The following is a 142,951-nucleotide window of genomic DNA, read 5'->3' on the forward strand; positions in this document are numbered from 1 at the left end:
ACCACCCAGAGAGTGTCCTGCATCTAGGGAGATATCCACTCGTGGTTGCATTGCGTCAAACAGAGCCAGGGGGAAAACCGAGATGAACCCCAGCAGCCTTGCTCGACCCCGCTCAGAAGCGGACAGGGACATCTCGACCTTTCTTGTTCGATTCTAACCTCGAGCCAAACCCAAAGAATGGCTCGAGCATCTGTCGGGGGGTTGGGTTAAGAAATAGTGGAATACCATATGAGGGCTCTACCGACCCCATCAGCGGATGATGGACCCGGATTCCACTTGAACATGCCTGTTAGCGAGCTCATTGAGCGCAACACTCGAGCCGTTGAGGCAAGTGTTGTTAGCTCAGCCCCTCTTGTTGTGGAAACCAAGGACAGGGTGACGCATGAAACATGACCGACCCCTATTAGACCCTAAGGGGCTTGAGGGCTCGAGCCACCTGATCCTCAATCGATAGGCCGAGGTTCGAAGGCTACCCATGAAGGGCCCAAGGCCATCTCGCATCAAATAGAGTCGGGGGGGAAGCAAATGAGCATCAACGGCTTGTGCCCGTCCCGTTTAGAAGCAGACAAGGCCATCTTAACCTTCTTGTTTGATCCTAGCCTCTAGCCGAGCCCATAAAATCCCCATTAAGGGGGAATCTATTGGAAGGCAGGTTAAGGAGCAATGGAATGCCCCGAGGGCTTTGCCGATCCCATCACAGGTGATGGAACTGGATTCTATCCGAACATCCCAGTTAGCATGCTCACCGAGCGCGTCACTCAAGCAATCAAGGCAAGTGATGCTAACTCAACCCCTCCGGTTGTGGAAACCGTGGACAGGGCGACGATCACAAAAATAAGCCGACCCTTGACCAAACCTCTGCTACGCACGAGGGCTTGAGGAAAGTTGGACTTACAAGGAGACCAAACACATGGTCGTAGAACGATAGCTAAATCCTCTCTTCGGTCTTCAGTAACATTTGACCCCAGCAACCATAAGGGGTCAGATTTCACTCAGGGGCTGATAAAGGTATGAAACACCCTTTTTCAAAATAGTCATTGCATTGGACCTCTTTCTCATGTTAAGGTTAGTGGCAAGGTTTGTGGGAATGAATAACCGAGCATGCCTGGTCAGACTGCAAAAAACCCACGCCTCGACGGCTATGGTAACTTTGCTCACAAGCATAATCGAAGTTTCCCTCTTACACACCTCGGGCCCTATGGTCTTAACGAATGGAAGGGTCGAATTGCATGAGCCCCTTTTTTCGAATGCAAAAAGGGAAGAAAGCAAGTTCGATCAAATGAAACAAAATTACGAATTTGTTTAAACAAAATGAAATTATGAATATGTTTTTAAGATACAAAAGTGCCGACACTTGTCCATAGATTACAGATAATGTCCATCTGACCCATTCGACTAACTATCCCCTCTAGGGGAGAACTATCTCTTCAACCTTATCCGCTAGGTTCTGTGCGATAGGAGCCACCGCCTTCTCTATTTTGTCTAGCTCAGAGGCTTCGTAGCCAGGTGCGAAGCCAAGGCTCATCGTCTCCAAGTCGATACTCTTGGCATAGTGGGAGTGAGCGACAGTGAAGGCTTGGGTAATCCTGGAGTGAAGAGCTTCCCTCTCGAGCTAGCGCACCCGTGTCATGGTATCTACGGCAGCAGAGGCTGCAAGCGAGCTGGTTCCCTCCGGTCATGCCACCTCTAGGTCATTGAAGACCACCCTGACAGTAGTGCGTAGGAGATCATGCTCATCACTCTCCACCTAAAGGATCCCCCATGCCTTGGCAAGCTCCATGACTAGCCCAGCGGAGATGCTCTCGGCCTCTAGCCTTTGGGCTACCATGGCTCCAAGATCGGCCTAAAGGGAGCTGACCACCTATCGTGCCTTGTTGCGCTCCCGGATGGCCTAGTCATGGGCCGCTGCATGCTCCGAGCAGAGCCTCTCCATAGTCTGGCGTAGTTCATCTTGCTCCCTACATAGCCGAGCAATAGCCTCGGTGTCCTGCTTCACCTTCTATTATAAGGTCGTAGACCTCTCCTTGGCTCCTAGCTTGAGCTCCTGCTCCCTCTCCACTTCGGCTAGGAGGTCAAGGACCCGCTTGTGGGCCTCGACATCCCTTAGGAGCAGCTCATCCCACTCCTTTTAGACTTTGGCGGCCTCCTCCTCGTCCTGCCATGCCCTCATCGACAGATCCTGGAATGCCTTCTTGACATCCTCCGCATCCCAACGGGCCTTGGACTCCCGTTGTCGGAGCCTAGCCGCCTCCTCAGCCAGGGGAGTCAGCTCGGCCACCCGCTGTTGGGTGATAGCAAGCTGGGCGCTCACATCCCCGTGCAGCTGGGCCACTTTGGTGAGGTGGTCTCATTCCACCTTCTGCTCATGGAGGAACCGGGATTTCTCCTGGCTATGAGCGATAAGGGACTGAAAAGAAGATCAATGTCAAAACACAAAAATACATGAAGAAAGAAGAAAGCAAGAGAAGAGATTGAGTGGCTACCCAACTAGTAGGAATGATGACATCGCGTAGGACACCTCTAGCCTAGTTCAGGACTTCCATCATGGCCGAGATCCCTTCATTGAGACTCTCTCGCTCTATTATCTTGGTAGCATCAATGAGCGAGAAGAGTATCGACGTTGGGTCTTGAGGATCAATCCACTGGAGTAGCGACTCACCCCGCATGGGCGAGCGGCTACCCCCGACATCAGGGCCAAGGGCGACCCCCCACTGGTCCTCTCCACCACCGCCATGATGACCGGGGACCCTATGGCCATGTCCCCCTCCGTCTGACCCACATCAGGTGCCATCACCTGGGCCACTAGCGGCACGGATCGTGCCGCTTTCTCGGGCACCACCCCGGCTACGTCCAGTTGTGCCCAGCTCATCATAGTTGCTGCTACCTCCATCTATGTCGAAGGGGCCATGACTGGCAGTGTCGCGCCCACAGCGGTCGGTGCCACAAGTGCGAGCGGTAGCTCCGTCCGCTCCGACGTCAGCAGCGGAATCGCTTCCATCACCGCTTGCTCGGTGACCTTCGAGGGTGTTCCCTTAGCCTCGGCGACCATTTGTCCCACTGAGGGCACGGGCACCACCACGGGTGGCGCCTGACCAGTCGACAAGGCTATGACGCCGGCTTCACTCCCGCTCGAAGCAAGAGCGACGTCGGGCGACAGCCGACGTCTTGCCTGAAGGGCGACACTCTTCTTGGGCGCCAGCGCCAAAGAGCCACCTCATCTCAGGACGCTACAAGACACAAAAGGCGCGAGTCACGCTAAAAATAGAGAAAAATAGAGAAAAACAAAGGAGTCAAGGACTTACATCAGCGATGTTGGGCGAATGATGCATTTGGGGGATGAACCCCTAGGCCCTTGCTTTGCCTCGTCAAGGCGGGGCTATTTCGAGCCCGCCCCTTGCTCCCTAGCACTCAGGGGCACGGCGGCGGAGCCATCTCCCCCCCCCCTCAGCACCTCAGGCGTGGTGGTAGATCCGCTCGCCCCCGCTAGCCCATGGGGCGGGCGGTGGATCCACCTGCCCCTGCTGGTTCTTGAGGCACTGTAGCAGGGGCACTCCACTCTACTGGTACCTAGGGCACAGCGGCAGATCTGCCTACCCCTACTTGTTCTAAGGATGGGCCAACGATTCGGCCCACCGCCGCCGTCCTCACAGACTCACTTCCTCCCGCATGAAACAGGAAGGGTCCCTACATGGATGAGGGGATACCTATCAGTGTATCCTCGCTCTCCAGGTCACCCCACTCAGGGTCGGCAACTACTTCTTCTCCTTCTTCTTCTTCTTCCTCATTGTCATCTTCATCACTGTTGGTTTCCTCCCTAAGCTCCCACGCATGCAGCTTCTGCTGCTTCTTCCTCCTCTCGTCCTCCTTCACCTTCCGCTGCTACTTGGCTGCAGCACGGTTGGCCACCGTCATGGCCGGATCATTTGGTAGCAGAGCTGAAAGATCCATAAGGACAAGCTTCTTCGGTTGGTCTCCCTATATCACATCAGCGTTAAGAGGTCGAGAGTTTGATTAAAAAAGAGCCATGAGGAAAGAAAACTTACAAAAATGATGTATCTTGGTTCCGGCCGCATTAGGGGATGCCCCGACACCGGATATACAAAATCAAGAATAGTGCTGGCATCATCCCACGAAGGCTCCATAGCCTCCTTGATGCGCTGCACCACTTTGGAGGGGGAGAGTGCTCCCTCAGCGAGCGTCGTCCCATCAAGTGACGCCACGGGCGCCATCATGTGTAGGGGAAGCGCGCGCCTCATTAGTGGCGCCACCCTCCGCGCATGATAAGGATCGATGATCCCCGACCCCTTCACGCCCCTCTCTTTCAGAATTCGGACGACGGCGAGATGGTCCTAGATTTTGTTCTTGTCTTTTTCTAGGACTCCCCACCTCCTCCATGATTCCGAGACCTCTTTGATGAGGTGTTCGGTGAACTTCGACAAGGGGGTGGCTGCGTCGTTCTTGACGTAGAACCAATGTGAATGCCACCCCTTGTTAGAGGTCGACAGACGCATCAGTGGGTACTCGCTGACCTAGTTGTTGCATAGTTGAATGCCGGCGCATCCCATCGACATGTTCAGCTCCTGCTTCTTCTCCCGCTTCTTCAGGAGTGTGACGGCGAAGAAGTACCGCTATAGGTCAAAGTGGGGACTAATCCCTAGGAACCCCTCACATAGGGCGATGAACGCCGCAATGTGTTGGATTCCGTTGGGGTTAAGATGTTGTAGCTCCACCTTGTAGTAGTGCAGCAAGCCCCAAAGAAACTTATGGGCAGGGGTGGCGAATCCCCGCTCATGGAAGTGAGCGAAGGATACGACATACCCATCAAGCAGCGATGGTGCATCCTCATCGCCGGGCAACCACCACTCCTCGGTGGCAGTCCGCGTGCAAAGGAGGCCGCAGTGAACGAGGCCCTCCAGGCGTTGAAGGGTGATATCGAATTTGCACCATGGCTCCATTGAATGATTAGGGTGGGTGGATGCGAACTTGACGGCGGTTGAGATGCAGATGCGGGAGGCTTAGGCGATTGGCGGCAGAGGTTGTAAATGCAAAGGCGAGGAGGCAATGTATGAAACCCTAGGGGCGAACCCTTTGGTTTTATAGGGGCAACGGATGTGACGAAGGCAACCATCCGCATGGATCTCTACGCCTACCATGATTTGCCACCATGTCACCATGCAGGATATGCACCCCCAATCCCTATCCTTTCCCTCCAAAATCACGCCGGACATTTTGCCTCCCCAGACGGACCAGGACTCTTTGCCAACAAAGGGGATACGGGTCAAAAAGCATTTTTGACTAGCCCCCCTGGGCCTAGGCATTCGAAGGGAGGCCCATCAATGGTTATGACGGCCATCCCAAGGCACCCTTATGACAAAGGATGGGCCCACATGTGGCTACAACTCAGACGAACGAGCTTCATGGGAGTCTTGGTCCACGAATCGAGTCTCGGCCAGGCTGGCCCTGGACGGATCCCCACGAATAGGATACCTAGGTCTCATTTAAGCTATCCAGCTAACAAACCATCAAATCTCACAACCATACCCACAAAGGGTCTGAATCACCCCCTAGGCGATTCTTTTCAAATCACTCGGGGGCTCAGGGGCTACACCCGATGGGTGCGCTCGTGCGCACCCTCTGGCAAGACGAATCACCCCTCAGGCGATTCTATCCGAATCACCTAGGGGCTTGGGGGCTACACCTATCGGGTGCTCTCGCGCGCACCCTCTAGCAAGTCAATTCACCTCTCGGATGATTCTATCCAAATCACCCGGGGGCTTGGGGGCTACCGTTGGGGACCGAATACTGGGATACCCAAGGAGGAGGAACTAATAACCATCAAATGTTGATGCTTCTGAATAGGCAAGAATGCAACTACACCTCTTGTCCAACAAACCGAGGGTTAAACTCTATCTCGTCCAACCCCCGAAGGTTGGCTCCGCCTCACCCGACGTCTAGGGGTAGACTCCACCTCATCCGACCCCTGAAGGTTGGCCCCACCTCGCTTGACGTCTAGGGGAAGGTTGGCCCCACCTCACCCGATGTTCGGGGGCTGACTCCACCTCGTCCAACGTCTGGGGGCAGACTCCACTCGTCCAACCCCTAAAGGTTGGCTCTGCCTCACCCGACGTCTGGGGGCAGACTCTGCCTCACCCGACTTCTAGGGGCAGACTCCACCTCGCCCGATGTTTGGGGGCTAGCTCCGCCTAGCCCGATGTTCGGTAGCAGGCTCCGCCTTGCCCAACATCCGGGGGTTGGCTCCGCCTCGCTCGATGTCTAGGGGCAGACTCCGCCTCACCCGACGACTACACGTTGCTCCTTCATAACTATACACGTGGATAAGACAGGGCACTCAAGTCAACCGCAATACCGAGGACCATACCCTGCACGCCTGCAGGAAAGTACCTTCAGGATATGATAGGACAGGCGCTTTAAGTCCTTTTGGGCATGTCAGAAGCCCGAACAGTGTTGTGGGCGCCGACATTTGTCCTACAGTGTTATGGGCGATGGCATTTGTCCTCGAACATGGATCCTGACAGAAGCATACGACAACCACTATAGTCCTGAAGGAAACTCACATCATCTACAGTGATGGACGTGCAGTCACTACACCATCCGCTCCCTGTGGGGTTGCGGATCAATACCCCGATCCGTCACACCGCCTACTGGGGTAGGATGGGATGTAGTCACTTGCTGATCAAGTCATAGCGTGGCATCATCAATGGCAGACGCCTAGCATGGAGCTATCCCTAGCACCGTCTACCATGCCAGCACAGCTGGCTCAGAGGAAAAGGAAGACCCGGCACCTTCAAAGGACATTCTTGGCCTCTGGTTTTTCTTCTTTCTCCCGTCTGTAATCCCTGCTCCCCTTAGTCTATAAAAGGGAAGGCAGGGCACTCCACTAAGGGGATGGATCAATTCCACACACATCACACCACATAGCTGAGCAGCATCCAAGCTATCAGCACTCGTTTGACCTTTCCATTAGAGACTTGGGACCTGTCCCTCTCTCGCCCGTTTGTACCCCCTACTATGAACCTTTCAGTGTAAATAACATGAGCAGCAACCATGAACTGGACGTAGGGACATTCTACTTGAACCAGTATAAACCTTATGTTTTTTAGCACACCATTCGAGCCTAACATGCAATAATACAAATTTACTCATTGGTGTTTACTCGAAACACTGGCACTTTGTTTGCGGGAGTGATGAGCATTGGGCAAGTTCAGGCCCAGACCGCAAATTTAAGCAAGAGAAGAAATTTGCAAACATAGTTGTTAGCAAGGCTAAAGGAGGAACATCTGGGTATGGTAATTCTTTACCTACTGTTCTTTTAGTTTGTCATTCGCCTGAGTGGTGGATGGACCCTGGTGCTAATATTCATGTTTGTGCTAATGCCTCTTTGTTTTCTTCTTATCAGGTCGGTGGGACTGGAGCCTTACTAATGGGGAACGGGTCCCATATGTGTGTTCTTGGTGTTGGTACAGTCATTCTAAAGTTCACTTTGAAAAAGACGATGCTACTGAAGAACACGCAGCATGTCCCCTCCATCAAAAAGAATCTAGTTAGCGGCTCTCAATGTTGTCGATATGGTTATAAAATTGTCTTCGAGTCCAATAAATGTGTACTATCAAAGTATGGAACTTTTGTTGGTAAAGGTTATGATTGCAGAGGCTTGTTCTGATTATCCTTGCATGATGATGTGTGTAACAAGATTGTGAACAATGCTATTATCCTTGATGAGTCAAATATTTGGCATTCACGTCTTTATCATGTTAATTTTGGTTGTCTATCGTGGCTTGCAAATATGAATTTAATCCTGAAAATAAATTTGGTCAAAGGTTCTAAGTGCCATGTGTATGTGCAATCTAAGCAACCTCGTAAGACTCACAAGGTTGCGGAGGCGAGGAACTTGGCGCCATTAGAACTAGTTCATTTCAATCTATGCGAGATGAATGGTGAATTGACTAAAGGTGGTAAAAGATATTTCATGACTTTTATAGATGATTGTACTAGATTTTGTTATGTGTACCTATTAAAAACAAAAGATAAAGCGTTGCATTACTTTAAGATCTATAAAGCTGAAGTAGAAAATCAACTTGAGAGGAAAGTTAAGCGGTTAAGGTCTGATCATGGTGGAGAATACTTTTCAAGTGAATTTTCTAATTTCTATGTAGAACATGGAATTATTCATGAGAGGACACTGTCATATTCACCATAGTCCAATGGGATTGCCGAAAGAAAGAACTGCGCTCTAACTGAGTTGGTTAATGCCATGTTAGAGACAGTGGGTCTATCTAAGGAATGGTGGGGTGAGGCTATTTTGACAGCATGTCATGTCTTGAATAGAGTTCCTATAAAGAATAAAGAAATCACACCATTTGAGGAATGGGAAAAGAAAAGATTAAATATCTCATATTTACACACTTGGGGTTGTTTGGCCAAAGTGAATGTGTCAATTAACAAAAAAACGCAAACTTAGACCTAAAACTGTTGATTGTGTTTTCCTTAGTTATGTTATCACAGCGTGGGATATAGATTCTTAATTATAAATTCTGGGATACCTGACATGCATGTTGGTACTATCATGGAGTCCAGAGACGCTATATTTTTTTAAAGTGATTTTTCCACGAAAAATGCGCCTAGCACGTCTAGTCACGAACATATAATTCCTCATGAGCAATTTATTCTGATAGAACATTATGAGGAACCTCATATGCATAATCCTGAGGAGGATGACATTGCAGTCACTCGAAAGAGTAAGAGACAATGGACTGCAAAGTCTTTTGATGATGACTACATTGTGTACCTTGTGGATGACATACTAAGAACCATTGAAGAGTCATATTTCTCTCTTGATGCTGACTTGTGGAAGGAAGCAGTACGAAGTGAGATGGATTCAATTATGTCTAATGGAACTTGAGAAATTGTTAAATGTCCTTATGGATGTAAACCAATAAGATGCAAATGGGTGTTCAAGAAAAATCTTAGGCCTAGGCAAGGCTTGTGGCCAAGGATTATGTCTAGAAAGAAGGTGAAGATTTCTTTGATACTTATTCACCTGTTGTCTGATTGACCATAATTCGAGTGTTACTTTCTCTGGTTGCCCTCATGGTCTTATCATTCATCAGATGGATGTAAAGACGACTTTCCTAAACAAAGAGTTAGAGGAGGAGATCTATATGGATCAGCCAAATGGATTTATAGCAAATGGTCAAGAGGGTATGGTGTGTAAGTTATTGAAGTCCTTATATGGCCTAAAACAAGCTCCTAAGTAGTGGCATGAGAAGTTTGATAGAACTTTGACATATGCTAGCTTTGTTGTAAATGAAGCTGACACATGTGTATATTATCGGTATGGTGGGGGCGAAGGAGTGATCTTGTGTTTATATGTTGATGACATACTGATCTTTGAAACCAGCCTTAATGTGATTAAGGAGGTTAAAGACCTGCTGTCTAATAATTTTGAGATGAACGACTTTGGAGAAGTTGATGTTATTCTTAATATCAAGCTCTTAAGAGAAGGCAATGGTGAGGTTACACTTTCACAATCCCACTATGTGGAAAAGGCATTGAGTCGCTTTGGGTTTAGTGACTGTCAACGTGCTCCTACGCCTTATGACCATATTGTGCTATTAAGGAAAAATTGAAGAATAGCAAGGGATCAATTGAGATACTCTCAAATCATTGGTTTGCTTATGTATCTGGCTAGCGCCATGAGGCCTAATATCTCATTGGCTATGAGCAAACTAAGCCGGTTTGTGTCAAATCTAGAAGACAATCATCGGCATGCTCTTGAGAGAGTACTACGCTATCAAAGGTACTATGAGCTATGGCATTCACTATACCGGGTACCCGAAGGTACTAGAGGGTTTCTGTGATGCTAATTCGATATCTAATGCTGATGAGCTTTATGCCACAAGCGGATATGTGTTCTTACTTTGAGGTGGTGCTGTTTCCTAGAAGTCTTGCAAGCAGACTGTTTTAACAAAGTCAACTATGGAAGCGAACTCACAGCATTAGACTCCACTGGTGCTGAGAACCAGAGTGTACTTCGTGAACTCCTTATGAATTATTCCGGTTGTATGAGAAACCTATACCGGCTATTTCGATGAGCTGTGGACAACAAACAGTGATAACTAAGGTAAAAACAGTTTTAAGGACAAGAATAAGTCCACAAGCATGTTAAGCGGAAAGATTAAAATCTATCAAAAATTTGAGAAACTCTAGAGTGATAGCGTTGGACTATGTCCACATGTCTAAAAATCTGATAGATTAATTCACTAAGGGACTATCACGTAATTTGATAGATAAGTACATCAAGTGAAATGGGCTTGAACCCACATGAAGTCTATCATGGTGGTAACCTATTCTTGTTATCGGAGATCCCCATGAAGTAGAATGGTGAATAAGCCAGGGGTATAGGGCTATGAGTAAAGACCTTAAATAAACCCATGTCAGATACACTTCTTTCCTTTTCGGTAAGGCAGGTTGGTTTTATACCTTAATGTGTTTCAAGTGGCTTGTTGAAGCAAAGATGTTGTCCTACCAGAACATCTTTGAGAAACACCACATATGTGAGTTCGATTGCTAGCCACAGTCTCTGGAGATTTAGGCGATCTATGGATACTCATAGAATGGGCCAGGCAGTATGACTTATATGCTCCAACCAGAGAGGATGCTTTTTGCAACCTAGTATCAGTAAAGGGCCTAGGTGAAACTTATTTTGCACAAACTATCAATTCAGGCCATAGTCCATTGTATAGTTGTGAGTAAGCGTAACATTTGCTCTAGGTGGAGTTCAACTTAACAGTCTCCATCAAAACACTGGTATATCAAATGATAGAGGAAACTAAGAGCATTTCTTACGTGCCCTAAATTTGGTGGGGATTGTTGAATATTATATGGGTTTAGGGCCCATATTTTATTTAATAAATCAATTAATTCTAGTCTATATTAAATGTTGTGGTACAATACAGTTTAGTCCCGTATGGATTTTGACTGATTGTTGGCTCAACTTAAATAGGCTACACACTTGTGCACCTATAGAGAAGTTGAAAAGAGGACAAAGGCGTGCCACGTGCGAGCGAGCGAGCGATGCGTGCGTGTCGTGTCGTGTCATGCACGAGCGTAGGTGTGGGTTGGTTTTGCCATTTAGGCTGGCTAAGGAAGAGGAATTAGGCAATTATTTTTCTAGATTAATTTAACATGAAATTGCCTAAATTCATAGCAAAAACTTGAAACCATGTTTGTAAATTGGGTTATTTTAAGCTATATAGCTAAAACAATCCTTTCTCAGCTAAGTCGCCAAAAACTCTGTTGATGATACAAATTTTGGTCAAAGCACCAAAACACTAGACCACGTGCGAATCTTGTTGGTTTAATTAGGCTTGGCTCATCTCTAATCAAGCAATTAATCAGAAATTCTAAAGGCCCACAATTAGTGTTGAGTGAAAGAGGGGGTTAGTACCACATGGGAAACCTACAAAAAATAGGTAGTTAACTTAATATAGGATGCTAGTGTGTACTCTTATACACAAGTTATGGAGGAGAATTAGGATGCCACATGCGCGCGCCGTCATACCAAGCCAAGCACCCTTGGTCTTGGCTCGGACATAGAACAATAGGTTCAGCGATCAAGAGGAAGGGGAGGACAAAAGATTCTAGAAACTCTTGCATGGGTAGGCGGCGGCGCAACTACTCTCTATCAATTCGACCCAGCGGCTACGGTCTCTTCCTCATACAAGAACGACTACTTCCCGACAACGACCACTGTGTAGCAGGCATAAGAAATCGGTCTTCCTACCTCGTGGCCCTCTTCCTTCCCCACCATGTCGCACCCCGTGCGTAGCTCGTGCTCGCTGGCCACCAACGCAACCGTATGCCCCCACATCCTCGCTACTCTGACCTAGCATCGCACCGCCCTCCCTACCCACCTGTCGTGCCGCCCACGCTTGCTCCCCTACACCCCGGACCGCCAGACCGCTAGCTCCTTGAACTCAAGGTGGGAGCCGAGGACCACCGGCTGCCTTTCTTTCAAGATCCGTCTGTCACCTCCTTGAACTCGATGTGGGCACCATCTTCTCCGTTCTTCGCCAAGATCCGCTCACCGACCTAGATCCACAGCCTCCGGTGAACTCTACATGCCGACGAGCCTCCATTCTCCTATGCAGCAAGAAGACGTTGTGCTAAAAGCGCATGTTGCAAGCGTATGTTTTAGGTGTTTCAGATGTTTTAGAGGTATGTTGCAAGTATTTCATATGGATATTGCAAAAGTGGATCTAGGTGTTGCAATGGTTGTACACGTATGTTGCAAGCATTCGTTCCCAATGTTTTATCTGTTTTTTAAACGTATGTTGCAAGTGTGTTTATCTGGATGTTGCATATGTTTCACACATATGTTGCAAGTGTTTTATTTGCATGTTGCTTATGTTTACAATGGTTTTCAAGTGTTTTTGCAAGTGTTTCAGATGTATGTTTCTGTCTTTTTTGTATGTTGCAAGTGTTGCATCTGGATGTTTCAAAAGTAAATCATGTGTTGCACATGGGATTCGCGTGAAAAGCGGGAGAGGGCCGCGAGCGGTCTCCGCGCAGGCGATGTCCGAGCAGCGCGGGCCCTGTGTGGACACGGAAAATGGGACACAAAAATGGACTGCAGCCACTGGTGTCCGGACGCTAGCAGTATGCTAGTACCGTTAGATCTGTTACTATCTATTATTTCAAGCAGGTCACCATGTCTGAGAATGGTGATAACGCCGCACCAACTGCCTCCACCATTGGATCGGATGAAGGGGCCTGGATGGCTCATGATCTGTGCAATGTGTTATTCTGGATTAAACTATGCCAAAAATGACTAAATTTTCATAAAAAATCTATATACATATAAGAACCGGTTTATCTTATTTCTATGGGTAGCTCCCGAAAAACGGTAACTATATCACACTTATGTGGCAAAAAAAAAGGCTAGTTTTATGAGCAGACCAACAAAAGATACCTATTGCACTTGCAAGATGACCAAGCAGCTAGTTTCTAAGCAAATTAGTAAAGAACCATCAATAATCCAGACAATAACAGCACGTGGCACCTTAACATGCAATAATCTAGGCAATCAACAATAGATAGAATCAGCCCTTTTGGCCTGATTCGATGATGATGGCGCAAACAAGAAGATAGATCAAGTAAGTAGGGCTAGGACAGAAATATTTAGCTGCAAGCTATAGTAACAATCATTTCCATTGAAGTCACCAAAAAAAGTGTGTTGTCATAAAATTCGGTCAAACATCAAAGAGCAAGAACGTGTGGACTGCAATTGAATCAACTCAATGAAAATTTGTAGAAACTAGCCTAACCTACTTGACGTTGGTGACAAATCTCCAAACAAACTAGCCAAGAACCATCAAAACTAGGGCATCATCTATAGTCGTATCAGTAGATGAACCACAACGGCCCGTTCGCTTGGAGGAATTTTGGAGGAATCTGTGAGAGGAAAATACTGTTCCGGATGAAAAAAAAAGAAGCGGATCAAGCCAGGTTTAAGGGCACGCGAACGGGGCCAACATGTGGTTAGAACTTAGAAGAGAGTTTATGGTTAAACAAGATAAAAAGTAAAAGTGGATTGATTTTTGTGTATTCTCAATCAGCCGTCTCTTCACATTTACTAGCTAGCTGGGTGGAGAGGTTTTGACCCAATAGAAATTAAAACTTATACGAATCCCAAGCTAGCTTCTAACTAAATCGACCGTGTCGAATTCCAAAACTAGCTAAGCTTGTTTCTACGAACATGGATTTTTCCAATGGTCATAATTCATTCGAAACTCTTAATTAGACGTTCCACAAATGCATTTTTGTCGTCTCAATGAGAGTACGGAATATATATACTCTCTTTAAACTTTTCTTTTTGAAAATTAGCAGGACCACTGATATATACTCTCTTTAAACTAGTCTGGCTGGTTTTAGATTTCCCCCATTAAGCCGTTTTCCCAAACTATAGGGCACGTGCGAATTTTGATCGCGAACACCTCAGTAGTTGATCAGTTCACATAACAACAACACAAAAACAATCATCGTCTGCACATAACAGTTACAACGAGAAGGGCCTGACTCAAACTACAAAAGCTAAAAAGCTCACTCTCATACATTTTCATAACCTGATAAATCGAGGATCTGCATTCTTTATTATTTTTTTCGAAGGAACAGAAAAACTTTGCCATAATTTTTATTAGATGAAGAAAATAAAAAGACAAAGCATTCTTGATTATTGACTGCACACACAGATGATTGTTGGAAAGGTGAAAAAAGATAATTGTCTACATGCACAATTGCATGCCGATTGATACGGCATTTGTTTCTTCGTATACTAGGGCGCACTTGTACCACTTTTGCCTTGGGTGGCAGGAAGGTGTCCATTGTTTGAGCAGCTTAGAAGATCTGGAAGTCTTCTCAATTGTGGTCCTCCAAGTGGTCTCCCATTCAGGCGTTTTGGCTTTATATCCTACGTTGGAAAATGAAATGTTATGCACTTCAGTTTTAAAAGGAAACGATCAAATTTCCCAAGGCCCAAAAATAAGCACGTACAGGTCAATCTGCCTATAGCCCTGTATTTTTAATCTCGAAGAAGTAAGCAATGTCAATCTGCCTATAGCCCTGTACCGAAAACAATATGTTTCTTCTCCCCTGGTTATTGTGACTTCTTCATGAAAACTTTTGGAACAAATATTTACAGCTTACAAGTTGTTCTTACATTTTGCCTAACAGTAACTGCCAGTGGAAAAGTGTATTCTATAATATTTTGAATCTCTTTTATATTGACCGTATCATAAGAAATAGTTAGGTGGGTGATGCACGCCACTGACCAAATGAACCATGCTTACTCACATAAGCTATTTTCAGTTTTCAATAAATGGAGAGGGTAATATAAATCTAGTCTTGTTGAACCCTGAACCTTGCCCAGCTCACGTTAATCAGCATCAATATTGTGTGGTTTGTTTGTACAGCCTACTCATGAACTCACAAGATGCATTAACTTTTGTTTCTTCAGATATAACACGTAAAGTACCAGCAGCATATATCAGACACTTGGATCTAACATCAGAGTATCAGGCTAAAGGAATCAGTCACAATCTATATCAAAATTGTCTAACTAATCTATCGATGAACACTTTACACTTAAAAGGAGCAACAACAAATACAGTGCATATAACAGTAAAAAAGACCAAAGAAAATTGCGTTGGGCTGGACTCTTGGCTGCATACCTGGTCAAATATCGCCGTAGGGATGGCAAGAGTTGTTACAGCATTAGGAGAGTCTACTATTCCAGATATCCTACCCTCGCATGGGCAGCATGACAGTAAAAGATATACCTGTATAAAATCCCCAATCCCTGATGTTAAGATACTACTCAGCATGCATGATACTTAGAGATAATAGTTAGTTACCCTGCTTCCTACCTGCTCCTTAGAGTACCCAAATTTGGAAAGGTACTCAATGGCATTCAGAACTGCACGTTTGTAGGCAACAGATGCATCAAGAAAATGCTGCTTTCCAGACTCATCTACACTGATGCCCTCAAACACTAACCACTCTGAGAAACGTGGCTCGACAGGACCAATCTCAAAGATAGGGCTCACATGAAGTGGTGTTGGACCAACTGGGGTTAAGTATTCCTTCATCCCACCTCTTATGATCTCACACCTATACAGGGTGCAAGAAATTTTTATAAGCAGGCGACGAAAAGTTATTTTACATAGTCAGATTTTATTTATCCAATTGGCACATTCATAAGAACCGGCATGTAGATATGTGCTGGGTGTGTGGTTCAGAAATAACTGATTAGGACTACACACAAATGGAGTTTTACAATACCAGGGACGGACCCCTGCCCGCTGCAAATGGATTGAGTTTGATCCCAATAAATAATGCACTGTGCCATAATATATTAACTATAAATCACTAAGGCATGCATAACTCCTTGCGATGATAGGATAGAAGCATCAATTAAAGCAATTCCATGAAACACAATATGCCAAAATCTGACAATAGACCTTTCTAATCCTATGAGTTCACTTATTCATATTGTACATGTGCTATCTGAGAAGTGCTATGCAAGAAGCACTGAAGATGGCTGGTGCTAGTATTACTGAACTAGTATCTTTATAAAATATGACGGAATCTTAATCTTAATATTAAGTTTCCTAACACTGGTGGATCCAATTTTGATGCAATTGGCTGTTTTAGTCCATCCTTAAAGGTCTGCTAGATGAATGTGAGATGTCAGACACATCCATAAAACATTGTGTATCATGTAGTACTGAAGTGTAAATAAGAACAAGATTTATTACTTGAGATCAAGGAATCCGCTCATTTCAATTGCTCCACACAACGAAATTTCGCCATCGCCCTGGGAGAAGTGCATATCACCAGTGCTAAGGTTTGCTCCTTCAACAAATACTGGTAGATAAACTTTGGAGACTCTGCTTAGATTCTTTATGTCACAATTCCCGCCATTTTCCCTTCCAGCAATAGTTCTGGCTGCTTCATTTGCAATTCTGTGCCATTCAGCAGTCCCTTCTTGGACCTGCATCGCATTGTATTCATTACAAACATGGCACTGCAGCCAAACACTTTAGATCTGCTAGCTTAATATCTACATACAAAACCTTTTACTTGTGCTCTAGGAAATGTAAAAAGATTGAAGTGAAAAACAAATGATCATGCCTTCCCAAGTAAGCAATTCTCAGGGGTCGGTAAAGGAACAAGGGGCCTCTGGTGTAGAACTTCACACAGTTTAATAGTCTCTGGGCTTGTCTCAGACAATCTTTTTTCTCTTTCATTCCAAATATTAAGAAGCTCAACTGATGGTGCAGTTCCCACTACACCAGGATGAGTTATTCCTGGAAAACGAACACCTGGTACATGCCAAAATCGAATTATTGAAGGATCCAAATCTAGAAAGCTTCATTCACAGCAACAAGAAGAAACTATACCTGGTATCTGAGGGGAGTATGCGTAAATTCCTTCGAAATACCAAATGGCTTTTCTTGCGCTTGGGAAGTGGTCAGTTAAGAATCCACCTCCATTCTCCCTTTCAAGTATTGCAGTATAACCCCACTCATCGCCAGGAAGTGGGCCAAGGTTGCAGATCTCTACCGCAAGAAGATCACCTGGTGAAGCTGGAACCCCTTCAGAATCAACTATTCTTAATGGCCCACTAAGATAATGAGCCTGTGGAATATCTATAGTCAGTTTGGTTCACAATGGAAGCACTGGAACAAAGGGAAAATTAAATGACAGGTCAAGCAGAAGAAAAAAAACAGACTTACAATTGTGAAATCCATGAATTTCATATCATCTGCAGAGTTATCATCCTTAACCCGCCCTCCACTCCAATCGACCATCTCAACACGGAACAATTCCCCTTCAGTTACATCAGCAACAGGAGGGATCTCCGGATGCCAGCGGTTATGGAAAGGGACCTTTTGCTCCCATGGTTGCTTCTTCACATCTATGGGCACTACCAGTCTAGGAGTCAGAGGAGCCATGTTTCATTTCAGTATCTCCTCAAGAGCTTCTTCCCTTTGGAAGCTTTGTGCAGCTTTATAGTGGTAGGATAGGAATGTTGATGAATCTGCTAATGGTAAAAACAGGTGTTTGGAGTTCCGAGTCACTATCAAATCAATCACTATAAGATCAGGTAGGAATTTATTCTTTGGTCTGGCCCATCCCTATAGACTATCCAGAGCTAAGACGGTGATGTATTTTCTTGTTCTAGAGGCTAGAGCAGTACCAACCAACTTGGCTTGGTCTCGTCCATTTTGTGTTTTCCACAGGCTACAACATGCAACATGCAACACTTATGTACACTAGTGCACAAAATTGTTTTTTTGGCAGTATGCCAACGTAACCCGAATTTCCATCCCCGCAACTCTAGGTGACGCCACACTCACACACAAAGTTTTCCTTCCTGCTAAACTGGACAACACCATACAAGATGGGATAATATAGAGCTGGCTTCTTTTGACAAAAATCTGCAACTTGCTAGTATGTAAGTCATTCCAAGAATTTTGGAGAGTCAAATCATCTCAAGTTGGCCAAATTTATATGATAAAATAATAACATTTATGATGTCAACTAAATATCATTAGATTTCTCATTAATTATATTTTCATAGTATACTTATTTGATATCATAAATCTTCATAATTTTTTTTATAATTTTGATCAAACTTGAGATTATTTGACTCTTCAAGATTCTTGGAATGTCTTATAATTTGGAATGGAGGGAGTAGCTAACAGTGTGTGTCGGTATCTTGTGGAAGGTAGAGTGGATCTGTGACAATTGCTACGGTATCTTGTGGAAGGTAGAGTGGATCTGTCACAATTGCTACTTCGCTCCAGCCACTGCCTGGTTCTTTCATATTATAGAGTTTTTTTTTTTTGTCTGGTGGACACCACTGAAGCGTGGCTCTGTGCCAAGCACACTCAAATTGTCATTTTAGGGCAATGCTACGGTACACCATTTACTTGTTATTAGGAGGTAATACCTCAAGTAAATCTGAGCCATTAATTCTTTAATTTCTTTTTGAAGTAGTTAACGAATTAATCAACCTGAAAAAGAAAAAAGACGTTGTCAAATCCTCTAATCAAGAGAGAGAATCAGGAGCACACGGCGCTTTCCTTTCCATGCCCATGGCCTCTTCCTTTTGGGCTTAACGTAAATACCCTACTATTTTAGTTCCATTTTTATTTTTTTTGCTAATGTATACATGTACATATAGGTTCTATGTATAAAAGTTTTTAGCAAAAACAACGAGTATTCAACTAAATACCCTGAATAAATATTTTAATCTACTCATATATGAATGAGGTTATTTTATATATTTTTAGTTTTGATATTTTTGTCTTAAAGATGGCTAAATTTACAGAAATCGGCTTAATCCTGCTTTCATGTTGCTTTTGGAAAGCAGTAGCTATCACGCTTACATGGTGGATGCATGATGACTAGGTTTAGAAGCAAACCAATAAATGATACATGTCTCACTTGATGATGAACGTTGAACGGCTAGTTTCCAAACAAACTAGCCAAGAACCATAAATACTAGGGCGCCACCTATTGTTGTATCAGTAGATGCACAATAACATGTGGTTGGAACTTGGAAGAGAGTTTAAGGTTAAACGAAAAAAAAAAGTAAAGGCAGATTGATTGGTGTGTTCTCAATTAGCCGTGGCTCTTCATATTTTACTAGGTGGAGAGGTCTTGCCACCAATGAAAGTAAAAACTTATACAAATCCTAATCTAGCTTCTAACTAAATCGACCATGTCGAATTCCAAAACAAGCTAAGCTTGTTTCTACGAACCCGGATTTTTCCAATGGCCATAATTCTCTCATCCGAACTCTTAAATGGACATTCCACAAATACATTTTGTCATCTCAATGAGAGTACTTAATGGTAAAGTCTATTTTATGATTCGATACGCTCCTTTAAACTGATCTGGCTGGTTTTAGGAAACTGATTAAGCTGTTTTCCCAAACTGTAGGGCACGTGCGAATTTTGATCGCGAACACCTCAGTTCACATAACAACAGCACAAAAACAATCATCATCTGCACATAGCAGTTACAACGAGAAGGTCCTGCCTCGAACTACAAAAGCAAAAAAGCTCACTCTCATACATGATGAGCCTGATAAATCAAGGATCTGCATTCTTGATTATTTTCGGTGATTTTATTAGACCAAGAAAATAAAAATACAAATGCATTCTTGACTATAGGCTGCGCACACAGATGATTGTTGGAAAGGTGAAAGAAAAAGATAATTGTTTACATGCACAATTGCATGTCGATTGATACTGCATCAGTTTCTTCACATGCTAGGGCGCACTTGTACCACTTTTATCTTGGGTAGCAGGAAGGTGTCCATAGTTTGAGCAGCTCAGAAGATCTGGAAGTCTTCTCAACCTTGGTCCTCCAAGTGGTCTCCCGTTCATGCGTTTTGGCTTTATATCCTACGTTTGAAAGTGAAATGTTATGCGCTTTTGTTTTAAAACAAAAACATCAAATTGCCCAAGGCCCAAAAATAAGCAGGGACAGGTCAATATATTTTGATCTCGAAGGGAGCAATTTCAATTTGCCTATAGGCTATAGCCCTGTACTGGAAATAATATGTTTCTTCTCCCCTGGTTATTGTGACTTCTTCATGAAAACTTTTGGAATTAATATTTAGAGCTTACAAGTTGTTCTTATTACAATTTTCCGAACAGTAACTGTCAGGGAAAATGTGTATTCTATAATATTTTGAGTCTCTTTTATTATTGACCGATCATAAGAAAGAGTTAGGCGGTGCATCGTGCATGCCACTGACCAAATGAACCAGGCTTACTCACATAAGCTACTTTCTATAAATTGGAATCATATAAATATATTCTTGTTAAACCCTAAACCTTGCCCGGCTCACGTTAATCATATGAGCATCAACATTGTGTGGTTCGTACAGCCTACTCATGACTCACAGCACAGGCAGTAACTTCTGTTTCTTCAGATAACATGTAAAGTACCAGCAGCATATATCAGATACTTAGATCAAACATCAGACCAAGGAAATCAGTCACAATCTAATTTATTGATGAACACTTAAAGGGAGCAACAACAAATACAGTGCATATATACCAGTGAAAAAAGACCAAAGAAAATTGTGTTAGGCTGGGCTCTTGGCAGCATACCTGGTCAAATATCACCGTAGGGATGGCGAGAGTTGTGACTGCATTAGGAGAGTCTACTATTCCCGATATCCTACCCTCGCATGGGCAGCATGATAGTAAAAGATACACCTGTATATAATCCCCAATCCCAGAAGTTAATATACTATTCAGCATGCATGATACTTCAAGATAAGTTAGTTGAGATATACCCTGCTTCCTACCTGCTCCTTAGAATACCCAAATCTGGAAAGGTACTCGATGGCATTCAGAACTGCACGTTTGTAGGCAACAGATGCATCAAGAAAATGCTGCTTCCCATACTCATCTACACTGATGCCCTCAAACACTAACCACTCTGAGAAACGTGGCTCGACAGGACCTATCTCAAAGATAGGGCTCACATGAAGTGGTGTTGGACCAACTGGAGTTAAGTATTCCTTCATCCCACCTCTTATGATCTCACACCTATACAGGGTGCAAGAAATTTTTAGAAGCAGGCAACGAAAAGAAATTTTACATAGGCAGATTTTTTTTATCCAATTGGCAGATTAAACCAGCATGTTGATATGTGCTGGGAGTGTGGTTCAGAAATAATTGATCACAACTACACACAAATGGAGTGAGTTTTTTAGAATACCAGGGACGAACCCCTGCCCACTGCAAGTGGAGTGAGTTTGATCCCAGCAAATAATGCAATGTGCCATGATATGATGATAGGATAGGAGCATCAATTAAACCAATTCCATGAAACACGATATGGCAAAATCTGATAATAGACCTTTTTCTAACCCTATGAGTTCACTTACTCATATTCTATATGCGTGTGTTATGAGAAGTCCTATGCAAGAAGCAATGAAGATGGCTGGTGCTAGTATTACTGAACTAGTATCTTTATAAAATATGATGGAATTTCAATAAGTTTCCTAACACTGGTGGATCCAATTTAATTTGATGCAATTGGCTGTTTTGGTCCATACTTAGAGGTCTGCTAGATGAATGTGAGATGTCAGATCTATCCATAAAACATTGTATATCATGTAGTACTGAAATGTAGATAAGAACAAAATTTATTACTTGAGATCAAGGAATCCGCTCATTTCAATTGCTCCACACAATGAAATTTCGCCATCGCCCTGGGAGAAGTGCATATCACCAGTGCTAAGGTTTGCTCCTTCAACAAATACTGGTAGATAAACTTTGGAACCTCTGCTTAGATTCTTTATGTCACAATTCCCGCCATTTTCCCTTCCAGCAATAGTTCTGGCTGCTTCATTTGCAATTTTGTGCCATTCAGCAGTCCCTTCTTGAACCTGCATCGCATTGTATTCATTACAAATATGGCACCGCAGTCTGCAGCCAAAACACTTTAGGTCTATTGAAAACAGAACCTTTTACTGTGCTCTAGGAAATACTCTGTCTGTCCTGAATAAATAGATTCCTAGCACAAAAATTTGTCTACAAATAAATCAATCTCTATGAGTCTGAATGGTTCACCAACCCATTTATTTTTTTCAAAGTTCTCTCATATTTATTACCGCTCCTAAATTCCTCAATCTAGGCTTGAGTTTTTGTAGTTGGATGGATGTAGCAAATGCTATAATTACCATGCGACTGGAATAATCATAGATAAGTGTGCAACTACTCAAATTAATAAAGGGTAGTATGGTCTTTTCCTTGTGATACTAATCTATCCTAAACTTACTAGGAATCCATTTATTCAGGGACAGAGGGAGTATAAAAAGATTAATTGTAGAGATGTGCTTCTATGCCCTTCCCTAAGCGAAAAGCAATGTTATTAAAAGCTGGTAATGAGCGGCTGAAAATTCATCCCTCAGTTTGTTGTAGGTAACACAAACAATTTCCCATATAACCCTAGGCACTAAAGTGAAAACAAAATGACCATGCCTTCCCAAGTAAGCAATTCTCAGGGGTCGGTAACTGAGCAAGGGGCCTCTGGTGTAGAACTTCACACAGTTTAATAGTCTCTGGCCTTGTCTCAGACAATTTTTTCTCTCTTTCGTTCCATATATTAAGAAGCTCAACTGATGGTGCAGTTCCCACTACACCAGGATGAGTTAATCCTGGAAAACGAACACCTGGTATATGCCAAAATCGAATTACTGAAGGATCCAAAACCGAATTATCACAGCAACAACAAGAATCTATACCTGGTATCTGAGGGGAGTATGCGTAAATTCCTTCGAAATACCAAATGGCTTTTCTTGCGCTAGGGAAGTGGTCGGTTAAGAATCCACCTCCATTCTCCCTTTCAAGTATTGCAGTATAACCCCACTCATTGCCTGGGAGTGGTCCAAGGTTGCAGATTTCTACCGCGAGAAGATCACCTGGTGAAGCTGGAACCCCTTCAGAATCAACTACTCTTAGTGGCCCACTAAGATAATGAGCCTGTGGAATATCTGTAGTCAGTTTGGCTCACACTGGAAGCACTGGAACAAAGGGAAGATTAAATGACAACTCCAGCCGAAGAAATATAAAAAACTTACAATTGAGAAATCCATGAATTTCAGGTCATCTGCAAAGTTATCATCCCTAACCCGCCCTCCTGTAAAATCGACCATCTCAACACGGAACAATTCGCCTTCAGTTACATCAGCAACAGAAGGGATATCTGGATGCCAGCGGTTGTGGAGAGGGACCGTTTGCTCCCATGGCAGCTTCTTCACATCTATGGGCACTACCAGTCTAGGAGTCAGTGGAGCCATGTTTCAGTACAGTACCTCAAGAACTTGGTCCCTTTGTAAGCTTCATGCACCTTTATAATGGTAGGATATGCATGTTGATGAATCTGCTAATGGTAAAAACAAGGAGGAGAAAACGAATCACAGGAAGACATTTTTCAAACAAACATACACTTGGGAAGCTCAGTTGAAGCCGAGCAGTTTTTCACCTTGCCAGAGGACAGTTTCACCTTGCTATACTATTTGTGTTTGGAGTTGCTTTGGATAACCTAGTCACTATCAGGTAGGAATTTTTTTGTTGGTCTGGCCCATCCCTATAGACTATCCAGAGCTATGACGGTGAGATATTTTCTTGTCCTATAGCAGTACTTACCAACCAAATTGGCTTGTCTTATTCATTTGTGTTTTCCACAGACTGCGACATGCAACACTTAGGTACTGGTGCACAAAATTGTCCATCCCTTCGAGGCCTTTTTTTTTTGTTGGCAGTATGCCAACGGAATGTCCATCCCTTCGAGGCCTCGATTCTAGGGGATGTCACACAAACGTCACACACAACGTTTGCTAGGCCTGTTTAGTTTCCAAAAATTTTTGCACAGTATCCATCACATCGAATCTTGCAGTACATGTATAGAGTATTAAATATAGACGAAAAAAAAAACTAATTGTATAGTTGGGTGAGAAATCGCGAGACGAAATTTTCGAACCTAATTAGTCCATAATTAGACACTAATTACCAAATACAAACGAAAGTGCTACAGTAACCAAAACCCAAAAAATTTTGCATCTAAACGCGTCCTAAACTGGACAACACCGTAGAAGAAGGGACAATCTAGAGCTGGCTTCTTTTGAAGAAAATCTGCAACTTGCTAGTATGTAGCTAAAAGTTCTATATTTGTTCCAAGAAGCAGAATTGACAAGTACTTCTGCAGAAAGCTACATTAGTATTTCCCTTTTAAGAGTTATTTGAAGTATTGTATAACTTTCCTATTACAAGATATAATTGCTACTCTTGAGCCAGGAGTGGAAATACAAAGTTTTACCAGTATGTAAGAAATACATTTAATATAATATTATAAATCCAAATCTCTATTCAGCATACAGTTGGAACAACTTGAAAATAATAAAGCATTGCATAAAATAAGAGTTAAAGACTAAATTGATTTATACAACGACAACAATAAAACATTTAAGTCCCAAACAAGTTGGGGTACGCTAGAGTTAAAACCCAGCAGAAGCAATCAAGGTTCAGGCACGTGAATAGCTATTTTTCAAGCACTCCTATCTAAGGCTAAGTCTTTAGTTATATTCCATCCTTTCAAGTCTTCTCTTATTGCCTTTACCCAAGTCAACTTCGGTCTTCCTCTGCTCTCTTCACGTTACTATCCTGGCTTAGGATTCCAGTACGCACCGGTGTCTCTGGAGGTCTCCGTTGGACATGTCCAAACCATCTCAACCGATGTTGGACAAGCTTTTCTTCAATTGGTGCTACCCCTAATCTATCACGTATATCATCGTTCCGAACTTGATCCCTTCTTGTATGACCGCAAATCCAACGCAACATACGCATTTCCGCGACACTTATCTGTTGAACATGTCGTCTTTTCGTAGGCCAACATTCTGCACCATACAACATAGCAGGTCTAATCGTCGTCCTATAAAACTTGCATTTTAGCTTCTATGGTACCATTTTATCATATAGGACACCAGATGCTTGGCGCCACTTCATCAATCCTGCTTTGATTCTATGGCTAACATCTTCATCAATATCCCCGTCTCTCTATAGCATTGATCATAAATATCGAAAGATATCCTTCCTAGGCACTACTTGACCTTCCAAACTAATATCTTCCTCCTCCTGAACAGTAGTGCCGAAGACTAAATTGATTTATACAACCAAAAATATATTTTAACACTTAGGGCGTGTCCAGGACTGCTCAACAAACTCCACCATGGAGCAGCTCCACAAAAAAAAACTAGAGTTTGTGGAGCGCCCCTTAGGTACCCTCACAACTCCACCTTTTTTTCTCAAGCAAAGTACGTGGAGCTAAACTTGTTTGGCTAAAAAACGTAAAGCGGAACTGAAAAACGTGGAGTAGAGCAGTCCCAAGCACCTCCTTATTTGTGCTATCACAAAGCTGCCTCATCTTATTAACCTTTTATAAAGCGTGTGTTCAGCTTCCAAACATTCGTGATCCAGCTGGTAGTGAAAGGAAGGGCAATGGTACAGATTGACTGAACCACAACTCCGCAATGCTCATTCCATTAAATATCCACCACTCATATATAGTTCTCTGAGTTGTCACGTGTCCTCTAACATCCTCCTAAGGCTACAACCAGCATCCGTTTGTCAAACTCATTTCTTCACCCGCTTTAGGACTTCTTCAGCCTCCAGAGGCCATTTGAGGAGTTCAGCAGCATCTGTCTATAGTATGCTAGTACTGGATTAACAGTGTGTGTTGGTTTCTTGTGTGCAAGGTAGAGTGAATCTGCCAGCTGCCTGGTTCTTTCATATTACACCATCCTCACTTCACTGCTAGTTGCATACTTGTGTGTGAAGTCATTTCTTTTTTTAAAACGAAAGTGTGAAGTCATTTCTCGAGTTGAGCCTATGACCATAGTACCACTATCTCAGCATGACTTCGACAAGATCACCACCCCAAATAAGAAAATTTCTAGAGAGTAATGCGCAACTTTGTAGCAATACAGACACAGACAATATGGCAGCACTCAGGTGTTTCTGTCCTCATACATGATGACTGCCTGACAAATCGAAGATCTACATTATGGATTCCAGGTCAAGTACATAGATGATCCTTGGAAGTTGGAAATATCAAGATGATTATTTGTGTGTATAAAGTAGAAGGATACGGCATCAATTTCCAGATCAGATATGCCCCTAGGGCGCCCTTGAGCCACTTTGGTCCTGGGTGACAGGAAGATGCCCATTGTTTGAGCAGCTCAGGAGATCTGGAAGTCTTATCAATTTTGGTCCCAGTCTTCCTCTCAAGTGTTTTGGCTTTATATCCTATGTTAGCAATTGAAATGTTATGCAGTGAAGTTAAAAAAAGGATTCATGTAAAAGAATACTTATGAAGCAAGGATATACTCTCTTGACTTGTCCAACATGACTAGTTTGATATAAACTAAGACCAAGTTTAATCGTGAAATACAAATTCAATCTGTCCTTAGAGAAAATAATTTATTCACCCTTGCTAGAATTGTGTGGATTCGTCATTAGGCTAACCCTAGAAGGGTAGCAATGTATATTAGTCATACATGGGCCTCATGGGCCTAATACACTCATACTCTCATACTCCAACACCCCCCCGCAGTCTGAACTACCGTCGCAGCGGAGTTACAGACTGGACATGAAAAGAAGCACACACACGAGCCCCCCCACAGACGCAACTAGCCACCAATGATGTTGAGGCTGGAGCGAAACTCGGTGAAGGTCGATGACGGGAGGCCCTTGGTGAAGATGTCGGCAAACTAGGAGGTGGTCGGGACGTGGAGGACCCGAACATCGCCGATGGCAACCCGATCACGGACAAAGTGTAGGTCGATCTCCACATGCTTGGTCCGTTGGTGCTGCACGGGGTTGGTGGAGAGGTACACCGCACTGACGTTGTCGCAGTAGACCAGCGTGCTCTGGGAGAGAGGGCTGTGGAGCTCGGCAAGGAGCTGTCGGAGCCAGGAGGCCTCAGCCACGCCGTTAGCGACAGCTCGGTACTCCGCCTCGGCACTGGATCGGGAGACCACCGGCTGGCGCTTGGACGACCAGGACACCAGGTTGCCGCCCAGAAAGACAGCGTAGCCGGAGGTAGAGCGCCGAGTGTCCGGACACCCGGCCCAGTCGGCGTCAGTGTAGACGACGAGCTCGGTGGAGGAAGACCGCTGAAGGAGTAAGCCGTAGTCGACAGTGCCGCGGAGGTAACGGAGGAGGCGCTTGAGCGCAGTGAGGTGAGGCTCTCGGGGATCATGCATGTGAAGGCATATCTGCTGCACTGCATAGGTGATGTCTGGCCTGGTGAAGGTGAGGTACTGAAGGGCACCTGCAAGACTCCGGTAAGCAGTGGGGTCTGCCACGGTGGTGCCCACGGCCTCTGACAGCTTGCCCTGTGTGTCAACTGGAGTAGAGCAGGGCTTGCAGTTAGTCATCCCAGCACGCTCCAGGATATCAAGAGTGTACTGCCGCTGGTGAAGGAGAAGGCCGGTGGGGCGAGGCTCAACAGTGACCCCGAGGAAGTGGTGGAGCACACCAAGATCCTTCATAGCAAACTCCTGCTGAAGAGAGGCGATGACACGGCTGAGTAAGGACGGGCTGGAGGCTGTGAGGACAATATCATCAACGTAGAGCAGCAGATAGGCAGTCTCAGCTCCATGGTGATAGATAAACAGGGACGTATCCGACTTGGCCTCCACAAACCCCAGTGTCAGCAGGAAAGCAGCAAACCGAGAGTACCACGCCCGGGGGCCTGCTTGAGGCCGTAGAGAGACTTGTTGAGCCGGCAGACCATGTCCGGACGAGAAGAGTCAACAAACCCCGCTGGCTGGCTGCAGTAGACTGTCTCGGTGAGAGTCCCGTGGAGAAAAGCATTCTTGACGTCCAGCTGATGCACGGGCCAAGAGCGACTGAGAGCCAGGGAGAGCACTGTGCGTACGGTGGCCGGCTTCACCACGGGGCTGAAAGTCTCATCATAATCGACTCCAGGGCGCTGAGTGAAACCCCGAAGAACCCAGCGAGCCTTGTACCTCTCAAGGGTACCATCAGCCCGCCGCTTGTGTGTCCAGATCCACTTGCCGGTGACGACGTTGGATCCGGGTGGACGGGGCACCAGATCCCATGTCTGGTTGACGAGGAGAGCCGCGTACTCCTCTTCCATCGCGCGGCGCCAATGAGGGTCCGACAAGGCGTCGCGAACGGAAGAGGGTACAGGAGAGATCTGCGGGTCGTCGGGCATCGTCGCGAGAGCCCGGGGCCGCAGGGTACCAGCCGCGTGACGCGTCACCATAGGGTGAACATGCCGCAGGTGTCGGTGAAGGAGTTGCGGGTGGTACACCGGCGACGCGACACGGGCAGCCTGAGGCGGCGGCGGCGGTGTAGGGGTCGCCGGCGGAGAAGGAGCCACCGGTGGTGTAGGCGTCACCGGTGGAGAGGTGGACCCCGGTGGTGCCGGAGGCAGCGTTGCCGCCGGCACACGGCGCTGGTAGACGTGCACCGGCTGGGCGAAACGCGCAGGAGGTGCGACAGGCGGCGTCCCCGGACCCGCTGCGGACGGAGGGGCAGGGGCAGCTCCGGAGGGCGACGCCTCCAGACCCGGGCAGGACGCAGGGCCAGGGGCGTCACTGGTGGGCGGCGAGCAGGGGCACAGGCCCGGCGAGGGGCACGGGGAAGCAGTACCTGCAGGAGACAGCGGTAAAAGCGGCTAGACCACCGTGTCAGTGGGAAACAGAGAGAAGGGTCAGGATCGGGGGTGGGAGATGGTGTGGTGGTGGTGGAGAAGGGGAAGACAGACTCATCAAACACCACGTGGCGAGAGATGAGGACCCGACGGGAGGTGAGGTCAAAGCACCGGTACCCCTTGTGATCCGGGGAGTACCCAAGGAAGACACACAGAGCGGAACGGGGAGCCAGCTTGTGGGGAGCGGTGGCAGTGGTGTTAGGGTAACACGCACACCCGAAGACACGAAGGTGGTCATACCGAGGAGGGGTACCGAAGAGAGCGTGGTGTGGTGTGGGAGCCGGGCAGGCAGCGGAAGGAAGGCGGTTAAGGAGATAGGTGGAGGTGTGCAGACTCTCGGCCCAGAAGCGAGCAGGAAGCGACGCCTGGAGCAGAAGGGTGCGCATGGTGTCGTTCGTGGTGCGAATCATGCGCTCGGCCTTGCCGTTCTGGGAGGAGGTATACGGGCAAGACATGCGCAACTGGACACCGTGAGAGAGGAAGAAGGCGCGGGAGGTGCCGTTATCGAACTCACGGCCATTGTCACACTGGACGGCCTTGATGGTAAGGCCGAACTGAGTAGACACCCAGGCGAAAAAGTGGAGAAGAGTGGTGAAGGTATCCGACTTTGCACGCAAGGGGAAAGTCCACGAATAATGCGAGAAATCGTCAACCACCACAAGATAGTATTTATACCCATAAATGCTGATGACAGGAGATGTCCATAGGTCGCAGTGTACAAGATCAAACACATGCGTAGCATGTGAAGAAGAAGAACAAAAAGGGAGACGAACATGACGGCCCAGCTGGCACACATGACACAAGTGCTCATCGTGAGCCCGAGTACAACCAATGTCGGAACTGCGACTAAGCTGCGTCAGAGCCATCACGTCCAGGATGGCCGAGGCGACGGTGCCAAGTGGTGGAAGAAGGAGTGGCGGCGAAGGCAGCTGACAAAGTAGACGGCGACGAAGAGGAAGCAGACGTCGAAAACCGAAGGGTGTAAAGGGGTCCCGTGCTGTCACATCGGAGAAGAGGACGCCGGGAAGCCAAATCCTTTACAGTAAGACTAGAAGAGTCAAATTTAACAGAACAGGAATTGTCAGCTGTAAAACGACGAATAGAAAGAAGGTTGTGAACCATAGAGGGTGCAACAAGAATGTCAGGAAGAAGAAAGGAACCATGAGTGCCGGCGGCACCCACGGACGTAACTGGAATACACGAACCATTCGCGACCATGATGGACGAAGGATGAGAGGAAGAAGGAGGGTGAATAGAGGAGAGTATACCAGGGTCTGGAGTAGTGTGGTAAGTGGCACCCGAGTCGGCAATCCAGTCGGTACCGGCAGGCGGTGTCAGGGCCATGGTGCTGAAGGATCTGGCCAAGGCCGCCGGGTTCCAACCGACAGGCCCGGGCAAGGTGTCGGGAGGTGGCACCCACGAAGATGCGCCGGGAGGTGTAGCCCACGCAGACGGGGAGTGAAACCCCGGAGGAGCTCCAGTGAGCAAGGCCACTGGTGGGCGAGGCTCTCCGCCTGGAGCCGGGAAGGGCCACATGGAGATGCGCCCCAACCACAAGTTGTGGAAAGAGGGCCAGGCTGCACCCCGTGGAGTCGCGGGCGACTGGTGGCTCCCTGGAGGCACCGGTGTGTGGTGGCCCCCGCGGCCCCCACGCCCCCCTCCGCGGCGACGGCGGACGCCACGGCCCCCCCCCCCCCACCCCCGCCTGGCCCGGGGGGAGGAGAACCAAGAAGCGACGACGGCGGTGGAGCGAACGAACGCGCCGGAGGAGTAGCGGCCAGGGCAGTCGAGGAAGACGAGGACCCTGGCGCGGAGGTGGACCCTGGCTGGACGCCCTGAGTGAGCTCCTCCATGACAAGGTCGTCACGGACCTGCAGGAAGGAGGGAAAGGGCCTCTGCCGGGTGATCCACGTCCGGAGGTGGGCGTAGCGGTCACTGAGCCCGCGGAGGACATTGAGGACCAGAATGCGGTCCTCCACGGGCCAGCCAAGGTCGCCGAGGGAGTCCGCCATGCTCTTCATGCGCCGGCAGAAGTCGCCAACGGAGAGGTCACCCTGGACGAAGGTGCGGAAGCTCGCATCGAGACGCAGGGCCCGGGCTTCGGCATTGCCTAGAAACTGGCCCTCGAGCGCAAGCCAGGCCCGGCGAGCGTCAGCAGAGTTGCGGACGAGGTCGTGGAGGTCCAGGGAGATCGTCCCGAGGATCCAGGAGAGGACGACGCTGTCAAGGCGCAGCCACGATGGGGTCTGGACCGCGACCGAGGCGTCGACTAGGACGTGGTCGTCGAGGGCGTAGCGGCGGAGGGTGAGGAGAACCAGGTCCCTCCAGCGGGCATAAGAGGGCGACTCAGGCTCGAGGACGACCGGGACGAGGAGTCGGATGTTCTGGACACCCCCGGCCTGGTAGTGGAGCTGAGCCACGTGCGGGTCGGCCGGGTCGTGCCAGATGACCGTGGTGTGAGACGCGCGGTGACCCGTCGAGCCTGAGGAGGTGGCCGCGGTGTCGTAGGATGTAGGGAGGACGAGGAGCTGCTCCGCCTCAGCGATCTGGCGGGCCAGGGCATCAGCCGCGTCGCGCTCGCGCTCCAAAGCGAGGGCGGCCGCCCGCACCCGGGCCTGGCTGTCCGCAGCAGCAGCCCGTGCAGCCACGAGAGCGGCGGCGAGAGCGGAGTTGGCCCCTGCCGTCTGGAGAGGGGCAGGGGGCGGCAGAGGAGGGGGAGCGGGGAAGAAGAAAGGCTCCAGGGTCTCCCCCGCGCCCCCAGCGGCAGCGGTGTGGCTGCCTGCGCCCGCGCCCGCGACGGCGGGGCCGCCTGCGCCCGCGCCCGCAGCGGCGGGGCCGCCTGCGCCCGCACCCGTAGCGGCGGGGTCGCCTGCGCCCGCGCCCGCAGCGGCGGCTGGGCCACCCACGCCCGCGCCCGCGCCCGCGCCGGCACCTGCGCCCACGCCCGCAGCGACAGCGGCGGCGGCCGGGCCATCCGCGTCCGCGGCAAGGAGGCCGGCGCCCGCGCGCTGGGCCCACGACGGGTAGGGAAGGGAGGGGAAAACGTGGAAGTAGGTTGGGGAGGGAGGGGGAGGGCGGCCAGCCATGGCGGCGGCAAGAGGCCGGCCGGCGGCGCCTGGCGGCTGGTTGGGGAAGGGGAGGGAGGAAAACCTAGTCTGATACCATGCTAGAATTGTGTGGATTTGTCATTAGGCTAACCCTAGAAGGGTAGCAATGTATATTAGTCATACATGGGCCTCATGGGCCTAATACACTCATACTCTCATACTCCAACAACCCTGGCTATTGTGTCTGCTTCATGTAAAATTCCAGTATTAACATTTACAAGTTGTTCATCTCGTTTGACCATATTAAACGTAACTTTCAGGGAAAAGTTTATTTTTGATTGTTGAGTCTCTTGTATCACAGACTGCTTTATAAGAAATAACTCAGTGATACATGCCACTGGTCAAGTGTGATCAAGCTTACTCACATAATCTACTTTCAACAAAATGGTAGCTAATATAAATCTACTTTTACTGAACCATTGATCAAGCCCAGCTCACACCGCATGAAGTAAATTGGCTCATATCAAATCCCCTGATGTATGCTGTTCTGGTATTACATAAGCTAATCCTATTAGCATCAACATTGATTCGTAGAGCCTACTCACAATTAACTGACAGCACAGGCACTACATTTTTTATTTTCCAGATAACACATAGTATCAGCAGCTCATCTCAGATATTTAGATCAAACATCAGACCAAAGGACATAATTATTTAATAGTCTGATAATGAACAGTGGAGAAGGAACAACAACAAATACAATGCATCACATCACAGTAAAAAGGAATAAGGAAATTGTGTTGGTCTGTTAAGGGTGAACCTGATCAAATATTGCTGTAGGGATGGCAAGAGTTGCAACTGCATTAGGAGAGTCTACTATTCCAGAGATCCTACCCTCACAGGGACAGCAAGATAGTAAGAGATACACCTGTACATATCCCCCAATGTTAAGGCAAATGTTCAACATATATGGTACTTAGAGGATAATCATTAGTTACCCTACTGCCTACCTGCTCCTTGGAGTACCCAAATCTGGAAAGGTACTCAATGGCATTCAGGACTGCGCGCTTGTAAGCAACTGATGCATCAAGGAAATGCTGCTTCCCAGATTCATCCACACTTATGCCCTCAAACACTAACCACTCTGAGAAACGTGGCTCAACAGGACCGATCTCAAAGATAGGGTTCACATGTAGTGGTGTCGGACCAACTGGGGACAAGTATTCCTTCATCCCCCCTCTTATGATCTCGCACCTATACACAATGCCAGAGGGGACTGTTAATTCTGAGAAGCGCACAAGGGAAGTTGAATTTCCATAGGCAGATTTTATTTATCCAGCTGACAGTCATCATGTACAGCAACATTGATTTGAATCAGCTGCGTGGTTCAGAAATAATTGATCACTGATGGAGTGAGTGTATCTGAACCGTTACAAATATACAAGCTAGAAACCGTTAATGTAAGTTTATCTATTGTGATGACAGAATAGAACATCAACTAATGCAACGCCATGAAAACATGATATAGCAAATCCCATTCTTTATGAACTATTTGAGAAATCCCATGAACTTGCTTCCTATTCTTCATGAGTTATCTGAGAAATACCATGCAAGCTGCTATGAAGATGACTGGTGCTAGTGTACCGGACTAGTATCTTTATAAAAATCGATGTGACATAATAATGTGAGGTTTACTACAATGTTGGATCTGAAATTCTGATATGATGCAGGTGATTGTTTTGTCCATCCTTAGGTCCAGTAGCTGAATGCATGTTGTCTGCCAGACATATTTATAAATCACAATATAAAAAGTAATATTGAAGTGTAAATAAGTACAAAGTTTATTACTTTAGCTCAAGGAATCCACTCATTTCGATTGCTCCACAAAATGAAACTTCACCATCGCCCTGGGAGAAGTGCATATCACCAGTGCTAAGATTTGCTCCTTCAACAAATACTGGTAGATAAACTTTGGAACCTCTGCTTAGATTTTTTATGTCACAATTACCGCCATTCTCCCTTCCTGGAATAGTTCTGGCTGCTTCATTTGCCATTTTGTGCCATTCAGCAGTCCCTTCCTGAATCTGCACAGTATTGCACTAATTATGAACATGGCACTCAACCAAACAGGTAGCAAGTTATACTTAAGTCTGACAGATTAATGTTGCTTTTTTTAATGTAAGATTAATGTTGCTTTGTAGGTCACAAAAAAGGATTAATCGTACAGGTGTGACTCTACCCTACACAGAGTGAAAAACACAAATCTTGAATCAACACAATAAGCAGATGGGTGCTCATGCCTTTCCAAGTAAGCAGTTCTCAGGGGTCGGTAAATTAGCAAGGGGCCTCTGGTGTAGGACTTCACACAGTTTAAGAGCCTGTGGACTTGTCTCAGCCAATCTTTTCTCCCTTTCATTCCATATATTAAGAAGTTCAACTGATGGTGCAGTTCCCACTATACCAGGATGAGTCAATCCTGGAAAGCGAACACCTGGTATAGGCCAAAACATAATTATGGAAGGATCCAAAACTGCAAAGCTTCATTCACAGCAATAACAAGAAACTTTACCTGGTATCTGAGGGGAGTATGCATAAATTCCTTCGAAATACCAAATGGCCTTTCTCGCAGTAGGAAAGTGGTCAGTTAAGAACCCACCTCCATTCTCTCTTTCAAATATTGCCGTATAACCCCACTCATCTCCAGGAAGTGGGCCAAGGTTGCAGATTTCTACCGCAAGAAGATCACCTGGTGAAGCTGGAACCCCTTCAGAATCAACTATTCTTAGGGGGCCACTCAGATAATGAGTCTGTAGAATATCTGTAGTCAGTCTAGCTCACAATGAAAGCTATAGAGTAAATAAAAAATTGAAGACATCTCCAACAACAGCAAAATATAAACTTACAATTGTGAGATCCAGGAATTTGATGTCATCTGCAGAGTTATCATCTCTAACCCGCCCTCCGGTCCAATCTACCATCTCAACGCGGAACAATTCCCCTTCGGTTACATCAGCGACAGGAGGGATATCTGGATGCCAGCGGTTATGGAGAGGAACCTTTTGCTCCCATGGCTGCTTCTTCACATCTATGGGCACTACCAGTCTAGGAGTCAGAGGAGCCATGTTTCATTACAGTATCTCCTCAAGAGCTTCTTCCCTTTGGAAGCTTTGTGCACCTTTATAATGGTAGGTATACATGGTGCTGAGTCATGCTAAAAGACAAAAACTAGAAGCGAAAGGATTCCAGGGAAAACATGATTTAAAACATTCATAATCCTGTGAAGCACATAGAAATATGAATGGTGGATCTGGTTACTAACCCAAGTTTTCTTTGCAAAGAAATATCCAAAAAAAAAGGGCACGGTTTCACCTACTGCCATATCATGTGTTTGGAGTTGCTTTCTATAACCAAGTCACCATCAGGTAAGAAGTTTCTTGCTGGGCCCGCACATCTCTATAGAGTATAGACCACTAAAAACTAAGAGGGTAAGATATTTTCTTGTTCCATAGCAGTACCAACCAACTTAGCTTGTCTCATTCGTTTGTGTTCTGCACAGGCCATGACATGCAGGACTTGTGCTACTGATGCACAAAATTATTTTTTTTAGGCAATACTCCAACATAATATATTAATATCCGTGTCCATCCCCAGAACACTAGCCACTTGGGCTTGTGAGTATCAACAAACCGAAGTTTGCATTCCTGCTAAACTGGACAAGATCATACAAGCAGGGATAATTTAATGCTGTTTGTGTTTACACAAGATTCACAGCTTGCTAGCAGGTAGCTAAAATTTTTTTATTCATTCAAAGAAGCAGAATTCAAAAATAATAATGGAAGCAAGTAAACTTTTCCCATTTAAGAATGATGAACTGTTATGGGCATAGGCCTTGAGGCCCACCAACAGTAGGGCAGCAGCAACAGTCAGTGGCGTTTATCATTAGTTATAATTGTCATTTGAATTATCTGGTTGTTAGCAGGTTGTTAGAGATAAGATTAAGTTGTTGGGCTTAGAGATTTGCTTGTTAGACTGTTTTGTTAGGATCATGTGTTAGGAATGTGTATCATTTATATCAATCACACAGGAACCCTAAAAGGCAGTAAGAGCCTGCAGATGTAGGGTGGCTAGCCGGTTCTTTGTTCTATCCCATCTATCCTAGTCCATCTATATCATGAACAGTACTGTAAAACCTCCCTGCTAGTGTTATAGAATAGAATTGTTGCAGCAGACCCAACAGTGGGAATACAAACTTTTGCCAGGGTGTAAGAAACACATAACAGAATATTATTAGTCCAAAACTACAAATTTCTATCTAGCATATTGCTGGTAAAACTTGGAAATAATGAAAAAAAATGCATAGATGAGAGTTAGAGACTAATCTATTCCCCCAAAAATGTCCATATTTAAATGAGAAGACTTAATTACATTTGCTATCACTGAAGCTGATTCACCTTACTAACCTTTTACATGTCAAAAGGCTTGTGTTTCTAGCTTCCAAACATTTCTGAAGTAGCTGCCTAGAGTGACAAGAAGGGTGTGCTTCTACATGGACAGATTGAATGAGTCACAACCTCCATCTACTATCCATGACTTGTATGCTTCCCTGATCAGTGACCTGTCCTTTAACATCCTAAGGCCCAGTCTGCATCCTTTGTCAAACCCTTTTTTCTTCACCCACTACATGACCTCAGTCTACAATGGTCACTGTAGTGGTTCAGGCAGTGTCCATCTATAGATTTGCTTTTCAAGGCAGCATTAGTGATCTAGTTCGGAGTGAAAGGAAGGCATACTTAACTTAATTGATCATCCAATGTTCCTCACATAGCAGATTCCATCAAATTTCCATTACTTATATATTTGCTTAACCTGTCTAACATCCTAAGGCTCCAGCCTGCATCCTTTGCCAATCTTTTTTTCTTCATCCGCTTCAAGACCTTCTCAGCCTCCAGCCACCTCCCTGTCTCAGCATACAAGTTTGCAAGCGTCACATAATGTGATGCGTTTTCAGGCTCCAACTCCACCAGATGCATTGTCACATCCTCACTCAAGACTGTATCACCACGGGCCTTGCAACCTTGCAATAGCAGGCCCCAGATGATGGCATTTGGCTGTGATGGCATTGCCTCAACAACCCTAAAAGCATCATCCAGGTGTCCAGAGCGACTAAGAAGATCAATCATGCATCCAAAGTGCTTGATCCCAGGTTGAAACCCATAATCGCCTTGAACAATCAAGTTAAATATTTTCCTCCCAATATCAACTAATCCAGCATGTGTGCATGCATAAAGAACACAAATTAGTGTGACAGCATCTGGGCGAACACCATCAGCCTTCATCCTGTAGAACCAACGCAGAGCCATTTCTCCATCCTGCTCCAAAGCAAACGCTCCAATGATAGAGTTCCAGGTACAAACATTCCTCTCAGTCATTTCAGAGAATACACGGACTCCTTCACAACATGTTAACACTTCCCATACATGTCAACAAGCGCAGTGCCTAACACGACATCCAGTTCCCATCCCTGCTTCTGAACGTACTGATGGATCCAGATGCCAGTGTCTGCAGCATCATGTGCTGCACAAGCACCAAGTGCAGAAACCATGGTGACGCGGTTGGGAGCAACAGATGCAGCAAACATCACCCGGAAGGTGGCCAGAGCATGGAAACTGCGGCCGTGGTTCCTGTATGCGGTGATCATCGTTGTCCACGCGACGACGTCCGGGCTTGGCATTTCATAAAACAACTGCTCAGCGTGCCCCAGACCCGGATCACAGGCCGCGTAGCGAGCAAGGAAGCCGTTGCGGACGTGGAGGTCGCGCGCGAAGCCGGACTTGGCCACCTGAGAGTGCACGACGCTGAGTTCGCAGAGAGAGGAGAGCGAGGTGAGCATCAACGGGAAGGTGTAGCGGTTGGGGCGAACGCCGAGGCCGACGAAGTGGCGGAAGAGCGGGAGCGGTGAGCAGGCGGGGGCTGGGGGGAGGGACCGGAGGAGGGAGTTGAAGACGAAGACGTGGGGCCTCGGGAGGGAGGCGAAGAGAACGAGCGCGGGGTCGAGGCTACGGAGGCGGCCGCAGGCGAGGAAGAAAGCGGAGACGACGGCGGTGGAGCGGAGGAGCGCGGGTTCCTGGAGGATGTGGACGCGGAGGGGCGCCAGGGCCGCGGCGGAGGTGCAGGTGTTGATCGCGTGCAGCGCGCGCGTGACGGCGGGTGGAGGCGGCGCAGTGGACGGGCGGAGCAGCGGCGGGAGGCCAGCACCCAGCAGGGTCGGCCATCACGCGGCGAAAATGCGATTGTGCTAGTAGCTTTCGCCTCGCGCATGGCGTCCGAAGTCCGAACCACAAAGCACAAAAGCTTTTCGAACAAAAACCGTGACGACGCGTTGGTTTTTGTTGGTAAGGCAAGTTCTCATAGGAGTGTCACGAAGTTTGAAATAGGAATTGGGTATATAATTCTACCTCCATCTCAAATTACAAGACGTTTGACTTTTTTGACCCTAAATTTGATCACTCGTCTTATTCAAAAAAATTTGTGTAAACGTGGTCAAATTTAAATCATTCTTGAAGAACTTTTATTAATAAAGCAAACCACAACAAAAGAAGTGATATTTTACACAAATTTTTGAATAAGACGAATGGTCAAACTTGGTGTTAAAAAAGTCAAACGTTTTATAATTTTGGATGGAACTAGTATAATATAGTGATAAAAAGAGAGTTTGGGAGTTTCATGACGTGAAATGAGTCGGCATCGTTTTCCAAAATAATATAAAGCCATTTTTTTATATTCATAGTTCTACAATACACTTAGATATAGTGTACATCTAAATGTAATAACAAAAGCTATGTATCAAAAAAAAACCCAAAACGGCTTGTGTAACTCAAAAAGCTTCTTTTGAATCAGAATGATAGCCGGCGGTCCACTCAGTCTAAATAAAAACCGCCGCTAGAAGATACATATAAAGATATTCATAGGTAGCTCCTTCGTTCAGCAGACAAGAACTGGTGGCGGTTTTGTGGCGCGAAACAGAAATGGTGTAGTGCAATCAGCTGGGGCAGGGAGTATCAGATAGAAGGATGTTTCTATTTTGCACGCTGAAGCTCTGGTAAGCCGAAGCAGCGAAGCCTACAACATGTGGCGTAGTTGAGTATCAGATGGACTGATGCCACAACCACAACTCACATCAACAGATTTGGATCATAGCTCCATTGGCCGTTTAGTGCGGCAGATTAGAGATATCATGGCCCTGTTCGCTTATGCTAAAATTTAGCTTATGCTGATTTATTATGAAAGAAAAATATTGTTTATTCACTGAGGACGATCATACTTAACGAGTTTGTTTCTTGATCTCTATTTGTAATCGAAATTGCAATAGTGTCAGACAGTTTAGCTTTCCATGTGCCAAGTTATCTGGCCTCTGGCTTGGATTTGTTGCTAAGCCATGCCACGGAGTTTGTATCAAACCTGGTGTTTGGCGATAGCCTACTGATGTCTAATGGAGGTGAATATTCCCATAAAAAAATAGAATCAATGTGAGGGTCTAATACTATAACCATTGGGCACCACCACAGTTATACAACAGATGTTAGGAGTATCCGGTATCAGGCTATCAGCTAACCATAGAGCACCACCACAGTTATACAACAGATGAAATGCCTTTACATTACCAATACGAATTCTAGCTATAATTTTACAACAGCCCCCTGGAGGGAGGGATCGGGTGCCGCATAGGCGCATACCAACTGAGAACGCTGCGACACTGCCATTGTCGCTTGTCACAGGTGCCAAGACCAACAGGTATCTTGCACTGTTTATTCGTTCACAAGAAAGTGTTTATTTAGAACTAGTACCAGCTTCATGGCTCCTGGAACTTGATCGGTATTTGCGCCATCTGGGGCTGATGCTTCCTGACCTGCAGACGTTGCACAAGGAAGTCTTTAGGCTTTCTAACAGTACACGCCAACAACTGTTACTCCCTCCGCTCCAAATTATAGTTCGCTTTAGAGTTTGTTCTAATAGTACACGCCAACAAACTGTTCTTCTGTCCACCCAAATCATAGTTCGCATTAGACTTTTTTGAACGAATCAGCAGAAGCACTGCTATATTCCTTTTAGATTTGTCCTTTAAACTTCTCTAAATTTGACCAAGTTTTTAGAAAAAAAATATATATACAGACATCTACAAATTCAAATAAATGCACTATCAAAACATATTTCATGGAAATTTTAATGAAACTAATTTGATAATTGATACTGTAGATGTTGATGAATTTTTCTATAAACTTCGTCAAAGTTAGAGAGGTTTGATTTAGAACAAAGCTATGACCTATAAGGCTATAATTTAGAATGGAGGGAGCAGATCAAAATGAAATTGATTTTCAGGACCTTGATACCAGCCATTGATAATAGCTTGTGAGAGGCAACATAAACATGAGCTGAGTTGTCAATCTTTTTTTCGACGAAATAAATGACCTCAGATACGCCTGACTGTAAGAAATATCAGCATGCTGTTAGAACTCAAGCAATAATTATTAGAACTGCATGAAGAAATTATTTTTGTGTTGGCTGTTCTTTTATTAGACTTTCAGTGAAAGGAAAATGGCTGCATGGGGAATCGCGCTGGACTACCATACAAATGCCAAAGCCAAACAAGTAGATCTTTGTTGCTGAACTGCAGTGTGTATGCAACCTCACTTAATAAATTGAGCACATGCAAGCTTTAACAGGGGAAGCTTACAGTGGTTCATTGCAGTTTAGCATGAAAAGGCAGAGCCCATATCAAGCTTAGGTAAATACTTACAAGTGCATAGTAAGAAACTTGGGGATACATGTCGTGTACAAAATGAGTGACAACATTGGCCGGTGTGGGAGAAAATTTAAATGCACTACCCTAAACTGCAACCATAACTAACATCATGATCCTACAAAGAGACAAACCTGAATAATAATCTTGGCACATTCATTGCATGGGAACATGGTGACATATAACTTCTGTGAGAGAAGAAACACAGAAAACCAGTAAAGCTTTTATAAAAAATGAATGAAATGTATAATGGTTTAGGAGACTGAAACGACCAAACCTGTCCAGCCGCTGAAGCATGGTTGGTATTTAGAATTGCATTAACCTCAGCATGAACAACGTAGCTGCTAGGATGCAAAAATATATATAATTGGTTGCAATTTATATCATATAAAGTGCTGCTACTGGACTCCTCTTTCAATATGAGAATTTATTGTCGCCCTTGTCATGAGAATCAATAAGCAACATAAAATCCACAATCTGTACCTCAGGATTGTGCAACAAAGCCAGATTACTATAAATATAATAATCACTCAACATAGAATAATTTCACAAAGTTTAAGGCCATGAAACTGAGGGTGGAACTCATAGAGTAGAAGCAAGAAAGCACATATTCTGAAGTCAGCCTCACAGTGCTATGGTTGTTTCATTGCTCGTTTTCATCAGACATTTGTTGTGCATTGCTCAGTTGAAAGAAATTATAAGTATATATACACATAAGAGTTCTGGTACATCATCAATCAAATATTTAAATTAGTTTTTTATGGCAAGTTGTTTTCATACATTTGGGACAAGATCAATGAACATAGTTTAGTTAAGATCACGTATTAATAAATAGTATGGTGTCTGTGTCCAGAAAACATAGGTGTGTATCAATGGGAAAACAAAATAATGGCAATGAGACCAGGAATAACGAGAGAAATTAATTACTTACGGAAATTTTGTCTCTAATGGATTTCCATTTGCAGATTTCTGAAATAGAAAACAATTAGCAAAATAGTATCGCTTTCCTCATCATATGTGAAAGATGCAATCTTTTTTTTGAAAAGTGAGGAAGTGAATCTGTGGATGTATTTTGAAACTGGCATGTGGTATTTGACTAGATTATTAAGTAACCTTCTATTTCTTGTTGTTGAGTGGACACCAACTACTAATAGATCCAAAATAGAACTTCAGATAAAGAAAATGTACCTTTGCCCATGGAAGCTTGTCATCGGAACAACCTCTAGGGAAGCCATTGTAACCAATTCCTGGTTAGAAAACAGCTGAGTTACATTGTCAAATACAATGTGCATCTTTAAATGTTGGACATGACAGCTATATTCATCACAATTGACCCATCACAGAAAATACAGCCATCAGCAACCAGAACAAGTTTATGGTGAACCAAGTTGCATATTGTCATAAGCCAAGATAGGCTCTATAAACGCACCACAGAAAAGATACCACTAATGCCATGTTAAATTAGGAATCAACTATTATAGAAATTATTTACTGCTCCCTTATTCCTGCTCTTGGATATATGATTGGAATAGCAGAACTGGGACCAAACCACCAAGCATTGGCGGATCCAGGGGGGGGGGGGGGGGGGGGGGGGGGGGGGGGGGGGGGGGGGGGGGGCTGGGGGGGCTGCAGCCCCCCCCGGGAGAGTGATTTTGCCTTGATATTACTGTACAAAAAACGTGATTTCATCGTTAATTTTCGACATTTGTTCTAAATCTCTATTGATTAGCCCCCCCTGAGGTGCTCATCCTGGCTCCGCCACTGCCACCAAGAGTATGAACTAGACAGGAAAAAGTTATAGACTTCGCAAAAAAAAAAGGATGGAAGTTATGGAGTATGGGTAGTGAATTTCCAACATGAAGGTACCACGGGAATAAACATACACACTCCAGCATTTATCAGCACAGATCATAGACCCAATACACCAGGCACTCTCCTGATCAAATTAATACATACACGAATGCACAGCAGTGTATACAGAGCATTCTGCAGCAGTACAGCTTCATCCTCACCTAGGATTATTCCCTCTTGGCTAACCAAACATGCTCCAACCTGAGTGAAATGGATGGCATATCAATCAATTCATAATTTCATCACTCACATAGGTAAAGGAACAAAAATTACATTATCTGACATACTGTGACAAATGTATTTCATGAGTATGCAAAGGATGCCAAAACAAGCATCTTCTCCCTCTTCCATTTATAACAAATCAAGCAGAAAGCGACATGTTTTAATCAAGACTACAAAGAAGTAATAGACTTATTTTAATATTGTCACACAAAGTAGAAACGAAGTCTGTCGATTTGGTCCTTTTCTTTTATAAAATTTGAAGTGCTGAAATGGACTTGGAAAGATTTATTGAAGTGTTCAAATACACAGATGTAAAGTTTTTCGCAATAGAAACAAAAGATCCTGTTGTTGCTAATTGTGGTGAATTTTATTCATCGTCGGTTGCAAAAGATCAATAGAGCATTGTTCAATGAAGTATAAATACTACTCCCTCCGTTCCAAATTATAAGTTGCTATGACTTTTTTGGTGCATAGATTTTGGTATGTATAATTTGGTACATCAAAAAAGTCAAAGCGACTTATAATTTGGAACGGAGGGAGTATTTAACATGGCCTAGTAACTAGTGCTAAGAAGGCTCTAGTAATACAGTGTGACTGAAATGTCAAGTCGACGGAATTTGACCATTTGATTGCATATTTAGACCTGTGCATGTTCCAGCATCAGTGCGTCACTAAGGAATTTCCACAAACAGCTTTGGCGCGAATACATATCCAGTACAGATGTCGTTTACCTGCCGATTAGGATCCTTGGACCGTTCAGCCGAAAGGAAGGCGATCGCCATGAAGTAGTCGTCCCAGGAAATATACCTGCACAGACAAGCGCTATGAATCCGCACAGGAGACTCAAGACGAGCGGAACTGGCACAAGGATCGCTAACGAGGGCGGGACAGCGTGGACGAACCCTTCCCTCTTGGCAGGATCGAAGGGCGACTGCGCCAGCAGGCGCTCGGAGACGGATCCGTTGGCGGCGAGGGAAAGGTTCTGGGGTCTGACGGAGGATGTTCTGCGGGAAGACAGGAGGCGCAGCGCAGCTGCGGCAGCAACGGCGCCGGCCGCAGCTGAGAGAGAAGCTATGGCTAGATCCCTGGTCGAGGCCATCGCGCTCGCTCGGCGGGAAATGGGCGCGCCGGCCACCGGAGGTGTGGGTACGGTGCGGCGGCGACGCTATCTGAACCAGGAGGCAAGGATGCTAGGTTGGGGTTGGGGAATGGAGAACTGGGAGACCACGAACGCGGGAAAATTTGGGGCTTCCTTTGCTGTTCCCGCGCGTGAGAAGAAGGCAGTGACGCTAGCCTCGACGAAGGTCCATTCTTGGTTTGGGCCTATGGGCCTCGTCTACTGTAGGTCCATAGTCGCTATGGTTTTTCCTACACTTGAAATTCTGACTTCAGGGTAAGCTCATTTTGACAAATTCTTGCTTAAGTAGCCTGCCTATGTATGTGATGAGTTGTTACTTCCTTCCAAAAGGGGTACATACCAAAATGGACACAATTACATCTCGATTCTTTTGGAGAGGAGCTGAGGATGTTTTCAAATATCATATGGCAAAGTGGGTATTAATTTGTAAACCTAAAATACATGGGGCTTGGGGATTATCAAAACAGAGATCATGAACCAATGTCTTCTTACTAAGTGGATTTGGAAGATTGAGACAGGGCCATAGGATTTGTGGTACAAACTATTGAAGGGCAAATATATGCAGAATAATAATTTCTTTGGTTCTGATCAAATTAGTTCTGGAATGGTCTTCATAAGGTCAAGCATTTGTTCCAGTGGGGAGCTGAATATAGTGTTTGAAGGGGATAAGGTTAGATACTGGCATGACTCATGGCTTCGAGGTATACCATTGAAGATTTAGTTTCACACCTTGTATAATATCTGTAATGATCCAAATGTGATAGTTCGGGAAACATGGGATGGAAATGAGTGGTGTGTTTCTTTCAGAATAAGTTTACATGGTGAGCTAGTTGAAGATTGGGGGAATTTGAAAAGGCTTCTGGGAGAGGTTCAACTTGATTTGACTCGAGATGATGAAGTGAAATGGGTTATTGATAAGCCCAATGTCTTTACATCAAAGTCTCCGTACTATGCTATGACTCATGAGGAGGTCAGGGATCAACTTAGCAAATTACTTTGGAGAAGCAAAGTTTATTTAGAAGTAAAAATTTTCCTGTGGTAGATTTTCCATGATAAATTGCAAATTGCAACGTCTTTGAAAAAGGAGAGGTTGGCATGGTAGACATCTCTGTTGTATCTACAATAGACCTGAGACGGTTAAACACGTCTTCTTTGAGTGTGTGTTAGCACAGCAGATTTTGTGTTGTATTAGAGATGCTTTTGGTTGGAATCACTTTCCAGTATCTATCCAAGAAGTTCTATTTCAAATGGTTGCCAAGGAGGCTAGGAGTCCCTCAAAGGATAGCCTTCTTCTTCTTTGCAGGTTTGGCGTGGGCAACATGGATGGACCTGGAAGAACAGGAACAAGACGGCCATTGAAAATATTTATCCCTCTAACCTAGATGTGGTGATTTACGTAACTATCAATCTTATGTGGGTGCGGGAGAACTTCTTAAGGAGGACGATAAGGGCAAGCTGAGGAAGATAGCGCAATGCTTGGAGGATTGGATCAACAAGAAGTGTTCAGACACGAGCTCTGATATAGTGTTTGCGTAATGTCTGTTGTGTTTCCGTTTAGAGGATGTTGCTCTTTTCTTTTTGGTTTGTGTTCGGCATTGTTATCGTAAGTTGGTTTCCCAGTTTGTAAGACTCGTAACTGTTTTCTTAAAAACGGAGTCATTCTTCTTTCAAAAATATACTCTTGTGAGATTCACCTAGATTTCAACCTTAGCATGGAAAGAAACATTTAACACAATGTTTCTATGTTGGGTTCTGGACATATAGAGGTATATATAGATATATGATAGTTTTGATTCATGTAAGTGTAATGTGACTTGATTACGGTAGGTAACGGGCCAATCAATGCTTGTTTCCATCCTCTTGTAATCAAGCTCTACCGTTAACACGTACCATTATACAAAGTCGATACAACTCTAGCCTTAGTGTAATCTGATAACAATTCATCGTTGTGTTTTTATTAATATTTTAGTAAGCAAACACTTCCTATGTTTTTTTTATTCTAGGAGCATTTATTCAAGTGGGCGTTAGTCTAGATCTAGAAATAAGAGGTGGAAACTACTAATATTTCTAATCAAACCGTGCATCAAGGATCAGACGGACCAAAATGCTATTAAAACCCTAATTATCGATCCTTGCCTTAATAAATAGCCCTCTCAAGTCCTACGCCGCCACTCTGGCGACCTCTTTTAGTTTTTCATTTCGTTTTCTCCGCTCTTCGTCTTCGCGGTGCTCGTAGGGAGCGGAGTTAGATTTTTTTCCCCTTTCTACTCGTCTCTCCCCTGATCCTTCTCCATATCTGGTGAGGTTAGGGAAGGAAAAGGTAAGCGGCTTTGTGAGGTTAAGGATCAGGGTCTGGGCTTTGGTGGTTTGTCAGAGTTCGGCGGATGTAGAAGGGATTTTTGGGAATCTAATAGCAAAAGACTAGATCGGCGACGGTGTGGGCGCGAGAGCGGTGTCGTGGCCGACCGAGTAGTGAAAAGAAAGCCTGTTGGACGAGGTAAGGGCAAAGGTGTCGTGGGATAGCCCCACGACTCTGATTAGCGTTGCGGTAGGAAGTGGCTCTATAGATCTAGGTGCATAAAAACGCCAAAGGTGAAAAAGACAGCTAGCGTAGACGAGTCATGTCATGCTCGAGCTTGCTACCCTAGAGGGACAGGGCTAGAATGTTGTGATAATAATGGAGAACGTAGATTGGAGAAAGCCATTGGTTAGAGGTAGACAAGGCACTCCAGCCGCTGGATTTTGATCATTCCATGACAAATTGTGGTGCTTAGTTGGATAAACCACTAAGCATCATATAGATAATTTCTTCTCCTTTGCCTTGTTCGACTGACCCCAAACCTAGCTTGATTCGCTTCTTTTTTCAGCCGGAACAGTGTTTTTCTCTCACAAAATTTCAGCATGAACAATGTTTCCAGCCATGAAACTTTTCTATACCAGCCGAACGAGGCCTTTGTGTCTACCATACCATCGTGTCAACACAGATCGTTGCTGATGTATCGGTGACACCGCCAACCTCAGCACTGATAGGCACTATCGACGTATCCGGGAGCATAGCTGTTGATCCATCAGTGGATGGACCGCCAGCGTCGGCATCGACGCCATTAAGCGTCGTTACCTTTTTCGGTCGCGTTCTATGGGCCTGCAGAGAACCTCACTCGCACAGTCGATGTCCACGCTACATGGTGTCGAGACTCCCGGGAGGTTCCACCAACCACTCCTGAGGCTGCAGCGGCAAGTTCTATGGTCCTACCCGTCAGCCACAAGAAGTTTGCGTACATTTTTTATTTACAAGCACAAAAAAAGGCCCACAGTTCACAAAAACCGCCAAAGAATACTAACCCTATTTTATTTGGGGTTAATTGGATCCATGCCATTATAATTTTCGATGTTTGGAGAAACGTCATTACTATTCGTCTATTTTAAAGCATGCCATTACAATTCTTCGTTTCCCACAAAAATGTCACTGGCACGCGGGCTCCACGTGTCATCTTCTTCCTATCCTCATCTCTCTCTCCATCCTGACGCGGCCACGGCGGGCGCTGCCGGCGGCGGCGGCTGCGGGCTTGCGGGCAAGCCGACGAGCCGCTGTTGTGACCCCGCGCACCGCGGGCGAGCAGCCGGCGACGGGAGCGCCATAGCCGAGCAGTAGGACGCGGGCGGTGCGGAGCTCGCCTCCCGGGCGGCGCACCGAGGACGCGGCCGGCGCGGAGCTCGCGGCCTGACCGGCGTGCTGCTGTTGCTGGGCTCTCCGAGGACACTCTGCACATGGCTTGCTCGCCGCGCGTGGGCTCGGAGTTGAGCTGGGGCCCACGGGATACGCTGGGGAGAGATGCAAACGGAGAAGGAGCTCACCACGACGCCGATGGTGGGCTTCTCTGTCGTCGAATGCTGACCGGAGAAGGAGGGAGCCGAGGCGAGGCGGACGGCAACTCCGACGAGCTCGCGGCGAAGGTGTTGCTGGCGTGGGTTGATGCGAAGGAGCGGTTTCACGGACTCGTAGTGCCTCTGCGAACTCGATGGAGGAGGAAATGAGGTCGGAGGCGGTCGGAGCGCGGAGAACAGCGAGCTCAAACCGAGTTTGGCAATGACGGCTGTATCGGCGGAAATGGGGTGCTAGAGAGTGGGGAAGGGCTCGGGTAGTGGTGGAGAAGTGGAGGCGTGTGCTCGCGGTGCCGAGGCCCAGCTTATATAGGGCAGAGAGGGAGCGAAGAGGAGCCGGTCGCGAGCTCAGGGGCATGCCGCCCATGGCGGCTGCGATTGGCGCGCCCGAGGTGTGCGGATGGGGTTGCGACTGCTGCGAGGGTAGGGGGGACGGGGAAGGAAGGGAGGGGGCCTGGTCCTCGCGGCGGGTGAGCTTGGTCGCGGCAGGAGTGGGAGGAGATGGGTTGCTGCTCGTGGGCTGCCGGCGTGCTGCTGCTGCTGCTCGCCGTGGCCGTGGCCGTGTCGGGATGGAGAGAGAGGAGGAGGGGAGGAGGAAGAAGAAGATGACATGTGGGGTCCACATGTCAGTGACAAGGGAGATGAAGTATACGTCTTCGTATATGCAGCTAGACTTACGCTGTGTCCATACATATTCAGTGACATTTTTGTAAAAAACAAAAAATTATAATAACATACTTCAAAATAGACGAATAGTAAACATCGGAAATTATAATGGCAGCCAATTAACCCTCTGGGAAGCGCTGGCGAGAAACGCCAATCGGCTGTGGCCGAACCGTCGTCAAATTCTCCCCGTGGCAGCCCGATCATGGCGTCGCCGGCGGCGGATCCGCAGCCGAAGAAACGTAAGGTCGCCGACGCCCAGGACCCAAGCCCCTCCTCCAATCCGGCGCCCGCGCGGCTTCCTTACCCTGCCCCGCCGCCTCCCGAAACCCTAGGTGCTGTGGCGCCTTCAACCTCCTCCCCACCTCCGACGGAAACGGCATCCCAGCCGCCGGAGGAGGTGAGGCTTCAAAAGCTCCGCAACCAGGAGGAGCTGAGAAATGTCTTCCAGCGCTACAACCGTATCCGCAAGTACATACAGGAGCACAAAGACGGCGGCCTCACGCCCGAGCTGGAGCAGGACTTTCTCTACCTCATCTCCGCCTCCCGAGGTGGCTAAACTCCTCCTTCTCTCTGTCGTGATGACATACAACAAAACTGGCATTACGTTCGTTGTTACTTGATGTTGTGATTTGCTATAGCCTGTGTAAGTATGTAGGCTTGAATCAGCTCCACATTCAAGAGTACGTTTGTTTGTTGCTGCAATAGTTTATACTATATCAGGAGAGGGAAAACATATGCCGGGTTTTAGGAATGTTTAATAGATAGACTGAATTCAGATCTAAACAAATGGAACCATGTAACTTGACATAAGAGTTACCGCTTCACATGGATTTCATGCAGTAGCTTGTTCATTTTCACTAATTTCCTTTGGTTGATTTGCAACCGACAAGAGTTTATTGATCTTCAATTAACTTATCTGGCTATTCATTCCATTACCCCGTGTCTTATCTGTAGTGAATGTTGTTTTAAGTACACCGTAATGACATTGTATACCAATAATGATAAATTCTGCATGAAATTTCTGTGCTAGTAACTACAATTTGGAAGTTGTTTCAAGTACTACCACATCATTGATCGAAATCAAAACGAGCTTGTTGAAATTCGGATATGTTGTTTGTTATATATCTTTAAGGTAAGACAAAGTGTTATTCATGATTAAATTATCCATTATCCGTGGAAATATAAAACTTGATCCTAAAAGCTTACTTCACTACAGATGTCCTAATTTTCTCTTTAGCAATTATGCTTCTCCATGCTTTGTGACCAGTTTGTTTAGCAAATAGTGAGGAGAAAATTTTCCAAGAGATGGGAAGGTGAATAAATCCAGGAATTGCACATTCTTAAAAGAGTTAGGAGTTTATCTGCCAATTTATTATCTGTTACAGCTTTTGCTCATAATGTGTCAGATTTAAAGGTGTTATCTTTTTCTTTGGCTTAACTTTATTAACTAACAGAGCGCTATTAATGGCTAAAACTTCTGGAGTACAACGGGACTTCATTTGCACAGCTTAAGGCTGTAATTTTGGTAAAGAATCAGTCTCTTCCATGTTTACAAACCATCGTTATCTTTTCCTTGTTCATCCATACAGGTTGTGAAAGCGTACAATGTTTTCTATCTTTGCCAATCCCTCGATTTGCCTCACGCTGTCCTACTGCACTCGAGGCGGCAACTAAAGTTACCATCAACATGTACAAATGCAACATGGCCACTGTAAAGAGAGGGGAGGATTTGAAAGGTGTGCCATACAAGACAGCTAAAGCATGTATCATTGGCTTAACTCACATATGCTCTGCAGCATCTTCTGAAGAACTCAAGTCATCTGTTATGAAAGGAATCTGCTCTGTCGTTTATAGAACTGTTCTCTCCTTCTTCATTTCAACCTTGGAGGGGAAGGATATCTATCGTATGATCTATACAAAACATGCAATGCTTCAGGACCCTGTGACGTTATTAGAAACTTTAAAATTGGAGTTGGACAATGCTAAGCAACCAACAATTGATAATTTATCTGAACTGGGAGCTATTTGCTTGCTTTGCACATTCCTTTTGTTCCCAGAGAATATACTAGAAGCCTGTTTTACGCTGCTTGCTTCTGCAGAATGTGATGATGTAAAAGGAGAAGGGTTATACCTTTTAAATCAGTTGACCTGTCATCTGACCTGTAATGCTGCAAATGTTGCTATGGGTGATAAGATTGATGAGCAGTGTCCTGTGATGGAAGGAAATCTGTCCGGCACCAATAAAATTGTTGATTCAAATCCTGTTGTTTCGGAAAATGCTATGGAGTCAAATGAGTGTTACATCACAATGGTATGGATCATTTTCTATTGATGCTGAACTTTCACCTTCTAACTATAGGAAGACAATGATGGTTATAGCATACCCTATTTAACTGCTAAGAACAATTTGTAAATGATTAGGGATCTGTTGTTTATATTCTAGTTATGCATCACAAGGTTCTACTTGCACTTAAAGTTAAAATTGACTCAGAAAGTTTTATATCTAGGAACTTCTTTGTAATTTTGCACTTAACTTTGTCTTAAAAAAATATGCTGTATAACTTCCTCTTCATTTTTTCCATCCATTTTTCTTATTTGTTTCTTACAATCTTACTAAGTTAAATTTGCAGGCCATCTCTAGGCATCCATCTCTGAGACGTTGGATATTATCAAGGTACAAGAAATTATGTGATTCTTGTAAACCTGCTGTGGTTTCTGAGGTGTCATCTTGTTTGAAAGTTCTGGGCTCTTTGTCAGAACCTTCTGAGGATAAAAGTCACACAGGCAATGAATCATCAGTGCTGGAGAAACTTGACAACAACGTCAGAGAAAATATGCGACCAGATGAACTAATTTCTTCGTCTGAGCAGGGAGCACTTGCAAAAACTGAGAGTGTCAATAATTATGGAAATAAGTCTTCACAGAACATGAATGTGGACATGATTTGTTCTGATAATCAGAAATCTGATGTGCTCACAGATGCAAAATTGAATGACTTCAAAGGACGGACTGTTGTCTCTGATGCACGGCATCAAGGTACAAGACGGGATTTGCTTATGCCAAAATCCGTGTATGATCCTGCTGGAGGATCTACATCACTTACTTCTCCAGGACAACATTTTGGAAGGGCAAAGCATTTATTTTCTGAACCATTTGATATTTATGGCACTTATGTTGCAAGGGATGTGATTTCAGTTTCAAAGGAACTTTGGGTTGGTTCACTGGGAAATAGAGCTACGGAGTCACTGGTCAGATCCAAGTTTGAGGAGTTTGGCCCATTAGTAAATTGTTTGTTCTATCCATCCAAATTTTTTTCCTTAGTTGAGTATAGAAACATATCACATGCTGTGCATGCATGTGGATATATGCAGGGCTCAACTATTTGGGGCGGTTTTCTTCAAATAAGGTATTTAGACAGGCTTATAGGTAGTAAGGGATTTATTCGTGGTATAGCTATTGGTGAAAGCCGTCATATTTATGTTGCTAAAGTGAAAAATAAAAAAGACAAAGATGAGGTTTTTGATGAGTTAAAGATGGCAGGGCTGAAGTGGCCATCTGGGATTACTGATATCTCTGGTGAAAATGCTTTGCTTCTTGAATTTGAGACGGCAGTTGATGCAGCTACTGCGAAATTCTATATTAGGCACCAAGCTCCTCCAGATGTTTGTTCCAGGGATATGAATCCACCTGGTCATCAGCTTTTGGTGCAAAATATAGACCACTCAGTCCCTGACATCGACTTAATCAATGCCTTCTCTCAATTCGGTGAGGTCATCAGGAACCAATTCAATAGGTATGATAGCAGCTGCTTTATAGTTTATAGATCACAAGATGCCGCTGCCCGTGCAAAATCACACTTACATGGAGCACGATTTGGGTTGAAGTCACTTAGTGTTGAATTAAGGACATGCAGTGCAGGATCTGTTCATGATAAAACAGTGCCACCTGTCGCTCCATTGTTAGGCCAGAGTGTTCCTGACAACAGCGTGCACCATGAGATCAGGTCAGCTTAACCTCTTTTCCCCTTAATTCTTTTAGTTGGTTTATGCCCGTGCGTTGCAATGGGAGCTGAATAATTTCCATGCAATAAAAGAAGAATGAAAAACATATTGTTTTGGGCCACAGTATAAGACATAGAAGCATTAATTTTACATAAGTATCATTGCAAACAATTGTGTTGAAAACTACACTCCAAAGTACACGTAAACCTTGAGTATATATCAAGTATGTAATAAATAGTAGAAAGCTCTGTTGTATTTTCCCTTAGAATGTAGCCACAAGCAATTGTCATTTCCTTCATATATTTCTGAAACACCACACATACTAAGGCTCGGCTCCTATCATATGGTTCTCTAGGCATCTTTAGTCATATGGTTCTCTAGGCATCTTCAGTCATGTCCCGCAGAGTATTGTAATCTTCCTCTAGTTGCTATCATCATTGTCACCTCCCTCTATGCCTTGTTTTCATCTTTTAGGCTGCATCCACATCCTAAAACACAAATATGAATGTAATTTAGATACTTTTCCATGGAGAAATAAAATACCACACTCAGCAAATTTGCATGAAGACAATCTAAACAAAACTAAAATTTCCATGGAGAATATTTGATGCCTAAGTTTAACTGACAATTAATTCCATGTTGCCATAAAAAATTGTAGACTGCATTCCTTGCTTGCTTGAGACCGAAACCATAATGTCAGGCCTTTTTTATTTTAGTTGCTTTCTGCAACAGCAGCTGGTCACCACATTATGGTAGCTGCTGACACAGCATTATGTAATTTGCTACATCTTTTACATGCCACAAGGGTAAACTTTCTTGTTACTTAACATACTCATTCCACTTTGGAACGCATGCAGGAATCCAAGAGTTCCAGGATATCATGCAAGATATGCAGCACCAGGGGATCGACCTATTTATGGTAAATCTAGTCTTTGATTAGTGGAACAGAATGCGAGCTTGTACATGATTAGTTTCCAATATAACAATGTGTTCCTTGATGTGCAGGTCCGCCACCTCCAAATACAAGCAGAGCTCCACAAGGAATTTTTCCTCGCCCACCTGTTTCCACACACCATGGTTCTGTAATACCACCGCCACCTATCCAAACCTCTTTTGTTCGTCCTATATATCCTGGTCCAGGGAGTCCCTGGGAGAACACTACTCCAAATCCACCGCCCTTCAGCCACGTTTCTCCCCGCATGATGCCTGGAAGTAGCTTCCGTGTTAATCCAGCTTCTCTTCCTTTCATACCCTCTTGTGTTACCCCTCTTCCACAGCTTCCTGGAGGTTCAGCACAGCATTCTGAGAAAATGCCACCGTCACTACCTCTGCCAACTATAGCTCCCCCACCATTTACACCTCTAGATATGCCACCTCCACCCCCACCGCCACTACCTATTTCCCAGCCACCTTTAGTGCCGCCGCCCCCAAATTCTCCTCTGCCACAACCTATTGCTGATTCATCTGACTCGCAAAAGTCAAGTTCTCACCCTCAATGGCAGGGTCCTCTTTTAAAAAGTGGCATGCATTATTGCAGAATCTATGCAAGCAGAATAGAGTTGGATACCTGCAGATATGAAAATTCTGTTTCTGAACCAGCAGAGTAAGAGTTGCATATGTTAATGCCCAATACTAATATATAATCTGCAGTATGAATATAGAAGTTTTCTTAAAATCATTTCGCTTGGACATTTTAGATGGCCTTCAGAGCTAGATGTGACAAAGCGCTCAGCTTTCCAGCATGTGAAGACAACTTTCAACAATACACCACCTAATAAGGTAAGGTTATATAAGGTCATATCACATTTCAAAAATATTTGCAGCCTAGTATAGTTTTGACATTTGTGTTATCTTGATGAAATGGGAAAGGGTGTTCTGTTCATGAGAACTTAACACACAAATTTCACATACCATGTAAAATGTACCTGAACAACATTCTGCATTAAGAACCATGTTACCCATTTTTTTACAATTTGGCCCTTTTTTTGAAGAAAATTTACGTTTGGCTCCCTGGGAGACGTAAACTCATCTTTGGACCCTGGGGGTTGGCGTCAGGACTCATGGCGCCGAGGTAACACGTCTTGGTGCCACAGATCTTGGCTCCGAGGTGCTTGGCCTGCACAGCAGGACATCCTAGGTGGCGTTGACGTGGCTGGTACCTCGGCATCAGAATACATGGCTCCGAGCTCGGCGCCACAGATCTTGGCGCCGACCTCGGAGTCGGTCAGATGATGTGCTGCGACGGAGGTGATGAGACGTGCAAGCGGTAGCAGGCCCACAGTCACTCTCTCTCTCTCTCTCTCTCGTAGTATGTGACTGCACAGGCGCGCTGGCGCTGGGGAGCAGCAGCAGGCACGGTAGTGCAGGGATTCCTGCGCAGCATACGAAAAATTACGAACCCTTTCTTCTCTCACTCGAGTACTGCCCCTTTATTACTCTCTGCCGATATGCAGCTAGCAGATGCATCCGGTTGAACCGATGCTGGACTTGGCGAATCTACTTTTCTTGATCAATCTTTTAATCGTTGTAAGTTTGAAAACCCGAAACCAAATTGTCCAACTGATATGACCTTTGCATTATTTAGAATTTAATCAACCTTTCAAGCCCAATATTGACCATGTTTTATTTTGCTAACAGGTCCACAATATTGACCATGGTTTTGCATGAGTATACAACTTGTAAAACCTGAAGTAGCATGGAGTTCGCTTGAACTTATCAGCCTGGCTTATTAGCCATGGTGCAGTATTTTCCTCTCGCAAGAAAACAGCATCAGCAGGCTTATTAGCCGTAAAAACCATCAGCCGAACACTTTCGCGGGGTTCTACATATTAATTTTTTTTATTACAACTGAACTTAATAGCGACTATACTGAAATTAATTCGCAAGAACACTAGTCGCTTCCTGCATTTTGGTGGGGTGAAGCTCTTCTATTGTAACCCTAATGGGCTAATTTGGCAGCCCAATGCCCAAATCTAAGCCCCGTTAAACGGAGGAAAGGAATCGCGCGCGGGAGAAACGGCGGCGGGGGTGGGGGGGAGGATTCCAGTGCGCCTCCTGCATTTTGGTGGGGCTAGGCTCTTCTATTGTAACCCTAATGGGCTAATTTGGCAGCCCAATGCCCAAATCTAAGCCTTGTTAAACAGGCCCACGAAAAACACAGCTCCCAGCCTGGTCGTCCCCCTCCTAGTCGGACGACTAATCGCGATTAAGTGATGATTAGTCGGACGACTAGGTTTCTGATCGAGCTAATCGCGTCGGTGTCCCTAGTCGACCTCCAGGGACCGATCAGAGTCGGACGACTTGTAAACATTGATGTACTAGCATAAAGACAATATTCTGTAGTTCATTATGCCAGTAGTTTTAGAGTTATATGTCACCTATAATTAGTGGGAGGATTTATCTTTTGTTTGATTTCTTGGATTAAGCAAGAATGAAATTTCTCTTGGGTTTCATCTCCATTGGAGTACTGGGTTTTAGATTAGGGAAAAGGAGCCCCGCCCTACTGGTGGCTCATATTGGGTCTCAGCTTAAACATACTGTAACTTGGTTTGGAGTAATAGACATGGTTGTTTTAACTATTAATTAGGAATGATTTTAATATGTTAAGGGTAGATAGGAAAATCCACTTGTGCTTTCTGATGTTGGAAAAATGATTTTTCCCCACTTTGCAGAGAGAAGTCTGCCGGCTCGTGCCTTGTTCAAATGGTGATCAGAGAGGGGTATGATCTTATCAATAATGGCAACTAAATTACATTTTCTCTGTTTTATGTATCTATTGCAATGAATGAGTCATCCGATACTTCTAAAACTATCTTTAGTTGTTGTGCATATGTGATTACATTAATCTTGCACTAGACCTTAAGCAAACAGCAAATGAAATCATTATGGCAGGAACTCTGCCTTTCAATTTAGAGGGAAAGAGAGTTTAAAACAACAAAATCTAGGGCAAGCAAAAGAGGCCTTCTGTTGTGATTTCTTTAGCGGGGAAAACTGAATGAATTTGGCATTTGTGGCAGAAAATTCTTTGCTGAAATTGTCAATTGTGACCATGTAATTTTGAGTTTGTAGGTGTTTTGTGTTTGTAAGTTAATACTCCATCCGTTCCAAATTATAAGTCGCTTTAATTTTTTTGGTACATCCATTTTGCTATGCATCTAGATAAATAATATGTCTAGATACGTAACAAAATGGATGAACCAAAAAAGTCAAAACGACTTATAATTTGGAATGGAGGGAGTAGTTCAATAGACTACAGTTGCATAGGCGGACCCAGGGCCCGGCGACCCTGGGCACCTGCCCGAGCTCTCTACGGCGACCACCTGACACAGGGCAGCAGAGCCAGTGCAGCACCGCAGCTCTGGAGAATGCAGCGTCTTGGTTAGCACGTCGATCACTACCTGCTCCATAATCAATCACTTCGTTAGTTCTCAAATCTCGACTCTCACAGAGCGACAAACAAGCAGCTGATAGTACTCTCAGATACTACCATGTAGTAATTCGTATTAATTTTTTATTTTTACTCAACAGTTAAATTACCATTCTTCGACGGTCTCATAAAAATGTTTAAAAATGTATGTAGCGTATACCTGTGAGCTTACATAGTCTATATTAGACTTTTGGTATCAATTTGTTAATGTACAATTTATTTTTATTGTCATAATTGCGGAGATAATTGGTGATATCTCCTTTTCCTTGCTCCCTGATTGGTGGCTTGACCGGCTCCGGCTCCAGCTGTAATCTCCTTCATGTATTGTAAAGTAACTATTTTTATATTTTTCTCAAAAAGAACAGGAGCTGGTAAAACCATACTTTTTAGTTTATATCAGCAGTCGATATGTTTATGCGAACTTGTTTTTCATTCTTATGTTCGCCCAGGCTCTAGAAAATTTCTAGGTCCGCCACTGTACAGCTGTATGGCATTTTATCTCTGCCTGTGTTCCATGACAGCAATACTATCGTCATTTAATCAAGCCTGGAAACCGGGTTGTCTGAGATCATGTGGAAACTAGATTTCATTGTTATGTTCTTGATAACTAATGGCCAAGTAGTTAACTGGAGTGTTTTGTATCTTGCAGTTCCGGGATTTCATAAGCTATCTGGTACAGAAAGACTGCGCTGGCGTGATTAGGATTCCTGCTGTGAAGGCCATGTGGACGAGGATACTATTTATCCTTCCTCCCACATCTGATACATGTGGCATGGTAGGAATCCCCCCTGTTCCAGCGGACACTATGATTGTTGTAATTTTGCCCAAGGAAACAACCATCGAAGCATCATGACAATTGTGTGCTACATGTATGTTAGCTTTGTCGATGCTAAGGTATTTGTAGAGCTTTGAACTCCGTAGCAGTTATGTGAAAACTGTGCATAACCGTTGGTGTTAGCATTGTTATACAGGGGTTCAGCTTAGTTCTCTGTGAAGTGTCAATTCTGTCGAAATCTAGCTCTGCGGTGGGAACTCATGCACCAGTCAGTCAGTCACCATGCTCTGCAACTGTGCAGGCGGTGTAGGGCGTCCTGACCCAGACTAGTAACAGGGCGCTGGTCTGGTCTTGCCGCCGTGCCCGTCCGGGCTGCACTGCCACCCATGGTGTGTGTGGGACCCTGCTAAGCCTAAAAGATGGGGGCTCCACAGCCGGAAGGCTGGATTATTGTGAATGTTGACCCAGTGGTTTTCGCCAAATCACACGAGTGTGGAGTTGAGGCAGGGATGACACAGTGGCTGCTTGCAGGCAGCACTGGTGAGATCTCTCTCGAGGCAATAGCTTTTAGGAATACAGTTCTCTTCGCCTCAGGACTCTTAACTAATCACTTAATCAGGCGATAATTGCTTTAGATTATCTCTACGGTACAAAAGTTCCAACAGATGCAAGGATCGCTTCGAAGCCTGTTGATCGGCACCGGCTGGACCAAGAAGACACAGTGCTTGGCTGCGGTGCGCGCGCCAATTCATGATGTGGTCATACAAACCACAGGCAGTTTGTATCGCACAAGTTTGTTTAGATGATGATGACATGCTGGCATCTTATATTGACTTGTCTCTTGCGTATAGTAAGCAAGGGTTTTCAGATTCAATCTATTATTCCCATCTACAACGCTGCGCCGTCGAAGCGGTTCAAAGCTAGTTTTATGTTTAGTTGGGTTCGTGCTCAGTCATCAAGCTAGTTTTACTTTGCAACAATCTTCTCAGTTGGCTGTCTAATCAACTGTGGGAATTGGGAGTGAACAAGGCTGAACAAGACTAACCGATCGATTACTTGCCTTCGCGAAAATAGTAAAGAAAAGTCAAGTACAATTTAAGTATCGTTAAGACAAGTCAAGAAGGTTAAACCAGTACTAACAAGGCAGTACAAACTCAGTTCCAAGAATCTCCAACGCAAAAAATCAACAGATACAGCAATTCGCTGTCTGAAGCTACAACAAGTTAAGGAGCTAAATCAATCTACAGCGTGTTTGATCATGCGTCCGGCACCATCGGCTCATTGCGAGAAGTCGATGCTAGGCAACAAATCAGGCAGAGAGTTCATGAAAATGAAACTGTCGTCGTCCACCAACGCGGGCGAGTCCAAGTCTTGATGGTAGCCTGCTCCTGCGCCCGCCCCATCAGCAGGATTGGGGTTGACAACATCCGCCACCATCACAGGAAAACAAGTGTCGTACTCAAGCTGCGGTGCCGGCGGGTACTCATTGATGAACAGGGCAGCAGGGTCTTCCTCCGCGGCAGCAGTAGCACTACAAGTAGCGGTGGCGATTGCTCCTGCTTCATCATCCACTTCCTCCTCGTTCTCGAACTCGTCGTCGTCGCCCCTATGCTGCGCATCCCTGCTGTTCTTCTTGGCGTTCCTGCCGTGGTCGCTGAAGCGGATGCAGTACACCCTCACCGGCGACCGCGCGAACTCGGGTGGGGCGGTGATGGAGTACTCGTGCATGACCCAGCCCGTGCTGCCCTTGACACCGTGCTCCTGGAAGTTGAGCCCGTACTTGTCCCACTCGATCTTCATCTTCTCGGCGCTGCCGTGCACGCGCACGCGCAGCTTCTTCTTGACCTCCTGCCCTTCTTCCTGCTGGCGCTTCCTCTTTCCCTGCCCTTGCCAGGTCCCGTGTCCCGCGCAGGTCCGCTTCTGGCGGTTGCCCTTGGCGTTCATGGCCTGACACGCCGCGAAGAAGAAGGCCTGATGCTTCCGCCCGTGCTTCTCGAGGAGAGCCCACGGCGGCGCGCTCAGCGGATCGTCCTCGATGATGTCGTTCGGCAGGAGGGGCTGGTCTTGGATGCGAGGGAGCAGGCAAAGCTCGACCACCTCCTCGTCAGTGGGCACGAAACGGTAGCCAGGAGGAAGACTCTGCTCCGTGGCCATGGACGGTGGCTCTATTGCTCCGGCCGGCGGCGGCTCTCTAGGGATTTTCAGCGTGCGTGGCGTGGTGTGGCGGCAGAGAGGAGAAACGAGAAAGGATCGGAGTGGGCGCTAGGGAACCGGGAGCATTTATAAAACGGCGGGAAGGGGAGGCGAGAACCCAAAACGCGTTGTGGATCCAGCTTTCTCAAGTCGGACTCGACTCTGCAGCGGCCACGGGAAATTAAAACCAATCCCACTACCGGCGATACCGTATCAAGTTAGGAGTAGGAAACATTACAATGATGCCCTCCTGTTTTTTTAAGGCAAATCACATATTCATTAGAGACAACGTTCAGGCAAATCATCTGCAACAAGTTCACTTAGGGTATGTTTCGTTTGAGGACAAGGATAGATGGGATATGACCATCTATGGATTTGTGGATATAGATATCCAGTTGATGAATAAAGCTAATTTTCTGTTAGGTTGGATGGATATCTGTCGGATAGGATGAGTCATTTTTCTGTACGGTCGATGAATGGGGATGAAGAAGGCAGCTGCAGTCACCATCTATCCAAACCGGTGATGTTAAACGTGCACAACAGCTTCAACATATATACATGGTTACTGAATTATTTATGTAAAAAAGAAAAGAATTTCCAAAAGAAAACAAAAAAGAGAGAAAAACAGACCCACCCCACAAATCTCACGCACGCTACAGGAACCAACACACGCACGCACACAACACCACAAACGGACGGCCTTATCCTCTCCCTCGCGCCGCCTCCGGTCGCTCGTCCTCTCCCTCGCGCCTCCTCCGGAAGCTCCAGGGCAGGACCTCGCTCCTTCCATGGCTGCCTCCGTCTTCCACCTCGCAGATACAGCCCCTACTTCCTCTCTCCGATGCAGCTCCTGCTCGCACCCCTCACCTACGTGCTCTGCCGAGCGGGCACCAGCGGGGAAGAGATGACCGGCAGCGGCAGGGCAAGGCGAGCGGCGCCGCCGTGGCTCGAGACGAGGAGTAGGGAGCGATTGGAGCCATCAGGAAAAAGAGTAGGGAGCAGAGTTTTTTCATAGAAATTTCATTGGATTCTTGTTCCTCCATTTTGCCGACATCAATACTAGTTTGGAACAAGAAATGGGTGAGGAATTTTCCATAGGAATGTCAAGAAAAAAAGTACTTTTAGAGGAATAAAAAAGAGCTCTGGGCTCATGGGATCCTTTCATGCAACGCTGGCAAGGATGCTCTTTTATTTTTTGCGATTCAGAGGTTCATTATCAAGAAACATCAGGATTACACTTTTCAGTCAGCAGGTGATCAATACAGGTTGAGGCATAATGTTCATAAACCTTCATTCAAACAGAGGCCAATCCAAACTCTGAGTGCTGGGCAGAAACAGAGAGTTACAATTGCTGGTGCGTTAGCTGAAGCATCCAAAGTATTACCGCTGGACGAACTGACCACATTCTTAGATGAACATGACCAGGTACGGATCTCCTTCAAATTCTAGTTTTTATGATTCTGTGAATTTGTTTCCCAATCGTTGGAGCTTATCATCGTGCCTTATATTAGTTTTGTCTAACTTGCACTGTAATGTTTTATGGCAAATGCTCTGGTAAAACTTTTGTGTTCCTAAGTCATTTTACTGGTTGTGATATACATTAGTGACAGTTCTGCACTCTAATCTCAGTTTGCTGCAAGCCTGCAACTGCAGATAGGCGTGATAAAAGCAGTGAGGAACTCTGTGGCTGCTGACGGGGAGGTCGCCGTGTTATGTGGGTGACTCGTCGGTTGGAAGAGCTGAAATAAGCAGATGGTGCCATCTATATAGAAGATGGCCAGATAATCATTCAAGGCGACGTCTCTACCATATCAAGATTTATAAAGAGAAAACAGGCACGCTACTCTGGTCATTTTGAACTCTAAATTCCGGAAGCTTTTTGGCAAAGCTTCTCTTGTGTAAATGGACTGATCGCAAAGCAACTTATTTTGTTATTGTCAACTGTAGTTTTGCTGGAGCATCGATTTTAGGCATTTTGCAAAGCAAATCATGTGTGGCATGCTTGGGTGCTTGCAACGTTGAATGTCTGCCTGTGATTCTACTCAATTGCAGGCATATATGAATACGGCTTGGCCTGGGAAAAGCCTGGTCCATTTGGGCCAGGAGTCGCTGCTCTCACTAGCTAGATCGATAGATCATTTTTTTACTTTGGTTCAGGCCTGGTCTGGAAGAAGCCTGGCATCTTTGGGTTAAGTTGGGTTCGTGCTCAGTCATCAAGCTAGTTTTACTTTGCAATGGTCTGCACTGCTGGATGTTTAGTTAACTGTGGGAATTGGGAGTGAACAAGGCTGAAGGCCATGTTCGCTTGGCTGAAAAGTCAGGGCTAAAAGTACCGTTCGCTGATTTGTTGTGAGAGAAAAACGTTGTTCGTTCGTTGAAATAGTACGGCTTATAAGACAAGTGAACAGGACCTGAATCTCGATAATCCCTTATGCTTAAACATGGGAAGCCAACCGATTATTTATTTTGTTGGAGTTGCTTAGTAATGCAACGGAATGCACAACTTCATAGTAATTCTCACCTTCTGCAACATCTATCATGGTTCTTTCAGTATCATTCATCGTATATAAGTAGAGCTGAAAAATAGTAACAAAACAATAGCAGAGACATAAGCAGATTTTTGAATCGTCCACACTCACCAATGATCACAAAAAAAGACATCATTTCGTCGTTAGGACAAGTCAAGAAGGTTAAACTAGTACTAACAGGGCAGCAGAAACTCTGTTTCATAAAAAAGGCAGTTCCTACGCAGGAATGGAAGAATCCACCAACGCACAAAATCAAAAGATACAGCAATTCGCTATCTCGAGCTACAACAAGGTAAGGAGCTAAATCGATCTACGGCGTGTTTGATCATGCGTCGTCCGGCAGCATCGGCTCATTGGGAGAAGTCGAAACTAGGCAACAGGTCAGGCAAAGAGTTCATGTAGTCGAAACTGTCGTCATCCACCAACGTGGGCAAGTCCTGATCATAGCCTGCTCTTGCGTCCTCCACATCAGCGGGATTGGCGCTGACAACATCCACCGCCACCACAGGGAAAGCAGTGAGGTACTCTTCGACGAGCAGGGCAGCGTCTTCCTCCGCGGCACTCCAGGTAGCGGTGGCGATTGCTCCTGCTTCATCATCATCCACTTCCTCCTCGTCCTCGAACTCGTCGTCGTCGCCCCTATGCTGCGCATCCCTGCTGTTCTTCTTGGCGTCCTTGCCGTGGCCACTGAAGCGGATGCAGTACACCCTCAGTGGCGACCGCGCGAGCTCGGGCGGGGCGGTGATGGAGTACTCATGCATGACCCAGCCCGTGCTGCCCTTGACACCGTGCTCCTGGAAGTTGAGCCCGTACTTGTCCCACTCGATCTCGATCTTCTCGGCGCTGCCGTGCACGCGCACGCGCAGCTTCTTCTTGACCTCCTGCCCTTCTTCCTCCTGCTGGCGCTTCCTCTTGCCCTGCCCTTGCCAGGTCCCATGTCCCACAGGTCCGCTTCTGGCGGTTGCCCTTGGCGTTCATGGCCTGACACGCCGCGAAGAAGAAGGCCTGGTGCTTCCGCCCGTGCTTCTCGAGGAGAGCCCACGGCGGCGCGCTTAGCGGATCGTCCTCGATGATGTCGTTCGGCAGGAGGGGCTGGTCCTGGATGCGAGGGAGCAGGCAAAGCTCGACCACCTCCTTGTCAGTGGGCACGAAACGGTAGCCAGGAGGAAGACCATGCTCCGTGGCCATGGACGGTGGCTCTAATGCTCCTGCCGGTGGCGGCTCGCTGGGGATTATTGGCGTGGCGTGGCCTGGTGTGGCGGCAGAGAGGAGAAACGAGAAAGGATCGGTGTGGGCGCTAGAGGAGAGGGGATCGGAGGCATTTATAAAACGGCGGGAACAAAAAAAACGCACGACCCTGCAGCGCGAAATTAAAACCAATCCCACTACCGATACCTTACCAAGTTATTAGAATTATAAAATAATGATTCCCTCCCTCCTGTTGGCGATGGCGGCTGGCATGACACTACTACTAGTAGAGATCAGGATGATTTATTCGACTGCCTCTTCTTGCGTTTGGAACAGAGTTTTTTTCATACGAATTTCATGGGACCCTTGTTCGTCCATTTTCCTGACGTCATTGTCATTTTGGAACCAAGGAATGGGCGAGAGATTTTCAATAGATTCAACAACAAAACAAGTACTCTCGGACGAATCAACAAAATGAGCCGGAGAGCTCTGTTCTAAGAACCAAGGAATCAGACTCTGTTGCTCTTCTTCCTCACCGGGGAGCTACAGTTCTAAGAAAGAACATGTATCCATACCACAACCCATACGAACACGAAGGTGAGAAAGACAACTAATTCAAACAGGCACCCATTTCATCCGAACCATTTTAGGGAAGAGAAGACTAATAATCATGCCACATTTTGAAGCAAATCCAGCTGATTTTGGACTCGAAATATCATAAACAAAAATGCTAAATCCAATGCCCAGAAGTAAAAACCAAGAGCTGATGAGAAGCCGGATACCGGCTTGGCGTCCTTCTCCCCTACCCTTCACCTTCGATTTGCTGCCGCCTACACCATTTACGAGTTGGGCGACGGTGGATTGGGTTTTTGATTTCCTGTTGTTGAGAGGCATGAACGATGGAACCTGATGAAAGGGATAGATAAGACTGTGTCCAACAGAGCATGCAAACAGTGTCACAAACGCAAAATAGGTCATTCACGGTGTTTTGCCTATAAAAAACAATGATCCAACAGAAGACCCAAACACCTCACCCATTTTACATACGAGGCTTGCCAAAACACAAATATGCGTCGTCGAGAGAGATCGACGCAAATCTCTGGCGTCATAGTGGTGGGCTCGTAGGAGCGTGGTGTGGCGAGGCGGACCGCGGCGAGGTCTGCCTCGGGGCGCGGCCGTCGGGTACCGCGGCGAGGCGGGGAGCGGGGCGCGGTCGGCGGGGAGTGGGGATCCGGGGTCCTCCTCGCCCGCGACCTCCGGATCCGGGAGGGAGGGGAGGAATGGGTGCCGTCGCCAGCCGGGTCTGGGAGGGAGGGGCACCGTGCTCAATGAGGGAGGGGAGAGAGGGACGGGCGGCGCCGAGTAGAGAGGGAGAGAGGGACGGGAACGGGCGGCACGGGGGAGAGTGAGTGAGGAGAGAGGGACGGGCTTTTGGGTAGGCTGTTGGAGAATTCGAGTTTTGGGTGTATGACCCTTTTGCTATGCGTGACCCAAACTATGGAATAGGTCTCCGATTTAGGTCTGTGCTGTTGGACATTGCCTAAGCACGATGGCATTTGGTTGGAATGGATATGGTCCATGGACCATGGGTCCCACACTATCACTTGCGTGATGGTTCAATTTAGGCCCTGTTTGAATGACATAAACGTTTCGGATTCTCAGGTGAGTCATCAGAATCGCTGCCAAACACCTAAATAGGTGATAGAAACGTTGAATCGCTGCCAAACACCTAAATAGGTGGTAGAAACGTTTCTCGTTTTTATACTAGGAACGCGAATCACCCAAATAGGTGTTTCGCTCAAGGAGAGTCGGGATCAATAGCCAAATGTTTCACCAATTCTTACTGAGTGATTCTTATTTCAACAGAGAAACATTTCTGTAGAGAATCTGGATCTGAAACATTTCTGAGAGAATCTGTATTTCTACCAAACGGGCCCTTAGCTCTCGCTAAGTCTACTGTATTTGGCAAATGTGCTGGCCTGAGCATCTCCGAGAGTTCTCTAAATCCCTTCCTAATTCATGGTTTTTAGACGGGAAAAAACGTGTCTCTAACAACTTCTAATCCCTTCCCCTAAATTTTACGCACTTCGAAAATACCCTCCCGGTCACGCGTAACTTTGCGCGGAGTCGCGGTCTGAATACGACGTTCCTACGCGATGTCCTTCTTCCTGTGCCTTCTTTTGCCGCGGCTCCCTCCTTCCCGTGCTCCTCCATCGCCAGGTGTTTCTCCATCGCTCTTCTCCGCGGCTCCCTCCTTCCCACGTACGAAAACCGATCTACGCTCGCCGTCCGGGTACAACATCGACGCCGCCATGGATGTAGTGACGAGGTACGTACTCTTATCTACCCTGTTTGCCGTCGGTTTGATGTGCCGCCGCCGTCGCCATGGCTTCTTGCCGGCCGCCGCTGCCGCTAGGTTTGGCTTGCCCGCCGCCGCTACAACTGCCTTGTCCGTCGATGGCCCTTATCGTTGCCATGCCCGTCCATATCTTCCCCTGTTCAGTTTCCCGTCGCTTTCTTGGGCTGCTGGCCGTCGCTAGGGTTGCCGTGGCCGGCTGCTGCCTCTGTGTGGCAGGCCGTGGCACCCTCTGGCTGGCCGTGGCTACCTACTGGGCGGCTATGGCGTGGCTACGGTCGGCTTTGGCCTGGCCATGGGGTACCTGTGTTGTTGATCGATGTTAATCATGTGGAAATCATTATTTTCTTGTAATTTTGATATTGATTTATTTGGCTCTATTTGTAGATTGGTCCCAATAGAGGGGGTGGATATTGGACAAGCATGGTCATAAGAGTGGAAGGGGATGTCTTTGGAGGACTTCAATTTCCCCTTGACACAGGAGTACTAGGTAAATGATTATCATTATAAATACCAACCGCTTTCATATTATTATTATCACTATAGTATATTCACTCAAAGAACCTGAAAAGCATCACTCATCTAAATTACTGAGAATTAAATCGACGGGTCGATCACTTGTCCAGCAAAAACCACCACGCCACTGACCTCCTCCTTAATCAAGAACACGAACGGGTGGTCGGCGACGAAGTCCACCGGCGCCTCCATGCGCGCGCACCCGAAGCGCAAAGCGACAGCGGTCGCGGAGGCTGCCTCGATCGGTCCCTTCCTCGTTCACCTCCACGAACGACTCATGGTAGACATCGGACACGACGAGCGGCTCCGGCGCCGCCTCCACCATGTCGCCGAAGTCAGCGGCGACGCGATCGAAGGGCAGGAGCAGGCCCAGGTCCAGCAGCATCTCCCTCGCGTTCATCCTGTACGGGACGGTGAACCTGGGAACCCGGAACGCGCGCACGCGGGCCTCGGCCGTCAGAGTTCTGGAGCTCTCGAGCAGCGCCGGGTCGGCGCTCAGCTTGTGCAGCAGCGTCAGCAGGCCATCGTGCGCGTCCGGAAGGTAGATGTACATCGAGAACAGCTGGTGCTCGCCGCCGCCTTGTTGCGCGTAGCGAAGCCTCAAGACCTTGTAGCCGGGCCGGCAGGCGATGCGCTGCTTGCTGGTGCTCGACATGAACGGCACGCGGACGACGCCGCGTGGAGGGACGACGGGGAGACGGCCAGGTTGGCGCGGGGGGAGCCGTCGCGGGAGGCGAGGTGGCGGAGCACGCTCATGGAGAAAGCGGCCTCGTCCTGGGCGGCCTCCGCGAGCTGCATGGCCGCTGGTGATGCTCAGGCAGCCTCAGCCTCAGGTTGCGGTCAGCTCAGATACACAAAACGTGCAGCCACTGAAATGGACAACGGCCAACGGGAGTGGCTGGATGGATGCGTCGCGTTGACCGCTGCGTGTTGTGCCGCGTTTGCAAATGCAGATCAGCAGGTGTCGCTACCGAACACTAGCGTCTAGAATATAGACACACAAACGTGTCAGAACATGATCACTCGCTCAAATAGCCAAATATGCTGTGGACTGAGACTCAAATTGCGCCAAGGAAACTGAACACCCGATCGAAATAATGTTAATAGCTCAATTCTTAACGCACGCATGGTCGATGATGCATCAATTCTTACAAAGTTACAATTTCCCACCCGTACAATTAGAGTACAAAGAATGGTAGCCTTTTTTTTGTGTCCAGTTCACCTGCACATTTTTTTCGAAGGCATCTCTTCCACGAAAATTAGATACAGCAATGGCACGGCACGTATAAAACAAATCAATTACTAAAATTACAGAGAGAACAATATACGCCACCAATGTAGAACTTGAATAAACTAAGATACCACAGATTTGTTCATAACAGACATCTCTAGCCGGACTCGACGCGCCAAGCCAAGTTGTGGTCGGGGAGACACGGCGTCGGTTGGATGGATGAGCGACCGGTTGAGTGGACTCGGACTCGAGGCGCGACGGTGATAGGCGCGGCAAGCATCGTCGCCTGCGCGCACTGCACTGCACGGTCTCTCACTCAGCCGGGGCTGGCTGGTTGTGCTGAACGTGCGCAACAACAACGACGACGACAAATCTCTGCCACTGCCAGCAGGGGCGGAGCTGATAGGGGGGGGGCGGGCCCGTAAGGGTCGATAGAAAATTTTAAGATACCAGTGTCAAACGTTAATGTCGGCTAAAAAAAATTGATCTTAATGTTGGCTTAGAAAACTATAAATCATATTTAGTCTCTTTCTTTTTCTTTATCTTGGAAAGCGCTAACTGTATAAATTCAAGATAAAAAAAACATTGTTAACGGTTCACATCATATTTATCTTATCTACAAACATATAGATATATATAATCATGAGATATAATTTGAGAAAAAACACAATAGAGAGATTATTTTATTTCTAACTGGACATTTATTACCTTAGTTGAAGAGATTTTTTATCTATAGGCCTCGTTCGCTGGTCTGAAACTTGGTTGAAACTGGCTACAAAACACTGTTCCCGCTGAATTGTTGTGAGAGGAAAACACTGTTCTGGCTGAAAAAAGAAGCCGAACAAATCGAATATGGGGTAAGCCGGTCATAATATCTAGAATTAAGATAACTAACGATGAGTACTAACATGTACTAAGCAAGCTTAGGGGGGGGGGGGGGGCGTGCACAGAGTGAGTGGCATGTACTACTAGCGGAGATTGAGGGCCTGTTTGGATAGAATTATAAAATCTGAATCTTGGATAAAAATAATCTTTAATGTTTTTTTATTACATGCCCGTGTTTTAGAATCCTCTAGAATTCGAAGTGATTATGAGATCTTGATAATGGCACGACTCCTCTTGAGAGGCTCTTCCAGACGAGCCAGAGCCGTTCAGCTCCGGCTTCCCTGATTTTTACCGAAAAATAGCTTCTCTACCCGCCAAACTTGGCCTTGAAATCCGTGGGTATCCACACGGTACCTGAGTGAGAATTGGGATCATGTGGCCATGTGGCCACCTTTTCGCGGCAGATACAGTGGCAGATTCTTTATTTCCGCCTGTATGTGTGTGCGCGCGCTCTACACTTGACTTGCCGATTGGCAACTCTCCGCGACGCATGATTGGATACGCCGGCCGCGCGCGGCCGGAAGCAGAGAGCACAAGTTGGGAGTTTGGAACCTGCTGCAAGTGGCTCTCGTGTTCTTTACGCACGTCCATAGTACACGGCCGCGAGGCCTGGCGGCTAGCGCACATGGGGGGAGGAGGGAGTTGGGATTGGGACGACGACCACCAGCTTTGCTCAGCAAACATCCTGGCGGTCGCGGGCTTCTCCGTGCGTTGACGCGTGCTTCTTACTGTTTTACAAAAAAGTACTCTATCTTTTTACAAACTAACCCGCAGTCCAGTTTATCAGCTCTTAACAGTATTCCCATTCAGATAATTTTCATGTAAGACCCTATTCGAGAAATACTTCCTTTTTGCATAAACCTCCCCGCGGTGGATTTAGCGGACAGCCCCCCACCCGCACCAAACCCGAACCCCTCTGACCCTCTCCTCATTCTTCTATTTCCTTTCTCTCTCTCTTCTCACCGCCGCTGCCGCGCGTATCGCCGCCATCGCTCCTTCGTCGCCTCCAGCAACGCATCCGCGACGGCGACGTCGAGCTGCTCCGGCATCTACCGATCCCACTTACGGAGTAACTCCTCATGATGCCCACTGAGCGAATCCGGTCGGCTCCGGCCTCGATGGCAGCGGGAGCGAATCCGGTTGGCCTACACCGGCTGCTCCGCGACGAGGCCTCCCAAGGTACGCGCGTGCCGCTGCTGAAGTGGTTGGACCGGTGGCTGCGCGGTCCACGCCCTCATCTCTCTCATGCGCCTCCACGCCCACCCTGCCATGCGCCCCTACGACATCGCTCCCCATTGCGGTCGTCCGCTCCATCGACTGCTCGAGCTCCATGCTCATGAGCCGCAAAGAGGTCAAAGCCCCAGGTCGACCTGCCACTCTTCATTGCCTCCATGCCAACATGGACGCCCTCTTGGTAGAGGTCCTTCCCCTGTCTTTCATCTTGGGTTTCAGATTTTTTGGCAGAAAACTTCTTGATTTTGTGTGTGACTTTGAATTTGGTTCAGAGTTGTAGAATTGGATAATTCTGACTTCCTAGGTGCTATTCCAGATTGAGGTAATCCTATTTGTCAAGTGCATTTGAAAGTAGGGAAGTCGATGATATTTCAGTGGACACCGGTAGTTCAAGCATTGAGATGTCCGATATCCAGTCTCAACCAGACATGTGGATAGGTCATGCAGAGCCTCTTGAGAGCCTACTGGGAGCAGATATTATTGCAATTGCTTATGATATCACTAACAGATAATCTTCAACTAAACGACACAATAGATTGGCCAGGGAGAATGATATAGCATATGGTTGTATATACTTGTAAAAGGTGTAAAGTATTAAACTTAGTATTTTTTTAAAATTCTTACTACATATTGATGCTGGATAGTAAGGCAATTTAATGTTGTGCTTGATTTCAGATGGATGCTTTTCCAGTATGGGTTAGATGGGGCCATGCTTAGTTCCAATAGAGCTCGTTAAGAATAGTTTCCACATAGTCTGCCTTTCCATAGGCGTACATGGACTTTCCATTCTTAGTGTCTTTTTTTCCTTTTGTTTTCAGGAAGATGGTGAAATGATTCTTTGTTAATCTAATTCACCACTGAGGTAAGATGGCTAAAAAAGTTATAATGCAGATAGAATGAGGGAATTTGTTTGGATGACCTGTGTCAAAGAGAGGTTTTTTTAGTTTCACCATTTTGTTAACTTAAACATTTTAATTAATTTGTGAGTCAAAGTGGTGCTTTTCATTATCTTTTTTGTGTAATATTTCTGTTTGTTTATTTTCTTTACAGGCAAGTACTTCTATGCTTTGGGTTTTTCATGTACGGTTTATCATACTTCTTAAGCTTTAACAAATAATATTTTTTTCTCTCACAACTCACAGGTAGTGTTATTAGCAAGCTTTGATTGTTATTAGCAGAGAGCGGGGGTTAAAGCAGGGAGTATCTTGCAGCCAGCAACATGAGCGAGGTGCCGTGCAGGTGCGGCAGGTAAGCCTTTTCAACATAGGTACAGCTGGAGTTCTCTTAATTTTGGTGTGGTCTCGACGCCTGGTAAAAGTTGGATCTGGGAAGTAAAGGTGATAACTTTGCTTCCGTTACTTGAATTTGAGACTGAAATTGGTCTAAGTTGCTAAATGATGAAGTTGAAGACAGAGTTTGTCAAGGAGTCTCCAACTCTTATTAGGATAAATAGCAAAAGCATGATTGATCTGCTGGTGCTTACTATGTAGCCAGAACTTTGAGGGTTTATGAATACTTTATGTTTTACATGAAACAAAGCTGTTTAAAGAAAAAAAAAACAATACAATTTATAAAGTCATGGCCCGCTCCGAATAACCACAAATCTCATAGCCTAATTTATGTTATAGAGTTTTATATTTATAACCTTTCTAATGCACCTCATATCCTCTGCTTTGCAGATAACAAATAATGGCGCTGTGAAGATCAGTTTCAATTGTTTATAGTGCCGTTCAGAAAGTTCCATCGCCTAGCCTATCAATGTGTTCACCCTCTATGGCTCAGGCAATTTGACAGAGTACATGCAGGCAGGCGATGCATTCTTCCTCAGCCTGTGATCAGTAATGTAATTATGCGGGCTGTTCTCGTCTTTATCCATCTCAGGATTTGATATATGTTGGAGGTAGTACAATTTTGTGATTATTTGATAAATTATGTTCCATTTGTATTGTAGTCCTGTCAGCAATTCATATGATAGCGCATTTAGATATATTCTTGGGTAGCATTACCATGTCTAATTATGAACCCATGTCTGCCATGCATACACTTCATTTTATTCTTCGAGACATTGCAGGGCGGCCGAAGGGCGCCTGATGTTCTAGTAAAGATGAACTCACCTCCTGTTGATGAAATTGGCTCTCGCAACGAAGATCTTGTCACAACCATCGTTGAAGTTATTGTTGGTGATGATTTCACTGGTAGATTTATTTGAACTAAACCTAAGCAAATTAGAATAAGAAACTGCTTAACCATAAACGAGAGATCGGTCCCTGTCTTTCTTGTCACTCGCGGTCTCACAGAAGAGGAGGAAGGAGAAGGCCACTAAACGACAGCTGCGAGGTGCCCTAGATGCCTACTCTCTGTTTTTTTAAGTGTCCCTATGCTGTGCGTGCTGGTCAAACATATCTTAAGTTTAAGTTTGACTAAGTTTGTCGCTTGAAAAGTATTGTTCGCTGATTTATTGTGAGAAAAAATACTGTACCATGGCTGATAAGTTCAAGTGAAAGTAAGTGAACAGGGCAAATATTATCAACATTTGTATCTCCAAATAAGTTTACTATGAAAGTAGATGCAATGATCTATCTCATGATACTAATTATGTATCATAAATATTAATATTTTTTTATATATTTAGTTAAAGTTAAGTACATTTAACTTCTCGAGAATCGATAACCACGCTTAAAAAAGGACTGAGGGAGTAGCCGTGGCTTTGGTCGCCAATTAAAATAGAGAGACTCACACTTTGCCATTTGAAACAAAATGGTGATAAACTGCAGGGTTGAAGCTCTACAATCTAATTGTAAATGTTATCTCAGTTTACGTTCACATAAAGAGTTATGAGTTTTTAAAAGAGACATCTCGTTGTCTGGAACTTAAACCTCGCCATTTCTGCTACTTCGAGATTATTTATTTAATTTTTGGGCGGCAGTAACACGACGTCCAAACCAGTGAAGCACGAAAACCGCAACTTGTGTTTCAACTTTGATTTGAAGCATGCATTCGGATAGGGATGGCTTGGTGCGGCCGGCGGCGACGGACCCGGAGAGCTCCAGCACTGTGTGTTTTGTTTAGCCATGTGAAACACAACATCAGGGCCCTTGTTTAGATTGCAAATTTTTGCAATCTGGACACTGTAGCACGTCTCGTTTGTATTTGACAAACTTTGTCCGATTATAGACTAACTAGGCTCAAAAGATTCGTCTCATGATTTACAACTAAACTGTGCAATTAGTTATTTTTTTTATCTACATTTAATGTTCCATGCATGCGTCCAAAAATTGATGTGATGAAGAGAGAGTGAAAAAACTTAGAATTAACAAGGCCCGGGTTGCTACGCTCGCATTGGAAGCTTTGCGCGGAGAACGGCAAAGCTGGCAGCTGGTACACGTACACAACAGTCGCGCGTCTCGTCTACCGGCCGCTGCGGGAGTGCGGGCCGGGATCTCGAATTCCCCCCGCTCGGTCACAGCGATCGTGAGCGAGATTCTCTCTTCCAGAACGTCTTCCCCTTCCCGGCCGGCGCGGCGCGACTTCGCTGCGCAAGCAGAGCGGCCGAAGTGGGAAGGATTTGATCGGTAGACAGGGCAGCAGCGCACGCAGTACACGTACGGGCGTCGGGCGGAGGCGGACGGTTCGGGCAGTTGCGTGCGCCACCGCCACGGCGTGGCTGCTGCGTCTGTGTCTCAGGCAGTCGCGGCCGGCCACTCGTAAAGCAAGTCTGTCCTTCCTTCCTTCTTTCCAGTCTGCTGTTGGGTCAGTTCAGGATTTTACTGCTGGCCAGGACAGCACGTTCCGTGACTTCCGTCCAAATCCAACACTGAAACACATCACCCGGAGCCTCAGACGCTTCGCGTACTACCCTGTTTCCGTGGTTTATTACGTTTTGACCACGGCCACTGTTGCTTCGTTTTTAAAAACAACGGTCTTTTAGGACGGAGGGAGTATACGTAGCGGCAGCGCTCTAGTAGATGGCTGCTCCCTGGCTGGCTACAGACCGGCTGCGCAGTCCAGTCGCGCTGCTCGTCATCGAGCCACATCTTGGGTAGTCGTTGGCCGTCACCGTACGTTACGTGAGTGAGCCCTCTTGCGCCTCCGTCTTTGTTGATCGTTTATATATGTTCGAAAAGACGGAACAGGGTGGGACACGTAAAGGGAACACTGTCCCCCTCTTTCTCATCGTGTACGTGTATATATAAGTTATTTTTGTAGCAAGTGTATATATATATATATATATATATATAAAAGCCAGTACATCGCGGGGTCGTTACGTACCTACTTTCTCTGCTCTAAATTATAAGTCACTTTGAAAGGAAGTACACTACACAATATGCATCAGGCATCCATGTTCGCTTGAACTTATCAGTCATGAAACATTATTTTTATCTCACAACAAATCAGCTTCAGCCAGCTTATCAGCCGTAAAAACTATCGGCCGAAGAGCCAATAAAGAAAAGGATAATATCTCTACAGAGAAGTTTGGCAGGAGAACGCTCCAATCAGTGTCGCTGGTCCTATCAGAGCAACATCTTTATGGCTGCGTTCGGCTGGTACGGAGGAAGTATTGTTCCCGGCTGAATTTTACTGTTTACGGATGATTTCTCTCACAAATTCCTTCAGATTCCTCCAAATTCCTCCGAGCGAACGGGCCTATGCGATATACTTATCCTGTATGTGTTAATTAGATTTTAACTGATTAGAAAGACCAGATACCGATCGGTGGTAGTACATGTCACCACCGAACCACACACATCAACAGATTTTAGCGTGCCTTGCTCCGTTCATGTCGTCGCGCCTTCTACCGACACATATACAGGTCACCAAACATATTCATCATCATGTCACAGGCAAGCCAAACGGGCCCACCATCATCATCATCATCATCAAACGGGCCCATCATCATGTCACATTGCCAAACTGAAATCGAGGCTTAGCCGGTTAGCCCACGGATGAGTGTTTGTGATCAGCACTCAGCAGGAGAGGGGAGTGGTCGGAGCAATCTGACGACAGGCAGCGCAACAAATGGTTGGAATGATCCTCCATTCATTGTACTGAAGCAAATACACGGTCGATCCGTTCGAGTTGGATTCGGCCGATGGTTGCTCCAAGCGTAAAGCCTTCCCTGTTAGGCCTTCCGCAGTGTGCGAGGGGTGCCCAAAAATCATCGGCCTCCACGTATGAACTCTAGCACCACTCCAGTTAGCTCACAGTGGTATACAATATTAAAAATAAATAAAAAAGCAGATGCCGTACTCAGCCAGTCTTGCACAGGTCTTGTCGTCTTCATCTCAATGGGTACGAAGGAAACAATATTTTATCAATCTGGCATCCGTTGGCATCGGTGAAAGTACTTACTCCGCTCTCCGTTTTGTTGGCATCGCTCAAAACTGACTACACTAGTTGCAATGGAGGGAGTGGTGCTACGATCCTCTCTCTCCTCTTTTAGGCATTACTCAAGAGCAACCTTGTGGAGGGCCTAAGATGTATCTCTTCTAATTGCAGATTGTTCAGTGTGCGACGGAAGCTACGCATCAATCCCCTATGTAGCCTGTCGTTATATTTGTCTGTTGCCTGGTAAATAAATAAGTTTAAAGTCGCCGCAAAATTAGCCACGCCCCCTGGCAGGCGATGGCAATGCTTGCTATCTCTGCTAGAAACGACTCTTTTTCGTCTCTCTGTGTTGGCCCATACACCGTCGTCAACCACCATTTTTTTTCACGATCGGACCCACCAGCCCGTATTTTATTAAGAGGGTCGTCAACCACCATGGTGCTTCTTCACCGATTAATGGCTGCAGGCGCACAGTCACAGAATATTGTCGAACGGACAACAGTGTTCCAGACCACAGGTCGCGCCTCCAAGCCGGTAGCACACCTCCTGATAACCCGAGGGCAGGTAAATAGCAATAGTCGAAAACAGTGTTACATTGAGATCAGCGACTTTTGTCTCTTGGAGACAGACCATGGAGGCCGGCTCTTGGATCAGAAATTCGGCCCTGTTCACTTTGCTCAAAAGCCACGCTGAAAAATACTGTTTGCTGATTTGTTGTGAGATGAAAACGAGCCGTTCCTTCGGCTGATGTGCCCAGTCATTCAGACCTCGGGCGTTCCATACAAAGACGTTGTTAATACTCATGGTTACAACAGTTTTGCGACACGGACACTGCGACGATCAGCAGGCGGCAACAGCTACCTTCCTTCACCCGGCAGCCCTGCAGGGGAAGAGCTCACGCATGGCCTCCCTCTTTCAGCAAGACTCATCAGGGCGTCTCTGAGGATGCCTTAGCAATTGCGCGGCGACCACTTCGTAAGCAGGATTTTCTTCGCTTGCGCCTCCGGATTGGACTGCCTGAGGTGAGTTTTGGCACCTCGACTTTCTTGGCCTCGGAGTAGACGACACCAGTGCAGCCTCCACCGGTAGCTTCAGGCTCTCGATGAAGCCAGGTAACGACGTCGCAAGTTGTACCCCGACGAGTTGGCCATCATCTCCGCTCCTTGGTCCACAGCCCAGTTAGGCCCATCTGCCAGCGCAGTTTGAACTGCTGTGTTGGATGGTGGCGCCAAAGCTGCATCTTCGTTGTCTTGTTCGTCTTCCCGCTGCACCTCCGGAAAAGGCGCAGTTTTTTTTGTCTTGCTCTTCCTTACAGTGCATTCTTTCATTGAATTGAAAAGGGAAAAAATATTAGGTAGGGGATTCCTCTGAAAAAACATCAGGTTGCTACGCTCGCATTGGGGAGCTTTGCGTGCAGGAGCAGGCGAAGATGGGGGCCCGGCCGGCCCGAGACTGCTGGTGGCCATGCGCACAGCGGGACGAGAGAACGGCAAAGCCGGCTGCTGGGCGCTGGTACACGTACACACAGTCGCGCGTCTCGTCTACCGTCCGGTGCGACCCCTCGGTGTTGTGAACGTCACACACAGTCTCTTCGGGAGTGCAGGCCGGAATCTCGAATTTTGTGTTGCAGTCTTGCCGTTCCCCGGCCGGCGCGGCGCGACTTCGCTGCGCGGAGCGGCGTGGGAAGGATTTGATTGGGGCAGACACCACCAGGACAGGTGGACAGCAGCGCAGTACGGCTCGGGCGGTTGCGTGCGCCACCGCCAAGGCGTGGCTGCCTGCGTCTCCGATCCGGCAATCGCGGCTGGCCAATCGTACCGTACAGCAGAGCAAGTCTTCCCGTGCGCTGTTGGGTCAGTTCAGTCGCCCAGGACAGCACGTTCCGTCGAAACACATCACCCGCCCTTCCCTTTTTTTTTCCGCGGTAACGTTTTGACCACTACCACTGTTGTTGTAGCCTGCAGCGTAGTGCTATAGCGGGCACTGCGGCAGGGCAGTCCAGTCGCGCTGCTCGTCGAGCCACATCGATCGATCTTGGGTCGTCGTTGGGCGTCACCGTCCGTGGTCCTCTTGGATCGATCGTGCCGGGCGGCGTGCGCCTCCGTCTTTGTTGATCGATGTTCGAAAAGACTGAACAGGGTGGGACAACACTGTTCCCCCTCCTCCTCGACATCGTGCATGTAATCGAGCCAGTACAGCATGGGTTCGTTACGTACCTACACTACACTATACTATACTTACACAAGACGGATGCACGCATCGATGTATGTAATTTTTCCTACCAATTATTTCAAACCGTCCTGCACGCAATTACTTGGAAAGATATATTCGGCTTACCCCATATTCGATTTGTTCGGCTTCTTTTTTCAGCCGGAACAATGTTTTTCTCTCACAACAATTCAGTCGGAACCATGTTTTTCAGCCAGTTTCAGACCAGCGAACGGAGCCATAGTAGAATATAGTTTATGAACAAAAATGATGCGCGTGTAATTCTGTGCAACTCGCTCGCTAGTCGCCCCTGCATCCCGGCTCCCCCTACAGTATACACGCTGCAGGTCTCACACGCGGCGAAATCGTTAGCACCCGACAACTAGCTATTTCTGTCATCCTCTCTCGCTCAGAACGTCAAAACAACCTACTCCGTACATATTTATAGAAGTTGCTAAAATGAAGGTCCCTGAATTTATTTGTTATAATATATTAAAATTGTAGCTTTAGTTCGTTGCAATTTCGGTAGGCATTACATGTAATTTTCGGATCTGAGAATAAAAAACATGTTAGACAAAACCACAAACCTAACAAAATCTAATGTATGTCGACAAAAAACAATTAACAATTTACAATTGTTTTCTATAGTTAGATTAGACAAGGACAAAAAATAATAATATATTGTAACAAAAAAACAATTAACAAATCATAAACAAATGACAAGAGGACAAATAGAGGCTGTGCCAAACGGCCAGCCGTCGCCTGATGTAAGTCTAACTTTCAGACACCTGCCGTTTAGAAAAAAAAGTGTATATTTTATACCATGATGATCTTTCAGCTAGCTCTATTTATGAGAAGGAAACGAGTTTGGAAAAGAATGAGAGCATCAACCAACAGGAATAAATTAAAACCCATCAAACAACACTTCAGCGAGAAGTTAGCTAGAGCCACTCGATCCTCTCTTCCATAACTCAAAAGCATATATATATGCAACCACCGCGACATGCATGCCACATACAGTTAATCCTTAATCAAGGCATGCTACAATTAATTAGCGTAACCACCCACCCATAGCATATGATACCGATCGATACTTCATCCAGTCCAGCTTGGTTGATTGGTTCTATCCTATACCCCTTTCCTCTATCTTTATCTACCCTCTCCCAACATATATACCCACCTGCCCTCCTGCTAGTGGTAGATGCTGCGGCTTCACTTCACGGCTGCTTCTGCCGCTGGCTCTCGAGGCCGACGGAGTTGTGCTGCCGGGACGGGCCGGACGGCGGCGCCAGCCTCCTCGGCAAAAACCCGAACAAGTTGTTGGATGCACCTCCCTGCAGCGGCCGTCCCTTGAACGGCTGCATGCCTCTCGAAGCCTGCTGGCAGCTTGTTGCCAACAACACGAGGAGAAGGACGAGTAAGAGCCAGCAGAGAAGCTGCAACAGAACTCTCTTGCTGCTTCTCTGCCAACAGCACCCCATGAGGCTACCTATACCTAGAGCGACCACCGACAAGAGCTAGGCCGGGGGAGAGAAATGGAGCCGATGTCAAGTGTGGAGGAGATTGAGAGAAGGCAGGGTGGGCACATTTAATAGAACCCGAAAACCGAGCACCAAACCCGAACTGATACCGAACCGAACCGTCGGTTTTTCGGTTCTGCTTTGGTTCTCATGCTTGCAAAATTCGGGTGTCGGCTATGGCTTCAGTTTTTACCCCAATCTGAATCGAGAAACCGCTCAAACCCAACAAACAACTATCATTTCATCTCATTATCTCATCATGTTACTCGTCGAAGCATAGCCAACATAGCTACTGTTTTTTGATGGGTGATGTATAGAAATCTCAGTTGTGGAAACAAACAAAAAGACTATATTGGGTATATGCCAAATTTGAACTAAATTGCACCTTGCTTGTTAATTATTTCAAGTCTTGAGTACTTGGTATATAGTGAACATCTGAATATATAAGAATTTTACAGGACTTATCTAGGTATGTAGCTAGAGGGAGTATGTGAAGATTTAACTAAATATAGTGCACAACCACCAGTGCAAAGTGCAACCTTTGCTTCTACAAGACTTGAACCAATGAGAGAGCTCCCAACTTAAAAATTGGGTAGGATTCCTTGAATGAAGAACAAACATATTACATAGCTTTTCCTCAAACTGAAAGATGGGTAGAACAGTGGCTAGTGCTTTCAGTATCTTTTTTGTTCTATAATTTATTTTATACGAATTAATTACGGTAAATCTAAAGAGTACTCGAGTGATTTAACCGCTTCTGTCACACGATTTTAGCACCGTTGGATATATCGATCTAGCGCTGGATTTTTCTCTTCGTGGCTCTCATTCTCAGGCGTGGGACGTGGCGGTATTTGGGCACCTCTGCTGTAGAGTACGTATGCACTGTGCTGTGCGGCGCGGTGGCTGTGGAGATGAAAAGGAAGAAAGCTGCTTGTCAGTTGGTAGAGGGTGCAGTTCTGGACAAAATACTCGTGGCTCGCTAAATTGCTTGACTCGTGGTCGGCTCAGCTCGGCTCGACTCAGTTTGTTTTAACTTTTTTATGAGTTGAGTTGGAAGTCTAGCTCGCTATTTTAACGAGTCAGCTCGCGAGCTACTCACGAGCTGAGGCCTATCAGCCCACGATCATGAATCCAAAAGATGATGATGCTGACCTAGAAGTGTACACCTATTCTATTGGTATGTAATCCTTATTTTCAGCTGTTTCATATGAATTTTAATTTTATAATTGTCGTGGTACTTAAATGTTTGTGGATTGTTTTTTATGGAGAAGATGATGACACTGACATTGAATATGTGGACTTTCCTAAGTTTATGGTGACAAACAACTAGTTAGTATGCTGAAACTACATGATTATGGATGGACCAACTATGTTGCATGGTTGATACTTTTGATGAACCTGATATATATTAATCATGTATGGTTGCATAATGTTGAACATCACCTTCTGAAATTAATGTAACATAAACATTATAAATATATATGTCCTATTTTTTTAATAGCTCCCGAACTAAATGAGCCAGCTCGAGTTCGATAACGAATCAAGCCGAGCTACCTCTCTTGCTCGTAATATTAACCAGCCAGTTCGAGTTGGACCGACGTAGACACAGCAGCCGCATGCCACCTCGGCCCCGCGCCCCGTTAGGCCCTATCATGAACGTATGCATGTATACAGTTCATTCAGCAGATTACATCTTATGAACCAAATTTTATTATTATTTTAGTGTAAGTTATGTATTTAATCGGTGTAAGTTGATTTTATTAGTAAATGAGAATTGTAAGAATTACTCTAATAATTATCTATTATTTTTTGCTTATTTTTTGTATGTTTTATTTGGTTTTCTTTGAAATTGTTTAATTTGGCTTCCATACAAATAATCTGGCTATCTTTTTTATTTTATTTTTTTAATATTTTTATATTTTTATATATGTTTTATTTTGATTCATTTGATCTGGATCCTATGGTCATAACAATTGAGTGTTGGATGCACTAGAAATCGCTCGATTTTATCTAGGGCTTGGAATCGAGTGTTTCGTGGGCTGCTTAACACCCGGGTGCGTGCTGGAAGGCCGAGAAGCACCCGTGCGTTTCGTAGACGGGTGTAAGTTATGTTTTTAATTTATGTAAATTGATTATTCGTAAATGAGAGTGATCAGAATTACTCGAAAAGTTATCTGATTTTTTGGCCTTTTTTAATCTTTGTATGCTTTATTTGGTTCATGTCAGTGCGGGACCCATGGGATACCCCGTACGGAAGGGAGAAACTAGTCTAACTAGGATTCTTCCCCTGTAATATTAGTAGTAGTATTACTCTGTAATCCTACTAGGAACTCTCATTATACACCGACTAGGACTCTGGCCTCCTGACTATATAAAGGAGGGCAGGGCTCCTTGGATCGGGAGTTTAGAGAATAATTGTACAACACAACACTGGACAATCAATCCAACGCAAAGGCTAACACCGACCTGGACGTAGGGCTATTACTCGATCAAAGATCGAGGGTCCGAACCAGGATAAATCGACTGTCTCTTGCGTTAACCGTCGAGTTCCGCATACGCTGAAGTCCGAACATACTGCCCCGGGGACCCCCGTGGCAGGCTATCGGTGGTCAAACATCGACAGCTGGCGCGCCAGGTAGGGGCTTTCGGCGACTTTGCATCCGAGAGCTCGATGGACCTCGACAACATGATCTTCTCAAAGGGATCAACCTTCATCTTCGATTCATGGATCTGCGAGGCAGGCGACGATGGCAAGCTCCAAAACCGTCTCCTTGAAGATTCAGATCATCATCAGAACTTTTTCATTTTGGCGACAACGACAGATCAGCTTGCCGAAGATTCGCGCAGCTCGTGATGTCGAATCCGACTCAGATTTCACGACTTCACGCATCCGATTCAAACTTAGGTTCCGCTTCCGAGACGGAGTCTTATCCGAGTTCTTTCAGAAAACCGAGTTCCTTTTCTGACAAAGCTCCGGAACACGACGTCAACATAGTCAAGAATACTACTCGGAGTACACTCAGGAGTACTTTAAAGAAGTTGGGTACCTCTTCCGTTCAGACTCCACAATATGGCTAATGTCTTATCAGACACGGACCGAAGGATCCACCAATCCGGTGCTTAGAATGCCACTGAAAGGAGCCTAGGAAGGTCTCGTTTTAACTATAACATCTCAGGACTGCATCATCCACTGGCCGGGTTCCGTTCCTGAAGGATAGCGACACCCAACTAGTCGACAACGTGACAACAATAGCTCTACCCTACCAAGAAGGAGACTCGATCTGTGACCTTGAAGCCTCTACTGAAGTTATCAACAACTCTGGCAATATGGAAAGCCATAGACGATGACAGAACAACTCACGCTAGAGAAGTATTCATGATTCGCCGTCCTCGATCACCATTGGTCCCCCCAGAAGCACCCGACGTCAGGTCTTCAGATGAATCCGAATCCAACATATCACCATTTATCCAGGGGCACGATGGTGAAACTGAGAGTCAGAGGCAAGCTAGAGAGAGAAAGAATAAATTGAAACAAGGACGTCAACGCCGTGCTAAGCAGCGAAAGGACACTTGGATCAAATATGAGTCAGACCTAGCCGAGTACAATAGAAGAAAATCAGAGCGAGAGGTCAAAGAAGGACGAGCAGCGAATACACCCTACGATAAGATCCGAGAAGCACTAGAAGAACTCAGGGCGACTTCATATCCCAATGAAAAACAAGAACAGCTCCGGGAACTTCCTCCGATCAACAGTCCTTAGGACGCACGACGGAAGGGCAACATCTCATGAACAGGAAGATCAAAATCAAAGGAAGTCCGCTTTCGAAAGACTTGGACCAAGTGGAAGTCACAATAGGAGAAAGTCAAAGAAATCATAGTTCAAAACGACCGAGTCGAACAACCAAGAAAGGCCAGAAGCAAAGCACCTACTCGGACAGCCACGCAAAACTACTCTCACCAAGACAACAGTTGGCAAGAAGGGGGCGCCGAATCAGAATACACAGAAGCCGGAACGCACGATAGATTCCCCTGTTTCGCAAATAGACTTGCTTCAATACGACTGCCTCATAAGTTCAAGCCATCCAACCACTCCAAGTATGATGGCAAGACCGAACCAAAGCAATGGCTCAGGATTTACTCGCAATCGATTGAATTGGCCGGAGGAGACGATGACATCAAGACCTTGTTCTTTCCCATGGCCTTAGAAACCATGCCACTGCAATGGTTTGACAAATTGAATCCAGGATCAATCAAAAATTGGGAGGACTTGCAAAGAGCTTTCTGTGAAAATTTCGCGGGTATCATTACACACCCAATCACCCACGTAGAGTTAAAAGGACTCAAGCAGAAAGGAGGTGAAAGTCTTAGAAATTACTATCGACGATTTGGCGAACTACGAGCTCAAGTACATGACATCACACAATAAGAAGTAATCGAAGCTTTCTCTCACAGGAATCATGGCTAGGTGGCAATTTCAAGATTTCTGCAAAGAAAACCCAAGAAACAATGAAGAATTCAGACGAACAGTGGAAAAGATGATTACTGTAGAGGAAAAAACAAGAGAAAGATTCCCAGATAGAAACAACCGAGACAACCCAGACAGACAAAATCATCGAAACAACAGACAACAGGAAAGAAAACATGGACCAGACAACACAGTAGCAATGGCTGACAAATCAAAGAAATTTACCAAGCCTAGAAGATATGACGACATTGAGAACATACGTTGCCCCTTGCACCCCAATGGAAAGCACACCATCGGAAATTGCTACACCTTCAACGAAAGATACACTAGAAAAGATAGTAAGGGGAACAATAAAGAAGACAATCAGAAAAAAGAAGGAGACAACCATGAAGACAAGGGATTCCAAAAATCCAGAGGGACAGTGGCAGTAATCTTTGCTGGGGTTCTAGATTCTAGAAGCAAACATCAAGAAAAGCTAGCGTTACGAACCATCATGGCAGCAGAACCTGCTACACCAAGATATCTCAATTGGTCAGAGTATCCAATCCAATTTTCAAGAGAAGACCAATGGACCAGCGTAGGAAACGCAGGCCATTACCCACTGGTTCTAGATCCAACCATTGCCGGTATGACTGTTATGAAAGTACTAATCGACGGAGGAGCCGGACTCAACATCATTTTTTAGAAACTCTAAGGAAGATGGGACTACAACTCATCGGGATGATCACACCAACAAGCACGCCTTTTTATGGCATAGTACCCGGCAAGGCAGCAATGCCACTTGGACAAATCACTCTACCGGTTACTTTTGGGACTCCCTCGAACTACCGTATAGAGTTCATCAAGTTTGAAGTCGTGGACTTCGATTCATCATATCACGCAATCCTCGGGCGCCCAGCACTAGCAAAATTCATGGCAATACCGTATTATCCGTACCTGTTGCTTAAGATGCCAGGGCCTAATGGTGTTCTCTCTCTTCGGAGTGATTTGAAGCGCGCATTTGACTGTGATGTTCAGGCAATCCAAATTGCAGCAAAAGCACAAGTCGACAATGGTAGAAAAGAAATAGCCACTATTGCCGCAGAAATAAGCCAAGAAGAATTAGAGATACCGGCTAAAAAGCCCAGCATCCTCGCACCACCAAAAGAAGCCGACATCAAGCAAATCGACCTGGGCACTGGCGATCCCTCCAAAACAGCAACCATCAGCGCCCACCTCTCGGCAAAATAGGAACTCGCGCTCACCAACTTTCTTTGGGACAACAAAGATATCTTCGCTTGGAAGCCAGCTGACATGCCAGGTGTCCCAAGAGAGTTGGCTGAGCACAGAATTGATATCAATGAAGGCTCCAAGCCCGTAAAGCAATGGCTACGATGATTCTCACCCGACAAGAAAGCAAGCAATTAAAAAAGAAATCACGAAGCTATTGGCAGCCGGGTTCATCAGAGAGATCCTTCATCCAGATTGGCTAGCAAACCCAGTTCTAGTACAGAAAAAGAATACAGACGAGTGGCGCATGTGCGTCGACTACACAGATCTCAACAAACACTGCTCGAAAGACCCATTTAGGCTATCGCACATTGATCAGATAGTTGACTCAACGGCAGGATCCGCCCTATTATCCTTTCTTGATTTGCTATTCAGGATATCACCAGATTGCATTAAAAGAACAAGACCAGAGCAAGACATCTTTCATCACTCCGTTCGGTGCCTACTGCTACAAGACCATGTCGTTTGGACTCAAGAATGCTGGAGCCACCTGCCAAAGAGCTATTCAAACATGCCTTGGTGATCAGATCGGTGAAAACGTAGAAGCATACATGGATGACGTAGTGGTAAAGACAAAGAACCTAGATGCACTAATTAAAGACCTAAAGCAAACCTTCGAAAACCTGAAAAGATGGAGGTGGAAATTGAATCCAAACAAATGTGTATTCAGAGTTCCTTCAGGACAACTACTCGGATTCCTAGTCAGTCATCGCGGAATCGAAGCAAGCACCAAGCAGATTCGAGCCATAACAGAGATGGGCCCTCCTCGAAGTGTCAAAGATGTGCAGAAACTAACAGGCTGCATGGTGGCCCTCAATCGTTTCATATCAAGACTGGGCGAAAAAGGGTTACCTTTCTTTAAATTGCTGAAGAAGACAGACAAGTTCGAGTGGACAGAAGAAGCTAACGAAGCTTTCAAGAAGCTCAAGGCATACCTCACCTCCTCACCTAGTTCTCACACCTCCAAAGAAATACGAAGACATGATGCTATACATTGCGGCAACTTCTACTGGTGATCAGCACTGCGATTGTCGTAGAAAGAGAAGAAGAAGGGCGTGTATATAAAGTACAACGTCCCTATACTACATCAGCGAAGTACTGTCAGAATCAAAAATCCGGTACCCGCATGTGCAAAAACTACTCTACGCCCTCCTGATCACTTCACGCAAGCTTCGCCACTATTTTGAAAGCCACATGATTACCGTGGTGACAGATTTCCCACTCGAGACATCCTACACAACAGAGATGCAACGGAGCACATATCTAAGTGGGCAGTTGAACTTGGCGCTCTCAATATCGAATTTCACACCATGGAAGGCAATTAAATCTCAAGCCTTGGCTGATTTTGTTGCTGAATGGATAGAAATTCAACAACCTATGTCAAGTACCATCCTTGATCATTGGAAGATGTACTTTGATGGATCACTCAAGCTAGGCGGAGCCGGTGCAGGTGTCCTCCTAATTTCTCTAGACGGACAGCAACTCAAGTATGTCCTTCAGATATTATGGCAAGCTACAAATAATGAGGCAGAATACGAAGCCCTCATCCATGGGCTACGAGTGGCAATTACCCTCAGAATCAAACGTTTACTTGTTTACAGAGATTCAGCAGTAGTAATCAATCAAGTCAACAAAGATTGGGACTACACCAAAGAAAACATGGGTGCTTACTGTGCTAAAATACGAAAGCTCGAAAAACATTTCCAAGGACTAGAAATTCTACACGTCCTGCGTGATTCTAATATTGCGGCAGACATCCTCACCAAGCTTGGATCAGACAGGGCGAAGGTCCCACCCAGTGTATTCATAGAGGAGTTATCAGCTCCTTCTATCAAACAACCCGGTAAGATAACCCCTAAAATCTCAGCCAAAGACACCTAGATCTTAGTAATCACCACTTCATAGATCTAGGTTTTTATCAATTACATCAAAGAAAATAAGTTACCAGTAGAAAAAGAAGAAGCTACCCGAGTTGTTCGCAGAAGCAAGAACTACGTCCTAGTAGGAGACAAGCTCTACAGAAGAGCCGCATCATCAGGAGTACTCCTAAAATGTGTCTCATTTGAAGAGGGCAAAGAGATCCTAGACGAAATACACTCAGGTTGCTGTGGAAATCACGCCGCTTCAAGAACACTAGTCGAAAAAGCATTCTGCACCGGTTACTACTGGCCAACCGCTTTGAAAGACGCAGAAGAACTCGTCAGAAGATGCAAAGGTTGTCAAATGTTCGCAAGACAGGCTCATGTGCTAGCTCACAACCTCATCTGCATCCCTACCTGCTTGGCCTTCTCCTGCTGGGGGCTGGATCAAGTAGGACCCCTCAAGAAAGCAAAAGGCAGGCTTCGAGTACATCTTCAGTAGCAATTGACAAGTTCACCAAGTGGATTGAATTCAAACCACTCGCAAAATACAGCGCAGCCAAAGCAGTCGAGTTCATCCAAGACATTATGCACCTGCTTCGGCATGCCCAATCGAATCATCATGGATTTGGGTTCTCCCTTCACAGCCACAGAATTCCAAAGTTGGGCACAAGACTGCGGCTTCAGAATAGATTACGCATCAGTCGCACATCCAGAGGCCAACGGACAGGTCGAAAGGGCAAATAGACTCATACTAGCTAGATTAAAACCAAGATTGTATGAAGAACTAATAGACTATGGATCAAAATGGATTGAAGAATTACCCAAGGTTGTATGGGGGCTACGGACTCAAATAAGCAGAGCTACCGGATACTCACCTTTCTTCCTGGTGTATGGATCAGAAGCAGTACTACCCGTAGACTTGATCTGGACGTCACCAAGGATAGAACAATACGACGAAGGAGAAGCAGAACACACCCAAAGATTAGAACTCAACAGTACAGAAGAAGTCAGAGTGAATGCTACCCTTCAATCAGCAAGATACCTCCAAGGACTAAGATGCCTACTATAACAAGAATACCCAGTCTTGATCATTACAAGTCGGAGACCTAGTACTAAGAAGAATATAAAAAACCGACGGACGCCATAAACTACTCAGTCCATGGGAAGGTCATTTTATTCGTCACAAAAGTCACCGGACCAGGCACATACAAGCTGATAACTGAATATGGAAAAGAAGTCAACAATACATGGCACATCAGTCAGCTACGAAGATTCTACGCATGAAAACAACTCAAGGGAAAATATGTATACAAGACACAAGAGATCAACGATCATGACCAACAAAGATAGCGCTCATCAACAACATATGTATTATTATGGCTTATCAACGATTCACGATCAATAAAGATGGTCTTTCCACAAAATATATGTCATGTTATGACTTTCTCCGAAGTTGTCTTCACTAAGCAAAATGGCTGAAACATGCCTGAGCATACCGGTCGAGAGCAAAATAGCTGAAAAGACGCTTGAGCCCGCCGATAAGGGTAGCTAACAAGCTAACACCCGAACCAAAAGCAAAATGGTTGAAAAGACGCCTGAGCATATCGGCCGAGAGCAAAATAGCTGAAAAGATGCTTGAGCCCATTGATGAGGGTAGCTAACAAGCTAACACCCGAACCAAAAGCAAAATGACTGAAAAGACGCCTAAGCATACCGGCCGAGAGCAAAATAGCTGAAAAGACGCTTGAGCCCGCCGATGAGGGTAGCTAACAAGCTAACACCCGAACCAAAAGCAAAATGGCTGAAAAGACGCCTGAGCATACCGGCCGAGAGCAAAATAGCTGAAAAGATGCTTGAGCCCGCCGATGAGGGTAGCTAACAAGCTAACACCCGAACCAAAAAGCAAAATGGCTGAAAAGATGCCAGAGCATACCGACCGAGAGCAAAATAGCTAAAAAGATGCTTGAGCCCGCCGATGAGGGTAGCTAATAAGCTAACACCCGAATTAAAAAGCAAAATGGCTGAAAAGACGCCTGAGCATACCGACCGAGAGCAAAAGAGCTGAAAACATGCTTGAGCCCACCGATGATGGTAGCTAATAAGCTAACACCCGAACCAAAAAGCAAAACGACTGAAAATAAGGCTAAACATAAATTAGAGCAATTTCAAAAACAAGACCCTCCAGCTCCTTGTTCCAAATAGCAAGAGGCTCGGGGGCTACACTCAGAAGATCCCAAGAAGCGCTACATGGTTTCGCTCAAGAAAGCACTTGGACAACGCTTGATTCCTGCTCAACAAGACTTGGAGAAAACAAGACGAGGCTTTCAGAGCTCTACCATGAAGCGCTCGGGGGCTTGCCGGTCCTAGGATATTTTTGCAACGAGAGATAGGACCAGATGCTAACCACACTACGAGCTAAGCCAAGAAGAAGAAGCTGGAGATATCCTAAGTCTTTTCAGTACTAACAAGAACACGAAGTTTATCGAGACAACGGTCTACACTGGGTCGTTTACAAATCACAGACAAGCACTCGACAGATCAAGGAAGCCTGCCAAAACATCAACCTACATATACCGAGTTGTTTACAAGGCGCAAACTAAAGCCAGAGAAGAACACAATAGATCAATAGGGCTGGTCAAGACAATGATCTACCCAACCCGGGTTGTTTACGAGACAAAGAAATACAAACAAAGAAGACATCAACAAAGAACAAAAAATCTCATTTCAGTTTTCAAGTATAGTGTTTTGTTATAGAAGCTAGAATACAAGAGTCGATTACATCAGGCATCAGGAGAAGAAACATTAATGTCAAGATTATCTACAATCTTCCTGGCCAAGTCATCGACTTCAGGCTCCAACCTCTCAACAGCATCCAAGTACTCTTGGCTCTTGGCTTCATCGGTAACCTTGGACAAAGGAAAGTCCAGAGAAAGAACCCAGACCTAGGCAAGGACATTCCTGGTACACAGATGGGCACACCTCTTCACGAACCCCTGGAAACGAGTCGGCACTTAGGGAATAAATTGAGCCCAAGATTGACCGTCATCCGCTAGAGTTCGGAGAAGGTCGGCTACTAACCAAAAAGACTTCCACAAAGCATTCTAGTTATCAGTAGCCGTTGCTAACATACCAGTCAAGTCTTAAATAGTCTTTTGGGCCTACATAAGATCCCTGTCAGCTCCATGCCTAATCAACTTAGCAAGCACGAGTTCTTCTTCAGCTTGAGTAATTACCTCCTCAGCTTTGTTGTGGTTAGTGCGGACGAGTGTCTTCATCTCTTCAATACCCTCCGAGAGCTTCTGCTTTTCAACTCGGAGAGCTAGGAGAAGCAACAAAAACAAGTCAGCAAAAAAGGAAGTCAGAATACAAAAGGAAACAAGCGGAACCCGCGATACCTTTGCACTCGTTCTTCATGGATTCCACCACAGCATCCTTTTGCTTCTTCGCCTCCACCACCCGGGCACGAAGAGCCTTCTCCTCCTTTTAGTGCGTTTGGCGCTCAGTCTCCAACTCGGCCCGGAGGAGGTCAAGATCGGCCTTTAGGGCGCTCACCTCAGAAGACAACTTTTTCTCGTTTTTAGATAAGAAAAAGAAGCCAGTATGATCATGAGAGAAGGACTGAGCAAAAAGAGACAAAGAAAAACAAGACATAAGGGCAGAGGAAAAATGAACATCCAAAGAAGGAACGGTAGAAAAACTTACCTAGAGCTTTTCCCCAAAAGAAGTCGCAAGGGTCGATAAGATTCCCCAGGCGGCAGTCAGCTCCGACAGTCGATGAGTGGCATCAAAATGCTGCACCACGTCATCAGCAAAGGGCGGACCACTAGAGGCGAGAGAAGGAGAAGGAGAAGCCGGTCGAGACGAAGAAGGCACGACCAGAGCTATCTCCTGGGAAGCCGAGGCCAATCCCTCAGATGGACCCGCCGCCATGGCCATGGTCACTTTGGGAGCTGGCAAATCAGCAGATGCGGATTCTACCCCCCTCACAGCCACCTCGGCGCCCGTGCGTTTCGAGTCCTAAGACTCAGTACGCAAGGGCACACTAGAGGTTTGGCAAGAAGTCGACTGGAGGCTCGGGGAAGATGAAGGCCTAAAAGATTACAAGGAAACCCGTCAAAAAAGAATAAGAAAAAGGAAGAACAGAAGCAGAGAAACAAAACCAAAATTCACTCACTCAGCTATCTTCTTCCTCATTAAACCAAAAGAAGACCTCGCTGGGGGAACCACGGCAGCAAAAACGTCCCCGTCACTCGGTGACAGGAGCGGTGTAGCCGGTACCGGAGCCCCAAAAGAACTCGGTACCGGAGCTATGGAAGAACTCGGTACCGGAGCTATGAAAGAACCCAGTGCAGGAGCCTCAGAAGAACTGATACCTGACGACCGCTTACTACAAAGAGATCGAGACCAATGTCAAAACAAAAAGAAGGTTTCAACTACAGGAAAATAAGAAAACAACTCACCGCCGCATGATAAGGGGTGCATCATCATCCTCTTCTTCCTCAGTCTCGACCAAGGCCACCATAGCACCAGCTGAAAAAGGACAAAAGTACTTGGTTAAAGACGAAAACAATCAATAGAAGGACAAAGCGTATTAATGTGCTCACCTAAGAGCATGCTAGCTATAACTTGAGTACCTGGAGAAGTACTCAACTAGCTAGCTTTCTTGGCAACGGGCGCACCAGAAGAAGAACCAGCCACTCGCCCCCTCTTGCCGACGCCACGAGCAGCTCAGGGAGCTGAACGTGGAACGTACTCTACATATACACCAGGGTTCGTGGAAGAAACACCAGGAAGCATTGTGGCAGTTTGCGACTTACTGGTTAAAGAAGCCCCAGCAAGACTACCCCCAGCCCCCACAATGGTAGGAAGGTCGTGAAGGGGAATTGGGTCAACGAAGTTACGCCCCAATTCCTACGAAAAGAATAAGACAAGAAAGTTTAAGCAAAAATAGATACAACAAAAAGAAATACAAAAAGTACCCACACAAAGAGAAAAACAACTTACAGATGGAGGCAGGTTCTTTGCACAGTACTCGAAGACGGTAAGCGGGACAACGCTTGCGCCTTTCAGCATCTTTTGAAGGCACTCGAGTACCTCCTCATTGGTCAACTCAAGGGCAGGGACCATGTGTGAAGGATCCTCAGCCCCAGAGTACTCGAAGCCAAAGTTCTCTCACTCCTTCAGAGGCTGAACACGATGGCGAAAAAAACTCAAGACAATTCCAAAACCGATCAAGTCCTGCTGCTTCAGAGTGCTTATCCGCTCAAGGAACGGCTGGATCGCCTGGAGCTCGTCCGACGTCAGGGAGTTCTTTTCCCACCGGTCGTTAACCGAGGGACCAGATCTAGAATGAACGGCGAGAGAAGGGATCAAATTGGCGGCATAGAACTAGCCAGCACGCCAATCCCTCACAGAATCAACCAGGTCATAGTCAAAGAACTTGCTTTTAAGACCCTGGTGAAACTGAATCCCGCAGCCGCCAAGAACATTGGTGTCTTCATGGCGGGGTTAAGGCTTTAGATGAAAGAAGTGACGGAAGAGAGAAAGAGAAGGAGGAATTCCAAGGAAAGCTTCACAGAGATGTACAAAAACAGAAAGATGGAGGACGGCATTGGGAGTAAGATGATTCAAGCAAACTCCAAAATAATTGAGAAATTGATGAAGAAAGGCGGAAGCAGGAAGGCAAGGTCCAGCATGGATAAAGGAGACGAAAAGAATGATCTCACCAGGACCTGGAGCAGGGACCCGATGCTCACCTGGAGCTCTCCATTCAGCAATGTCCTTGCTCTGGATCAAGCCATCGCTGACAGGCTCGCGAAGCTGGTCTTCTATCATTGTTGGAGCTGGCCAAAACTTCTGGGCAGCCCTCATGGCCATGAACTCTTGGTTCTTGATCATGGAGAGGGATGACTCCTCATCCACGAAGGTTGCTTGGGACTTGCTCACAGCTTTCTTCCTACCCATGTACTAACAAGGGCAAAAAGGCACTAGGGAAAGAGAAGGCACGGACGGCGGCGCTCAGAGGGTGGCGGCAATGGCGACGGCAGAGTTGCGAAGGCAGAGTACCAAAGAAAAGGAGGACAAAGGCCTTTAAATAGATTTTACATCAGTAAAAACGCGGTCCACTAGGCTCGTTAAAACACGGTGTGAGAACGCAACGGTCCATTTACTGACACAGCTAAAATGACAGAAGGCACAAATCCACACAATGGTACAGTTCAACGGGCAGATTTTAGACTTATCCATCCAGCAAAACGGTAGAGTTACCATATGGCTGCAAAAAAGAACTCATCAGCCATGAAGCAACGGGAGGTTACCTCACAAGGAACATAACAACCCGGTTCTAACATAAAGAACTCGGGAATCTCATAGACAACCAGGAAATCAGCAGAATAAAGAATGACAACTCAGAAGACAAGATTCTCTCTATTATAAATGACTTCAAAAGATACAAGATTACACATCTTACAAGACCCAACGAACTCGGAACTACAACAGGCAAGTAGCAAAAAGGAACCCGAAAACAACTAGGCTCTGGAATGACTACGTGTTCCAAATCGCTACTCGGTAGAACAAACCGCACCCGGCTATACTATTTTCTTCAAAGGACGGACGCAGTGCACCCAAGGCGGAAATCAGCAGAACGATAGGACAACATAGAGCAAAGAAGGCCGGTAGACATCTGTCTACCCAAGTCCGATGTGATGCTGGATATGGCGTTGATCTGCACCGGACAGTCTCAAGACAAGCGGCGAGGATCAACCCAGAACTGCCAGATGAAGGAACGAAGCCCACATCACAAGACTTCCTCCAACTACTGCCACATACATCCTGGTACATTGCTGCTGTGGGATTAGCCTACCTCTAATCCCTATCACAAGACTTCCTCCAGCTACGACAAGATATACGAGAACTACAAAATGCGCCCATAGGCTGCTCTACTTCGCAAACTATAATATTCATGACTACAGAGACTTCAGAACAAGCAACATAATGCTCAATGAATCAAAACAGCACTCCAGGGGGCTATTTATAGAACAAAGGAGCGGTGCACATGGACCAAGAGCACCAACGGAACAAGCCTAACAAAGGACACAGTGAAAAGACAGAACTCAATAATGAAAGGGAACTCAGGTGTGAAGGAACAATACTCAACAACAAGAATATTCGTGAGAATATACCAACACAGTACAACCCGTAAACAAAAAACATTTACATTCAACCACCACCATACAACTACACCTGACAACAGCAGACTACCAGAAAATATGCCAAGATTCTGTATCCAAGCTCTTTTTGAACAATGCTCGGGGGCTGCAACAGGGAAAGTTTTCAATTCGTTGAACAACTCAAATTCAAGACTCTCTAACTTTTTGTTCCAAACAGCAAGAGGCTCGGGGGCTACACTCAGTGAGTGCACTTTTTTATTTAAAAAAGCGCACATCACTCAGAAGACTTCTTCAAGACAGATGACTTCAAGGCCACACGATGAAAAGAAGAGAACCCGGAAATACCTATATCCGAGCTCTTCTCGACAAAGAACCCGGATACACGCTCGAGAACCTTTCGACAAAGAATCAAGGCGATTTCAAGAAAAGACCCTCAAGCTCCTTGTGTCAAACAGCAAGAGGCTCGGGGGCTACATTCAAATGGGAGTATTTTTTTTCTTCAAAAAGGTACACGCCACACGAAGATCTCACGAAGCGCTACACGGTTTCGCTCAAGAAAGCACTCGGACGACGCTTGTTCCTACTCGACAAGACCTGAAGGAACAAGACGAGGCTTCTAGAACTCAACCATAAAGTGCTCGGGGGCTTGTCAGTGCGGGACCCACGGGATACCCCGTACGGAAGGGAGAACTAGTCTAACTAGGATTCTTTCCCTGTAATCTTAGTAGTAGTATTACTCTATAATCCTACTAGGAACTCTCATTGTATACCGACTAGGACTCTGGCCTCCTGACTATACAAAGGAGGGTATGGCTCCTTGGATCGGGAGTTCAGAGAATAATTGTACAGCACAACACTGGACAATCAATCCAACGCAAATGTTAACACCGACTGGACGTAGGGCTATTACTCGATCAAAGATCGATGGTCCGAACCAGGATAAATCTCTTGCGTTAACCGTCGAGTTCCGCATACGCTGAAACCCGAATATACTGCCCCGGGGACCCCCGTGGCAGGCTATCGGTGGTCAAACATCGACCGTTCCTCTTTGAAATTTTTTAATTTGGCTTTCATAGAAATAATCTGGATAATATTTTTGTTTTGTTTGTTTAATATTTTTGCAGTATTTGAATATTTTTTTGGTTCATTTGATTGGGATCTAACGGTCAAGGCAATCGAGTGTTGATCGGATTAAAAACGCTCGATTCTCTTTTCTTTTCCCAATCGAGTGACCGGCTGGCCTTGAATGCTCGGGCGTCAGCCGACTCAGAAATACTCGAGCGCCCACTAGACACACCGATTAATTAAGCACAAATACTATGTCATTGGTTTGTGATTTTGGATTGGAGAGGGGCATATAGCAAAGATACGTAACAAGTTTTAGAATTTTATAAGATGTACCATTATTATTTTTCTATGATTTGTATGCACAATTTTGGATCGGAGAGCGGCATCTAGTTAGCTTCTTCGCCGTTCATTTTCTTGACTGCGTTCCGCCCGCTCTTCCGTCAGGCGCATGCGCAACAGCACAAGCACTTGCCTCCGCCGCTGTGTCGCTGCCTCGCCAGACGAGGGACGCCGCAAAAGCAGATCAACGCTCAGCTGAGCCCAGCGCGTAGGGGCATGAACGGAGAGAGCAGGAGAGCACCAAGTAAGTTGGCACGGAGTGGGATTGTGGGGTCCAGCCTTACGAGGTCCCAGCGGCTGAAGCAGCAACGATCTACTTCCCCTGCTGGGTTAGCTTTTCCATGCGTTAGCTTCGCCAGCAATTCGGCCTTCCAGACTACCTTCTGGGTCATCCCGGCGACCGGTTCGGATAGCTGTGCCAGGTGGTGGGGGTGGGGAGCCGAGAGGCAGCTGTGGTCTGTGGATGCCCCTGGCCACTGCCGTCGATGTCGCAGCAGGTGCGTGGGGCTCGGCTCCTGGAGATGATGAGCAGGGAGATGGGCCGCAATAGATAGTGCATGCGGCTGTCCTCGACGACCTCGGGCGGCTCAGCTACGACGGTAAGAGCTGCTTGGTCCCTAGAAAAGAGTTCATTCTCACTTCAAAAAATCAACAATTTTTAACTTTGACTAAATATATTTAACAAAATATTAATATTTATAGTACATAATTAGTACCATTAGGTAGATCGTGAATATACTTTCATAATAAACTTATTTAGAGATATAGATGCTGCACGCATTTTCTACAAACCCAGTTAAAATTGAAAAAGTTTGACCAGTACGATTCTCGTAACGACTCTTTTTTTAGTAACGGAGAAAGTAAATATCATACATTGCTAGAGAAGGATCTAGAAACCCTACGCCCACTTTTGAACGGCTTGATCAAATCCAATGCCCGAGAAAAGGAGGTGATGTGGCTAACTAAGACGCAAGATTGTCCATTAAATCGTTGGTGCCAAGCATATCATTTTTATTGGCTGATTGGATCTGAAATTGCTACTGTATCCCCAATAGTGTTGTAGCTTAGGTTTTATCCATTAAATTGTAAGGAAAGCAATTTTTTGTCATTTTTCTGTAAAGAATAAACTAATAGGGTAGCAATGATGATAAACCGTGTTAAGTTATTATATTATGGTCGGGCTCTTTGAAATTACTTATCGAATTTGGACAGTACTAAAAAAACTTTATAATGCAAGAAAGCTGGACCCATGCACATGCATTACTGCATCATCTTAGCAAATCCAGCATTATCATTGTAATCCAACAATGACACACTTGATTGTTTTGCGACTAGTATTGTTTTTTCATATTTTGTTCAGCTGCATTCTTGTGCTTACAATTGACATTTTTAGAAAACATATGTGCTAGCCATGTTTTCTATAATTTACCAGTTTTGTTCCCTTTATTCTATCCAGTTCAATATGCTAATATTTGCTTTGGGTTTATGATTTGTCATAGAGATGCTACTTTCACCTACAAGCTACTTGTAAAAGTTACGTCCAAGCTTTGAGATTGGGCTGGCCTCCCAGACGGCCTTCTGACCTTCTTGCCTTTGCAGCCACCTGCCACCTGCCACCTGTGGTGCTCTGCCTTCACATCTTACCCATACAAATCTACGTTGTATCGACACTTTCTGCCTCTTCTCCTCAACCCTAATGTCTCTTTCTACTCCCCTTGCCTTTTTTTTCAAATGTTGCCAGAAACACCTCTGTACCCAAACGGCCATGTTATGTCACTGGTCTAGCCAGCCAAGATACATTACTTTGCTCTTAGATTCCTCTGCTTTCTATCGATTATGAAAATAACATTCCACCAAGTGATTTGGATAAGTTTGCATTTAGGGGTGCTGCCTTTGGCCATATGATCTTCTCCAGCAATAAAAAATGTTTTGTTTTTGACGTGTTCAGCTGATATTGAGGTTTCACCTCCACTACTTCCAGTTGATGAAAACACTGAGTCTACTATGGTGCTGCACTCACAGGTCCTCTAGCATCTCGCAACTCACATCTCATTGTCTACACTAGTGCTCCAACTTCTTTTGGTGTGTTGGTAGTAACTCTTGGTAAAAATGCTCTCCTCGCAATGGGACACTCCAAATTTGTAGTATTCAAAGGCCTGGGTGTTTGGCATGGGTTCTGGTTGTGGGTTATTCATGGTTCACTTGACTCTCCAGATCCATTTACAGAAGATACCGATTTCCTGGGGTGGAAGAAATATATGGCATGACCAAATGGCATCTTAGCTACAGTGGCTAGTGTTGTGCGGCGACATGCTTCTCATGGTTTCCTGCTAAAGCAATTTCTCAGGAATGGGGCCTGCCTTTGAAGCTTATCATCTAGACACTTCGACCGAACCTGCAAAGTGGGTGATGGTGGAGAGGTTGGAGAAATGGGCGATGTTCATCAGCAATGACCTTAGAGTTAAGCCTCTATCGTGCATGAACCCAGAGAGGTGGGAAGGGAGATGCAACTGTGTATACTGCTATGATTCTGTCTCTGGCCATTTGGTTTGCATTCGAGTTGGGCAAGCCACTGCTTCGAGATGATGCGACCAGGTCTGAAGTCTTTATTTTCTTAACTTTCTTATGCAGCGACAGCATGGTGCAACCTATATGGGTTGTTCCCAGTATCTTCTCTTAGTGCTTTGATGGTCAATGATTTCTGCTGTAAGAATTTGCCACTAGTTTTCTTAGAGATCTAACTATAACAATTCGCCGTTGGAACCTGGGTGTGTCTAGTTATGTAATTAGAGCATGATGACTTTATGCTTTTTATTAGCATTCATCACATTTTTCATGTTCTCAGCCAACTTTATGCTTGTGCGTTTTTATGAACTAAGTACTGAAGCACTAGGGGCTGGTGGATGCCTGGGAGTCTGGGCGGAAGAGGTTATCCTCGATGGCAGCGATAGAGAACTCCGGCAGAGAGGCGATGGCCATTCCAATGATGGCGGCTACCTTATGGGCAGCGGTGGCCTTGGAACCCGGCGAAATGAAAGCTGATCTTGTTGGATCGCGTCTTATTGTCTAGTTCTGACTAGACGACGACGGATGAAGGTGGGCTAACCGATGATATGTGACATCAACTCACTTGAAGCGGATAAAGATGGCACCAGTGGAGGTTCGCAGCAATGGCGACTAGGGGTGGCCGCGACATGATGACTTCCACTCACTGAATCTGGTTGTTTCAGGAGATGATGCCGGGAAATAAGGATGTACCGAAGTCGTGGTTTTTTCTCTCTTTGGTTGTGTGTTCTCCTATTTATTATGGTGTGAGTCTAAGTGCTCTTGTTTTCTTTTGGTTGTGCCTTTGTGAATATAGAGGCCGAATTAATGAAAATCCATTATCTAAAAGAAAAGTACTGGAAGCACTGATATTTCAGTGCTGCAGCTGGGTGACTTGTTAGCACTTGTTTGATCGGCATTCAGTGTGGAAGCTAAGCTAGCTTTAAGCTTGAAGTTCCTAAGGTTTGAACTCTGTTTTGAGAAAGTAAAAATATTAGAATCACCCAAGCCGAAAATTTACACCATCACTCAGTGTCGCTCATGGTCCACCACAATCTCAATGAGCTATATTGTGCTCATCATCATCTCGTCATCTGGCAATGGTGTGGTACAAGTGGACGGTGAAGTTGTAGTGCTGGCGACGGACGGACTGTTCGACAAAGTCCATGCCTAGCTAGGAGCAAGATAATGCTATAGGTTCTACATTCTAGATGGGTATCAAGTTGGGTTACGTTCTTGGCTGAGAATATGGCAAACATGGTTGCAGATTACGCTCTGGGCCAAAAACATGGCGAACATTGTTGGCGAGTTACGAGGCATCGAGGAGAACTGTCATTGGGAAGCTTTGTGCAGTCGCAATCTCTTTCGATTACTACATATTGTTTTTCTAAAAAAAATCATGAGCAATGCTAAGTTTAACATAACACACATTATGTGATATCTATATCTAATAATAAAGAGACAAAATTTTCGCCGTTTTCTGGTACCCATTTTTTTTTTGTATGGCCTCCTCTAACTAACTCCATAAATGTGAAAACTATTTCTGTTCATCTTTCTACAACTCTAGTTTATATATATAATAACATACGTAGGCCTCTTTGAGATAACCTGGATAGATACGAATCCAAATCCTATCTATACTCTATACTTAATAATAAAGAGGTAAAATTTCCGCCGTTTTTTTATCCATTTTTTTTGGTATGGCCTGTGAAAACTATTTCTATTTATCTCTCTACACCTCTGCAGTTTATATATAATAACGTACGTAGGCCTCTTTGAGATAGCCTGGATAGATACGAATGTAAATCCTAATCCAAATAGATCATTTTAAGTCCCGATAAGTAATCTGGTAAGAATCCTAATCCTATTCTACCCTCATATATGGCCCTAAACGAAAAAGGAAACAAAAGCCAACAATGAAAAAAAAAGGACCGAGCAGAGAAACATAATAAACACGGAACGACTGAAAGTAAAGAAATTGAAACAAAAAGGGGGAAAAAAGAGGGACCAAACAAAAAACGGAAACACGGACGGATAACTAACTCGGTAAATGCGTTTGTGTCTGTTTCCTAATCCTGGGTAGCTACGAGTCTTGCTTCGGAACGCTTCGGAACCCGGTAGGCGACGGCGCTGAAAATCAGATCAGGACACTGCAGGCCTCGAGTCGGCTTCCGCGCTCCTACTAGTGAATCGAAGGGCCAAGAAGGACCGCTGCCTGCCAAATTAAATTAGTGGTCAAGGAGGTGGGCGGGTGGCTGTCTAGTCGGCGGGATCCGCGTCCATCGAGGACGCAGTTGCCCCGGCATTGCGCAGTCTTGGACGGGGACGCCGTGCGCGTCATGCCAGCCTGCGGCCACGGCTTCCACGCGCGCTGCATCGAGCGCTGGCTCTAGGGGGCGCCGCTCCTCCTGCCCGACCTGCCGCGCGCCGGCCGCCGTAGCCGCTGGATCAACCAGGGAAGTCGAGCTAAAGATGGGAAAGAAGCGGGTGCCTAGACAACTAGCCATTGCCGTCCGCGCTTCGCTACGGGTGATGTACTTGGTATAGGTGGCTCATATGTTTAATATGTTCCTCATCGTGTTGGTACGAAAGGTTGATCTATTTGGTACATTAAACAGGTAAATATGGGAAGGAAATATAACATGGCTTTTTTCATTACAATATTGTAAACGAACATAGAGGTTGGTTGTCATTACATAGTGCCTATTGTAGGCCAGCAAATCAATGACATGCTAGTGGAAAAAAGTATTTGATGGAGTTGGGCTTAAGCAACTAAGACACTTAGATTCAAAGCACAACATTGGCTAGGATTGCATTATAGGTGGAAAGAGCAAAAACTACAACACAAGGCCCCGTTCGCGTGCCCTTAAATCCCAGCTTGATCCGCTTATTTTTTCATCCAGAATAGTGTTTTTCTCTCACAAATTCATCCAGATTCATCCAAATTCCTCCAGAATTCCTCCAAGCGAAACGTGAGGGTTTACAAAAGAGTGAATTAGGATCCACTCTTCTTAGACGAAACTACAAGACATTTCGTAAATCTGGAATCACACGAAAGACTACACGGCGTCGAACACTAAATTACACCGGGATTTAAAGTTACATGGTTAAGAGCAACCTAGTATAACCAATGCTTAGTCCAGAAGTCGGGATAGACGAGGGCAATGAAGAAACAACAAGATAATGATTATCCAAAACATGGCGTATGACCAACAGATCCAGAAACAGGAGACTGAGAAGTAAAACATCGTTAACCCTAAGACCAAACTAACCAATGGTAGACTTGAACTTCTTTGAAAACCAGATCCTTTCTTCTCAGATTACACCATCACCTCTGTCAGACGAACCTAGTTCCACAATGACGACATGGATCTCTTAGCTCTACTTCGAATTCGAGAGGGATGAGGATGAAGGAGAAGAGGAAGGACCAAGGGCATCTTATAGTGGCGAACGTAGATAGGGCGTAGCACACCGAAAGTGGAGATGGCATGGATGGGATACACTGCTGGTTCACGTTGTGGGGATACAGCCGGCCATGGCGTGCTTCCTGCGCAAGCGAGCGGAGGGGGGATAAAGGAGAGGAGAGAGGGTTCGCTCGATGAGGGAGGCGTGCGGGCGGCCTTGTCCCCAAAAGAAGAAAGAAGGGAGGGGGTCCGGTACGGGGACGAGGGCGAGTATCAAAAGCGGACCGGAGGACGGGAAAAGTAGAGGCGCACAGCGCACGAGGACGGCGAGTGCGGCATGATGTCGTGGCCATGCGAGGACAAGGTGCTAACGGGCCCGACACTGACGACGTCTGGGGGGCACGCGGTGACAGTGACCCGACGTGCGTAGTGTGGTCGAGCTGGGCATAGTGCTTGGGACTTGACATCCACTCAGGCTTTTCTAAGCACTCCCTAATACCCAAGGCTAACTTTTCCTAGGTGTTCTTCTTTCCTTCCCTTCCTTGTCCACAATATACGCCAACCTTTGTATGAAGTGAGATCGCAACATTTTTTCAGAATTATCTGAACCATGAGGATGCCAGTGACCTCTGTTCAGGCATGGCTCCCTTTGCTTTGCTCTGTTGTCTATCTATACCACACCCTGATACCCACATCTTCTACACCGTACTCGAGTGTTTCTCGAGCGGTGAGCACTCGATTTTGTACGGGTACGATCCAGAACCGATCCAGCACGGACAGCCGCCCGCGCCTGTGCACGACGCGTGCTCCGGAGTCCCACGCGCGTCGCCCCGAGGTGCATGGTCTGGTCCGCCTCTGCACCGACCAGTTGCAGGTGCATGCATGGCGTGCTATGGTGTGGTAGACCAGACCAGGGTCACCCGCTGCCATCAATCACCTCGCCCGCTGCATGAACCTATGCATGCATAACTATTTGTAGCGGTAGAGAAGTTTGACTTAGAAAAAAAGCAAAATAAATTTGTTCACGGTAGAGAAGTTTGACTTAGGAAAAAAGCAAAATAAACTATAATTTGGATTGGAGGGAGCAGTGGTCAACTCTTTTTGAGCAATTCTAGTAGTCATTTAACATTTGGGTTGCACGGTTGGATGTTCTCTCTTTGTTTTCTACAGGTAAAATAATTGGATAAGAGTTTTGCAGCCCCTAAATAGACTTGTTTGGTTCATGGGCTCATGGGCAAACTCGCCAAATCATGGACACAACATTATTTTATCTAATCCTTTTTTTTTGCTTTTTTTTACTTTTTTGTATGTTCGAATTGGTTTCCCTTTAGAATTTTCCAATTTGGCTTCCATACAAATAATGACTGTGCTAATGCTACGGCAACATATAATCATACAAATCAAATAACCAAAAGGCATATATGCCAAGTTGTTAAGCATCACTGAGATATATTTACGATTCACAGAAAATTAAATGAGATATATTTATGATTCACGTAAAAAGAAAAGGTAAAAAGGAAGTCCATCTCACCTGATCAAAATATGAACAATAACATTTTCCAACATTAGTGGTCACATCTATAACAAAGCATTTTCATTTGTCAAAAACACTTCGTTACAATTCTAGGCAGATATCTGGGCACCAAGGAGATCACATGTGAAGACCAACATAGGCTTAAAGAAATATAATATCCCAAGAACTTACCTACCATCTATCTAACAGAATTATAGGAGGATTTAAGTTGATCCAAGAGAATACAACATCAGATGCTATTTGGTTCTAGAAATCAAATGACAATTGAAGTAGCAGGAGTATCATACTACCTTTTTAATGGTGGCACATATTTCTTTTTATAAAGCAGTATCACACTATTCAGAAATAGAGCCTTCATGTCGTGCATCTCAGATCCTGGCAGAATTAAAAATTAATTGTGTATCACACTATTTTAGAAACAGAGCCTTCAATGCACATGCATGCTAACTCCAGGATAAGGAGAAAAACGGGCATGCTAATGGACTGAACTGGTGGGAAAATGTACTATCGTTACATCTTGATTGTAGAGTCATCATTTTCCCTTCCTCCTCACATCCTTCACTGCATTGTTGATCCTTCCTTTGCTCAATTCAGTAGCTCGTCATCAGCAGCGCTCCATCGCTGGATCCACTCCCACCACCCCTTGTCATCAGCAGCGCTCCATTACCTCGGAGGCTTGAACTGGAGTCTAAAACTTTTTTTTCCAAAAGAAAAGATGTTGATATATAAGCAAAGCGAAGTTGTGAAAGGCAACCAAAGTAATAAATTTTCCCTGAATATGCAGAAAGCTCACCAAACATTATTGACCAAGGTATCCTGAAAATGGTTCCAATCGCAAGGAGCCAACCTGAATTAGGTACATAGTTTGGTTGAAAGAAAGGAAACAATACAGAACCGTTATTTGCTTTTTGAAATATAAAAGCAGGGGAGACCTCTTGTCTAAAAAAAGAAAGGAAACAATATAAGATGCTTCAAAATTGGAGTTGTTAAATCAACGAATAAGAAAGGCACCATCTGGCCATTTCAGTGTCTCAAAAATTTAATTTATCACTGTCAAGACAAAAAAGAGGTTTCAAGGTTCCGAAATTTCTTGTCCGGTGCATCATTATTTGTAGTTATTTTCAAGCCAAAACCATTACAAACAGTAAGGATACACTCTTGTTACCTTTAAGACACAATTTCATCCCATTTCAGCCCAAAACTGGAAAGAACGATACATGGAAAAAATTCATCCTTGCTCTTAGTGTTTGACATCTCTTAGATAAACAAAAGTTCAACCTTGCACTGACTTCAAATGATCTGAAATTTGGCAAAGTAGATCGAGAAGATCAAAACAGAGGACAGAGTATCTGTTACCTTCAGTAGGGGCTGACTGGAAAAACTATGAAATCCAAAATGCCTTGAAAAGTTTCATTAAGAAGCCACATGAGACAGCATTCTTCTCAGCCGAACCCACTTCATTGATCTCAAAGGCAGATAATATGCAAGACAGTACAAATATGATGAAATAGTCATGGTGGTGCAAGCTACGAGACCAACTTCATTGATCTCACAGGCAGATAATATGCAAGACAGTAAAAATATGATGACATAGTCATGGTGCTGCAAGCTACCTGTATGCTACTTAATTGCTCCAACAATTTTACACATGAAGTACATTTGGTGATGTAATCAGTCGTCGCATCCTCCTTGGATTTCCCTGTTCAGGTGCAAAAGTTGCAACGATGTATAAGCGTCAATTCAGAGTTTGGTCAGAGGGGAAAATAGCACATCCGGAATAAATCTGAACAAACCTATAATAACCTTCCAAGCATCCCATTTGGTTGTATCCTTCAGGTTGAAAATGCCTTCAGATTGAAGCGATGAGTCCTTTAAGATTTAGTAAGTACTCTATTAGGAAACTGGTAGTAAGCACTGTGGTTAAAAAAGATGCAAGATCCAAAAGCACAGGATAACCAAACTGTATGTGTTCATCACTGTACCTAAGCTGAAGCACACCCAAGTTCAACTATTCCATCTGTTTTTTAGGATCCCCTCTAATGAGGCAATAACGAGGCAAAAGGATGCGAGGAAAGATTGCGTACCACCAGAATCTGGGTGAATCTAATGTAAAACTGAATCCTAGTTACAAAAAAAAGGTTTCACTATGTCACCAACATATTCACTATGCTTCTGAAAGGCGATTCAGTTGTGCAATTGATTGAAAGTTGAAACTGAAGACAATGTACATGTTTATTTGCAGCTACACCAGGTCACCAGCAAGTTATATCTACAGAGTATCCTTTTTTTATGGTCTGAATCACTGGTCCTAGAATCACATCAATGTCTCAAATACTTTGAGAAGAAAGGAAGCGTAATTGCCTAAATATATGAATACACTCTGCTAGGTACTTTATACCACCAGGGAAATAATTCAACTGTATTTGCACAAGATACTACTACCCAGAAATTAATTAATGTAAGCAAATGACAGAATAAAAACAATAGGAGAAAAAGAAGAGGTGCTAGCTCACTGTTGCCCGAAACCCTAACCCTAGCCGCCGCCGCCGCCGGCGGGGCTAGTTGTCCTAATTATGTAATGGGATTGCAAATTAACATATTTAAACAAGTTGTATTGACAGTAAGAAAGTAGTCCAACATAAGAGTAGAGTTAAGAGCATATACCTTCTCCAGTGCGATTCTGTCAACCATCCAACAAATATTGCCTGCAATGAAATAGCTCTAAATCTGTTCAACTGAAGGAAAATATTGGCACTTTTATTAAATGTGAATCCTATTAGATGTGGACATAGCTGTTACTCAACCAAATTAAAATCACTATGTATTATAGAGGAACAAACTGAATCATCTATTACTTATGAACTGGTGGACAACAATTTCATTGTCCAAATTTAAAATGGCTAAGTATTATAGAGCAACAAACCCAATCATCTATTACTTATCAGCTGGTGGACAACAATTTTCCTGCATGGTTCTTTTCGGCATATGAAAACACAAGCAAGTCAATTCACATAAGCAGTTAACTATGAGAACAAGTACATGTTCAATTAGAGGATAGTTAATAGCAGCTAATGTACATAAGCAGGTAACTTAGATAACTCGGAGTTTAGAGAAATAAGCAAGTCCAGGTTCAATGCAGTAAGTAAGGACATGTTTCATAAAAAAGCTTGTACTGTAACCATAAAGCTGCAACAGGAAGGAGATATGATTCATAGTCTACCTTCTTTTCTTCATAGGCTTGATTTTAATGCTGCCCGCTGCTTCGCTGCGGTTGATGTGCTTGGTATAGGAAAATTTTGAGAAATATGGCTCGTATGTCTAATATGTTTTCTCATCGTGTTGGTACGGAAGGTTGGTCTCAATATTGTAAACGAACATAGAGGTTGGTTGTCGTTACATGGTGCTTATTCTAGGCCAGCAAATCAATGACATGTTAGTGGAAAGAAGTATTTGATGGAGTTGGGCTCAAGCAACTAACACACTTAGATTTAAAGCACAATATTGGGTAGAATTACATTATAGGTGGAAATAGCAAAAACTACAACACAAGTAGGGTTTACCAAAAAGTGAATTAGGATCCACTCCCCTTAGGCGAAACTACAACACGCATCCAACAACTACGAACGACAACAACGGCAAGAGTACAATATAGGAGGACAGCGACGAAAAGCACTACTACTACGGGTACAGCATCCCAAAGCAACTAATCTACCTTGGAACCATGCATCTTTATTCCTGTGCTCGGTGGATTCTTCTACCGCCCTGTCTATGGATCTAGCATCTTCTCGTGGCAATGGCTGAGTGAGAGAAACCAAGGGTTCTACTTCTAACACTTCCGAAGGTGGAGGTGCTGGCGGTTCTGCATCACCGGTTCTCCTTCTTTCAGGAGGGTGGATAGGGATCCCCTCCAAGATCGGGGCATCCTGCCTTTCATCAACCAGCGTCCTCCGCTTGGCCCTAGTGAACAGATAGGCCTCACCCAGCTGATGAACATGCCGATCTTCGGCCTCCTTCAGAGCTTCTGACATGGCAGTCTCCCGGCTCTCAGCAGCTGCAGCACTGGCATGCGCTTCGGCGAGCTGCACCTGGAGCATCCGAGTGAAGATCTCGGCTTCTTCGGCGCGCCGGAGGCACGCCCTTAGCTCCAAGGCTTGCCGGTCATACTGCTCATCCAGAGCAAGCAGGTACGTGGTCAAGTGCACCATGGTAGGACTATCTTCTTGCGCATCCCGCCCTTGCAAAGCCTCCATGCGAGCCGTCCATGCTTGCCGATTCCTATCCAAGGGTGGAAAGAACCTCATGGGGGTACGGGCAATGGGCTCTTCATAGAGCTGGCAAAGGTACCGCAAGGCTTTGCGGGCCATAACCTGGTAGGTGTCGGTGAAGCTAAACCCGGTTGCGGTCACACTCCAGGCTTCGGTGATGTCGGGGAACTCTTCACTCTTCCCAATGTAGACGGTAACCTCACACCGATCGGTGCCATGCTTCTCATACTCACGGCCCTCATACTCGGGACGATCTTTGACTCCGAGCTTTTGTAGGGTGGCATGCAGGATTCTAGGAAAACCCTCAACGTTCAGGCAGTAACTACTAACCCAGGCTCCTGCCATTTCTGGCGGTGGCTACAAAGAAGGGCTGAGCAAAAAGCTTGCTCAAAGGGAAAACCTAAGCGAGCTAAAGTGCGCCGAGCGGTGATACCAATGGCTAAGCCAGGCTCTGCTTATAAAGGTAGGAGCGGTCTGTGGTCCTAGCGCGGTTCACTAGGGTTTCTGCGCGGGATCACTATGAACGAATCGACCAAATCCGGCGCGTTCGAGGCGAGTGGCGTGCGGTACCATTACTGAGTAGTACGACTGCAGGGCAAGGGTCCGACAAGAGCGCAGAAAAGGGGTATGAGGAGACGTGGGTCACTGCTGACGTGACTCACGGGCGAACGCGGAGCACAAAGCCACAGTGCAGACCTAACTCTGTAACAAGAATGAGTAGCCCATGCACACTACGACACGCGTGACACCTATGGATGGCGTATCTGCCAGCAATACGGCACAATAATGCACAAACAGGATATGCATGAATGCACGTCCTATGCGTTCGAGGTGAGCGATGTCCAAGGCCATTAATGACTAATACGGTTGCAAGCCAAGGTTCCGACAATAGCCCAAAAAAGAGTGCGGGCAAGCATGCATGCTGATGCAATTATGGTAGCTATAGTTATGGCGACCAACCCCAACTACCGACCATCTCGGGAGCAACGTGCACACAATCCAAGCCAGTGTCTTAGATGCATGGATGCATGTGTAAGTACAAATGGTCCTGCATGGTCGGTGAATTATTTCTATTTGATGGTAAGGAGGAGAGGCATTAAATGTGTCCACCTGTCCGACTTGTTTTTATCTGATGGTAACATGAAGAGGAGGCATCAAATGTGTCCACCTGCTGTCGACCCACCCTGCGTAGGTGAAGATGTCCAGTGCTTTCAAACTCACTTAGTAAATTTCTAGGATACCTTAGGGAATGGCTTCGGACACTGCTCGTTTCGTGCGTGTAAAAATCCTGCCGATCTCCTTTTATTGGTCTCCGCGCCAGACTAAATAGTGGACTGCGCTAGGACCAATGACCGCTCCACCATTACAAAAGGCTAGTGTCAATGTCTCTTTTCCGACCAACCAGTGTTTTTTTTCTTTTTCTCTTTCCTTGAGCTGGGGTTTCGGTGCGTATTGATGTCTCAATCCAACTGTCCGAAGTTGTATATGTTTATTTTGAGTCTGGGCTTCATCTACTTTTTAATATAATCGGCAACTCTCTCCTGCCTGACTTGTTTTTTTTAAAAGAGAGAGATTTGGAAAAAGATGGAATAGGAAGACAAGATACAGGTAGAGAAGGGGAAGTTTGCAAAGTTAGATAAGCTTGGAATGAGCATAGGAACATGTATTGAGATGATTCCCATGGTTTAAGCATTGCCACACTTGTGTAAAACATTTTTCACTTGTGTACTTGTCGTAACCTGTAAACGATATCACTTGTGTAAAACATTTTTCAGAAATGAGATTTTTCATTTCTGTTTTCTTCCAGTCATCTCGTGTACCATGGTTTAAGCATTGCCACACTTTGTTCATACAGCATTTGCACGCACATAAGTCAAGCACCAACAGCAATTAAATCCACATAGATACTAAGTTGTACAATAAAAAAACAATAGTTTAATCATCAATCTGTCGTCCATGCAATATAGCAAAAGATTTTTTGCTCAAGGTTATTCTCAAACTGCACTACAGATCCATCAATGAAGTATCCCACATCACTAAACGCTTAGCTCAAAACGGAGCAACCACACACAAATGCTACCGGTAAACGGCCAATGTCCTGATGCCCTCACTGGCCCCTGCATAGAGCAAATCATTTCCCAATGAATAAAGAGAACGGTTCATGCAAACAATGAAGGTACACACCAACCGCCTATACCGTATTAGTTTGCTGATGAAGCAAAAATAGTAAATAAAAGGTAAACAGCAACATAGTTCCAAAAGATTAGTGTTGTATTGACATATCACCAACAGTGACTATTTGCACCACATTCTCAGACACCTAAATGATGGATCAGAATGTGGCAACGTGGTCATAACCAATAATAACCATGATAACTAATCAAATATGAGACCACAGCTATGATCACAACCCACACAGGTCAGACCTAAGATAAAATGCTATTGTATCACACTATATACGAATGCTACTGTATAATGCGACAATTCTTCTGTGCAATGAATGTTCACTTGTAAATTAGTAACATATTTTCATGATTATAAAATAAACAAAAGGGTAAACTCTGGGATGCTATTCTACATTTCAGTGTGCGCCTTTTTATTAGTTCTTGGATTTGTAAGCTACTTGCAACTGGTCAATTCATCAAGAACATTCTAGCAGGTTAGACTAAAAAATAGTGGGCTACTGGCTGCCTATCAGAACTCAGATAGTATATGGGCAATGCAACTTGCAAGGTAGTATGAACTGTGTACAGGAATATATGCTGAAAATACATGACATCAGGAAATGCAATATTTTACATAAATGTATTGAGGCACCAAGAAAGTTCATTGGCATATGCATCTACATTCACTACTCACTAGACAAATTCAGCGAGAAAAAGGTACAGAAGTCTTTAGAATTAATATAACACTTAAGATGAAATATAACACTTCTCACGGGATAACTCTATTACTATCTGAAAAGGGGACAACTCTCTTAATCAATGTGACATGTATGGAGCTAATTTCAGATCAAGTAATTTGTAACTTATGAATTACTTTGATATTCATAAGGAGCAAAACCAACCAGTTAGACTCTTATGTTCAGTAGGGTCACAAAAAATATTGAATTCATTATTGGATCATACACTCGGGTCATAGGTTAGCTATTTTCTCCACTTCTGATTGTGAACACATGGAATTTATAAATCTCTGATCTGAGGGCAGTGTGTGCAGGCACTCTACTATTTATAAAAATTTCACCTTATTAGGCATTTTTTAACAGACAAGAAAAGAGATTACCCAGAACTTTGCTAATGGAGCTCAAATTCTAGCGATTATATAACATAATAAAAAGGGATTAAAAGAATCAAGCCTAAATCAGCTAGATATAATACCAAAGGTATATAAAAAGGATGGAGTGCCAAATTTGCAACAAATATGATAAAGATGCAATATCAAATTAGTGACACAAACCTGTGCAACCTAATAAGTTGGATCACCACATGCCATGAAAATATCTACCAAAAGGCTCCTAAATTTGTAGCATGTTCAACATCCTGGTACTACCATACAGCGCACCTGTTTAGTGGATGTCTAAGTGAGCTAAGGATGAGTTGGGTGCAAATGAAAGTATTCCATCTGAACTATGGATTCTCAGCTCACACAAGCCTTCCAATCCAGCCCCCTGGACCAGCGTGAAACTGCGCTCAGAAGTCAAAATTCTCCTCAGCGCAACTCAATCCGCAAACCCACTCAATTCCACTAAGCGTGGTAAATAGAACTTCACCAAGCATTTCGTCGAGCACTTGGCGATCGCAATAGGACACATTCCAATTCATCACCGCAACCCACTAATGTCTGATCAACAAATCAACCGGCAAGAGATGGCAAGCACAAGCACACAGAACTACAGAAGCGTTGCGCTAACAGGTACAGGTATTGGTGGAGATGGGAGGGGAGTCTCGATGGGAGGGTGGCCCTGACCTGATCTTCTTGATGAGGATCTCGCGGAGCTTCTTGCCGAGATCCTAGGACCGGACGCGCTGCATAAGCGCCTTACGCGCGAGCACGTGCTTCTCCGAGTCCTTGACGTGGTGGTGGGTGCGCGCCCAGATGAGGCGCTCCATGCCGCTAGACCGCATCTTGCGCTCCATGACTGACAGCAACATAAGCTTTACAATTTCACCATTATGCTGATAGTACAAAAAGAAGGAACGAAACATAAGCTTTACAATTTCTACATTTGTACAGCAACAACTCAATCCATCTGGTTGGCTACTACAGCTTTTTAACTTCAAGCAGAGTTTGCTCTTCGCTATATTATATTTTACTGAGAAATGTCTGCAGAGACTGAGAGGGAGAGGAAATGAGGAAAATTGGTGATAGCCTGATAGGAGAAACCTCTTTTCACTATGCTTTACTGTGTTGTATTTCATTTATAAGGCCGGTGTGTTTCAGTGCACATCACTATGCAACTATTTATCCTACCAGGAGTATGTGGGCCTCATCAATTGAAATCTTAATGTATCATTTCTTCAGTTTGGAACTCAGATTCAAATTCCTTTTGTAGCCGATCATGTGACTCCATTCTAGCCGCTAGTATAACATCACTGATAAAACTCTTATATGGGAATTTATTCGGCACAAGGCTTCTGTAAATATCAAACTAGCTTATCTGCGTCTTCTTTTCTGTCTAAAAGTGCATACACAATGCCCTGCAGAACCAACACCATAGACAGACAAGATGCACATTCAAAGTCAAAACGAAGGTACTTCAGAACAAATCAAACTCCGCAAAATAACAAAGAGTACCTGGCAAAGATGAGACCGAAAAATCTCGAGGATCCTCATTTATAAGATTTTGTAGTTTCTCAGATGCAACATCCAACTGACCCTGTGCCATCAAAACTTGCATTTAGACACCAAAAACTGTCATGGATCTCAGATTTCCATCCTATTTGAATAAATGTTACCATGACAACATGCATTTGTGCGATCAAAAGCTTTATGTTGCGCTCTTCCAGGACCCTTTTCTCTGAAGTTGCAAGCTGCAAAGCATTCTCAAGCATTTCAAAAACAGTAGGGCCTTCAAGTTTCTTCTGCATACATAGTGCAAGTCCCTGCAAGACAGCAAGAGTGCGAGTTGTTACCAGACATGAGGAACTACTAATCACTTAGAGAATGTCACAAGGATGGGATTCTAATAAAGAGCAAGTTTTAAAAGTCTAAGACAACATTGGTGTTGAGAATTTGCTGCTCATGGCTGAACACAAAATGTCAAGCAGACACGTCAAGTAGTAAAGAACTGGCTCTGCTTCATTCCTCATGAAATCAAGAAGTATATTATGGTTGCAATCAATCAAGTAAAAATTGCAACACTTAGCACAGTCAGTTTTTGTAAAACCTAGTCTGTTAAATTTACGAAGCCTAACCTAATCAGTATACAACACTCTATATCTACAATATAATGCTGACAACAGCCCCCTTGCATAGTTAGTACTTCCTACCATCTTAATGAATATTCCATTATGCGACTATTAAGAGTTAGGCTGTGGCATGAACCTCCCCCTGGATTCTTTTATATTAGAAATTGCTAGCAAGTGGAGCCAGCTGCCTAAGGTATGGAAAAAAGCATATTCTTTTCCTTTTGGAGAACGTCAAGCATCAAGCCATCAAGACAACTTTCTGTGAACTTTTAGGGACAACTCTAGCATAGCTTAGAAACAACTTGCAGCAAATTGCAGAATTTTATATGCACTGCTTCTCGTCCCCTCACCAGTAATGCCGTATTTCAATTGCTACTGGTACCATCTTTAATTCCCAGTGTCTGAAAGACTGAAACATATATGATCCAATAACTGACCATTGATCACCACATCAACTGCGACGCCAGCAGTAACCACACCAACACGAAGAATTGCAGGCAAATTGCAGCTACTGAATAGATTAGAAAGAGGATGTATGCTATACCCACATGGAGAGCCCAGACGAGGAGGGGCTCCTCTGCCAGGAGCTCCTTGAACTGACGCTCAGCCTTGGCGAGGTCCCCCTTGAGCTCGTGCAGCTGCGCCACCATCAGCCGCCACTCCACCTCGCTGGGCTCGGCGTCACGTAGCCGTCACGCGTACCGCAGCGCCCCGCCCCAATCCGCGCGCCTCATCTTAGCGTACAGAGCGCACTTGAGCGCGTCCACGTCGCCAGGATTGCGGCTCAGAATTGCCTGAATACATTCGCACCTCCTCATCTTGCTCTTCGATTTCTTGGAGTTGCTGGGTCGGTGCGGGAGCGCAGGCGAGGGCGGGGAGTGAGCGGACGCCGGAGAGGGGGAGGAGGCCTGCGACGAGCATGAAAAGGAGGGTCCTCGAGGTGGAGACGACGGAAGAGAGAATGCTCTCGGTCGGGGTCTTCAAGGAGGAGGTGCCGGGGAGCCAAGCCATCCTGGTTGAGAACGCGATTTGATGACACCGCCGTCGGAGGAGACCACGCCACCAGGGAACGCCGAGCGTGCAGGCCTGGGCACGCCATCACAGAAGAGGAGGAGCAGCTTCGGAGCACTGGCCACCCGCCGTCGATGCATCCGGCCTCCTACGGGGGAAGCCAGGGGATCCGCCCGTCAGTGCTGCCACCAACCACGGCACACAGACGCAGAGACACCACCGGCAGCGTGAGGGCCGCTGACGCCATCGATGGGGTGGAGGATGAAGGCCAGAGCTCAAAGAGGATCAATCCACGGCGCCCCTGCACGGGTCCTCCTCATCACCAGAGGGAGGGATGGGGAGGGTGGCCACCACTGGATGCAAGGGGGCCCCTCGTCGGCGCCAGTACCAGAAGGAGGGGAGGGGGCAGTGCCAGCTGGTGGGGTGGGGGCAGAGCCGCTGGCGACGTTGCAGCCGGGGAAGTCCGTAGCATGAAGAATACAAAAGGCACCGGCGATTGAATGATGGCGAGGTTTGGGGACGGGATTTCCGGCGCTGGAACAGTGGAAAGGACGAAACAAAAACTACGGATGCATTAAGTGCATGGTCGGTGAATCAGTACTGACGTGCGTGCCGATCACCGTACTTAATTAGGCACCGGCTGCATGTCGAGAATCTATCTCCTCTGCTACATTCAATGCGTCCATACAGGGAGAAAGGCCTAGTTCTGACGCGTCTCATCTGTGCCGTAGAATTTCTATCTAACGCATCAAATAAAAAGAACGTACTGTGAACACTCTAACAGGCCGCCGATTCGGCGTGCCTTCATATCTATAATGATTTGCTTTACTCGCAGACTTCCTCAAGAAATTTGAGATGAATCATAAGGCAGCCAGTCTCAAATAGAGAAGGCAAAACTCAGGTACTCATAAAAAATGCTATACATTTTATTATATTGGAAATGAAATTTACCAGCATTGTGGCATCGACTCAGTAATACTTTATCCAACATATATGTAGTAAAGAACCATATAATACCTCACTGTAAATGGTTATTTTCACTCAGCAGGAATTTCAATCTCCCCTTTGGCTAAGCCTGCCTGTGATACTACCACGTTTTATATAACTTTCTAACCAGGAATGTTCATGTTCACATTATTATGCCAAAACATGCACAAGCAGAGCAGATTCTATACCTTGGCCTCCATGCCACGCTGAAGTTCTCCTGCATGCAGCCGTCCAATTGATATTCTTCCTTTGCGCTCATCATATTCAGTATTAGGTACCTTCATAGAAGCCAGCAATTAAGCATTGATATGGAGGCAACGAAAGATAAGTGCAGATATAGGCTGTGAACACCAAAACATGTTGAGAAGCTAGAAAGCCGTCTCAACAGAAAAATTTTCACTGATAAAACAATTGGAGCTTTATAAGCATGAAGCCTAGAAGAAGAACAAAATAGATAAGGCATTCATATTATGTGGTCGGTGAGGTTCGTGCTCAAATTAGCAATGGCACCCTTTTAGTAGAAATGAGTGAGTGTCCATGTGACACTAGTTTAGGGAGAGACCAGCTGTGAGCATGAATCGAGATTGGAGACTTAGAAATCCAAGAGTAATAAAAAAAATAGTAATACAACTATTTGTTGATTATGAATGTCAGGAAGTAACTAATTTTCAATAAAAGTTTTCCCTTTTAGTGGATGCCAGATATCAGTCATCAACAAGAAACACCTATAAATTAATTTTTCAAGACATGTCTTTCAGCATTTTAGGATAACGCTGTTGCTCATATTTGATCCGTATGAAGTAGGGCTGTGGAGGCTGTCGGGATCACAACTTGAATAGGCATTTAATCGAACACTTAAACTACAGGCAGCAAAAATCTAGCATACAGAGCAACAAACCATAGCACAGATTTCAGTACCCAAAGGTGAGGAAGGCAGATGGAGTTGTCCCCCAAGATCAACAAGAATCCCCAGCAAAGCAATCTTGCTTATCCTCTATGTCCCTCTTTCTGAAACCAACACAATTTGACATTACAATTCCGGTCGTCTGCTGGAGAGGGGATGGGCTGCAACGCCTAATGAGGAGCAAGAGAAGAGGAGGATGTGGGAACTCACCTGGGCTTCAGAGCCAAGGAGCATCAGCATCAGACGCAGCTGCCGTCGCGAGTATAGCATGGAGGAGAGACTGAAACCATAAGCTGAGGAAGCCCAAGTGGTGTGCAAATCCTAGGCATGTTCACCGGATGTCCTCAGAGCAGGCTCCTGGACCGGAACCAAAGCCAAATCACGAATAAAAATTGCGCGGATGCAATAAAAGCTTTTCCCAATTTCAAGATGACACCTGACTAATCAAATAGCACGCCAGTAGTGCATTAAAGATTGAGAAGCATCACATACCGAATCATCAGTTCATAGTAGATGCGCTTCAATTCTAGTAGGGATGGAATGTCTGCAGGAGCATCCTGAACAATATTGTCCCCTTCCTTTGGGTTTTTTTCCCTTCAATGGGTCTGCTTCAAATACTCTAGCACTAATTTTCCTTGATAAAATTTGTGCTCTGACATAATCTTGCCGATCTAGGCATAGCCGGACCTGTGACAACAATAATAGAAAGTTTTGCATGAATCAGCATTTTAGTAAGAATACAAAGTGCTTAACATAATAGATCGGCCATAATACCTGGTCAAGAATAAAAGTAATTTTTCCTGTCTTGGCCATGGAACCAAATGTTTCGACCTGATAAACAACTTGGTAGTAACAGTCATGGATGGTCAGAACCGACAAACAGTACTAAAGAATGACAGAAACATTGTCACATAATATGGAAGTACATGTCCTCAATTCTAGTGCAGTGCAAACTTACAGCAACTTCTTGCATCAAATCAGCAGCCTCGTCAATCTGTCCCTGCTCCTCTTTGATTTTAGTAAGTCTTTTGATCAATCTTGCTCTCTCTATCTCAACATAAATCTGCAGATGAACAACTGTCAGATTACACACATAAAAACAAGGAATCTTAAAAGGAATAAAAAATCATCAAGATGGAAAATTCTCACTTTGCCAGCAGAGACGCTGCTCAGTGTTTTGATTAGCTCGATGCGTGTGTCAATGTCTAGTGTCAAATCAATGTAGTCCATTGCTTTCTGAACCATAGCAGTTATGGTCTGCGATAAACAGAAGTGACAGCAATATAAGTGGATAGTAAACAAAACAGTAGCAAGTGGCATACATGGTTAGCGTTCCTTTCTATATGCTTATCAATTTATAGGTAAACAAATAGACAAAGATGACTTATGAATCTGCAAAAACAAGATAAATAGTTAGAGTAATGCTTTGGTACAGCATAGGCTCCCATTTGAAAGCAAGTAATAAAGAACTACTTATATTATACTTAATAGATTGATCTAAAGTGTTCTGGTCATGGGCAAAACATTGCTCAAGATGATTGTGAATAAGACTCAAGAACTGGCAACTGTATGTCCAAGCAACTAAAGGTCAAAGCAAAATGTTGCAGATAAAGATTTCACATTGTGGTTGTTCAACAATGGATAGGAACAATGCAAACTCCAGAAGTGCAATTATTCGCTGATGCTAAGAAAATAAGTACCCTAACGAACAACCAAATAGATAACAGTTCAAGCGAATTGCATCAGCATACATCTAGACATCACTATGGCCATGGATGAGAGCATTCAGATTGCACACATAGTGCAATCTAAGGAATGTAAAGCAAAAAATAGTAAGCACATCATGCGCATGCTTCATAGTCAACGCGGAAGAATGGTGAGTGGCGTTGCATTTAAAGGAAAACCAGTTAGCATTGTTAAGTAGAACTAAATCATCAAAAAACAAAAACTCAAAATGTTATGAAAATCAATGGCCGCTACAAGCAGAAAGAATGTATAAAAGTAAGAAATCATGTATTTCTAGCTTTCTTAATAATTACAACTGCATGAAATATTTATTGGATGGATAAACCATACTCCCACCAACCACTATATTAGTTTAAACAGGCAACTTCGATTCAGAAAGCTTTCTCAAGTACAGTTTCTTTTAACAGACAAGAGTTCAACAGATGTTTTGGGGTCAATACCTCGAACCAACACCAAAAGTACAACAAAGTTACGGTAGTAAAATACTTCAGTAGCGCGTTATGCGGAGGCCGCTCTGCCTTCGTACAAGCAAACTAATTACTAAAGCACCTCCAAAGGGTCTCATACACATACTAATTACAGAAACCAATCGAAGATGTAAGAGCAAGGCGGTGAATACTCGAGACCCGAACCTGCTTAAGCTGGCCTCTCCTCTTGGAGAGGAGAACGATCTGGTCGTTGAGCGTCTTCCACGCGCCGGCCTTGTAGCAGAGCTCAACGATGTCGATGACGGCCTTCCGCGTGCCGGCGACATCGCCGGCCAGCCTCATCTGCTTCTCGACGTTCAGGAGCGACTCTATCGCCGCATCGAGGTTGGTGTTCCGTACCTTCGTTGCCACAGCGTCGGTGGCCGCCGCCTCCTGCGCGCGGGCCTTCATCAGCGGCGGCCCGCGTCGGGGTAGGAGAGGAAGAGGGTGAGGTACCGCCAGATCCAGGCGCCGAGTTTCGTCGCCGCCGCCGCCGACGGAGAGGAAGAGGCAGGTAGGGTTTCGTCGACCACACGCGGACCGGCGGGACGAGGCAGCGCCGGGGGAGAGCAGGGGCTCGGACGCGGCCGCGGACACTGGCGTTGGACGGCGCACCATGGCGCCGTGCCGGGGAACGCCGCTGCGCCGCGCACAGGGTGCGGGGAGCCTCGGCGGTGGCGACGAGGAGCGAGGGAGAGAGCGAGAGCGAGAGCGAGAGCGCGGAGAGGAGAGAGAGCGCACGGAGAGGAGAGAGAGGAGGGGAGGAATGGAGATGGGGACGGGGATGGGATGAGAAGTGGAAATGAGGACTGGATGGGGCCATGGTGCATACAAATCGACGATGCATGCATGCAAAGCGAGGACGGCCCCAGCAGTATGCATGTACGCGTTAGGCATCGGCCATGCATCTGTTACTGCCTCATCTGGCCGGTCGAGACGCGTTTCATGTGAGCCGTGGAATCTCGATCCAACGCACTAAATTAAAAGAACTGACGTGGACAGCATAGAAGGCCGCCGATTCGGCGTGCCTTCGTATCTTTAATAACTCAATAAGCATGCCCCGTGCACGATAGAAGTCTTGCCCGCTTGCAACCGCGCCGCTGCGTCATCGCAGGACGCGGAAGGGTCAGAGGAGCGTGATTCAGATGTGTTGTAATTGCCGGACCCTCTAACCCGCCACTAGACATTCTCGACATAGCCAAGATCGACGCAAAAGCTTAAAGAAACTGTTCATGACTCGACGGCATAAGAAGCAATCACACATCCACGCAGCAGCACCAAAATCAAGAGCCTAATCAAGCGGTCTGTGTTTGACCACGACAAGGAGGCGGCAACGCCGGCGCGCTCCGCAGGAGGGCTTGCTGCTCCAGCCAACGAACGCAGGAGGAAGCCTGCAAACAATGAGACACAGGACGACAGCTAGCAGGAGCACTCCAAGAGGGGAGGATTGGGGCTTGCGGTACTCGCTCCTGTGGCCATTGGCCAACAGCACTCCAAGAATTTTGATGGCTGGCATTGTATTCGTTGGGTCGATGTAGTTAGGATACATGTATCTTGATGAGAAAAATAAACCATGATCAATTCTCTAGATATGTATGTGAGGAGGTACTTTTTTTTTCTCGAATACGCAAAAGGTTTGCGCATCTTTGTATTAAGATCGAGAAATAGTAAAAGTTACAACGACGCGTTACGAACATGGCACACTAGAGCGGGGGTGTTAGTGTTATACAATCAGCTCTGCCCTCTCTAGCATAAGAAGATCATGGATATTACTCGCTAATCATACTACATAGCCATCTTCGGTGATCACACGCGCCGGCGTGCGCGACGCCTCGGTCGCTCTCCTTGTGAGTGTGAGTCTGGGAAGAGTTGTCGTATTGCCTCAGCATGCGAGGGGTTGAGCTGGTCGACGAAAATGCTGTCGTAGGCGTCCTTGGACGCCGCGGAATGCCTCGTCTGCCCGTCGAGGTAGTCCATCTGCTTCATCACCAACACCTCTTCCCGCTCCGAAGCCGGGACACATGAAAGCGCCTGAGCAGCAATCCTCATGCTACGAGTCAGCAACTTTGGTTGTGCCTCCATATCTGGCTGAGGTAGCAGCGGCGACGAAGGATCTTTGTGGTGAACCGCTTTAATCTCTTGATGGCGGAGCTCCCACGTTCCTTGAGAGACGTGGTCGTGTCAGCGGCTGGGTGGATGGCACCGGGGATTTAGGGGCGTGCCTTGTCCTCCACGGTGAGGAGGAACTTTGCTGGAGAAACAATAATAAAGCAGATTGATAGGTACATCCAAGGATATAATTAAATATTAAATAGTGTGAAATTCTTTTTTCATTCTGCCAGCTCATGATCCATCTTTTGTTTACTTTTTTGTTCTCGATAGATATGTGTCCGTGAGTTGTTTTGGGGCCATTATTTTGCAGTCTTCATATCGAAATCAGATAGGACGCGAATGCGCCAACTCGAAGTCAAGGATGATTCCCGTTGTCATTTTCAATAAATTTTTAAATTTTTTTTCTCTCGTTGCAACGTACGGACACGTTTGCTAATAAATATAAATTTAATAAACTCATAAACTAACGTTGGAGAGTAAGTAACCTCTCAAACACACGTGTTCCCTTCCAATGCAGTTTTAGCTTTTTCATCAAAAAATATTTTTTATTCTGCTTCTTCCAAATGTTGCCTTCATTATGCCTCTTAAATCTTATATAGGGCCCGTGATTGGAACAAGGAACTCAAAATCCAGAACGCCTTTCAGAACCTAAAATGATCCAACGCCATCTTTTCACACACCAATATTTTTTTTAAAAAATAAATATTGCACCTTGCGTGTTGGGAGTATATATGAGGCAGGAGAATAGAGATAAGATTTTGATGTGGCCAACAAAGCGGTTTGCGTGATTCTGAAAAGTGACCAACAGCGTGGTTTGTGTGATTTTGAAAAGCGGAAACCATGAGAAGCAACATATATATAGTCTCACTCGTATTTTTCAAAAAAAAAGTCTCACTCGTTGAGATGCACGTTAATGATTTGATCTTTTTATAATACGGTTATTAGGTAACATTTGGAAAAATTTGTTTCCCATTTCAGCCTAGCATAAAACATCAAAAGTTAGCACTGTGCGCTAGGCAGGGAGAAGGCATAGGAGTGCCTAGCCGGACCAGCCGAAGCGGGGCCTGCGGAAGCTGGGGGTTTTTTTTTCGCTTAAATAAAAAAATAAATATTGTGAAGGGAGGAGTAAATGCTGTGGGGCCGTTCGCATTTTGCCTTTGCAGGCAGGCAGGTCGTGGTTATCCGCTGCAGCCCCCTCCCTCTTCTATTTTTGCATTTAAACCCAGATCTCCTCTTCTTTCCCTGAACCCGTATGACGACCAGTGGCGGAGCCAGGGGGGGCTGGCAGGGGCCATGGCCCGCCCCAATATTTCACAACCAAAAAAATTAGTAGTATGACTTAATATTTTTTATTTATATTAAGATGGAGATTATATAAAATTCTTGTTATATATATCTATTAATATCTTCTAGATAATATAATCATATAAAACACAACTAGATGATCACAAGGAACCTAACGAGTTGAGTTGCACTTAGTTTTTACATGTTGGCTCTTTTGGCTGGTCTCCCTTAAATATAATTCCTGGCGGCCGGCTCCCTGAGCATAATTCCTGACTCCGCCACTGATCACGACGGGACGGAATGGGCATGCGCGCCTCACATGCCCCGGTATAAGCACGCAGTTTTGTTATCCCAGCTGCCCTGTAGGCAGTGTGTAGGAATACACGACAGCGCCTGCTGAGGTCGATGACCCTCGACCATCTGAGCCTGTGGCCGGCCGGTTTGCTACAACGGCATGCTGAGAACCCACGATCCACGAATTATATTGCCACTCGGGTACTAGTGAAAACTGCACGTATATGGAGCATTATTTTGGGACAGCAACATTCTGGAGGTGCTCTACAACAAACGGATCGCAACTTCGTAGAGGTTACATGTGTGGCCATGCAATACAAGACACACAACAACGTACAGCTAGCTGGATAAGATCTTTATAACGAGGGAAAAATAAATAAATGGCACAACTTTGGCTACATATTTAATTTCTGAGGCAATATTGCACGTTGGCTACTTAAGTTTTTTGCCGCATGTCATAGTAAAGCCGTATGTTCACGTTCGGGACGTCATGCATGTAGCTGCATGTATCTAGTTAGTATAATGTTGGAAGTTCTGCCGGCGCCTGCGAGCTAGCACGCACCTTGTGTTGCATGCTGCCGCCCTTAATTTGCTTGCTACTGGCGAGCGTTGGGCAAGGCGAGACAATCTAATAATAGCTTAAACCCATTGTTTTGGATTGGCTAATGAATCATTCTGCAGATGAAGAGAATTTGTATAAATTTCCAACATCATTTCGGGATCTCATTTAATTTGCAATTCAGTCTAAAAGGCACGTTGATAACTAATTGAGAGTTCTCCGCTTCACCTTTTATTCAAATGGACGTGGAAAAATCTTGCGTCAGATGAGAGAAGCTCAACACAAGAAATTTGCTTAAAATAGAAACACGTCCCCAAAGTTTTGTTTGAGTCCTTTGCAACAACGTATCAGCCATGCTTATCAGCCATGATACATTATTTTTCTCTCACAACAAAACAGCATCAGCCGGCTTATAAAGCCACATAAACGATCAAGCGAACAGGCTAGAACAGCATTGAAGAAAGCCAATTCGATCTTTTTTCCTTGTGCCCTTTCTCCAACAATCGTATGAACCTGTCGTAGGTTAGAGATTTTGTGAGAAGGAAATATGATGGATAGCACATAGGACATAAATTTATACAAGTTCAGGTACATGGTACACTACATGCCCAATGGAGAATCGATTTCTTATCTCGTATGCTCGAGAATTACAGGGGCACTGATGAGCTTGTCCAGGGTTCTAGCTATGTAGAATTGCAAGGTATTCTTCAGCACCGATTGGGGGCTCCCTACCCCGGCCGCCTTATATAGTATGAGGGTAAGGTTATATATAGGGCCATGATCGGTTTACATATGAGTTTACTAGTTTGTTACTAGGAAATCTATTCGGATCCTATCAGATCAGTACATGTATCTTGGTTTCCAAGGCTCCGAAGTTGGTGGCTTGCTTTCCAAAGTCTGATGATATACCTTGTCCGGGTTAGGCTTCTCCTTTGACAGGTTCAGCCCACCCTGTTCTTATTGGGCTTCTCTTCTTCGACAAGCTCAGCCACTCTGTTCCTATTGGACCCTATGGGCCATTAAGTTTGTATTTTAGTGTTTGATGAACAACGTAACCATTTGGACTAATGTTGTTTACTAGTATACAAAAGGTATAGTTCAAATGGATGCAAGATGGACTTGGACTTAGGGAAAGTGGTGATCCAAATGATCAACACTTCAACAAAGACATTAGAAGCCATGTTGAAGACCTGCAAGACATGGTATAAATCTAAGACACCAAGAAGTAGAAGTTCGGACGCAAAGACACAAACGAAATTGAAGCCACTAAAGTTGAGGCAAAGAGATGGATGAATTGAAATTGTCCCATGATTTGGCAAAATTGTAGAGCTTTTCATTAGCTTTCCAAAAAGTCCAAGATCATCAAAATCGAAGTTCGGAGCGAAAAGTTATGCGCAAAATACGAAAGTGTCACATACTGAAAACAAGGTAGCATATAGTCTAATGCTAATTGGTCCGACGCTCACCAAACCGAACTGAATAGAGGCACCTTATAGCCCGATCCGGTGCTACACACCCTTTGGTCCGGTGCTCACGAAATCGGTCCGACGTTCCAAGAAAATGTTGTAACGGCTAGTTTTTGGATTTGGGGCTATTTATACCCAGTGTGGAGAGTTGAGGCTCAACAATTTGTGCTCTAGCAACCAAAAGTGCTTAGGGAAATATTAAGTGTTAGTGTAGGTGCTTTGCCAAATTCTTAGGCTAGTTATTAGACCAGCGCTTATGCGCTTAGGTTTAGGCCTAGCGTTTAGTGTCGTTTACATATCTTTACCACTCGGTGCATGCGCGCATCATTGTTGTACAGCGAAGGTGAAAGGATCTAAACAATGCCTAGAGCGGGAGGTGAATAAGCGTATCTTAAAATTTCTATGTAATCTCAAAATCAAATGTTAGTGACAATCGGAAATCCCGATAGTTTGGGCCGGAACTTCCGGCAGTTCCGACACAAAACAGCCGGGAGTTTTGACACCTACGAGAATTGCACTACAAGTGCTAAAACGAACTTTGAGTGAAAGATATCTTACAACCTGTAACACCCCGGTGTTATGTCAGCATTTAGGCACTACAAATCATGCATATCATGCATCATCAAACATCCTAATCATACATGCCTAATCATGTAAATAATAACTGAAACCCTGCTTCAAAACATATGAAACATGCTCGTGAAACATGAATGTTGCATACACTTGTTTAGAGTTGTTTTTGCCCTGATTATGCTTGCTAGGTTAGTAAAACATGTTTGGCTATCATTGTAAATCATCTAGAATTATTTAGCACAATTTTTGGAGCAAAGTTTGTATTCAAATTATTGCCAAATTTTGCTTTAAAAATAATTCTCCAAAAATTAGGGTTTTGAGTTAAAGACTTTAATTTTATAATTCAAAATCTATCAAGAATTGGACTTTGGTCATAAAAGCAAAGTTGTAGAGAATTAAATTCTAAGCAACTTTCATTTTTGGGACATTTTCAAAAGATGTCATTTTCTTGCTCAAAATGATATTTGAAAACTGGTATTTAAAAATTTCTTAAAAATGGAAATTGAGAAAAATGTTTTCTCCTTTCGCGGGCCGCCGCCTCCCTTCTCGGCCCACGGCCGAAGCCGGCCCAGCCTGCAGCAGCGCCCGCCTCCCGCACGCCCCGCGTTCGGCCCAGCCCAGTGCCGCGTCCCCCCTACCCAGCGCTGCGCTGCGCCCGTTCCCGCGCGTCGCGTCCCGACCACGCTAGGGCGCGACCGCCACGTGGCGGCCATGCGTCGTCGACGCTCGCCGCGTGGCCGCCATGGCCTGCGTCCTCTCCCACGCGCCCGCCTTCATCTGCCGAAGCCACTGCGCTTGCCACTCCATTCTCCCGCGCTGCCTCGCTGCTCCGCCCGCACGCGCTCTGCTCTCTCGCCAGCGAGCGCCACCGCAGCCCCGCCGGTCGAATTCGCTACCGGTGCTCCACCACGGCCAGCAATCAAGCGTACCTAGCTCCGCCTCGCTCTCCGGCACCGGGTGCTCGTGGTTGTGATGCCTTTGAGCCAAGGTAGAGCCTTCTTCGCGCTTCACCGCCGTCAGCCATGGCGCCGCTGTGCTCGGCCGCCGTGGAATGCATCCTTCTTCCCCTCCTCCACCCTTCCTAGTTGCCTGCTCGCATTCGCCACCTCCTTGTGAACCCCGTGCGCTCGCCCGCTTCCCCTGACCCGGCCGGCAACGACCGCCGGCCCGCTGGCAGAGCCGCACCGCCGTGGCGTCTCGACGCCGGCATGGCCCCTTCGCCTCGGCCGAGCTGGGCCAAGTGGCCGTGGGCCGAAGCCCCGAGCCAGGCCGCCTCTCCCCTTCGCTCGGTCTGAGTAGGCCAAGTGTGGCCGTGGGCCAGATGGTTCCCACGGGCCGGCCCAGTAGGAGTAGGAAGATTTCGTTTTTAATTTTCTTTTATTATTTGGAAAGAGAAATGATTTGGAAAATGTTTGTATACTCAAATTTGCTCCAAATCTGTTGAAACAAATTTTTCTAGGTTCCTTGTCACCAGATCTACATGAGAAAAATATTGCATGCCATTTTTAAGATACTTTTCTGTAGAGCTTTATTTAATCCTTGATATTGCTAATAACTTGAAAAATATGTAGAAAAACCTATAGGCTTCAGAAAAATATGATTTCCAAGTCTGTTAATCTTCTTATGTAATGTACTTCCTAGGAAAAATATGTGTCATGCATGTACTATAGAAAAATTATGAGGCGTAGTTCAAGTGCCTTTGATGGCTGATTTTTGTTAATTTTGCTAGAGAGCAAAATTTGTATAAAACATGCATGTGATGATTTTTGTACAGTGATTATTTGCTGTGTAGAACATAGAAAAAATATTTCCTCTGTTGTTTGACATTTTTCACAGTACAAAGTATTTTCATGTTCATAATCGTGCCATAGCTTGTTATTTTTGTGTAGGCTAATCCACTCATTCAAATACCATGAAAATCTGATGGTAGACTACTTAGGGTACTACTGTGCTATGGTAATTTTCTAAGATTTTTTTTCTAAGCAATAAAAATAGTTGTGCTATTCAAACCTATTATTATTAATTATGATTTAATCAAGTGTTGCTTTATGTGTGATTAAGAAATTAGTGAAGCTTTGGTGTATCTTTGAAGCATTTAATAAGATGTGTTGACTTAGCATATTAGTAGTAGAAGAGGATGCAATAGATGACATGTGCTTGTAGTATATGTTCTTGGATGATGTTGACTACCTTGCATTCAAGCATATCCATTGTATTCATCTCATCTGCTGCACCGATTACATAAGCACTTACGCACATTGCATCATATAGGATCGCAAATCGAGAACTCAGTCGTCATACCCAAGGAGCCTGAGGAGCAGCTCGAGGTGCAGCCATAGGAAGTACCCGAAGCCGACGAGGAGGACGTTGAGGAACTTCCGGAGTGCCCCGATCACCGCCCGAGCTCCTTCGTGAGAGGCAAGCCCCGGAGCATTTCTCCTGGTTTGCAATTATTAATTAAATGCTTTACTTTAATTGATGCATTACGTTTAGGAGTTGTTTGCAACCGTTGCTGCATTATACCTTGTCTACCTTTGTTATACTATATCCTTGTTACCCTGGTATCCGCAGTCGAGTCAATGCTTAGCTGGCTTAGACCGGTAGAAGTCAGGTGATTTCCTGTCACCTGCGAGCTATAGGTGGTTACCTGGATCTGATTGGATGACTATGAAGTCATGGTATAACTAAGTGTTAAATGAAGTTGAGACCGGATGGAGACTTACAGAGTTTTGAACTGTAGTGCCTTCCGTCTGTGTCGATTATGGACCAACTGTTGTTGGGCCTCGAGTCATGTTGAACGCATGCCTTACATTTAGCTGGCCGGATAAAGTACCTTCCGACCGTGAAGCTGGGAGATTATTCGGGCTGAGTAGATTGCCCGCAGCGCACTGTGCTGGAGCAGGTGTGGTAGGACACGGGGGCGAGATGATAAGACCAAAGTGCAGTCGGTCAGCCCTTGGGTACATGTGGTTCCTGGCAAACTCGAGATTCCTGGATAGTTGACTCGGTGATCAATACCTCACTTTAGCGGGTGAGTGAGGTTTGTGTAAGGAATAAATCACCAGCTGGTTAGGAATCGATTCGAATCGCCATCGCTCCTGGATAGTGAGCACTTGACTTGAGTGACTTCATCGTAGTAATGTTGATGGAACACTTGGACAGTTATAATGAATATGACATTATGGAAGTTGTTTAATGATCATTGGTTATCATTACCTGCTTAATCACATGTTTGCTCTAGTATAGGTGCAAATCTAGTCGACAGGTTATAAATAATTAACTTGGCAATAATGTTTTTAGAAAGGTTCTGGAAATGCTAAAAACGCTTCTTTTTGCAAATGAGTCAGCTACCCTACTATAAAGCCTTCATAATCCTTGGTGTCACTTATTTTCGGTTATGTCGGGTAAGTCTAGCTGAGTACCTTCTCGTACTCAGGGTTTTATTCCCACTTGTTGCAGATAGGCAGATGTATTACGGCTACTGTATCAACTGCCTTTATCCTGCGATGGGTGATGCTTAGTACCATGGGCATGGTCATTCCTTATGTCTCGTCTGATGCTTTTATTGGAGATGATCATTAGCTGGCACTGTATTTGAACTCCGTGTGAGTGTGTGTGTGGTTTTGAACGAATGGCTTCCGCTACTTTTATTCGAACTCGTTTTGTAATAACTATGTTTAAACTCTGATGTATCTAAGATGCGAACTTTTATGTAATATGTGATGGTGACCGCTAAACTTATTACGATCTTGGCTGGGATGTAAGTTGATTTGAAATCCTTTGTGATTTCACGGACTACCGGGTTATACGGGCTTAAGTTTGCTAAATCGTCTGCTCTGGCAGATGATTTTCTTACTTAATTTTGTATAATTGGTCGGTTCTGTTACAGCTGGCATCAGAGCATGGTTTAGCATTGTCGGGGACCTAATACCGGGGTACCCCAGAAGTTGGAACCAATAACCACCGAACGTGAAAAACTTCTGGACGCATAAGGGCGCCGTTTCATCCCTTGTTCGAATAACAGGAGTTTGGTTCTGCCTCGCCCGACGCCTTTTTGAGATAACTTTGCTTCGCCCGAGGGCTCAGGGTTAGCCTCCGTCTTACCCGATGCCTTCGGGGCAGGCTCGGTCTCGCCCGAGGACTGAGGAATAAACTCCATCTCGCCCGATGCCTTTAGGGCGGGCTCGGTCTCGCCCAAGGGCTGAGGGATAGATTCCGCCTCACCCGACCCTAGAGGGCGAGGTCGGTCTCGCCTGAGAGATAGGAATTGGTCTCCGTTTCACCTGACGGCAAGGAACGAGTCTCACTCTGCTCCATATCTAAAGTGGATTCATCTTACCTGACAAGTTCTCCCCATTCCCTCGAGATGATAAGTACAGGGCAAGACAAGATGTTCGGGTCAACCATGGCTCCAAGGACCATACCCTGCGCTCTGGCAGGAAAAGTACTGCCAGGGGATGACATGATAGGTGCTTTAGACCCTTCCGGGCGCCGCAGAGCCCGAAAGGTTGTGCAGGTGCGTACTCCTCGCCCTATAGAGTTGTAGGCGCCGCCTTCAGCCCTGGGACACGGAACCCGATGAAGATATACGACAACCGCTACGCTCCAGAAAAGGATTTGCTATCTCCACGAACGACGGATTTTTCATCACCACGCTATGGACCCAAGGGAGCGGCGCCCGCTTCCTGACCCCTTAGGCCCGCCAAGTTAGAAGGCCTTGACCATGGCATTACGCCGGATCCCGACCCCTCGTCCCTCCGACGAGGACTCACCAGAACCAGAAGGCGTGCGGAGCAAGGCTAGGAGAGGCTAATAAGTCAAAACCACTGTACTACAGCCCATACCCTGCGCAGGGCAACGTTCTATGATCAACCTGACATTCTACAGAGACATCGACAATATTGTTGGCACTTATCGTCCTTCGCACTCATCAGAATGAAGAGAGAGGATTGGGTAGACGTGAGCCACAAGAATTAGGTAGAGCCCTCATCCTTGTAAAGCTAGCCCCTTCATCTATAAAAGGGGATGCGCTTCCTCCATCAAGGGGACGGACTTTTGAACCGGAAAAGAAGACACACATACACACAGCCAAGATTGCTATGAAGCTCTTGACCTCCTTTCATCCCTTACATCAGAGACTTGGGACCAGTCCCTCTCTCGATTGTTTGTATGCCTTACTATAGACCATTCACGGTGCTAATAACACGAGTAGCAACAAACTGGACGTAGGGACATTCGGCCCAAACCAGGATAAATCTTGTATCCTTTAGCGCACCATCCGAGCCTAACGCGCATTACTATAAATTTACTTGCCGGTGCTCGTACAAAACACCGACAGTTGGCGCACCAGGTAGGGGCCTTTGTGCGTTCCAAATCAGGCCTCGGATGGCCACCCACGCAATCATCTGGGCCCTGGGCGCACATGTGCATTTCGGCGACCTAGATTTTGTCATCACACTAGGAGGAGAGCTGGCGCTAACTCACATAGCCGCCCCGTCTCTCCCTTCCATCAACCTCAACCGTCTTAGGCTTGAGGGCCCACCGGGCAACTCCCTTGGACCCCAGTCATCAAGTGAGGTCTCGCACAACGTCACCCTGTGTCCAGAAGGTCCCGTACGGAGCACCCCAACAGCATTTCCGTTCGGTCTCCGCAACGCTGCGGCGACCGCTGGCCACCTTCTGGCGCTACAAATGGTTCAGTCACCCACGGACATCGAGTTCATGGGGGCAATTGAGCAAGATACGGAGACCCTCTATGGGCTCCTCAACGAGGAGCCAGGATCATTCTCCAGCTCGAATTCCAGTAGGGGGAGCCACCACCCTTCCTGGGAATGCTTCATGACGCAGACCCCCGAGGGTCAGGTCGAAAGCGCCTCCAGGGAAGAGGTCACCCCTACAAACAACCCTGACAGCAGATCTAGGGAAGAGATGATAGCCCCATCTCGCCTAAGGATGGAGCAGCTGAGGGCCCGTCAGCAAGAGATCGATGAGGCCGGACAAGGGCTCATCCGGGAGTATGCGGACATCAATCGCGAGATTGAACGCCGCAAAGACGGGGGGGGGGGGGGCGCCACGGCCCGCACCGTACACCAAAGGATCCTCACCGACGATGGGACCCTTCCTCACTTTGCCCGAGCCAGCTAGAACATCGCCGCAGCAACCGCCTTGCTGCATGGCCTTCCGGAGGCCACGATGGCCGAAGATCACCGGGCCCATAGGTAGATTCGCACGTTGCTTGAGCGTGCGGCGGTGTAGCAGGCGGAAAGTTCGTTGTCTCAACGACGCGAACCCGACACCAGCCAGCGCTCACTCTCAGTATGTCCCACCAGGGATGCGACCATTCACCAAACCCTGCCAGCCGGCAGGCAACCCTCCGCTGTCCCAGTACATCAACGCCTCGGCCATGGCCGCGACGTACGCGACATCATCGACGCTCGGAAACGCACCCATGGCGACGACGGAGAAGCAGCACGCTACGGCTACCATCCTCGACGTGGCGGACGCTACGACAGCAACGAAGACCGAAGCCCAAGCTCGGCCTACCAGGTCCTTAGGCCTTCGGACAACACATCCTCAACGCCGCGTTCCCCCTAAGGTATCGACCGCCTACCAACATCCCTAAATATTCTGGCGAAACAAATCCCGGGCTTTGGCTCGAAGACTATCGGCTTGCATGTCAGGCCGGTGGGGCGAGTGATGACAATTTCATTATTCGCAATCTCCTGCTGTTCTTGGCCGATTCAGCGCGAGCATGGTTGGAGCACCTACCGTCCAATGCTATTCAGAGTTGGGCGGATTTGACGGAGATCTTCGTGGGCAACTTCTAGGGCACGTACAAATGCCCTAGAAACCCATGGGACCTCAAGAACTACCGCCAGAGGGCCAATGAAACCCTTCGCGGGTACATCCGACGCTTCTCTCATCAGTGCAACGAGCTCCCTAACGTCGCCAATGCCGACGTGATAGGAGCCTTTCTATCCAGAACAACCTACGAGTCCCTGGTCCACAAGCTAGGACGCAGGGGCTCGCAGACTACCAAGGAACTCCTAGACATCACTACCAGTCACGCCTTTGGAGAGGAGGCGATCGAAGCCGTCTTTGATCGCTCCGATGGAAAGATGAGGTGGGACGAGGACACCGATGAAGGCGCTTCCAACCGTTCCGCCAAAAAGAAAAATAAGAAGCAATGGCGCGACAACTCGCTCGTGGCCGCTGCTGACCGCAAAGGTGGCCGGAAGCCCGCGGAGGGCACTCCGAACCACTTCGAGAAAATGCTCGAGGGGCCATGCCCGAACCACGCCTTCCCGGCCAAGCATCTATACAAGGAGTGCGGCCTCATGCGCAAATACTTGGCTGGGGGACTTAACAAAGGGGAGCAGGGGAAGGAACTTGTTCCCACCACATACGACGCAGAGGAGAAGGACGACGCCTTCCCAACGCCGACCAGCGCCCTCATGATCTTCGGAGGATCAACGGCCTACGACTCTAGGCGCCACCAGAAGGTCGTGCATCGCGAGGTCTATACCGCCAGACCGGCCACGCCAGCCTTCCTCCGGTGGTCGGAATCCGCCATCACCTTCGACCGGACCGACCATCTGGATACCGTCCCACACCCGGGGAGGTACCCGCTTGTCATCGATCCGATCATCGGTCCAAAGCGGCTTACCAAAATACTGATGGATGGAGGCAGCGGCCTCAACATCATGTACGCCAAGACGCTCGACGAGATGGGCGTCGACCGAACGAACCTCCGTCCCATCCGAGCACCCTTCCATGGCGTCGTGCCTAGCAGGCAAGCTGTGCCACTGGGGCAAATCGACCTGCCCGTCACTTTTGGGGATCGGTCCAATTACCGGACTGAGACCCTCACCTTCGACGTAGTGGGGTTCCCGGGGACTTTCCACGCCATTCTAGGACGACCATGCTACGCAAAGTTCATGGCTGTACCCAATTATACATACCTTAAGCTGAAGATGCCGGGCCCCCACGGGGTCATCACCATAGGCACCTCTTTCCAGCGCGCTTACGAGTGCGAGGTCGAATGCTGCAGACACGCATCCGCAGTCATCACCTCCGAAGAACTCACCACCCTCAGGGAAGAGGTTGTTGAAGAGGCACCCGATGCGAAGAAATCGACCGGGTCGTTCGAATCGGCAGAAGGCTCCAGGGAGGTCCTTTTGGATCCCAGCAGCTCCGAGGGTAAAAAGGTCTGTATCGGGACCGCGCTCCCCTCCGAATAGGAAAGCGCGCTCGTCGACTTCCTCCGCGACAACAAAGACATCTTTGCGTGGAAACCCTCGGATATGCCGGGCATCCCGAGGTAGGTCGCCGAGCATACTCTCTAGATCCTCCCGGGCTCCAAGCCGGTAAAGCAACGCCTGCGCTGCTTCGACGAAGAAAAACGCAGGGCCATCGGCGAGGAGATAGCCAAACTGCTGGCCGTAGGATTCATTAAGGAAGTATACCACCCAGAGTGGTTAGCAAATCCCGTTCTTGTGCGAAAAAGAGCGGGAAATGGAGAATGTGTGTCGATTATACCGGTCTCAACAAAGCATGTCCAAAGGATCCATTTCCTTTGCCACGAATAGACCAAATAGTCAATTCCACCTCAGGGTGCGAAACCCTCTGCTTCCTTGACGCATACTCCGGTTACCACCAAATCGCGATGAAAGAGTCCGACCAGCTCGCGACATCTTTTATCACCCCCTTTGGATCATTTTGTTACATTTCGATGCCTTTCGGTCTGAAGAATGCTGGGGCAACGTACCAGCGTTGTATGCTCAGTTGCTTCGGAGACCTCATTGGGCGAACCGTTGAGGCCTATGTCGACAACATCGTAGTCAAATCCAAACAAGCTGACCACCTTGTCGCCGACCTTGAGCAAACCTTTGCGAAACTCCAGGCAAACAGCATCAAACTCAATCCCAAAAAATGTGTTTTCGGGGTCCCGAGGGGCATGCTGCTCGGCTTTATCGTCTCCGAGCGTGGCATCGAAGCCAACCCAGAGAAAATATCAGCCATCACAAGGATGGGCCCGATTCAAAACATAAAGGGGGTTCAGCGGATCACAGGGTGCCTTGCCGCTCTCAGTCGATTCATTTCATGCCTCGGTGAACAAGGACTCCCCCTTTATCGACTCCTAAAGAAATCTGACCACTTCGAGTGGATAGCCGAGGCTCAGGAAGCACTTGACATGGTTAAATGATTTTTGACTAAACCTCCGGTCCTAGTTCCTCCATGCAACGGAGAATCTCTCCTATTGTATATATCGGCCACCACCCAAGTGGTCAGCTCTGCCTTAGTGGTAGAACGAGAGGAAGAGGGGTACTCCTTCAAGGTGCAGCGCCCTGTATATTTCATCAGCGAAGTGTTATCTGACTCCAAAACCCGCTACTCCCAAATCTAGAAACTTCTCTACACCGTCCTCATCACCAAAAGGAAGCTACGCCACTACTTCGAGTCACACCCCGTGACAGTAGTGACATCATTCCCCCTCAGTGAGGTCATCCGTAGCCATGACGCTACGGGAAGAACCGCAAAGTGGGCACTCGAGCTGATGGATCAGGGCATTTCTTACGCCCCCCGAACAGCGATCAAATCTTAGGTACTGGCTGACTTCATCACGGAGTGGACTGAGGTCCAGATGCCACCAGCACCCATCGATCAAGAGTACTGGACAATGTACTTCGACGGATCGCTGATGAAGAAGGGCGCCGGAGCAGGACTAGTCTTTATATCTCCCCTCGGGGTCCACATGAGGTACATGGTTCGGTTCCATTTTCCCTCATCAAACAATACTGTAGAATATGAAGCGCTCGTCAACGGCTTACGAATCGCCATCAAGCTGGGCATCTGATGCCTTGACGTCAGAGGCGACTCCCAGCTGGTCGTCAACCAAGTCATGAAGGAGTCAAGCTGCCACGACACCAAGATGGAGGCATACTGTCAAGAGGTCCGACGACTGGAGGACAAGTTTGACGGCCTCGAACTCAATCACATCCCAAGGCGCCTCAATGAAGCAGCCGACACGCTTGCAAAAGCAGCATCTAGCCGAGAACCAGTCCCGACAGGCGTCTTTGCTAGTGACCAACACAAACCCTCGGTACGCTACACGGGGTTGGAACAAGCTGACGATGGCCCATCTAGTCCAAGCCCAGGGGCCGATCCTCCAACCGCTCCGCCCGACGCCGAGGTCATGGAGCTCGAAGAGGACCCAGCAGCGGAGTCCGACCCCTCTGATGACTGGAGAACACTTTACCTCGACTACCTCCTCCACAACATACTATCGGCACACAAGATGGAAGCCCGATGGCTCGCACGACGCGCCAAATCCTTCATTCTCGTAGAGGGCGAACTCTACAAGCGAAGTCACATCGGAATTCTGCAACTCTGTATCCCTGGCGAACAGGGAAAACTCCTGCTGGGCGACATCCACGGTGGAGTATGCGGTCATCATGCTGCACCAAGAACCTTGGTTGGGAATGCATTCTGACAAGGTTTCTACTGGCCCACCGCAGTAGCCGATGTCGAGCAAATTGTATGCACCTGCGAAGGGTGCCAGTACTACGCTCGGCAAACACACCTCCCGGCCCAGGCTCTCCAGATGATCCCCATCACGTGGCCCTTCGCGGTCTGGGGGCTCGACCTGGTTGGGCCACTCAAAAAGGCACCCGGGGGCTTTACCCACCTGCTTGTCACCATAAACAAGTTTACAAAATGGATTGAAGCTCGACCAATATCCACGATCAAATCCGAGCAAGCCGTGCTATTCTTCCTCAACATCATCCATCGCTTTGGAGTACCGAACTCCATTATCACAGACAACGGCACACAGTTCACCGGTAGGAAATTCGTTCGATTTTGTGATGAACAACACATCCGGATCGATTGGGCAGCCGTCGCACACCCCCGGATGAACGGGCAAGCCGAGCATGCAAACGGCATGCTCCTTCAAGGCCTCAAACCTAGAATTTTCAACCGGTGAACAAGTTCGGCGTGTGCTGGCTCGCTGAGCTCCCGGCCGTACTCTGGAGCCTAAGGACAACTCCTAGCTGGGCCACCGGCTACACACCCTTCTTCATGGTCTATGGTTCCGAGGCCGTTCTTCCAACGGATCTTGACTATGGAGCGCCAAGAATCAGAGCATACGACAAACAAGGAGCCGAGGCATCCCACCAAGACGCCATGGACTAGCTAGATGAAGCCCATGACATCGCCCTCCTCCATTCGGCTAAGTACCAGCAGACGTTGCGACGGTACCACAGCCGATGAGTGCGGGGTCGAGCCTTCAACGTCGGAGACCTCGTCCTCCATCTTGTGCAGAGCAACAAGGACCGCCACAAACTCTCCCCGCCGTGGGAAGGGCCCTACGTCATCGCGGAAGTACTTTGTCCAGGCGCCTACCGGTTGAAAACCATCGACGGCGAGGTCTTCACCAACGCGTGGAACATTGAGCAGCTATGTCGTTTCTATTCTTAAAATAAGCTTACACTCTTCCTGATCAGTTTTTGTCTTAACAGAACCCCGATCCTTAGTGACTTCTGACCCCAACAAGTGGCGAGGGGTCAGACCTCACTCGGGGGCTGGCATGTGATCTTAACATATGACATATGTAAATACAAATATTGCGCTTGCAAAAACCTCCTGTGTTATATTTATAAACATTCTCTAAGTTTTCCATTCCTCTCATAAACAAGTCCTAAGGGCTAAGATTTTGGGAACCAATTCTGAATACGACTGGTAGGACTGCGGGACACCCACGCCCCAGCGGCTACAACCTCTTTGCTCACCAGTTCAATCAGAATTAGTTCACCCACGTTCCTAGTTTCTTATGACTTAGACCATGAGAGGGGTCGGTAAGCACTAAAATCTTTTCTACAAAAGATGAAAGATAAAAAATTGCTTGCCATAAGCAAAAGATGTAAATTTGTTCATTTTTTGCACAAATTCGTCACTTACAAAGCGATTTCATTACAAAAAGGAACAATATACTTGTAAATTCAGAGGACTGTTTACTCGGGGGCTTCCCCACATCATTATTCAATTACAGTCTCTGCTTAACTCTACTACAAGTACTACTGCGGTCGCCGTGCCACGCTCTCCATTGGTGATGCCAGGGGCGTGTACACGGGCTAGCTCGTCTACTGCGGTCGCCGCGCCACGCTCTCCATCGGCGACATCCCGATATCTCGCCGCTTCGCTGGATCCTCGAAGGCGCCGCCATCGGTGACGTCTCTGCCGGGGCATCCGGGGACTACGCCATCATCGTCAACCGCAACCCCGATAGCGACGCCTCCGCCAGGGCGACCGGGGACTATGCTAGCATCCCCAGCCATAACTCTGACAATGGCATATGGGCAGGAAACGCCTCCCGCCAAAGGAGGAGCACAGCGGACGATGGCGCAGTCGTCGACATACGACGCCCACCGGCGCCTCTTCTCCTTCGGCAGCAGCGACTCCTCAGCAAGGGCGGCGCGCACCATCTCATCTACGCTGGATAACCTCCAGCCCGACATCACGCTCCAGATTCACAAGCGAATCAGTAAGTTTTCTCTCTCTCTGGCATTACTCTTCCTCACTCAGGAACCGCCGCGACGCACGGACATGTTCGGCGGAAAGGAAGAAGTAGGAGAGATAGCGGCTCGGAGGCAGAAGAGGAGGTGGGATGAGAACTCCCCTCCCCCTCCCTATTTAAAGAGGAGGCGCTGTAGCTAAGGAAAGGCGAAAGGTTGGACGAAAAACCCTCTCTCTTCCCCTCTTTAAATACGGAATCAATATTGATTGATACCTGAGGGGACGCGCCAGAACTGACGGGACATGCCTCGGTCGACGAGGCGTCACCCCTTGGTCAAACTGAACACTGCCTGGGTATGGCCCGCCACTGACCCGCTCCGAACGCGGCGATTAAGGCACCCACATAGGCAGACAACTTTTCACCTCCCCATGTAGGACCATGGGACGATCCGACGACAGGACCCTTCGGATCTCCTGGGCTAGCCATTTGGCCCGGAAGAGACGACGAACGAACGCCCAAAGAAAGATAAGCACCTCAGCCTTCTTACTTTACGCGTTAAAATTCATCTCTCGAGCTTCCGACCCCGTCAAACGGTGGGGACACTAACATCACTCGGGGGCTGCCAAGGATATCTACCAATCTAGACATCCTCCTCACCCGACCCCCTCCGTATGCTTGAAACTAAGGACGCGAAATACGGGCATAAAACTTTGAGTAAAACTGGACAAACTAGCAGACCCTACGCCTCGGTAGCTATGGTGTTTCTGTTCTCCAGAAAAATCATGCTCAACGCCCCTCGCATCTCCAGCTTCGACGTCTGCCTTCTCAAGAAGGGTTCAGAGGGGTCCGCCTATAGAATCTCTCCCAAAGGAGAAGCTGCCAAGTTGCCCAAGTTAATTAAACGGCTCGGATCGCCACCGAGATACGAAAAAAGAATAGCGATTCTTATGCAGGTTACTCCAACCTCATCGCAAACATCAGGGTCCGAACCCTGCACGGACACATCTGGTAGGAGCTTTTCGTCACTCATACCGCCAAGGTAACGTTACTGACCCCGCCTTCATTTCGATTATATTATACATAGGCAAAACATCTCAACGCTTCGTGTTGCATCACGAAACGGCCGTCGCCTCATTCGATATGGGCGACCATAGGCCGAGGTTCGAAGGTCGGTCCGTGAAGGGCTCGAGGCCACCTCATGCCAAACAGAGCCAGGGAGAAATAACCGAGACAAGCCTCAGCGGACCTACCCGACCCCGCTCAAAAGCGGACAGGGACGTCTCAACCTTTTCTCGTTCGATTCTAACCCTGAGCCAAACCCACAGAATCTCCATCGAGGAGAGGCCATCGGGCCCCCTGAGCCTATCGAATGGCTCGGGCATCTGCTGGGAGGCGGGTTAAGAAATTGTGGAGTGCCGCCAGAGGGCTCTGCCAACCCCATCAGCAAATGATAGACCCAGATTCCACATGAACATACCCATTAGTGAGCTCGTTGAGCACAATACTCTAGCCATCGAGGCAAGTGTCGTTTACTCAGCCCCTCCGATTACGAAAATCGAGGACGGGGTAACACACAAATTACGACCGACCCTTGTTAGATCCTAAGAAGGCCTGGGGGCTCAAGCCAATCAATACAGGGACACAGGTTCGAAGGCCCCACCTTGTCGAGCCCATAGAGTCCTCAGTTGGGGATTTCTGTTGGAAGACAGGGCGGGGAATATTGCAATGCCATCCAAGGACTTCATCGACCCTGTCACCAAAACCACAGTTCCGATCTCTAGTAACCCCTGACCCCAGCAAATGCAGAGGGTCGGACCTTACTCGGGGGCTAGTTAAGGTACGGCTACCTCCTTTCTTTCTTTCAAAACAATCTCCTCGCATCAAGACCATCGGTGAGATTCGGGGGAACAGATCGGTAAGATCGCAAAAAATCAAACGAAACAAAATTACGACGCAAAATCACGAGACCGCGTCTAGACTCGAAAAATACTGACGCTTGTCCACATATCCACATATTACATATAAATTGTTCTCAAAATTATTCGACTAATTACTCCCGCGAAGGGAGAACCATCTCTTTCAGACTATCCACCAGGTTTTTCTCAAGGGGAGCAACCATCTTCTCCATTTCCTCTAGCTCTTCATCCTCGTAGGTGGATGGGAAACCTTTGCTCATCACCTTCAGGTTGATTTCCTTCTCGTAATGAGCATGGGCGACGGTGAAGGCCTAGGTGATCCCGGCGTGAAAAGCAGTCTCCTCAAGCTGGCCTACCCGAGCCGTGATACCCGTGGCATGAGCCGCGAGCGGGCTGGTCTCCACTGGCTCTGTCACATTCGGGGCATTAAGGACTGTTGATGCAAAAGTGGATCTGCAAACACAAAGGGCTAATACCCGAATCGATATCCAAAGCGTGCCAGTCGATTTGACCTGCTAATCGACAAGGATGAAGATACGAACACTTTGGTCCTGACAACAGCGATACGCCCGGAAGTCACGGCCAAGAGGTGCTCACGCGGAACTCGAGAATCGCCGAAGGTCGCACTGAAGCGATGCAGCTCGCCGAATCAATGAGAACTCGTAAAAAAAAGGAAAAATATGCAAATTGACGAAGTCGCCGAAAAGTAAGTAGATGCAAATAGGAGTAAAAATTGGTTTTGATATTGATTGATATATCTATTACATTGCCCCTTACTCCATATTTATACCCTGATCTAAAGAGACACAACCAAACACAACTAGGACACCAATCCCATATCTAAGGAAACACGTGACTCTTACATGAATCATACTCTAACTAATATAGAAAAGGAAATCAACTCCTATCTATTTCCCTGTCCGCCTCAATTACGATGGAAATCTCACCGTCCTCCTTCCCATCGGCATACTCCCTATTTCATCGGCAGTAGTCTTCAAGTCTTCCTTCATCGGCATACTCCCTGTTTCATCGGCAGTAGTCTTCAAGCCTCCCTTCATCGGCATACTCCATGTTTCATCGGCAGTAGTCTTCAAGCCTCCCTTCATCGGCATCGACAACAACACCTCCAACCTCATCGGCAACGCCCGAGTCCAAATCAACCTTTCCATCGACCATCACCAGCTATCGGCAACCATCTTTACAAGCTGGCTTTCATCGGCTATCAAAGTATTCAATAACTTTCCCCTTGCCGATTAGTCCACTCCGATTATTTTGACACGTGCAAAAAACGGTGTCAACACATGCCCCCCAATTTCGGAGTATAAAACCATTAATGCTCCGAAATTTACTCCAGATAACGCTTGCCTTCGCCCGATTACCGTAACTCATTCTCCAAGCCAAAACTTGATTTGTTATCAAATCCAATCAAATCTAATCTTGATTCACGCACTTCAGTAAATATCGCACAATCGCCAACCACTCTTGCCTTGATTATGGTTAAGATACCGAAACAATAACCCATCGGCAAGATCTTAACATGATAATGCTGCCATTTTCAGAATTAAAATATCCTGTATCGATATCCCTTCCAAGTCATGATTACTTGTCATCAACTCATCTGTACAATCCCCTGATTATCGCGCGAACAGTTACCATATCCCTCTGAACCGCCTTGACCTATATGCGCGCGACATAGAGATAAGTCCAAAATACCCTTATTCCGGGCGGCTTATAAATAGATTTCTCCGGAACCCTCATTTTCTACCTTCAGCCTCCAATCCTTGGCATTCTCTCTCTCCGGCGGCGACTCCGACGAACAACCGCGCGACCCCAACCAACAAGAACCCTTCTCCGGCGCTAACTTCAAGTTTCCGGCTCGTACCTCCACCTTCCTCAAGACAATGGCCATCAACTTCGACGTCCCCGCGGTTCGCTCCACTTCCATTACCCTTTACTTTGATCTTTTCGCAAATTCATTCAGTTGGTGATTTTTCCTTTCTTCTGTTCTCTGGATTCTATAACCTTAGGAACTGCGCAACAAATTAGTTATCCCAACCGATCAGCCGCACGTCCAATGCCTTGGACCAATGGGCAACCCAGATCCAACCGATCTGATCAATGCAGAGGTTAACAGAATCCCCTTTAGAGCCCAAAATTTCTCTCTGAATTTGTGGAAAGACACATTCCGATCTTGGCCCAAAACCACCAAAGGGTGGAAAGATTGGTACTTGAGGGTTAATAGATCGATGCAAGTATACTGGGCAGAACGAAGGTTAGACCAATGCATTAGGCTCTCTATTGCCGATATGCAGAAAAATGAATCAATGATAATTGCAGCTGCTTATTTCTGGTCAGACACGACCAACACTTTTATGTTTGGACATGGCCCAGCTACCCCTACCCTTGCCGATATCCACATGCTTACTGGCTTGGACATCTCAACTGCCGATGAAGGCTCCATTTATGGTAGAAAGTCTGAATATAGGGTGAATACCCGCAACATCGGCGGTTGGACAGGATATATTCAAGAATACCAGAAGACCGGGACACTTAACCAGAGGGAACATGCCACATTCCTGAATATGTGGTTAGAAAAATTTATCTTCTGTGGTCGATCAGTAGGACCAACCAACGCCTTCCTCCCTGCAGCTGAACTTTTGGCTAATGGCGTAAGGTTTCCTCTTGGCCGATACCTTCTGAGCTCCACTTATCATCTTCTTCATCAAGTGTCTCAGAAACTTTTGCTTGGCGAACCCATCGGCAACCTGGGAGGCCCGTGGTGGTTTATCAACATGTGGCTGAATGCCCATATGCACAAACGTTTGCAATGGGACTTTTTTGCTCAACAATTCCCACGAGAAATTGCTGAAGACTATGTGCTTGGGGATGATGAATCGGCAACACGCTCACCCCTCAATTTTGGTGAAGCCATAATTGTCCTTCCTGGAACAGAAGCCAACGAAGACCAAATCGGCAGATTCTTTCAAAGCTTCTACAATGGTCTTTCTCGTGATCATAGGGCCTGGGTGCCTTATATTGACGAAGAAAACAGATTCCCCCTTCTTTTCAACTTTGCCGATGACACTCTGAATCAAGATAATGAGCTCATGATGGCTATCATCACTCCCAGGGCAATTCCAGTAAACACATTCGGCAGCGGGAAAAACACCAACATTACGTATGAATTTTACAACCCATCGGCAGTATCCCGCCAATTGGCTTTGGGCAACTGCCAATCAAACTCTGCTTTGCCGATGTGATCAAACCCAGGGAAACAATCACCTGCGGAACAGATTGGAACAAGGTAGTACAACTCTCCCCCGATGCCGATACTACAGATGTTGATATATCCACCTGGACACCAATATCTTTCATCACCGAGTCATATAAGCAATGGTGGCGAGAGTGGAAAGAACAACTGTTCGCAACTTCTGCTCACACATATCGGCACATGATCGACCCTGAATATGCCATCCCTGACGACGCGGTAAGTTTCCTTTAACTCCCTTCTGCTTTTCCCTTCATATATCAGTAACTGATTCTCTTGTAACAGGTTAACAACCCAGCACCATCGGTGAGCAAAAGTGGGAAACCCTTCAATCTCCGGCCTGTTTCCCCAACATCGCCGATCGGCTACAACGCTCCCACCTTAGCCGCTTTGACCCACCAGAAGATTCGTACCAAGACCATCACTTCCAAGTCCAAATTGGCTACATCCAGGGCTACTCCATCGGCTGCTGCTACAACCTTGGTCAAAGCATTTAAGGTAACAATCTTGTTTATTTTTACTTATGCCGATCACAAACTGTATTAACCTTAATCATCAGGGGGTAAGAGCTGCTACTGGATCGTCATCGGCAATTCCGCCGATATCAAGCACCACTTCTTTCGATGAACCTTCAGAGGTAGCTTCTTGACTTTACATTTTATCTGTTAAATATCATCTCTTACACTTGTTTTGCAGCAACAATTGGGTACATCGGCAAACGTACCAGATGTCCAAGCTTCACAACCAACAAGTGTCGATGCCCCCCAGCCAATCGTTGCCGATGCCCAAGCAAAGCGCAAAGCTTTAACAGATACTGAAGCACAGCCAAAACGACAAAGGTCTATGCCGATCCCTACATCTGCCCCAATGTCATTGGCCATCATACCTCAAGAGCCCACCACCGATGAAGTCACAGAGGATATCCCATCGGCAAGCTCAGCCGATCCCCCACATGACATACTCCAGGTTGCTTCCTCCAGTCAAGCACAGGAAATTGCCTTGAAACAGGTAAACCGATCAACCTAGCTGATTTACAATACTCATACTTACCCCTAACTGATCTCCTTTTCTCTCTCTCAGGAACAAGATTCCCCGAACAGCCTATTTTCCTTTGCCATTGACATTTCTGACGACGATGGAGAGGAGACAAGTTCTTCCCTTGCACTGGGAACAATATCGGCAGAGACTAAATCCAAGTTGGAAACCCTCCTGAACTTGCTACAACAAGGTACCGCCCAACTGGTAGATGACTCGGACCCCGCAAAGGCAATTTTCAAAACAATTCGTGGCCAGGTCCCTGCCGATGTTGAAGAAGTACTTTTCCCAGCAGCTCACTTAGAAAGCCGCCAACTGCAATATCAACGGGCTGCTCAGCGCATTGCCGATAGAGCAGCTCAGGCTCAACTCAAAGAAGAGATGCTACAACTGAAACAGATTGCCGATGAGAAGCACAAGGGCATCGGCAACTTGCAGACTTCGGGCGCTGAACTTAAGCAGAAAATCTTAGATTTATCAGCAAGGAAGATGGCTCTATTGGCTGAATTGAAAGAAGTCGAGGCAGCCTTAACTCATGCCCAACAAGAAGAAAGCCAGCTACCCGATGCCATCAAGGCCCTTCAGCAAGAAAGAGACATCCAGGCTCGCAAAGCCTTGGCCATGAAGAAAAAACTCAAGCCTGTGG

At 46.2% G+C, this 142,951-nt stretch overlaps 7 protein-coding genes, 3 long non-coding RNA genes and 3 pseudogenes across 16 annotated transcripts in view; 2 read left to right on the plus strand and 11 right to left on the minus strand.

Annotated features, from left to right (window-relative positions):
- Positions 1-14,209: 14,209 nt before the first annotated feature.
- On the minus strand, positions 14,210-17,534 carry LOC136450603 (uncharacterized). Its single transcript, XM_066451121.1, has 7 exons — positions 17,316-17,534; positions 16,980-17,217; positions 16,711-16,901; positions 16,335-16,570; positions 15,444-15,687; positions 15,249-15,356; positions 14,210-14,488 (listed from the first exon to the last, which is right to left on the minus strand). The coding sequence occupies exons 1-7, from the start codon at positions 17,532-17,534 to the stop codon at positions 14,354-14,356; spliced, it is 1,371 nt and encodes a 456-aa protein (XP_066307218.1). The 3' UTR covers positions 14,210-14,353.
- On the minus strand, positions 17,486-25,909 carry LOC136450604 (uncharacterized). Of its 3 annotated transcripts, none has more exons than XM_066451122.1 (8): positions 23,562-25,909; positions 23,195-23,463; positions 22,859-23,096; positions 22,596-22,786; positions 21,765-22,000; positions 20,912-21,155; positions 20,712-20,819; positions 19,704-19,997 (listed from the first exon to the last, which is right to left on the minus strand). In XM_066451122.1, exons 2-8 carry the CDS (start codon positions 23,411-23,413, stop codon positions 19,863-19,865), a joined length of 1,371 nt encoding a protein of 456 aa, XP_066307219.1. In that variant the 5' UTR covers positions 23,414-23,463; positions 23,562-25,909; the 3' UTR covers positions 19,704-19,862. The 3 variants fall into 3 exon arrangements, with proteins under 3 accessions (XP_066307221.1, XP_066307219.1, XP_066307220.1); XM_066451123.1 differs by having other exon boundaries at positions 23,195-23,496; positions 23,599-23,618; XM_066451124.1 differs by lacking the exon at positions 19,704-19,997 and adding an exon at positions 17,486-17,620 and having other exon boundaries at positions 23,195-25,909.
- A 144-nt stretch (positions 25,910-26,053) lies between these two features.
- LOC136455233 (uncharacterized) lies at positions 26,054-38,201 on the minus strand (annotated as a pseudogene).
- LOC136451201 (uncharacterized) lies at positions 26,611-31,940 on the minus strand. Its single transcript, XM_066451939.1, has 2 exons — positions 30,123-31,940; positions 26,611-29,889 (listed from the first exon to the last, which is right to left on the minus strand). The coding sequence occupies exon 1, from the start codon at positions 31,938-31,940 to the stop codon at positions 30,189-30,191; it is 1,752 nt and encodes a 583-aa protein (XP_066308036.1). The 3' UTR covers positions 26,611-29,889; positions 30,123-30,188.
- A 1,216-nt stretch (positions 38,202-39,417) lies between the features above and the next one.
- LOC136453306 (uncharacterized) lies at positions 39,418-44,018 on the minus strand. 2 transcript variants are annotated; one of them, XM_066453882.1, is made up of 9 exons: positions 43,674-44,018; positions 43,503-43,578; positions 42,711-42,750; positions 41,887-41,945; positions 41,630-41,667; positions 40,976-41,039; positions 40,833-40,886; positions 40,281-40,382; positions 39,418-39,807 (listed from the first exon to the last, which is right to left on the minus strand). In XM_066453882.1, the coding sequence occupies exons 1-9, from the start codon at positions 43,868-43,870 to the stop codon at positions 39,751-39,753; spliced, it is 687 nt and encodes a 228-aa protein (XP_066309979.1). In that variant the 5' UTR covers positions 43,871-44,018; the 3' UTR covers positions 39,418-39,750. The 2 variants fall into 2 exon arrangements, with proteins under 2 accessions (XP_066309979.1, XP_066309978.1); XM_066453881.1 differs by having other exon boundaries at positions 40,976-41,042.
- A 4,575-nt stretch (positions 44,019-48,593) lies between these two features.
- On the plus strand, positions 48,594-57,878 carry LOC136450605 (uncharacterized). 3 transcript variants are annotated; one of them, XM_066451128.1, is made up of 9 exons: positions 48,594-49,005; positions 50,047-50,768; positions 51,088-52,250; positions 52,371-52,460; positions 53,316-53,377; positions 53,464-54,061; positions 54,156-54,237; positions 56,130-56,177; positions 57,534-57,878. In XM_066451128.1, the coding sequence occupies exons 1-9, from the start codon at positions 48,660-48,662 to the stop codon at positions 57,735-57,737; spliced, it is 3,315 nt and encodes a 1,104-aa protein (XP_066307225.1). In that variant the 5' UTR covers positions 48,594-48,659; the 3' UTR covers positions 57,738-57,878. The 3 variants fall into 3 exon arrangements, with proteins under 3 accessions (XP_066307225.1, XP_066307223.1, XP_066307224.1); XM_066451126.1 differs by having other exon boundaries at positions 51,088-52,460; XM_066451127.1 differs by lacking the exon at positions 56,130-56,177 and having other exon boundaries at positions 51,088-52,460.
- Positions 57,879-58,937: 1,059 nt separating this feature from the next.
- LOC136455234 (NAC domain-containing protein 83-like) lies at positions 58,938-59,813 on the minus strand. The gene has a single exon (XM_066455353.1). It carries the CDS (start codon positions 59,811-59,813, stop codon positions 58,938-58,940), a length of 876 nt encoding a protein of 291 aa, XP_066311450.1.
- A 2,917-nt stretch (positions 59,814-62,730) lies between these two features.
- LOC136455236 (NAC domain-containing protein 83-like) lies at positions 62,731-63,568 on the minus strand. Its single transcript, XM_066455354.1, has 2 exons — positions 63,346-63,568; positions 62,731-63,302 (listed from the first exon to the last, which is right to left on the minus strand). The coding sequence occupies exons 1-2, from the start codon at positions 63,566-63,568 to the stop codon at positions 62,731-62,733; spliced, it is 795 nt and encodes a 264-aa protein (XP_066311451.1).
- Positions 63,569-66,521: 2,953 nt separating this feature from the next.
- Positions 66,522-69,147, minus strand: LOC136455237 (serpin-Z1-like; annotated as a pseudogene).
- A 33,982-nt stretch (positions 69,148-103,129) lies between these two features.
- On the minus strand, positions 103,130-104,196 carry LOC136453308 (uncharacterized). Its single transcript, XR_010759001.1, has 3 exons — positions 104,110-104,196; positions 103,290-103,795; positions 103,130-103,190 (listed from the first exon to the last, which is right to left on the minus strand). It is a non-coding gene; the product is annotated as an uncharacterized lncRNA (long non-coding RNA).
- Positions 104,197-108,742: 4,546 nt separating this feature from the next.
- LOC136453309 (uncharacterized) lies at positions 108,743-111,280 on the minus strand. Of its 2 annotated transcripts, none has more exons than XR_010759002.1 (3): positions 111,232-111,280; positions 110,728-110,899; positions 108,743-108,878 (listed from the first exon to the last, which is right to left on the minus strand). It is a non-coding gene; the product is annotated as an uncharacterized lncRNA (long non-coding RNA). The 2 variants fall into 2 exon arrangements; XR_010759003.1 differs by having other exon boundaries at positions 110,728-110,936.
- On the minus strand, positions 111,281-117,902 carry LOC136455238 (uncharacterized; annotated as a pseudogene).
- Positions 117,903-141,827: 23,925 nt separating this feature from the next.
- Positions 141,828-142,951, plus strand: part of LOC136453310 (uncharacterized) — a 1,247-nt gene continuing 123 nt past the window's right edge. Inside the window, exons 1-3 of the long non-coding RNA XR_010759004.1 lie at positions 141,828-141,907; positions 141,967-142,278; positions 142,351-142,951. The exon at positions 142,351-142,951 is cut by the window's right edge and continues 123 nt beyond it. This is a non-coding gene — a long non-coding RNA (uncharacterized lncRNA). The remainder of the gene's footprint in view (positions 141,908-141,966; positions 142,279-142,350) is intronic.

Source organism: Miscanthus floridulus, chromosome 5, assembly GCF_019320115.1.
Source record: "Miscanthus floridulus cultivar M001 chromosome 5, ASM1932011v1, whole genome shotgun sequence".
NCBI lineage: Eukaryota > Viridiplantae > Streptophyta > Magnoliopsida > Poales > Poaceae > Miscanthus > Miscanthus floridulus.

Bases quoted from the DNA above. Each gene is read 5' to 3' on its own strand.
- LOC136450603 (XM_066451121.1), bottom strand. From the start codon at position 17,534: ATGGCTCCTCTGACTCCTAGACTGGTAGTGCCCATAGATGTGAAGAAG. The intron at 17,218-17,315 runs GTAAGTCTGTTT...GATATTCCACAG, and splicing joins AATTCATGGATTTCACAATT to GCTCATTATCTTAGTGGGCC. The intron at 15,357-15,443 runs GTAGGAAGCAGG...GATTTTATACAG, and splicing joins TTGGGTACTCTAAGGAGCAG to GTATATCTTTTACTGTCATG.
- LOC136450604 (XM_066451122.1), bottom strand. From the start codon at position 23,413: ATGGCTCCACTGACTCCTAGACTGGTAGTGCCCATAGATGTGAAGAAG. The intron at 21,156-21,764 runs GTAATAAATTTT...CACCCTGTATAG, and splicing joins AGCGGATTCCTTGATCTCAA to GTGTGAGATCATAAGAGGTG. The intron at 19,998-20,711 runs GTATGCTGCCAA...TTTCAAACGTAG, and splicing joins CTACGGTGATATTTGACCAG to GATATAAAGCCAAAACGCAT.
- LOC136451201 (XM_066451939.1), bottom strand. From the start codon at position 31,940: ATGGCTGGCCGCCCTCCCCCTCCCTCCCCAACCTACTTCCACGTTTTC.
- LOC136453306 (XM_066453881.1), bottom strand. From the start codon at position 43,870: ATGGCCTCGACCAGGGATCTAGCCATAGCTTCTCTCTCAGCTGCGGCC. The intron at 41,668-41,886 runs GTACATTTTCTT...TTTCTATTTCAG, and splicing joins ACAAGCTTCCATGGGCAAAG to AAATCTGCAAATGGAAATCC. The intron at 40,383-40,832 runs GTTTGTCTCTTT...TATTTCTTACAG, and splicing joins GTGCCAAGATTATTATTCAG to TCAGGCGTATCTGAGGTCAT.
- LOC136450605 (XM_066451126.1), top strand. From the start codon at position 48,660: ATGGCGTCGCCGGCGGCGGATCCGCAGCCGAAGAAACGTAAGGTCGCC. The intron at 52,461-53,315 runs GTCAGCTTAACC...GAACGCATGCAG, and splicing joins AGCGTGCACCATGAGATCAG to GAATCCAAGAGTTCCAGGAT. The intron at 53,378-53,463 runs GTAAATCTAGTC...CTTGATGTGCAG, and splicing joins AGGGGATCGACCTATTTATG to GTCCGCCACCTCCAAATACA.
- LOC136455234 (XM_066455353.1), bottom strand. From the start codon at position 59,813: ATGGCCACGGAGCAGAGTCTTCCTCCTGGCTACCGTTTCGTGCCCACT.
- LOC136455236 (XM_066455354.1), bottom strand. From the start codon at position 63,568: ATGGCCACGGAGCATGGTCTTCCTCCTGGCTACCGTTTCGTGCCCACT. The intron at 63,303-63,345 runs GCAACCGCCAGA...GGACCTGGCAAG, and splicing joins TCAGGCCATGAACGCCAAGG to GGCAGGGCAAGAGGAAGCGC.